Consider the following 108,277-nt stretch of genomic DNA (forward strand, 5'->3'; position numbering starts at 1 on the left):
ATTTTCCCAAGGTTGCTGTTGACGCATATCCCACGGTAGTTATTGAGGTCAAATTTGTCTCCACAAATTTTGTGGATTGGGGTGATCAGTCCTTGGTTCCAAATATTGGGGAAGATGCCAGAGCTAAGGATGATGTTAAAGAGTTTTAGTATAGCCAATTGGAATTTGATGTCTGTCTATTTGATCATTTCATTGAGGATACCATTAACACCACAGGCCTTTTTGGGTTGGAGGGTTTTAATTTTGTCCTATAGTTCATTCAAGGTAATTGGAGAATCCAGTGGGTTCTGGTAGTCTTTAATAGTTGATTCTAAGATTTTTATTTGATCATGTATATGTTTTGCTGTTTGTACTTTTTTATAAAGCCAAAAAGATAGGAGAGGTGGTTTACCCATACATCTCCATTTTGGATAGATAATTATTCGTGTTGTTGTTTGTTTGATGTTTTCCAATTTTCCCAGAAGTGGTTAGAGTCTTTGGATTCTTCTATTACATTGAGCTGATTTATGATGTGCTGTTCCTTATTTTTCCATAGTGTATTTCTGTATTGTTTTAGTGATTCACCATAGTGAAGGCATAGACTCAGGTTTTCCGGGTCTCTATGTTCTTGGTTGGACAAGTTTCTCAATTTCTTTCTTAGATTTTTGCATTCTTCATCAAACTATTTGTCATTGTTGTTCATTTTCTTCGGTTTTCTAATTTGAGATGTTTAGATTTGATAGGGAAGCTGAGAGGTCAAATATACTGTTAATATTTTCTACTGCCAAGTGTCGTGTCTTTGGCATCATTAAACTGAAGACTTATTTTTATCAAATAAATTCTCTGTAATTATTATCACGTGATTAAACTAACTTAATAAGGTAGATGTAATTAACTAGGAAGTTGGGGCATCAAGAAAGATATTCAGATTACAAAGTTATAATTTTCCTAATATAACTTACAGATATTTTAATATCTGATCAATTAGTCTTCTAATTAATGAATTATTCTTTACCGCATGTTAGTCTCATTCCAAACGTCGTAAATTGTTGGTTATCTGCACGAACCCAGTCTTCACTATGAGTCATCCATACATCAATTGTCTCAATCATTTATTTATTAACTAAACAAATAATCTCAGAAATGCACACAAACAAACAAGTAGATATGGTTACAAGGAAATGATAGGGGAATGTGCCCTAGTGGGCTAAACCGGCATGGCGGCTTGTTAGACAAAGGGACTGAGGAGGGCGCGAAAGATAAAAGACACTACAAAGTTGATATAACATTTGAAATGCTAATCCTTTGCACATGAACGCTCACTCATTTGGGAATAATTGCAATCAATATATATATTTACGCTCAGTGTGTCGTCGTGATCTCTGTTGGAACGTTTGTTTCTGTTGGAGAGTTTGTCTGCCCTCTCTCTCTCTCTGCTGTGGTTAGAATGGTTAGTTCAGAGTAACATTCATGCAATGTTGTAATAGAATAGATGTTTCGACGGTTGTCTGTCCTCGTGTTCAAGGGTACATAATTTCTAGCTGCAGACTAGTAATTAGTATCAAAGATGTGTTCTTATTCTGTCGGTATCGATAGTCTCAGAGTTTAACCATGTGGCATGGTTAAGAATTCAGCAATCGTCTGAAACCTTAGCCCTCTCGTGTTTATCGGGGTAAGCTGGTCTGGGCTCAAACCTTTGCCCTCTCATAATTGAGGTAAGCTTGGTCTGAAGATAAATTCCCAAGGTGGGGGTTATATTCGGAAGAGCAGAAAGGGGCTGTCGCATGACGCCAGATCAATGTCTGTGCTCATGGGGCGGGCCAATGAATTGGAGTTTCCTTCAATAAACAGTTAAAAATCACATGACATAATTTCACAAATAGTTTCATCTTGCCTCATTCATTTTATACAACAATTAGATGCAGACCTCATAACTGAGACTCTTGTATTAACAGGGTTATGGTAATGTGGCTGTATTGTCTCCCATGAGTTTCACAAAAATTACACAAAATGGACAGGTCGTAGCTGGATTCATCCCCGACCGTGTACACCTTCTCCAAAGCAAGTACATTGTTCAGTCCTCAAGTTCAATGCTGGAGAAGAGGTTCCTTTGTTCTATCTATGAAAACTCACTCTCTCTATACTGTCTGGCCATGAGGAAGAATCTCCTCCAGGAATTTACGACCTGAGATAACAGCAGCCTGGGTGTAGGAGAGAGAGAGAGGGGGAAGGCACACTATACCCAAAGAGGGCCACGTCATGACACAAGTTTACACCTTCACTATTACAGTGGAACGTTTTCTCCGGGAAGTTGTCTAAAAGGGATTGTATTTGTTGTTGCCTAATTGTTTTTGGTAGGTTTCCAAACTACATTCCTTCCATCTATAGCATTTCTTAATATTACTCAGTTCCTTTGGCTTTGATGCCTCATGATTGAGTATTGCTCTGTTCAAGTAGACTGTGATTTTGCTGTGGTCTGATAGTTGTGTCAGTGGGCTGACTGTGAACGCTCTGAGAGACTCTGGGTTGAGGTCAGTGATAAAGTAGTCTACAGTACTACTGCCAAGAGATGAGCTATAGTTGTACCTACCATAGGAGTCCCCTCGAAGTCTATCATTGACTATGTACATACGCAGTGTGTGACAGAGCTGCAGGAGTTGTGCCCCGTTTTTGTTGGTTATGTTGTCTTAGTTGTGCCTAGGGGTCATATGGGGGAGGGAATACTGTCACCTCCAGGTAGGGGTTTGTCCCCCTGTGTGCTGAGGGTGTCAGGTTCTTGTCCGGTTCTGGCATTTAGGTCGCCACAGACTAGTACATGTCCCTGGGCCTGGAAATGATTGATTTCCCACTCCAGGATGGAGAAGCTGTCTTCATTAAATTATGGGAGTTCTAGTGGGGGGATATACAGTAGGTAGCACACAAGATTACATTTTTCTTTGTTAAAATCATTTCCTTTTGAATGTCTAGCCAAATGTAAAATGTTCCTGTTTTGAAAAATTTAATGGAGTGAGTTAGGTCTGCTCTATACCAAATTAGCATACCACCTGAGTCCCTTCCCTGTTTCACACCTGGTAGTTTGGTTGATGGGAAAACCAGCTCTCTGTAACCTAGAGGGCAACCAGTGGGTCCATCTCCTTTAAACCATATTTCTTGTAGGATGACAATGTCTGTATTTCCGATTTCTTTGATGAAGTCCAGGTTCCTGCTCTTTAGGCCAAAGGCAGATGATATTCCTGGATGAGATAGTGAAGGCTTTGTGTTCCATAAAGTGTCCAATTTGGTTGGTCATGTGGTTTAATCCTCAGGCTAGTAAGTGTGAGCAGAGCCTGCTGAGCATCTGGTACATGCCATTGGCTTGGGCTAGTGTAAGAGTGGAGGTTGGGCCTGTTTGCCTGCTCACGGCCTGGACGTATGTGTGACTTCCATGTCGAGGCCCTCTTTGCGGGAGTGGGGTGCATGTGTTGGGCAGGAGGGGCATAGGTCTGATCTGAGGGGGCCTAAATGGGGTGTGGGCATGGTTGACTTGGGGGGGGGGGGGGGTGTTGATTGGTTGGGATGGGGGGGTGTATGTGGCTGGTGGTGTTGTGGTCTGGATGTAGGTCCTCTCGGCGTGTGTCCTGTATGTGTAGGTCCAGGGGGGGTCCCGCAGGTCTGGGAGAGTGTCTCGCTGGTCTGGGTGGGTGTCTATTCATCTGTTGCTCCTGTGTGAAGTGTTGGGGCTGCGTTTGAGAGTGATGTCCTTTAGAGTCCGGGTGAAGGTGGGCACTGCTGCCTTGTATAGGTGGACATGGTCATAAAGGCTGTTCAAGTCCAGGGTGGAGTGGTGGGCCAGGTAAACATGGTTTTGAGGCACAGTCGGGGGAAATACTTGCGTTTACCCGCTGTATGGTAGCAGGGTGGAAGTATTTTCGTGGTAGCAGGGTGGAGATAACCACTTGTGCATAGGGGAAAGTAGAAGAAGCTTTTTCAATCATTCCCTTGAGTGCTGTGGCCACCCTTTCCTGCTGTGTTCTCTGGTTATTTGTGCCGGTGTGTATTATTATGTGGCTGGGTGACCCTATTTGGTCCTCAGACAGAAGGTCTAGGCCGCTGGGTGTTCGGACACCAGAGTTTAGACACTGTATTTAGGAAAAAGTTTATTTTCCTCTATATATTTCCCATTTGAGTCCATAAGGATTACACACTGTGTCTTGTGTATGTCCTCAGTGGGTGTGTGGGGAATGTCAGGAGGGCTATCAGAGTAGCTGAAACGGGGGTTGCTCAGAGGGGGTGAGATCCCCTGGACTGTTGTTTGGGTCTGTGCTGACCCACTAGGTGTGGGGTTATCTTTCTCAAGGGAGAGCTTCTCCTGCTGGGCTAATTCTTTGATTAGGTGAAGTCCAGCTGAAACTGTTTGGGGTTGCCCTGTACCAATAATGTTCCAGACTTATAGAGATTTATATTAGCTGACTCAGAGTCCTCGTTGTCTAGTATCCTGAGTTTCCACCCCTCGTTAACACCCCCCCTCTTAACAGAGGGTAGTGTGCTAATATAGCACTGTGCCATGCCAGGGGATGGTTTGTGTGGAAGATGAGGTTGCTGATGTTCCCATTTTTATAATAGTCAGCAAAAAGTGTTTCTTGATTTTCCATAAGGAGCTTCATCTTGTGATCTTTTCTTGCCTTATCATTCTTTACATATACTGTATTTTAATTGAATTACCTCTGAACAGCAGGAGGCAGCTTCTAAGGCCTCTCCATTTGGTTGGAGTAGACCGTGCGACTCTCCTGCCATTGTTGGGCTAAAGGGCTTTGACACCTCTCAGTTGACATGGTTGGCAGCATTAATTTAGCATTCAGTCCTTATAAAGTAATGTAATGTATTTTTTTCTTGGCTTTTGGAAATCAATACGGCTTCAGACTAAACGTGAGTTCAGTTCCAGGTTGGATGGTGTTTTCAGGTTTCTGCTGTTTTCCAGAGCATTTGCGGTACAGCATTGGAATAATAATCTTTGGTAGTTGTAAGCTTTCCAGGTGATACTGTAATTGCTTCCAAAATCAGGTTGTAGGTTTTAAGTTTTGGTTTTGAGTGAAGGTTGTAGAGGGTAGCATCCTGTATATGTCCCTGACAAAAACATCCAAGTTTGTCTAACTCTAAATCTATCTTTTTTGAAGAACATGCTGAAAATAGCAGGAGCTCATATGCTCATGACTCTCTCTCTCTCTCTCTTCCCCTATCTCTATCTCTCGCTCTATCTTTCCTTTTATTTTTATTCTTTCTGCAGGATTAAAGAAGTAGTCCACACAGCTTAAGTTAAGTGCATTTGATGTCTTTTCTGCACCGCTTTCATCTCGTTCCCCTTCTCCTAACCAGAAATGGGCAGAACAGCGTTACAAAAACATGAGTCCAGACAGTAGCCTACATAGCGTGCTCTTCCACAGTTGGCCTGGGGATTTGGACCTCCCAATATAGAAAACCAGCGGGGTGCATGTTAATGTTATAGACCCTGCTGTGATTCAATATATAGGATGAGAGACCTAGACAGGAGAACCTGTAATATGTACTCTTACATTACTGTACCATATCCTCAGTTTACTCTCTCCCCAGCCAAGCACTCGCTCTCCCAGACACCCACCACTCAACACAGCAGGGGGCCTTAACAACTAACAGCTTATTTACCCACAGTCATTTCCTCCAAACTTAATGTGTATATTTATATCACCTCAGGAAAGTATTCAGACCCCTTGACTTTTTCCCACATTTATTTTCAGCAATCTAAACACAATACCTCATAATGACAAAGCGAAAACAGGTTTTAAGAAAGTAAAAAACTGAAATAACTTATTTTCAAACTCTTTGCTATGAGACTCGTAATTGAGCTCAGGTACATCCTGTTTCCATCATCCTTGAGATGTTTCTACAACTTGATTGGAGTCCACCTGTGGTACATTCAATTGATTGGACATGATTTGGAAAGGCACACACCTGTCTATATAAGGTCCCACAGTTGACAGTGTATGCCAGAGCAACAACGAAGCCATGAGGTCAAAGGAATTGTCCGTAGAGCTCCAAGACAGGATTGTGTCGAAGCACAGATCTGGGTAAGGGTACCAAAAAAATGTCTGCAGCAGTGAAGGTCCCCAAGAACACAGTGGCCTCCATCATTCTTAAATGGAAGAAGTTTGGAACCACCAAGACTCTTCCTAAAGCTGGCCGCCCGGCCAAACTGAGCAATCAGGAGAGAAAGGCCTTGGTCATGGAGGTGACCAAGAACCCAATGGTCACTATGACAGAGCGCTAGAGTTCCTCTGTGGAGATGGGAGAACCTTCTCTGCAACCATCTCTGCAGCACTCCACCAATCAGGCCTTTATGGCCAGTTACAGTGGCCAGACGGAAGCCACTAATCAGTAAAAGGCACATGACAGCCCGCTTGGAGTTCACCAAAAGGCACCTGAAGACTCTCAGACCATGAGAAACAAGATTCTCTGGTCTGATGAAACCAAGATTGAACTCTTTGGCCTGAATGCCAAGCATCACATCTGGGGGAAAGCACGGTGGTGTCAGTATCATGCTGTGGGGATGTTTTTCAGTGGCAGGGACTGGGAGATTAGTCAGGATCGAGGGAAAGATGAATGGAGCAAAGTACAGAGAGATCCTTGATGAAAACCTTCTCCAGAGTGCTCAGGACCTCAGACTTGGGCATAATAGGTTCACCTTCCAACAGGACAACGAAAGATCTGAATAGTTATGTAAATGTGATATTTCCAATTTTTTAAAATGTAAAAACCGTTTTTTTGCTTTGTTATTATGGTCTATGTGTGTAGATTGATGAGGGAGAAAAACAATTGAATAAATTTTAGAATAAGGCTGTAACGTTAAAAAAAAAGTAGAAAAAGTGAAGGGGTCTGAATACTTTCTGAATGCACTGTATATACAGCATTTGTAAAATATGTCTTCCCTGTTAAAATAAAGGTTATGCTGATTCTAGTGGATTTTGTTCATCACTGTAAGTTATGCAACTGGGTTTATCATAAAACCTGCTTAATAACAGTGCCTTATGACTCAAAATAGAGATTAAAACCATGTGGAGCTGTATACCAGGCTGCTAAATGTCAGCATGTGATATAGTTGTTGGATCACAAAGGGTAAAGGAACAAATAATTTATCATTGCTTCATTCAAAAATGAATTTGTATTACCTGTAGTTAATTTGGTTGAATGCCAAACATGCCATTCATGACATTCATATCATAACGTATTGTTTCCATGCACTAATCAGTTTGAGTGCTGTTTCTGTAAACTGTAAATCAGTTTCTGCCTTTTCTGGGCAACTATAAAAGTGCCTTGTAAGATCAGAGGGTTTCTGGGAAAACATGTTCTCTTTTGTTCATAGAATGTGTGTGTTATGCTGACCCCTTTAATTAAGATGTTTGAATGAAACACCTTTCACATGATGTGTAAAGGAGTGAAGGTTGGCTCTCTAACACCAACAAATCCTCAAATGTGGAGCTCTAATGGAAAAGGAAATAATGGTTGGAAGATAAATACATATCTAGATGTGACACATATTTGCCTGTTTGATTTAGATGACCAGCCACAGCCCACCCACTGGGCACACACTGGTTGAATCAACGTTGTTTCCACGTCATTTCAATGAAATTACGTTGAACCAACATGGAATAAACGTTGAATTAACGTCTGAGCCCAGCTGGCACTGACCTGTGCTGAGTGATGACATTTAAACATTTGCCTTATCTACAGTTATGCACAATAAGACCATTTTATATGTGTAAAGTCTTCCTCTTTTCTCACTCTAAAACTGTAATTTTCTTTGTTTTTAATCTCTCGAAAACAAAGCAATCTACACACTGACCAATGTGATGACCCTCCCACTCTGTCTGCCGTATTCTGTCTTTGTTCTTGTTTCCTTATTAGGATGCCGGTGGGCGGAGTTGGGAGGGTCGTCAGCTACATGGGAAACACCTGGGCCAGGTGTGTCCCAGGATAAATAGACCTCTTCCACATTCATGGAAGAGACTCTCTCCATGCAGACACCTTTGTAGATTGTGTTGTGGTTCTTGGTGGCGTTTCGTTTGTTTGCATTGGCACCTTTCAACACCCTGCATTATCACATTCATGCATGCAAAACACTCACTTACACTACTGATTACTGATTACACACACCATTGTATATTTTCCTTAGTTGCTTTAGTTAATAAATATATATTTTGTTACTCCTTATCTCCATGTTGTCTCCCTTTGTTACGGGCTTTGAGCCGGTTCGTGACAATCAAGCATACTTTTTTTCGGAGGAGAGTGGGGTTGAGTTGCCAGGTGAGTGGTACAGGTTCTCCATAACTCCCCCTCATTAGAGGGATTTAGATAATCCTGCCTGCCCAGATGCATACGGCCATGACAGGCCAGCATTGTCCCCGTTTGGTGACCCACATCCCAGCAGAAGGCCATGAGCCAGCATGACCCACTCAGGAGCATCCGGAGAGAGAGGAGACTGGGAGAGGCAACACTAGAATCACAGCTCAGGCATTGGAAATCCTCATTACTGTAAAACCTCCATGTTTTATGGCATTAAGTCAAGCTTTGAAGGACAGCAGAAACAGTTGAGAGTCATTCAAAGGGCTAGATTGTTTTGCACGACAGAAAGTATAATATTGCCTTTTTTAAAGATTATCACAAACAATAGCACTGACTTTGCTGGTAACTTCTTTATTGAGGAAAAATGTACTTACTATGACTGTGATATGGGTTGTCTCACCTAGCTATCTTGAGATTAATGCACTAACTAAGTCGCTCTGGATAAGAGTGTCTGCTAAATTACTAAAATGTAAATGTAATTCATTGAAAGGTTATAATGTATCCCATATTCTAAAGTACTTTCCACACAACATTCAACTGTATCTAAACAGAAGGTGACCGTGTGTAGTCAGTGGTGATGGTTCTCCGTGGATCATGTCAGTTCTCACACAGGTCACCCTGGCAACAGTAGGCGTTGACACCTGAGACACACATCTCCTCGCAGGTACGAGTCACTGTGTCCGCTGTGAAGGAAAAGAAGGAAGTAGAAAATGTTTGAGCAATTTACAGATGATTATTGCACTCGGTTGATTAATAATACATCAATATTATTGATACAGATTGAAAGGACTGAATGAAAGAAGAAAAGTGGAATATTTACCAGTCACCACAGTTCTGCAGTACATGCTCGATGGTGGACATTCTGTCACTTGCTTGCAGTCAGCATCATCCTCTTCACAGGTGTAACACCTGAGTGTGAGCACTGTGGAGAAATTCACATTTAGAGCAGAAGTGATGATAGGATTCTTAAAGTGTGGATCATCATTAGCTTATCAAAAAACAGTGGTGGAAAAAGTACCCAATTGTCATACTTGAGTAAAAGTAAAGATACCTTAATTGAAAATGACAAAAAATAAAAGTGAAAGTCATCTAGTAAAATACTACTTGAGTAAAAGTCTAAAAGTATTTGGTTTTAAATATGTTTCAGTAGCAATAGTAAATGTAATTTCTAAAATATACTTAAGTAACAAAAGTAAAAGTAGAAATAATTTCAAATTGCTTATATTAAGCAAACCAGACGGCACAATTTTGTTGTTGAATTAATTGAGGGATAGCCAGGGGCACACTTCAACACTCAGACATCATTTACAAACAAAGCATTTGTGTTTAGTGAGTCTGCCAGATAAGAGGCAGTAGATGACCAGGGATGTTCTCTTGATAAGTGTGTGAATTGGACTATTTTCCTGTCTTAAGCGTTCAAAATGTAACTGGTACTTTTGGGTGGCAGGGGAAATGTATGGAGTAAAAGTTAAGGTTTTCAAAAATCTAAACAGTTAAGAAAAGTACAGATACCCCAAAAAACAACTTAAGTAGTACTTAAGTATTTTTACTTAAGTACTTTACACTACTGCAAATAAATAAATTGGCATTGAGAAAGTTAGTTGTAAGTCTATCAAGAGGAGTGTGAGCATTTTCATTCCTTACTAAGTTGTTGAAGATCCTTCACTGTTATAAGATCAAACTTTTCCCCTAACAAACATAGTTCAACAACATCATGCAACGTAGGCTACATATGAATCATTTTGCCCTGAACCTGAAATTGAGTTTTTTTAAAGCACACCTCAACCAAGAGTTGCATCTATCATATTTATAAACCAGTCTATATTTATTAAGTTTGCTCACCTTGAGTGTTACAGAGCAGCACCAGCAGCACGGTTGTCAGTAGCAGGGTCCTCATGTTGTCCAGTGTCTAGTGTCTTGTCTAGTGTGAAGGAGTAATGTACAGGTACAGCGTTTGTACTGATACACCTTGCACTGTACTGAGTGCTCACCTAAACAGACTAGTTTATTTCATTGTGCGCTTACATGAAATGCATTCCTTCCCCCTTCGTTTTCTAAGACAAATTCAAGCAATGCAGCGAGACAAGGAGGAGGAGCAACTTCAGTGGAGGGACTGGTGAAGTGTTTTTTCAGTCCTCTCTATGTTCTAAGAATGCATTCTTGCCAGTGAATCTGGCATCAGCATCTGGGCATGCAAATCAGACAATAGAGTGTTGTCCCCATTGCTGGGAAATAACCAGGAAATAACCTGGTTAAATAACCTAACCAGTTGGACTGCATTCTTTCATTACAGTCCAAACAACTAAATGAATAGAACTTCACAAGCATAGTCCTATTCATTATCTTAAAAATGCATTACTTTCAGAAGTTTTCATATTGGTAAGCAGGGACCAACTGGGACCAGAAATGAGGCATTACTAACACACCGGCCCATTTTTCCTCCAGATGCCCCATTATTAGCCAAATAATTATACATATGTGCAAAAACACCAACTTAGACAGGCCCATTGTGCTACAGATCGATCAGCCCATCTGGCATTTGCCAGAACTGCCCTATGGCCAGTCTGTGTCTGTAGGAATGTATGACACAGATGACATACAGCATTACAACCAATAGGCTACTAAGGAATACATCTGTTTTTCAAAGACTTCATGGAAATATCTCACATAAGGTTAAGGTTTGCATGGCCTTGCTAAGACTAGTAGCTGGTAGGGAGTAAAGTTACCTTTGATGAAACCTCTTGCAACCTTTCACTCCATCTCACATTGCCTTATAGTTGCAGTTGGGTCAAGGCTGCTAGAACAACTACTACATGTTTACCTATATTTAATTGGGGTGGCAGGTACCCTAGTGGTTGGAGCGTTGCTGGATCGAATCCCCGAGCTGACAAGGTAAAAATATGTTGTTCTGCTCCTGAACAAGGCAGTTAACCCACTGTTCCCCGGTAGACTGTCATTGTAAATAAGAATTTGTTCTTAACTGACTTGCCTAGTTAAATAAAGGTTAAATAAAAATTTAAATGAAATTGAAGGGACCCAAAATGCCCTTTGAAACCAAATCACTTTACAGCACATCACATGCTGATTTGTGTGGAACTGAGTAGTGGCAAGTGGTTTTAACAGTGCCCCCTTCAGGTCAAATATAGTAATGTTGGCATTATGTTGAATAACGCCAGCTCTCTTGTTTACCAGTCAAGGTTACGTCCTCACCAGGGGAGAACTACTGCCCACTCTCATTGAAGCCATGTGAGTTCAAGGCCGATTTAAAAATCCCAGGACTGCAGGCATTGTTAGCAGAAAAGAGGACACCGCCATTATAGTGAATTGAAAAATGTGAATCTTCATGTACCTCCGCAATGGTTCGTTGGACAAAGTTTATGGGGAAATGAATGGCATTTTTGTAGGGTTTTTGGATAAACACCAAAAATAAGGTCTGTGGTAAACACAGGTTTTTTTCTATGAGATAATCTTCATCAGCTACACAACATTTTGTGAATTTTTAAGCATTTGTGTAATTTAAAAAGCACATAAAGACTTCATAATTTATAAAGATCATGTTAACTAACTGATATTATCTCATAGTACAAAGCATATAAGATCTCCTAAGCCTGTGTTTACCCCATACCTTTTCAACGTTTATCTCAAAACCCTATTCTTTCCCCATAGGATGGCTGAATGAACCAGAGATAACTAATTTCCGGGCTTTAGGACTACAAGCTGACGAGCTCTATTGATTCTTCACATAGGAATGAATGGTGTCGATGGCTTTGTCCAATCATATGCAGTCTTTGGTCCTCACCCCAAAAGTAGACAGGTCTACAGATATATGATCTTAATTTGACCAGATTCTCACAGCAGATTATAATTAATGGACAGTTTTGTAGGTCAAAAAAAAAATGTTTAAGTGGAAATTACAAATTGAAGATGCCTTTTTAAACTTCGAATACACTACAAGTTTGTATTTCCTGCAATGCAAATTATGATCCTACTTCTGTACATTAATTGGGAGTGGTTGAATAAGTGACACAAAAACCACGACTCATCTAATCCAATTCATGCATAATACAGTGTTACACCAAAACCCTTTAGATAGGAGAAAGGCTGACTGCAGACTAAAACAGAAGGATCACAGTTCTTACATTGATCCTTGACTAAACAAAACACATTTTGAGGAAAGAAAATACTTAGTATTCTAAGCTATTGCAACAGTGACCAGGCGGCCAATAGGCAAAGACGATTTGTAATTTACTACATTGCAACTTTTATTCATGTGGTCATCATAGAGAGGTGCAGTCCTCTTAGAATAGATCTATGAATAGACACTCCTTCCTGTCTGGCCTGCTCAGCAAGGTGTGTCCAAACTCGAATACCAGTTATTCATCCCACGGTGGTGCGTACGGGGAGACAGTACAGGGTGGCAGTACAGGTGTGTCTCTGTGTGTGTGTGTGTTTCTGCATGAGTGTGTGTCTGCATGTGTGTTTACTCTGTTATTGCCTCCCTCCCTCCATCTCTCTCCCTCTCTCTCTCTCTCCCTCTCTGTCTTTCTCTCTGTGTTAGTTTGAATGTATACACAGTAATTTCCTCCTGATCCTGTCTGATAGGTGAGCTGCCGTTGCACAGGCAGAGCAGCTTAGGTAGCTAGAGAGCACAGAACTGAGAAGGACAGAAGATAACATCACCAACAAACATTAACAATACACAGAATAAAAAGGGAGGAGAAACACAGGAAATAATGGATTTTCAGAGAAGAGTAAAGCGAATGCTCCAGAATGCGGAATGACCCAGTAGACACTCCGTACTGGTGAGAATATATGGACCTGGGGATCTAATGTGGCCTTTGCGGCTCTGGGACGCACAGGAAGTCGCTCTTTTCCTCAGCCTCACATTGTATGTGTGCCACCTAGGTATGTATCCTACCCATACATGGAAACACTTCTGTCAGCATGTATTCATATATGGAAATACTGATTTGAATGTGTTTAAATAGGTGAGTACTTGCGTGTTTAAGGGCATGCCTATGTTTGCCTCAGAGTGTATGATGTATGCCAATCACTTGCAGAAGAAACTTTCTTCTGGTATCAGTTGACTAACTTTGAGTATTCTCCAACATTTGCTCTGATGTGGTTTGTACCGGTGTATCAGAATAATAGTACAGTTAGACACATAGTGGTTCGTTAATTCACCAAAACTTCGATATGGAATGATGGTTTCAAGACATTCTTCTGGCAGCCAAATGTTTCTCTGTCATTCTTTCCACGCTGTAACAAAATGATTTGTGCATGCTTCATCTTGAGTGCACGCTTCATCTTGTGTACACACACACCTTTAGTTGGACTGGTGTGTCTGAGTCAGTAATTCACATTGATTGCAACACATCTTACATGATAAAACAACCGAAAGCAGGTAGCCATGTGGGTAATTCAAAACCCATCAATCAATCAATCAATCAAATGTATTTCTAAAGCCCTTTTTACATCAGCAGAGTGCTTATACTGAAACCCAGCCTAAAACTCCAAAAAGCAAGCAATGCAGATGTAGAAGCACGGTGGATAGGAAAAACTCCCTAGAAAGGCAGGAACCTAGGAAGAAACCTAGAGAGGAACCAGGCTCTGAGGAGTGGCCAGTCCTCTTCTGGCTGTGAACGGTGCAGATTTTAAGAGTACATGGCCATTTAGGCCAGATTGTTCTTCAAGATGTTCAAACTTTCATAGATGACCAGAAGGGTCAAATAATAATAACAGTGGTTATAGAGGTTGCAACAGGTCAGCACCTCAGAAGTAAATGTCAGTTGGCTTTTCATAGCCAAGCATTCAGAGGTCGAAAAAGGAGGTGCGGTAGAGATAGAGAGAGAGAGAGAGAGAGAGAGAGAGAGAGAGAGGGAGAGAGAGAGAGAGAGAGAGAGAGAGAGAGGGAGAGAGAGAGAGAGGGAGAGAGAGAGAGAGAGAGAGAGAGAGAGCGAAAGAGGGAGAGGGAGAGGGAGGGTCGAAACAGCAGGTCCAGGACAAGGTACCACGTCCGGTGAACAGGTCAGGGTTCCATAGCCGCAGGCAGAACAGCAGAAATTAAGATCTCCCCCACCTCACGAGCCTGAGTGGGCGCAAAACCTGACAATTCGAGTATAGCAAAAAAGGCCTGGCACGACGTGATGCACCCCTCATAGGGATGGCATGAGAGAGCACTAGCAAGTCAGTGACTCAGCCCCCGTAGAATGGTAAGAGACAGAGAATCCCAGTGGAGAGAGGGGAGCCGGCCAGGCAGAGACAGCAAGGGTGGTTCATCACTCCAGTGCTTTGCAGTTCACCTTTGCACCCCTGAGCCAGACTATACTCAGTCATATGACCTACTGAAGAGATGAGTCTTCAGAAAAACTTAAAGGTCAAGACCAAGTCTGTCTCTCTCACATAGATAGGCAGACCATTCCTGCCTCCAGCTGTTTGCTTAATTATTCTAGGAACAATAAGGAGGCCTGCATGACCGTGGGGTACGTGTATGTAATGCTTTGTAGGTTAGCAGTAAAACCTTGAAATCATCCCTAGCCTTAACAGTCAAGATTCTAGCGGCTGCATTTAGCACTAGCTGAAGTTGATTTAGTGCTTTATCCGGGTAGCCAGGGATTGGAGCTTTGCAGAATTCTAATCTCGATGTGACAAAAGCATGGATTGGCATTTCTGCGTAATTTTCTGACAAAAAGTAAAAGATGTTTGCAATGGTTTGAAGATGGAAAAAAGCTGCTATTGGTCCTTTACAGTTTTATTTATTTATTTGAATTTTACCCCCTTTTCTCCCCAATTTCATGGTATCCAATTGTTAGTAATTACTATCTTGTCTCATCGCTACAACTCCCATACGGGCTCGGGAGAGACGAAGGTTGAAAGCCATGCGTCCTCTGAAACACAACCCAACCAAGCCGCACTGCTTCTTAACACAGCGCGCATCCAACCCGGAAGCCAGCCGCACCAATGTGTCGGAGGAAACACTGTGCACCTAGCGACCTGGTTATCATGCACTGTGCCCAGCCTGCCACAGGAGTCGCTAGTGTGCAATGAGACAAGGATATCCCTACCGGCCAAACCCTCCCTAACCCAGGCGACGCTATGCCAATTGCGGGTCGACCCACAGATCTCCAGGTCACAGCCGGCTGCGACAGAGCCTGGGCGCAAACCCAGAGTCTCTGGAGGCACAGCTAGCACTGCGATGCAGTGCCCTAGACCACTGCGCCACCCGGGAGGCCCTCCCAGTTTTATTTTGATACAACTGTACAACCATTGAGATGAATTGTCAGATCAAACAGAAGATCTCTTTGTTTCTTGAGACCTAGAGCTAGCATCTCTATTTTGTCCAAGTTTAAAAGTAAAAACATTTGCCGCCATTCACTTCCATATGTCTGAAACACAGGTTGTCAAGGTAGGCAATTTTGGGGATTCACCATGTTTCATCAAAGTGTCATCTGCATAGCAGTGAAAGTTAACATTGTGTTTCCGAATGACATCCCTAAGAGGTATACACTGAGTGTCCCAAACATTAGGAACACCTGCTCTTTCCATGACAGGTGAATCCAGGTGAAAGCTATTATCCCTTATTGATGTCACTTGTGAAATCCACTTCAATCAGTGTAGACGGGGAAGAGACAGGTTAAAGAAGGACTTTTAAGCCTTGAGACAATTGAGACATGGATTGTGTATGTGTGCAGAAGTTGAATGGGCAAGACAAAAGTTTATGTGCCTTTAAACGGGGTATGGTAGTAGGTGCCAGGCGCACTGGTTTGAATGTGTGAAGAACTGCAATGCTGCTGGGTCTTCATGCTCAACAGTCTCCCGTGTGTATCAAGAATGGTCCACCACCCAAAGAACATCCAGCCGACTTGACGCAACTGTGGGAAGCATTTGAGTCAACATGGGCCAGCATCCCTGTGGAAGGATTTCGTAGAGTCCATGCACTGATGAATTGAGGCTGTTCTGAGGGGAAAAGAGGGCAACTCAATATTAGGAAGGTGTTCCTAATGTTTTATACACTCAGAGAAAACAGTAGTGGTTCTTAAATGGAACTTTGAGCAACACCGAAACCATCCACATAAACGAACTGATATCTTCCTGTCAGATAAGATCTAAAGCAGGCAAGAACTTGTCCGAGTATCCAAGCTAGTTGGAAGAATTCCAATTTGGTGGAGAGCTATTTGCGTTCCAATTTTCTGGAAGCTTGCTTCAGGGCTTGGCTATTTTCTGTATATCAGGGAGCTAGTTTCTTGTGACAAATGTTTTTGTTTTTAGCAGTGTAACAGCATCTCAAATCAAATCAAATCAAAGTTTATTTCTCACATGCGCCGAATCCAACAGGTGGATTCACCTTACAGTGAAATGCTTACTTACAGGCTCTAAACAATGGTGCGAAAAAAGGTACAGTATGTGTGTGTGTGTGTCTGTAGGTTAGTAGAGAAATAAAACAGCAGTAAAAAGACATTTGAAAAAAGAGTAGCAAGCTATATACAGACACCTGTTAGTCAGGCTTATTGAGGTAGTATGTACATGTAGATATCGTTAATGTGACTATGCATATATGATGAACAAAGAGTAGCAGAAGCGTAAAAGGAGGGGTTGGCGGGTTGTGGGACACAATGCAGATAGCCCAGTTAGCCAATGTGCGGGAGCACTGGTTGGCCATTTAGGTAGTATGTACATGAATGTATAGTTAAAGTGACTATGCATATAAGATAAACAGAGAGTAGCAGCAGCGTAAAAGAGGGGTTGAGGGAGTCACACAATGCAAATAGGCCGGGTAACGATTTGGTTACCTGTTCAGGAGTCTTATGGCTTGGGGGTAAAAACTGTTGAGAAGCCTTTTTGTCCTAGATTTGGCACTCCGGCACCGCTTGCCATGCGGTAGTAGAGAGAACAGTCTATGACTGGGGTGGCTGGGGTCTTTGACAATTTTTACAGCCTTCCTCTGACACCGCCTGGTGTAGAAGTCCTGGATGGCAGGCAGCTTTGCCCTCTACCCTCTGAAGTGCCTTGCGGTCGGAGACCGAGCAATTGCCGTACCAGGCAGTGATGCAACCTGTCAGGATGCTCTCGATGTTGCAGCTGTAGAACCTTTTGAGGATCTCAGGACCCATGCCAAATCTTTTTAGTTTCCTGAGGGGGAATAGGCTTTGTCGTGCCCTCTTCATGACTGTCTTGGTGTGTTTGGAACAATCTAGTTTGTTGTTGATGTGGACACCAAGGAATTTGATGCTCTCAACCTGCTCCACTACAGTCCTGTCGATGAGAATGGAGACGTGCTCGGTGCTCCTTTTCCTGTAGTCCACAATCATCTCCTTAGTCTTGATTACATTGAGGGATAGATTGTTGTTCTGGCACCACCCGGCCAGGTCTCTGACCTCCTCCCTATAGGCTGTCTCGTCGTTGTCGGTGATCAGGCCTACCACTGTTATGTCGTCAGCAAACTTAATGATGGTATTGGAGTCGTGCCTGGCCATGCAGTCGTGGGTGAACAGGGAGTACAGGAGAGGACTGAGCACGCACCCCTGGGGAGCTCCAGTGTTGAGGATCAGCGTGGCAGATGTGTTGCTACCTACCCTCACCACCTGGTGGCGGCCTGTCAGGAAGTCCAGGGTCCAGTTGCAGTTGTTTAGTCCCAGGATCCTTAGCTTGGTGATGAATTTTGAGGGTACTATGGTGTTGAACGCTGAGCTGTAGTCAATGAACAGCATTCTCACATAGGTGTTTATTTTGTCCAGGTGGGAAAGGGCAGTGTGGAGTGCAATAGAGATTGCATCATCCGTGGATCTGTTTGGGCGGTATGCAAACTGGAGTGGGTCTAGGGTTTCTGGGATAATGGTGTTGATGTGAGCCATTACCAGCCTTTCAAAGCACTTCATGGCTACAGATGTGAGTGCTACGGGTCTGTAGTAATTTAGGCAGGTTGCCTTTGTGTTCTTGGGCACAGGAGAGGGTATTACCTCGAGGTTAAGTTTAGATCCTTGGTTAGGTGGTTAACTGATTTTTGTACTCTGGCGTCCTTGGGTAGGTGGAAGGAGTCTGGAAGGGCATTTAGGAATCTTTGGGTTGTCCGAAAATGTATAGCAAGGGTTTTAATAATCCTTGGTTGTGGTCTGAGCTAAATATTTGTTGCGATTGCAAACCTAATAAAATGCTGGTCCTATAGTCCAGGATTATGAGGAAAAACTTTTAGATCCACAATATCTATTCCATGGGACAAAACTAAATCAAGGGTATGATTGACAATGCGTAGGTCCGAAGACATGTTGGACAAAACCCACTGAGTCGATGATGGCTCGAAAGCCTTTTGGAGTGGGTCTGTGGACTTCTCCATGTGAATATTGAAGTCACAAAAAATGTGAACATTATCTGCCATGACTACAATGTCCAATAGGAATTCAGGGAACTCGGTGAGGAATGCTGTATACGGCCCAGAAGGTCTGTAAACAGTAGCTATAGAAAGTGATTAAGAATGCTGCATAGACTTTTTTTTGTAAATTGAAATTTGCTTTCATAAATGTTAGCAACATCTCCACCTTTGCAGGATGCTCAGGGGATATGGTCACTAGTGTAACCAGGAGGAGAGGCCTCATTTAACACAGTAAATTCATCAAGCTTGAGCCATGTTTTAGTCGGGGCCAATCACATCATATGAATAGTGATTAGTTCATTGACTATGACTGCCTTTGAAGTGAGGGATCTAACATTAAGTAGTCCTATTTTGAGATGTGAGTTATTAACACGATCTCTTTCAATAATGACGACAGGAATGGGGGTCTTTATTCCAGTGAGATTGCTAAGGTGAATACCGCCATGTTCAGTTTTGCCCGACCTAGATCGAGGCACAGACGGTCTCAATGGGGAAAACTGAGCTGACTACACTGACTGTGCTGGGAACAGACTCCACTAAGCTGGCAGACTGGCTAACATCATGATGCCTGCACCCATCTCATTGTGGAGCGAGAGGAGTTAGAGACCTGTCTATGATGATAGATAAGATGAGAGCACCACTCCAGTCCGTCACTCCTCAGCAGGCCAGACTTGGTCCTGTTGGTGTTGAGTACCAGGAAGAGGGACAGTTATGTATAAAGTCTATATTTTGGTAGGGGCAAGAAACAGTTTGAGTTGTGTTATTCTGCTGTAGAGCTCATCACTCCCCATAACTGGGAGGGGGCCAGAGACAGTTACTCAATGCCAACACATCTTTCTAGTTAAGGTACACGCCAAAGTTTTGTTGCGCTTGGTGACCTCTGACTGTTTCATCCTAATATCGTCGGTGCCGACATTGATAACAATATCCCTATAACCCACACTCTTCAGACTAGCCTTTACGTCGGTAACCCTGCACCCTGGTAAACAATATATGATTGCTGGATAATTAGTTTTAAGTCTAATATTGCGGTTAATGGAGTCGCCAATGACTAGTGTTTTCAATTTGTCAGAGTGAATGGTGGGAGGCTTCGGCGGCTCAGACCCGGTAACGGGTGGAGGAGAGACCTGGAAAGTCTTGGGATCTGACTCGGGCTCTGACTCCGACTCGTTGGTTGGTGGGGAAAACCAGTTGAAAGTTTCTATCGGCTGAATGAGCGACAAATGTTGAGCATGCCGACAGCATTTCTTTCCAGAAGCCTAAAGCTTGTTTGGCAAGTTTCAAAGAAGACGAACTAAGAACAACCTGTTATTAAAGAGAGTGACGCAGAAGGTTCACAGTACCTGGAGGAACCTGTTCTATAGTATAATATATTTTTCAATTCCTAACATTTCTAACATCTTACTGGTCTCAAGACTGACTTGGACATGACTTAGGTTTCAGGCTTATAGGCGTGCACATCATTAACGACCTAGAATGGTCCCTTCACACAGACAGTGTGGTGAAGGAGGTGCAACAGCGCCTCTTCAACCACAGAAGGCTGAAGAATTTCGGCATGGCTCCTAAGACCCTCATGAAGTTCTACACATGCACCATTAAGAGCCTCCTGTCGGGATGTATCACTGCCTGGTACAGCAATTGCACCATTCGCAACCGCAGGGCTCTCCAGAGGTTGGAACGGTCAGACCAACACATCATTGGGGGCAAACGGCATGCCCTCCAGGACATCTACAGCACCTTGTGTCACAGGAAGGCCATCAAGGACCTCAGCCATAAGCCATGGCTATTTTAACCACTACCATCTAGAAGGTGAAAACAGTACAAAAGCTGGGACCGAGAGACTGATAAACGGCTTTTATCTCCAGGTCACCACTAGCCATCCTTCGCCCAGCACCCTGCCCTGAACCTCACTGTTACTAGCAGGCTACCTGGTACACTAACCTGCATCTTATAAAATTGCATTTAATAATGTTTACATGCTGCACTGTTTTTCCCACTACATTGCATTCGGAAAGTATTCAGACCCCTTGACTTTTTCCACATTTTGTTACATTTTGCCTTATTCTAAAATGGATGGGAAAAAAATGTTCCTCATCAATCTACACATAATACCCCATTGCTCTCTGAGGATGTGTTGGTATTATTCTTTATTTATGGCTGTGTTCTTAGGCAAAATTGTGAGTGAGCCCACTCCCTTGGCTGAGAAGCAACCCCACACATGAATGGTCTCAGGATGCTTTACTGTTGGCATGACACAGGACTGATGGAAGCCTTCTTCACAACAATTGAACCACTCTCCTTGAAGTTCTTGATGATCTGATAAATGGTTGATTTAGGTGCAATCTTACTGGCAGCAATATCCTTGCCTGTGAAGCCCTTTTTGTGCAAAGCAATGATGACGGCACGTGTTTCCTTGCAGGTAAACATGGTTGACAGAGGAAGAACAATAATTCCAAGCACCACCCTCCTTTGGAAGCTTACAGTCTGTTATTCGAATTCAATCAGCATGACAGAGGGATCTCCAGCCTTGTCCTCGTCAACACTCACACCTGTGTTAACGAGAGAATCACTGACATGATGTCAGCTGGTCCTTTTGTGGCAGGGCTGAAATGCAGTGGAAATGTTTTTTGGAGATTCATTGCATTTGCATGGCAAAGTGGGAAAGAGGCAATTAATTGCAATTCATCTGATCACTCTTCATAACATTCTGGTTTATATGCAAATTGCCATCATACAAACTGAGGCAGCAGACTTTGTGAAAATTAATATTGTGTCATTCTCAAAACTTTTGGCCACGACTGTACATATGAGATGAGTAATGCAAAATATGTAAACATTATTAAAGTGACTAGTGTTACAATTATTAAAGTGGCCAGTGATTTCATGTCTATGTATATAGGGCAGCAACCTCTACTTTGCTAGTGATGGCTATTTAACAGTCTGATGGCCTTGAGACAGAAGCTGTTTTTCAGTCTCTCTTGTACTGACCTAGCCTTCTGGATGATAACAGGGTGAACAGGCAGTGGCTTGTGTGGTGGTTGTCCTTGATGATCTTTTTGGCATTCCTGTGACATCGGGTGCCGTAGGTGTCCTGGAGGGCAGGTAGTTTGCGATGGGCAGTCTGCACCACCCTCTGGCTGCAATGGCAGGCAGTCAAGTTTCCATACCAGGCGGTGATACAGCCCGACAGGATGCTCTCAATTGTGCATCTGTAAAAGTTTTTGAGGGTTTTAGGTGCAAAGCCAAATTTCTTCAGCCTCCTGAGGTTAAAAAGGTACTGTTGCGCCTCCTTCGGCACACTGACTCTGCTGTTTCCTGAAGTCCACGATCATCTCCTTTGTTTTGTTGATGTTGGGCGAGAGGTTATTTACCTGGCACCACACTCCCAGGGCCCTCACCTCCTCGATGTCTCGTCATTGTTGGTAATCAAGCCTACTACTGTTGTGACGTCTGCAAACTTGATGATTGAGTTGGAGGCGTGCGTGGTCACGCGGTCATGGGTGAACAGGGAGTACAGGAGGGGGCTAAGCATGCATTCTTGTGGGGCCCCATTGTTGAGGATCAGCGAAGTGGAGGTGTTGTTTCCTACCTTCACCACCCAGGGGCGGCCTGTCAGGAAGTCCAGGACCCAGTTTCACAGGGCGGGGTTCAGACCCAGGTCCTTAAGCTTAATGATATACTTGGAGGGTACTATGGTGGGGCGGCAGGGTAGCCTAGTGGTTAGAGTGTTGAACTAGTAACCAGAAGGTTACCCCCCGAGCTGACAAGGTACAAATCTGTCGTTCTGCCCCTGAACAGGCAGTTAACCCACTGTTCCTAGGCTGTCATTGAAAATAAGAATTTGTTCTTATAAAAAATGGTGTTGAATGCTGAGCAATGAACAACATTCTTACATAGGTATTCCTCTTGTCCAGATGGGATAGGGCAGTGCGATGGTGATTGCATCGTCTGTGGATCTATTACCGCCCGGTAAGCACATTTTAGTGGGTCTAGGGTGTCAGGTAAGGTAGAGGTGATATGATCCTTGACTAGTCTCTCAAAGCACATCATGATGACAGCAACCCCATCAGTATGAAATAGGCCAATATAAATGTAAAAGTCTGTTTGGAATAATATGTTCAATAACACATCAGTGTGTGGGTCATAATATATTGATTTATCTGATTCTAAAATACAAATCATATATATCAAAGTTCTCTCTATCATACATTAACCAGCACTGTTCCTCTCTTTCCCTTCCTCCCTCCACTATGTCCTTCCTCTGGCAGCTGGAGCCATCTCCATACGGTCTCCTCAGCAGAGTCTGACCAGGCCTGTCCAACAGGATGTATTGTTCTCTGTGGACATCTCCTGTGTTGGGACTCCCACCATACAGTGGACCTTTATGTCTGGCAGGGTGAGCAGAGACATTGGGGCGTGGCAACCTGGTGGGTATACCAATGTATCAGAGGACTACATGGACAGAGTCCACACATACACTAATGGATCTATGGGACTGTCAGACCTGCGTATTCAGGACACCGGCTTCTACGTGATCACTGTGACTGAACTGTCTGGGAGCAGCAAAGATGAAGGATTTGTCTTGAAGGTGGAAGGTGAGTGAATAGTGGGCGCAGGCCTGTATCACAATGTGGCATTTTGCTTTAGGCTACAGTGTTAGTGTTTCATCATAGATGACATTTACAAGAACCCCTATATGGAACTGTTTTCCTCTCAGTCCTGGAGACGGTTTCTGTAGCGGCCTTATGGTGTTAATGAACAGTATCTTTACAAGTAGTTCAGTACAAGTGACCTTCATTTCTGAGTAAGCTAGTTAGTGGAAGTGAGAATGAACATGGTGTGTTGTAGAGGTTCTGTATGAGGACCTCCAGTACCTGGCAGTGTTTGCTGTAGGGCTGGCCTCCCTGGCTGGCTTCCTCATGGTCTCCATGTGGCTCATGGACAAAGCCTACTGCCGGATCAAGGCATGGAGAAAGAGGCAGCAGATGCCAGGTAAATTATTTTAGAATGCTTTTTGGTGTAATAGATACATTTAGTAATTCAACAACTCAAGTTTAATTGTTCTTGTGTGTACATGGTTTGTGTGTCATTGAATCTCCTGTTTTTCTCTCCAGAGAATGATGTAACAGACCTGCAACCTCTCTGATATGAAGATCTATGAGACAGCCAGATGACACTGCCCAACAACCAATCTGAGCTAAAATTAAAGACTCATGTTAAGCGTCCACAGCATGTAAATATGACCAGTTTACTGATTCCAGGAACAGATGAAGGATTGTCAACCTTATGTGCCTCAAGACTAGCTGCATGTATTATTTTACTGTACACACAACAGCTGATATTAGTCCATGCTATTTTATGTAAGGAAACACACTGACAAGCGGAAACAAATAATATATTTATTTTCACAGCTGAGTTTCTTACTGTAACAACATTTGAAATATATATTTTTTACATTGACACGGGTAAGTCAAATGTCCAAGCAATTATACTAACATCAATGCATGATTTCAACAAAAGTGGACCAAGTTTGTTTTCTATGTGCTGAATCCTATCAGAGACAGCAAGAGAGAGAGTGTGATAGTGGCCAGACCTAAGGACAGGGGGTGAGGGCAGCCATGAGAAGCTCCATCTTGTAGACAAAGTTGCGTCCCTCCATCTTACTCCAGTGGACCTCCTTGTAGGGCCCTCGCAGGTGGTTCCACTTCCCATCCTGGATGACGTCAGACTTGGGCAGCTCCTTGCTCTGGCTGCGTGGGAACTGGACCAGGACCTTACAGCCACTCTCTGGACCATTACGCACTGGAGAAGATGCATCACATTCATTTGGACAAATGTTATCATTATCTTATACATTTCAGTCATTCCAATCATTATATTAGTTTTCAGACTAAATTAGTTGTTTAAGGTGTATAACATCCAATATGCCAGATTGATTGATTGATTGAAGGCGGTACCTGAGATGGCGTATTCCCCGTTGGAGGAGGCGACGGTGATGGCCGAGGCATTACCGATGCTCTCCACAGAGCCCAGGCCCACATGGTTACTGAAGCTCAGAACATGCCAACCCATCACCTTAGCCAGCTGCTGTACCGCATGGACCTGGTGCTGCGACATCTGTAGTACCAGGGGAGAGACACAGGGGACACTGTTACTCACACTGGTTCAGAAAGGCAGCTACAAAAAGGCTACATCAATACTTTGAAATTGATTTGAATAAAAGTTTCCCTGGAGCAATAAGCCAAGTGAAGAACTAGGTCTAGCAAATGTTATGCACTTTAGAATATATAGCTGGCTTCTAGCTTTACTTGAGTGTAATACAGGGTACATAAACAGCAGTTGGCGGTGATGTGACAGCAGTCAGTGTGTTCCTTGACCTGGGAGAGAAGGAAGTCCTGCAGCTCCTGTTCCTGGTGAGAGAGTGTGATGACACGGCCGTCCCTGTGCACCACTCGTATCTGCTCAACCCCTATGTTCAGCTGCAGCTGGATAGACCTGCACACACCCACACAGAAGGTCATGGAACATTCTTTCTCCATGGTCAAAGTTTATTGCTAGACAATACTTTTTATTTCTACCGAATGTTGAAAAAGCTGAATACTTGCCCAATTAAATTGGTGGTAATTCATTAAGGTGTAACCTCTTCTTCTGTTATTCCAGCAAGGAACCTAACTTTTCCCCCTTTAATTTATTCTCACTGTATATTGAGGCCGTATTACAACCGGCCGTGATTTGGAGTCCCATAGGACGGCGCACCATTGGCCCAGCGTCAGCTAGGTTTGGCCGGTGTAGGCCGTCATTGTAAATAAGATATATTTCTTAACCAACTTGCCTAGAAGATATGTTGACACTTCCTGGCCCAGAAGTATATTCTCTAAACACTGTCCCTTAAACCATGTAGAAAGAGTACTCTCTGCCTCTGTTGCTCTGGCCTAGCCAATCCTCCTGGCTTTAACAGTACTCTGCCTCTGTTGCTCTGGCCTAGCCAGTCCTCCTGGCTTTAACAGTACTCTGCCTCTGTTGCTCTGGCTTGGCTCCTGCTCCACTTACTTGCAGATCTGCTCGTAACCCTGGGAGGTGATGAGGACTTTGACACTGGACTCGTACACGTCGTTGATGTTGGACCAGTGGGCCTGGATCTGGGGGTCTTCTATACGGCTGGCCAGGCTGTCGATGGTCCGCGCCGTCCTGAAACAGACACGAGTGGTGGACTTGCAGTCAATGTCGATTTGCTGTCCTGTAAAATGTTTATTCAGTAACATATTGTTTCATTGTACAAACATTTTCATGATTTGTGATGCCAAAAAAAGATAAGGGGTGCTTTGAGTGAAACAACAAGCCTGACAAAATAATATTATTAAAAAATAAAACAGTATGACAGTATGAGCTTATCATTGATGTGGTGTTTTTGTGCCTACCTGCTGCGTAGGAAGATGTGTTTGGCCTGTTTGATGATCTTCTCCAGTAGGCCCTCATTCTGCTGCAGGTTGGAGATCTCAGCCTTGTCATAGGCCATGGGCCCTGCCATACGCTGCCTTTTGTGGCCAAAGGGGGCACTAGCCGGATGGGGCATCACTATCGAACTCAGGGTCTGCTTGTGGAACTGTGGGTGGGAAGGGCGGGGCATTTATATTGATCAATATGTATCACAGTTCACACAATCAGCATTGATACACACATGTGCATTTGTACAAGATGAAATAAAACAAGGGGGGCTTAGTTTGGTCAGTATCTGTCTGAGTACGTCTTTGGTCAACAATATAATTACTAGATGGCCAGGTTCAATTTAGTTCCAGAATTCTCCACCCAGAAAGACTGGCGGACCCACCTCTCTCATGAGTTGGTGCAGGTTGTGTTCTAAAACGTAGAGGTGGTCGTCGGGTTTAGGTTTCTCTGGTGACGCCCTCTGGTTCTTCTTCTCTCCAGTGGAGTGACACAGAGAAATGGACAACTGAAGACCTGCAGGGAGGATAGACAACCTTAATAGTGGTGTAATACAGAAATCTCTTAAGAGTAGGACTCTGCACAGCTGACGAGGGGTGAATAACAGCAAAATAACAGCTACTGCATCTCTGGACACTTAGAACGCACTACTTCAGGTAACAGACAACAACAACAACAAAAAAATGATTTTGCAAAATGCATGGTTTCATGGAGTATTAATTTTCCATAGGCTACAATAACTCTCCTAAAAGCATTGTGAAGTGTCCTCACCTGGGAAGGGTTGAGAAATGATCTGGTTCTTGACAACGATGTGGGGGATCTGGGACTTGATCTGAACCGCCTCCCGGGACAGCTGGGCAAAAATCTCCTTACAGAGCAGCACATTCTGGGCAGCTTCCAGCTTCACATGCCACGGCTGAGTGCCTGCTTTAGCTTTAGGCTGCCTCCTGAACAGACTCACAGTGCCTAGGTCACCTATGTCAGGGGCTTGTTTCTGGATTGAAACCTGGAAGACAACACAATGTTTGAGAGGCCAGGCCGAACATCAACATTATCACAATGAGGTATGTTCCCTGAGCAGTATCTACTCACTTTGATGTAAGCTGATCCCTCCAGATCACTGGGGATCTGGACGTTCAGTGGACAGTAATCCTCTGGGAGCTTCTTGTCCAGGTCGATGTCCGTGTTCTTTATCACCTCAAAGGTGCCGGCATGAGGAAACAAGGATCCTGCAGAGAGATACATGGCATTAGAAATGAGCTATATAATGTCATAAAAACAATGAATGTGCAGAAGGTGGTAAATACTGCAATGACACTAAATGAGACATTTGAGCAGAGTTAACGCCTCCACACCTGCGCTCCTGTAGCTGAGGTCTCCCAGGATCTTGTCTCCTACTTTGCGTAGTTTCCACTGCGAGCGGAGCCGCAGCAGCTCTGAGTTGAAGTCTCTCTGTCTCCTGTTCTCCTGGTTCTCTGCCACTGACTTGCTTAGTTTATCTGCCCCCTTCAGGAGCAGCTGAGCTGCTGTGGCCAAAGACTTCTTCTTACTGATGAGCTGGAACACCTGTGGCGTCTATAGTAAGGAGTGAGGTAGGGAGGTCAGGGGAGAGAGAGAGTGAGGTAATAGGTTCATGTCAAATAGTCCAGTGGCTTCATCTCCTTCATCTGCAGTGACCTCAAAACACAGGATAGATCAAAGTAAGCAATATGTTGGATGTGTATTGTGTACCAGGAATTAGCTTTCATTATCAGTTTAGTTATACCACGTCAGTGCAAATGAAGACAGAATGAAGAAAGAACCACTTAAGACTACTGAGATGCATTGAAAAGATTGAAGTCCTGAGTAAAGCCACTCAGCTAGGCCTACCTTTCCAGCTGAGGGGTCCTGGGACACTGGGTCCAGGGCCATGTACTTCTTCTCCTTGACTACGCTGAGGACGTCGTATAGCACACACATCTCTGTCAGGGAGCTGCGGAGGTTGTTACGCACAGAGTCCCAGGGCCACAAGGACGGCTGGAACTTCACTGTGGCTGGAAGGAGGAGGAGCAAGTATCAATCAACCATTCTGTTCAGATCAACTCCCTACAGAGCTCTTAATAGAAATCATAAGTGTTACTTCAGATTTGGGCCGGGTACATACCAGTATTGCGATACTCATTAGTATCGTGGCAAGGAAACAAAACACGAAGCGGATTTAACTTTTTAGGAAAACAGACCTAATGTTGGAAACAAATGTCAATGTTGTCATCCAGTCATATTTATTTATTTTCCAAGCTATAGCACACAATGTTTTACAGACAGCAGGTTTTCAAAGGACCAAAGAGTTAGTTCTGCTTTGTGTTTTCATTTTTGCCATGGAAAAAATATTGTGCTATTGGTATCATTGCAGCCCTGCTACAGATGTCTATCAGATGGTCTCAGGAACACAAGGTTTTTCGATAATAACTCTCCAAGGCAGAAATAATACCTTTACAGTCAGTTAATGAAGCTGGTGTAGACTGTCGTGGAAATTCAGTAGAGAGAGAGATTTGGTCATTTCTTCAAACAATCATCTTTATTTAATATCAATTAATTATTGCAATAATGAGGCTGGTCGACCCCCCCACCCTTGAGTGTTGGACCAAGTAACCTAAACTTCACACATATGCAGAGTACTTTATATTGCTGACACTAACAATGCTCAGCCATGGTTGGTTCAACCCCCCTCATGCAGACCAAAGAGCATCATAAGCCACTCTGGGTTCATCCTGTCATTATCTGCATGTGGGTTGTTGTCTTAACCCAAACCCTGGCTTAGTTTCCTAGATGCAAAGATGATTGAGACAATTAGGGATTGTTCTACTCCTAAGCAATCTCTAGGAAAAACACATTATTGTCTATGCAATGCTGTCTTTAACTCATTTGTCAGCTCAAGCCATCTCTGCAGGGAACTAGAGTGGAGACCATAAAAACACAAATATCCTCATATTCATTAAGTATTAATATCAAACAAAATCAGGTAAATGTGTAATTTTTCTATCACAAGACAAAAACTGAATGTGTCCATGGGGTGACATACCTTCATCCTCCTCTGGCTCTTGCTTCCCCCACTCCTGGGGGTCCCTGGGCTCTGTTTCCACCCCCTCTTCATCAGAGTCTGATCCCTGGCCAAAGTCGATCCTCTGGGCTAGCTTGGCCAGGTTCTGGGACATAGACAAGGGAGGGACATATGTCTCCATGCCATCCAAAGACACCTCCTGGACCTGCTTCTCGCAGGACGACTCGATGCTGACACGCACTGCTGGACCACTACCCGACATGTTGATGGCGAAGAGGAGTCCCACCTAAAGCAAAACCATTCTAATCACTACATTTTACCTACCATAACTATGATGATCACAGACCATGGGCAAGTTTAGACAAATAAGGAGCTAGCTAAAAAGACTACAGCTATCCATGTAGAAAATATAGTTAGCTAACTTAGCTAGTTGGCAATGAGTGATGCTAGGCATTGTCATATACTGTAGCTAGTTAAGTTTAGCATTGGCTAACAACAGATAGCTAGCTAAACAAAGCAAACAAGCCAGTCCGATTAGCCTAGTATAAAATCCAGCTCCCTAATGCAGATTACAATTAGATACAAGTGGAATACAATGTATGTTATACAAACGATTTTCAACAGAATGTAAGATAGATAGATAACTAGCTATATATAAATATAGCTCACCGTTAAGAAAAAGGCGACTTTTGCAATGTCTTCTTCGTGTGTACTGTCCTGGAAACCTACCACTGGTCGTGGGCTATGCTGCCACCTACAGTGCATTTCAGTGTACAATATGGGTACGTCCCACACATACAGTGTGTTCAGGCAATTTTGTGTTTAATAACTGATAAAGAAAACAATTTCGTCAAGTATTTTGTTTATTAATGGTCAAATGCAGCAGTGTTTAACTCAATATCAAATCAAAAGTCAATTTTATCTCAACAAAGAACCTATCAGCAAAGTCAGAGCTAGTAAGAGGGAAAAAAGTAAGGTGTGAGTGTTAGTTCACGAAAGGCATTTTGGGGGCAGGGTCAGGAAGGGGTGCGAGAGGGGTGCTGTGTGATTATTTAAAAGACTCTTTGAAGAGGTAGGGTTCAGATGTTTTTGGAAGAGGGGCAGGGACTCTGCTGTCTTAGCTTTAGTGGAAACTGGTTCCACCATTGGGGTGCCAGGAAAGAGAAGAGCTTGGACTGGACTGAGCGGGTGCTGCCCTTTCGTAGGTGTGGGAGGGCTAATGAGACCAGAGGTGACAGAACAGGGTGTTTATAACTAAACCAAGATAGACCACAGCCTGTCGTTTCCAATGGGAACAAATTAGTCAGAGTGGGCAGATCAAGCAAGGAGGTGGGCAGAGCCAACATCTGCATATTTCCTTTAGGGAATGCCTACTCTGTGAAGTACACGTGTGCAATAACTCAAATCGCCTTTGCATTCAGAATACTGTATTAAGATCAAATGTTTCATCAATGAGAAAATTTGCAGAATGTTGGCCAAAATCTATCTCGTTCCATCTTCACCCACTGCCGGATACTGGGCTTCCTCTCAATACCATATTTGGTAGGGAGTGGAAAATCCAAGCAGGTGCTTCACATTTATAAATCCATTGAAATATCGGTCTCATTGTTCTATCTGTGATGGAGTGCTCGGTTTAGGGGTGTAGGGTTTGAGCATAACCTAAAGGTATGGAGGGGCAGATCCTCTTGCTGATCCGTAGGCTAGTAACATTGTCTTGTAGCGGAAGAGCAATATCTCAAGCAAGAATTTAGCTAGGACTGTCTGGAATTGGAGAAGGGAAAACTGAAAACTAGCTGTTATTGGCAGATTGGGTTGGAACTCTCTTTCTTATTGGTCTATTAAATAGTTACCACCTGTGATTTAACCAGGCAGGCCAAAACTCCATCACATCAAAACAGGCTGACATTTCTTTCCAAAGACTTGTACTAAAAGGGCGTTATCATAACATATATAAAACACAAGAAAATCAAGTTGACTGCACTGGTCCTTTCATCAGCAATGCAGCAACAGATACGTTACATGTTGCAAGCATTTCTTAGGCTGTGTTTAAACAGGCAGCCAATTCTGATTTATTTCACTAATTGGTCTTTCGAATAAAAAGACCAGCTCTGAAAAACACCCAATTAATGGAAACATTTCAGAATCGGACTGCCTGTCTAAACGCAGCCATATTCGCCCAGTTCTTGGTCATGGTGGAACTCATCCAATCACATGATTTAGCGGGCAGTTTAAAATACAGGAAGTGACGTTTGACGACGACCTATCGCTTTGGCTAATAAACAACACTTTCGAAGATGATTTTGCAACGCAGTTGAACTTTAGCTAATTAATTTTATTTATTTGTTTAGCTAACGCATAATAAATAAAAACAATGTAGAATGCGAAAACGGGTATATTTGTTCTGCTATAAAGTTTCTGGTGCTAGCTAGCTTACAACAACTGGATGGCCTTTATTTTCATGTGTGTTTTTCAGCCAGTGCTGACCAGCGAACTCATCTTTTCGCATGTCAACATCCCTGGATTTTCTAAGGATGAAGAGAAAAGTGGCTCGATTACGGTTAAGTCCAAATGAAGAAGCGCAACTCATTCGAGAGGAACCCGAAAGGAGAAGGAAGCTGCGAATAGAACAGGTATACCGTATCTAACGGCTAGCAAACACTCACTGTCAGTATGCCAATGCATACACTGCCAAGTGCGGATCATTAACTACCACTCTTTCACAGGTGCGGGAACAGGAGCGGTATATCGCCCTGCAAATCCGCACGACTGCAGAACCCGGCGCAGGAGTTGAAGGAGGAGTGGGAGCGATAGCAGAGGGAGAAACAGGAGACCCTGCAAAAGTTCTATCAGGACAATCTCCAACTTTTGTGAGAGGGACATACGTGCCAAAGAAAATGTTAAACTTCTCAACCCATGTCTTAGCTATGTGTGATCCATTGCAGACTGCCAGTGTAATGTTACTGGGTTTTGTTGGAATGTTTAGGGTCATGGGTCTTGCCCCAGATCACAAAATAACTGTCTTTACTTCAATATACAACGGGTTGATCAAGGCACACTTCATGTTTCCCCAGAAGCCTGACTGTGTGACAATTGCACAGAAAAATTAGGAGAATAACGTTCGGGCAGATGAGCGCTATCGAGACGCCATCAAAGCCCTCAAATCACAGAGACAAAAAGAGGAGGAACAAAATCGGTGAGCCTATCCACTGGATTTTATTTGGCCAAACAAACATGGCATTTTTACTTTGTTTTATATTAATTCGTTTTTTCTTCTCTCCAAAGTCTTATTGAGGCTAGGAAGAAGGCCACCTCCCACCCCTTCCGCCCAACCCAATTGAGGTACAATACATGTTTAGGATTCGGGCACATTGTGACCTGTGGTCCGAACATTCAAAAGTTGTATTATGAACCTGTAGGTTTGGGATGGGAAGTTCATAATCAGATGCAGCATGAAACAATGGAATACAGAACCCACATAACATACTGAAAGCACACATTTAAAACTATTCCCTTGTAGTACGAGCTAACAACAGTCTGAATGGAGCTTATCAAAACAATACCAGAAAATATATTCTAACATTTTTGTGCATTTCATTTGACTATTAACAGAATATTGAGTCAAGGAAGCTACCTGGAGTGAAGAAATTGGACATGGATGCCTTCTCTGTGACCCACTATCACATGCCAGAGACTACAGTGGACAGGGAAGTTGACACAGCACAGGTAATCTACTCTTTTAAAGCTAAAAAATATGCAATGGCCCAGTGTGATATTTCTAATGTAACCAATGTGTTTTGTTCCCTCTGCCAAAGGCATGGGAGGTGGCAAAGGAGGAGGTGTGGTGCCTGCAGGAGCTAGGACAGGAGGAGCTTAGGGGCAACCACGTGCTGAGGAGGGAACGGCTCACACAGGTACATACTTCTACACAATCACGCTCAACTTGTTGAAGACTATTCAAGTGATAACATGGCAGAAAAGTTAATGTACAACTTTCTGCATTACGAGGCTAAATCTGTCCTGAGCTGTTAAAGGAATGCCTGAAATCCTTTCAATGCATATTGTATGCGTCAAGACCAAGACAACAGCAATACTTATGTTTTTCTGCTGTCAGGACCGAGAGCGCCTCCTGGTGGAGCTGGAGCACATGCATCAGACAGACCTGTTGAGGCGAAGGCATTTGATGACTCAGATGCCTGCCCAGATCTTCCAGCTGCTCTCCAAGAGACAGGAGATGAGGCGGGACTGGCAGAGGGACATGGAGTTCACCTTTGAGGACATGTACACTGGAGAGAGGAGCAAATCGGGATGAATTTTTCAGTGCTCTACTCTGGCCATGAGTACACAATTTGTTGGTCTTGCCTTGGTGCATAGATAAGTTGTTTTACTTGATTGAAATGGAGAGATTTACCTTGATTGAAATGGAGAGATTTACCCTATCCTAGACAGTAGTGTGGACACATCGTTATGACACCTAATTACCATTATTACGTTGGCATGGAGTTTGTCTATTTGTCTAATTAAACCTGTACTGCTCTCTTGCCTGCAGGAGTGAAATGTGACCTGGTACTGCAGCTGGTCCCAGAGCCTCTCCCAGCTGTGTCCACTGGCAGCCAGGATGTAGACCTAGACCTGGAGGAGGCCACTCCTGACCTTACACCATCGGCTGGGGCAGAGGAACAACTGGCTGAAGGTGAAGTGATGGATGACATTCTGATGTTTGACTCTGGCTCTGATTAATGTCTGAATTACTATCAGAAGATGATCATAGTGTTGTCAAAAAAAGGTTATGCAAACTGTAATAAATGGAGTTGGATCATGTGCACAAAGTTAACAATTATTTTGCCTTTAATGGTAGAACCATCCAGGCCTCTAGGTGGTGCTCCCAGAAAGGCCTTGAAGAAACTACTGAGCCGCGTCAGGTCACAGAGAGACCAGTGGGGCTACTGGAGGCTGGTTGACCCCACGTCTGACTGCCAAACTATTCAGACAGCAGAGTTCTACACGACTTCAGATGGTACGACTAGTCAGGTTTTCTGGCCAGCGAAAAGCGGGGCCGACCGTTAACCACTAGTCCCAGACTCTCTGACCCCTCTCAGCCAGCCCAAGGTTAGTGAGCCCTTAGTATTTGCTACCAAAAGTTGAAGGGTCAAGAGAAGCATTGATTGAGAGAATAGTGTCCCAGTGTTTGTTTGATTATCCAACAGAGGAGTACAACAGAGGAGTACATAGTAGCTGGTACCCTGCTCCATCCTGATAAACAAGCCATCAAGATCCACACATTTGAAACCGAGAGGAAGTGAAGGGTGTGTTTTTGTATCTATGTATTCATGCATGTCTATAACGTCTGTAATATTTCTGTCTTGAGGGGGATGTATAATAAAACAAGTGAATGTATTTACCTTTCTGGGAACGTGTCTCTAAAGCTGAACGCTCATAGTTTGACCTGTGGGTGCCTCTGTTTTCCAGGAGGAGGAGCCGGAGAGGCAGAAGCAGGAGCAGATAACCCTGCTACAGGATTTAGGGGAGAAGAAGATCAGGCTGGAGCTGCTGCTACTACTGCAGGAGGCCCGGGAAGAGAGAGCGCAGCTGCAGACGGCCATGGCCCAAGACACTGCTGCTGCATCTGGACCACCGAAAACACCAGCCCAGGACGTCAGCCCTGCTGCACCATCTCCTGAGGTAGGTGGATGTGGGTGGGATTGTGTGGATGTATCTGGGTCATGATGTAAATCAATAATAGCCTGAATTGAAGTTTTTAATATATTTCATGATGGTTTCTACACTTGAACTCTGTGTGTGACTGTTTCCACATGTAATAGCGACACTGACTTGTTCTGTGGTTGTCCCTGTGCAGTCTACTATACACTCAGCTGCTGAGGATGACCACACCAGGAGAATCAGAGTATCAGCAGCATCTCGTAGGGTGGCAGGTAGCCTTGCGGTTAGTGTTGGGCCAGTAACCAAAGGGTCGCTGGTTAGAATACCCGAGCCGACAAGGTGAAAAATCTGTCTATGCCCTTGAACAAGGCACTGAACGCTAATTTGCTGTGGCTGACCTTGTAAAACCACACATCTCACTGTACCTATCTATTGTATGTAACAATGAAATTAACATATTCTGTTATGGTTGTTTTTGGGAATAACCCTCCCCACCCCCCATATTTTTCAATGTTTCCATTTCTTATGCTTCATAAGCAGTCAGTGGAAGAGACTCGCCGGCGTCTGGAAGAGTACCAACACACGCTAAGAAACCGCTATTCTGGTAAAACTACGGCAAAATGTCTACCTCCTGGTACCAAAGCCCGTCCTCTACCACACTTTAAAGGAGGAATCATTCCACCAGTAGTGCCACTAGAACTCCCCTCTGTCTCTGCCCTTCTCCCCTGTCTCCCTGTAGCACTTAGTACCCACTCTAGAGCTTACACTCCTCTGGACCTCCCCACACCCTCCATCTTGGCTCAAACTCTCTTCCTTCCTGGCACAACAGTCTGCTCGCATATCAACTCCAGGGCCTCTCCAGTGCAGCTAGAACCCACCGCTAAGAGACCAAAGAGCTGGTTTTTCTGCTTGGCTTCCGGACAATGTGTTTAGTAGGGTCCCAGAGGACATCCCTGAGAGGCTACTTTCCCCCTCTACCTCGTTGGATCTGCAGACCACATCCTGTTTCCCTCCACTCTACGCCACACATCCCACTCCCATCAAAAACTGACTCCATCCCAGCCATCAGCCCAACCCTTTCAGAAGAGTCAGCTACTCTCCCTGGGGTGGCCCCGGTGAAGCCTGGGCCTATCCTGCGGGCCTCAGCCAGGTCTGTGGAAGAGGTGGAGAGGCAGAGGCAGGAGATACGCGAGGCCCAGTGTTGGGTGGAGGCCCAGAGGGAGCAGGAGGAAAAACGGAGATGGCTGGAGGAAGAGCAGAGGAGGAGACAGAGGGAGGTGTTACAGGCACTGCTCACTGCTGACGACTCCCCCAGCCTGGTCCAGAGATCGCGGATGGTTTTGGGTCAGAGCGTGTCCATCGGATGGCAGCTCTCCTGAGGGCCATCGAGGAGTCCAATGGGCAAACATCATCTGTAGAAGCTAATCCGAGCCAAGACAACACACTCAATGTCCAGAGTTCACACCCAGACAGACCCGCCCCTCACCAACTTTCCCCACCACCACCCCCGAGCAGCCAAACCCCCGGTGGCCCGCGCCAGGCTGGCCGTCATGGAGATGACAGAGCAGCATGAGCTCAGTGCCATCCAGGAGGTGGAGACGCCAGCCAACACCAGCCTGATCACAGGTCGGTCAGCCAGCCACACCCTCAGGGGGCACCATACACTACACCAAACGTGGCGGTGGTCAGCTCTGGTAACCACTTGTATACATTCTTCATAAACAAGCGTGTATCTCTAACCAGCTACTATGTGCTGTGTCCAGAAGGGAGTGTGAGGCTGTCTTGTATTGAAAGGGCATTCCCAGAAGAACAGGACCACTTGGCCCACTCTGAGAGAGGTCACTCCAGCACCTTTGTGTTCAGTGCAGGGGAACACACAGCTGGGAGTGAGACATTAAACCTGGTCTGGTAGATCCAGCAAGCTATCCTGGAGAGAGAGAGAGAGATTACAGCTGGAGGCTGGTGCCTCTCCTGAACCTGGTAAGGAAAGGAGGAAATTGATGAAGGGGAATAGGGAGTTACCTTATGCCAGGATGGTTACCACAGGAGTATAGGACAGGGATCCTTTCACTTAGATTTAGACTGATGGTCATGGTGTCCTCTGACATTTTCATTCACTCTAATCCAACTATTATTTTCCTAGATCCCACCCCGGTCTGCCCAGAACAGTCTCAACACTCCTCTGAGTTTGGGAGAGGTGTCCCTGGAAAATCTCCTGAGGCAAGTTTAACCCATGATTTATGTCAGGGTTTTTACTGATTTATATTTGGCTCCCTCACAGGTCCACCATATTGTGGATAAATTGAGGAGTTACCAAATCTGAGTGTTTGGTCTGTCCTACAATGCCCAAGATATGGATTGAGAATAAGTTTGTTGTATTTGTGTGTCTTGTGTTCGTGTCTGGATTTCTCTTTCCTTTCTGAGCCATGATGTAAATCAATATTGTCCTGAAGTATATTTGAAATATATTTCATGATGGTTTCTACACTTGAACTGAACTGTGTGTGTGTGTGTGTATTTTCTTTCTGAGCCATGATGTAAATAAAATATTCCTGAAGTATATGTGAACATATTTCATGAGGGTTTCTACACTTGAACTGAGCTCTTTCCACAGTATTATTTACAGTGCATTCGGAAAGTATTCAGACTCCCTTTTCCACATTTTGTTACGTTTGTTAGGTTCTAATTATCAGAGTAAGAACTCGACGGACACTATGAAACTTAAACCAAGTTTATTCTTCCCAAAGGATCGAACGGCTGAATCGACAAAAACATGTTTACAATAGTGGTGGTATATATATACACCACTTTGGGTGGAGTCTCCTCCTCGCTAAACATTGTATATTTATTGCTAGGCAGGAAACTAAGTGAAATGGCAAACTTTTCCTTCTCCCTTAACCTGACCTGACCCCCTTCATCACTAATCCATGACACTCTCTCCTTTTATCAATGCCTGCCACATGATCGTTTTCTCTACACTCAGTACATTCCAAGCTTAATTGCACACACCATATACTTTCCTCCTACCATTAACTTCTGGTGTAGACCCTCTAAAGCATAGCACTCTAGAATACATGATAGAATCCATCACGTTACAGCCTTATTCTAAAATTGATTACATTTTTCCCCCCTCATCAATCTACATACAATACCCCAGAATGACAAAGCAAAAACAGGTTTTTAGACATTTTAGCAAATTTATAAACTGCTAGCACATTTACATAAGTACTCAGTACTTTGAAGCATCTTTGGCAGCAATTACAGACTCAAGTCTTCTTGGGTATGATGCTACAAGCTCGGCACACCTGTATTTGGGGAGTTTCTCCCATTCCTCTCTGCCGATTCTCTCATGCTCTGTCAGTTGGGACAGACCCTTTACTCAGACTTGTCCCGAAGCCACTCTTGCGTTGTCTTGGCTGTGTGCTTAGGGTCGTTGTCCTAAGTGCCCTGGAGCAGGTTATCAAGGATCTCTCTCTGTACTTTTCTCTGTTCATCTTTCCCTCGATCTTGACTAGTCTCCCAGTCCCTGCCACTGAAAAACATCCCCACAGCATGATGCTGCCACCCCCATGCTTCACCGTAGGGATGGCGCCAAGTTTCCTGCAGATGTGATGCTTGGCATTCAGGCCAAAGAGTTCAATCTTGGTTTCATCAGACTAGAGAATCTTGTTTCTCATGGTCTGAGTCTTTAGGTGCCTTTTGGCAAACTCCAAGCGGGCTCTCATGTGCCTCTTTTTTTTTCTGAGGAGTGGTTTTTGTCCAGCCACTCTACCATAAAGGCCTGATTGGTGGAGTATTGTAGAGATGTTTGTCCTTCTGGAAGGTTCTCCCATCTCAACAGAGGAGCTCTGTCAGTGACCATTGGGTTATTGGTCACATCCCTGACCAAGGCTCTTCTCCCCCGATTGCTGTTTGGCCGGGCGGCCAGCTCTTGGTGGTTCCAAACTTCTTTCATTTAAGAATGATGGAGGCCACTGTGTTCTTGGGAACCTTCAATCCTGCAGAAATATTTTGGTACCCTTCCCCAGATCTGTGCCTCGACAAAATCCTGTCTCGGAACTCTACTGACAATTCCTTTGACATCATGGCTTGGTTTTTGCTCTGACATGTACTGTCAACTGTGGGACCTTGTATAGACCGGTGTGTGCCTTTCCAAATCATGTCCAATCAATTCAATTTACCACAGGTGGACTCTAATGAAGTTGTAGAAACATCAAGGATGTAAATAAGGTATTTTTAGTCTAAATTCAAAAAACCTGTTTTCGCTTTGTCATTATGTGGTGTTGTGTGTAGATTGAAGAAAAACATGTATTTAGTCAATTTTACAATAAGGCTGTAACGTACAAAATGTGGAAAAAGTAAATTGGTCTGAATAGTTTCTGAATGCACTGTATTTACAGTTGCTATGTTATCAAACCTTGTCTAACCCTGGTTTCTTCCCCTGTGTTGTGTCCCTGTCAACGGTTTTGTCCAGTTGGAGAGCCTGTCCTTCCAGTCAGCTGGTAGACCCTCAGAACCAGACTACCTGTCCTCCACCACCATCTCTTCTGGCAGCTTCGCCACCACTGACCCTGAACACACCTCCACCAAAATAGGTGTGTGTGTGTTTGACTTGTTTGTAAGCCTAATTAATTGAGTATCTATCCAGGCCAGTCATGTCAGAAATTCTATGTGATAGTTGCATTTAAAATGGAGAAATCTAATCCCCTGTTGTATTTCCCCCCACCCCCTATAAGACTCTTTTCTGCTCTTGGCTGGGTTTGGAAGAGGGAAAAAATCATCGGTCAATGGCTCCTCTTCGCGAAGACGCAGTTCCTGTAGGGACGTATCTGGTCCTGGGTCTCCCATCTCAGACTCACTCCTACACAGCAGCAGTATCCAGCGCATCATAGACAAATATACCAGGGAGCTCTCTCAGTTCTGATGGGAACCAGACGGGTACACACAATTTGAATCTTTCTTTTTGATTCCAGTATCCTATTTTAGGGAATTTCCAAACAGCAGCCTCTTACAATTCCCCTTCCTCCCACCCACGTCCCTCTGCAGTGATAGAGGGGTCAGTGTTTGAGGAGCCCAGCTTCTCTGTGTCCCAGCAACAGCAGAAGCCCTGGTCAAAGCAACTGCAGGAGAATGAGGGACCAGACAGGTCACCTGTGTGGGGGGCCGACCCACACACTCTCCCCTTGGACACAGAGTCAGGAGCTGAGAGGCACGACCAAGTGGGTTCATTCACACCCTCACACTCCATTCAATGGCAATATGGGTTCAGAGTAAATACTAAAATGTTGTTGTTTTAGTATCTATCTATCTATATCTATATAGATATATTAAAACAACATTTTAGTATTTACTCTGAACCCATATTGCCATTGAATGGAGTGTGAGGGTGTGAATGAACCCACTTGGTCGTGCCTCTCAGCTCCTGACTCTGTGTCCAAGGGGAGAGTGTGTGGGTCGGCCCCCCACACAGGTGACCTATATATATTCAGGAATGGAACAGCACTGTCAACCGAGGCAGGACTCCACTATCAGCCCAATGATTGGCCAGCGCTTGGATAAGTCATCCTCACCGGGCCACAGGTGGGATTCGACTTTGAGCAGAATGATTGGCCAGCTCTCAGGTCAATCAACCTCACTGGACCATGGGTGGGATTCGACTTTGAGCAGAATGATTGGCGGACTCTCCAATCAGTCAACCTCTGTGAGACAGCTGATTGGTCAGATTCGACTGGACCAGTCATCCCAGTGGCTGGATAAAGGCCAGGATGAGAGCCAGATGATGGGGCCTCTGGTTGGAGAGCTGGATGAGTCTGCTGCGCAATGGAGTGGGAGCTCAGGTAACAGTCAGTGAATATGGATGGAATATTACTGTCTGCTTAGGGTGTGTTGGTTTGTGTTATTGCATGTCTTATTTCAGTGTGCAAGAGCACATTTCTTGCTAATGCTGTACTGAACCCCCCTACATTAGGAGCTGATGGGTCTAACTCCCTAGGCTGGGTGGATCTGAGAGGCTCAGGCCAGACAGGAGTGTCATCTGACCAAGAGGGAGCCCCTGAAGCCCATTCACAGAGCAGCTCCTTTCCCCCTGGACTGGAACCTCTGCCACACTACCAGTGCCTGCAGCGCTCTGGCACCAGTTCGCAGGAAGTAGACAGGACTGGGGGTAAGTCTATTCGAGATGTTTTCTAATGATGAATCAGGATTTCCTTTTTATTTTTATTTTTTTTACCTCATCCTCTTGTTTCCTACATCTTTGACGTTGACCCACCTAACTAGTATTCACCTTTCCTTCATTTGTTGTGATGGTATGGATGAGTTACTAGGTTCAGACTGTTAATCATATTTTACTATGTTCTGTCTCTGTGGATCCAGCCTCTGACTCCTTTCACCCCCTCCTGGATGAAGTCACACACAACGAGACAGCTGAACCCTCCATGACCTTTCACCTTCCAGAAGAGGACGTGGAGGGGCCATGTTTCCACGAAGAAGAAAGTGACCATGAAGCACTTGCAGGGGACCTTGAACTCTCTGCATGCTCAGAGGAGTTTGTGGACGACACTTGGTCTGTCACCTCTGACCCCTCTCCTGAGTGCCTGAGAGGAAGGGAGGAACCACCTCCGCCCTCGCCTACCCTGCACGACTCCTTGTACCAGCTGACCACGTCCCAGTGCCTCCCTCATAACTCTGCTCTGGATGTATCCCCAGGAGCAGAGGTGGGGGTTCTGGCAGCATGTTCCCTCTCAGGCGCCTCTCTCTGTGAAGATGTCCCCACTTTGGACAAGCCACTTGAAGGCAGGGACACTGATATGGAGAGCATACCAGCACCTCAGACAGTTGACCAAGGAGGTGCTATTATTAAGGACCTGGGTGCAGGAGAGCCGGATGCCCAGCTATGTTCAGAGTCAAAGATCAGCCCTCCCATCTGGGAGAGAATTGTCATTACATATAATTCACTATTCAAATGTTTCAGACTATTGGTCCAGTGATGGGGTTGTTTAACGGATGTCACTCGAGACGGGCTTTGAGAAGGTGTCTTCTGTAATGCTATTAGTTGATCTTTGTGATTTGACGTCTTTCTCCTCTTTTCAGGTGGGCAGTGTGACGGGGATAATGGATTCCATGCTGACCCTGGTGAGCCTGACAGACACCACATTAAAGGACCACGGACTTGCTGAGGAAGGAGAGATGGATGAGGTATCAGACCAAGAAGGCATTGTGGAGAAGGTAATTTCCCAATGACCAGAGGAGTCTGTGAAGACTGAGCAACTGAATCTCTGCTGTAAACTCCTCCGCTGCATGCATTTTGTTGGGTAGTCTCTGACCTTAGTGTGATGTTTTCTAGGAATCCAAGTGGAAGAGGACTGGCCACCCCACATAGCCTGGTTCCTCTCTAGGTTTCTTCCTAGGTTTTGGCCTTTCTAGGGAGTTTTTCCTAGCCACCGTGCTTCTACACCTGCATTGCTTGCTGTTTGGGGTTTTAGGCTGGGTTTCTGTACAGCACTTTGAGATATCAGCTGATGTACGAAGGGCTATATAAATAAATTTGATTTGATTTTGATTTGACAGTGTTGCCAGAGGAGGATGCCAGCCTACAGGAGGAAGAGACAACCCCCTCTCATGCAGGTGAGAACCAGAAGACCTGAAACTTCTGACTCTTCTCTCTTTCCTTCTGAGTCCTTTCTTGGTCTGTACAAGGTTCCGAAGTGCTTTAAGTACATATGTGTATCCTTGTTTATACTTTTTTTCTCTTTCCATGGCAAGTGATGCTGCTGGAGTTCCAGTCGTGTCCCAGCATGAATCTACAAGAGGCCTTCCAGCAGAAACGCAGAGCCCTGATCCAGAGGTCTGCCCCCAAGATGGCTGAAGCCAAAGCAAACACCAGGGCCCAGTCTGAAACCACTGAGACCAGGGCCAACACAACCACCAGGGCCTAGTCTGACCCAACCACTGTTCAGTCATCCACTACTAAACCCAGGAGAGAGGGGAGGAGTGCAGAGTCAACCCATGCAGGAGTGGATGCCAAGCAGAAAAAGCATTAGCCAAAGCTCCAAACTCCCTTGCAGCCTCCCTTGCTAGGTAACAATGGATACGTCTAATATTGTGTTAACAACCAACCAACACGTGGCAACTCTTGGGGAAGGAATGGGGGGTTAGTGATGGGTCAAACACTTGGTCTTAGGGGTTGTACTGTTACTGAACAGAGTCCTCTCTTTGTCCTCGGTGAGTGAAGCCAAGCTGAAGAAGGTTGGGGAGGTGAGGATCAGCACTCCTGAGATGAGGAAACAGGATGTGGCTGACATGCGCCAGAGAACAGAGAGGTGATAAGTTCTTTCTATTCTGCTGGAACAAGACCCAACCACACATCATGTAAACGTGATATCTGACTCTGGTACCTAGGATGTTTTTTCAGTGCCACCCGTTTCTCTCATGGTCTCTGCAGGTTGTACAGCTGACTAGATGAGGTGAAGCTTCAGAAGGAGGTCAGGAGCAGACAGGAGGCATATGCCAAAGAGTTTCACAAGGTAACATTTAAAATAACCCAATTTTTAAACATGATACTGTATCTGGCATTATGTATATTGAATTAATTGAAAGTTGAAGTGGATTGATATACATCAACATTAGTCAGTTTGAATTGATATGAATTCTGTTTTCTCTCGTCACAGAAAATCTTACAGAAGCTACGGGCCAAGCAGTCTCCGCAATGATACTGACTATCAGTTTTATCTGTTGTGTGTTCTGTTTGCACTTATTTTGTACTTCCATGTGTATTTGTACAGTTTAATCAGTAATGTAAAATATATTTTTAAAGTGTGTATATAATCTGCATTGTCTATTCATCACAACTTACTGTGTTCACACAACAAAAGCAGCCAGTGCACTATTACACCTTGAATACTGTAGGTACACACATTGCATTATGAGAATGTTATGTTGCCTGTAAAAATATTTTTGTTTTAGGTTTTCATAGCCAATAAAGTTGCTTGTTGCTGATTTTGCCTATCCTTATAAGTTGTATTATGGGAGGCCACTTGAAATGAAAAGATTGGAAAACTTCTAAACTTGTCACACGAAATAAAGCCCTCCCACCATTTTAAAAGGTGATACACTGGGCATATTCATTACGTTGACGGAGACCTACCTGAATTTGTCCAATAGAAACTCCTTTCGCTGTTTGCTTCCATAATGAATACGCCCCAGCTCATTATACGGTGGTTTGTTGAATGTCTTATTGGCTTGAAGGGCATTCTTGAGCGTGCGTGATTTCCCTATAACACACAGTATATTTGCACGGTAGAATTCAATGGATATAGTTAATTCTTACATGTTCTATGTTTGAGCTGCTTTTGAAAGCAAAAGTCTAATTGAAAACCATTATTGGCATTGTTGAATTCGCTTTTCATAATGGTAAGCTAGTACTAAATAACTAAGAAGTCTGTTTGGTTGCCATGGCAACTACTGTTCCTATATAGTAAACTTGCTAGCTATTTCTAGCGGCAAATGTAGTTACCACTTAATCTGTATCCATGCCCATTGGATGCAGTGATCACAATATAGTAGCTATATATAGAACCAAAGTTCCAAAAGCTAAACCTAAAATAACGTTCGAAAGTTTTTGTCTGATGTGGATGATGTAAAAAAATATTTTTTGGTCACAACAGCATCAATGTAACACAACTTCAGACCGTCCCCTCGCCCATACCCGGGCGCGAACCAGGGATCCTCTGCACACATCAACAATCACTCACGAAGCATCGTTACCCATCGCTCCACAAAAGCCGCGGCCCTTGTAGAGCAAGGGGAACCACTACTTCAAGGTCTCAGAGCAAGTGACATCACCGATTGGAACTCTATTTAGCGCGCACCACCGCTAACTAGCTAGCTATTTCACATCCGTTACACTGGCATTGACAATTTAAATGGAAGGCTACTGAGGATGGTAGCTGACTATGCCCACGGCTATCTGTCATATCTTTAATCTTAGTCTAGAGGAAGGTGTTTGTCGTCAGGCCTGGGGGGAAGCCAAAGTAATTTCGCTACCCAAGAGTGGTAAAGCAGCCTTTACTGGTTCTAACAGCAGACCTATAAGCTTGCGACCAGCTCTGAGCAACTTTTGGAAAAAATTATGTTAGCAAATACAATGCTATTTCTCTCTTAAACCTCTACATCCCCACGGGATGGTTAAGCTAACGTAGGCTAATGTGATTAGCATGAGGTTGTAAGTAACATGAACATTTCCCAGGACATAGATATATCTGATATTGGCAGAAAGCATAAATTGTTGTTAATCTAACTGCACTGTCCAATTTACAGTAGTTATTACAGTGAAATAATACCATGCTATTTGAGGAGAGTGCACAATTAAGAACTTGAAAATGTATTAATAAATCAATTAGGCACATTTGGGCAGTCTTGATACAACATTTTGAACAGATAGGCAATGGTTCCTTGGATCAGTCGAAAACTTTGCACATACACTGCTGCCATTTAGTGGCCAACATCTAAATTGGCTGGAATAAGACATTATGGCCTTTCTCTTGCATTTCAAAGATGATGGTACAAAAAAAACAGTTTTTTTTCTTTGTATTGTCTTTTACCAGATCTAATGTGTTATATTCTCCTACATTTAATTCACATTTCCACAAACTTCAAAGTGTTTCCTTTCAAATGGTATCAGGTCCTGAGCTACAGGCAGTTAGATTTGGGTATGTCATTTTAGGCGAAAATTGAAAAAAAGTGTGGATCCTTAAGAGGTTTTAACAAATTGACAACAGCCTTTCAGCATGCTTAAAGAAAGGGACACTCAACATGTACTGTACTGACACAAATTACTGATGATTGGTTGAAAGAAATTGATAAGAAGATTGTGGGAGTTGTACTGTTAGATTTCAGTGCATTGATGTTATTAACCATAACCTGTTGTTGAGAGAACTTATGTTTAATGGCTTTTCAACCTCAGCTCTGAATATCAGCTCACGATATGGCAATCTAAAATAACTCAAAGGGTTTTCTTTAATGGAAGATTCTCTAATGTCAAACCTGTAGGGTGTGGTGTACCTCAGGGCAGTTCTCTAGGCCCTCTACTTTTTTCTATTTTTACCAATGACATGCTACTGGAATTTAACAAAGCCGGTCTGTCTATGTATGCTGATGATTCAACCATATACGTGTCAGCATCCACAGTTAATGATGTCCCTGAAACCCTTAGCAAGGAGTTGCAGTCCATTTTGGAATGGGTGGCCAGTAATAAACTGGTCATGAACATCATGAGGTCGAAGGAATTGTCCATAGAGCTCCGAGAGAGGATTGTGTCTAGGCACAGATTTGGGGAAGGGTACGAAAACATTTGGAACCACCAAGACTCTTCCAAGAGCTGGCCGCCCGGCCAAACTGAGCAATCGGGGGAGAAAAGCTTTGGTCAGGGAGGTGACCAAGAACCGATGGTCACTGACAGAGCTCCAGAGTTCCTCTGTGGAGATGGGAGAACCTTCCAGAAGGGCAAACATCTCTGCAGCACTCTCTGTAGCACAGGCCTTTAGGGTAGAGTGGCTGGACGGAAGCCACTCCTCAGTAAAAGGCACATGAGAGCCCGCTTGGAGTTTGCCAAAAGGCACCTAAAAGACTCTCAGAAACAAAGATGGAACTCTTTGGCCTGAATGCCAAGCATCATGTCTGGAGGAAATCTGTCATCATTCCTACGGTGAAGCATGGTGGTGGCAGCATCATGCTGTGGGGATGTTTTTCAGCAGCAGGGACTTGGAGACTAGTCAAGATCTAGGGCAAAGATGAACAGAGCAAAGTACAGAGAGATCATTGATGAAAACCTGCTCCAGAGCACTCAGACAGGTGTCGAAGGTTCACCTTCCAACAGGACAACGACCCTAAGCACACAGCCAAGACAATGCAAGAGTGGCTTTTGGACAAGTCTATGAGTAAAGGGTCTGAACACTTGTGTAAATGAGAGATTTCAGTTTTTTATTTGTAATAAATTTGCAAATATTTCTAAAAACCTGTTTTTGCTTTGTGGGGTATTGTGTGGGGTATTTGGGTATTGTGGGGTATTGTGTGTAGATTGATGAGAGCAATTTAATCCATTGTAGAATGAGGCTGTAACGTAACAAAATGTGGTAAAGGTCAAGGGGTTTGAATACTTTCCGAATGCACTGTAGTTAAGATGCAGCGGAACCAGAACAGAGCGGCACGTCTTGCTCCTTATTGTAGTCAGAGGGCTAATATAAATACTATGCATGCCAGTCTCTCTTGGCTATGTGTTGAAAATTCCTAATTGTTTGCATAGTCAACTTACGCACAGCTCTGCCACACACTTACCCCACCAGACATACCACCAGGGGTCTTTTCATAGTCCCCAAATTCAAGAAAGCGTAGAGTATTATATAGTGCCATTATTGCATAGAACTCCTTTCCATTTCATATTGTTAAAATATATAGTCTCTCTCTTGTCCGTTCGTTTGTTCATACAGGACACATGTTATTCAATTCCTGTCTCTCTCTCTCTCTCTCTCTCTCTCTCTCTCTCTCTCTCTCTCTCTCTCTCTCGCTCGTACAGGCTACATGTTATTCTATTCCTGTGTCTCTCTCAGGCAGAGAGGAGTCGTGTGGCCAAGCAGCTGCAGGAGCAAGACCTCCTGCTGGAAGTATCCAGGCAGAACCTCAGAGACACTATCAGCTAAAGTTAAATTGCAGATGGAGCTGTGGGTGCTAAAGCTAATACTCATAGGAATTAATAATCTCTATGAATGACGAATAAATAGGATCTCAATGATAATGCTACCACATCCTCTCTTTCTGCTCCACACGGAGACTCTGAAGGTTGACCACGCCGGACTTCTGCAGAGTTCCGCAGTTGCCCAACAGAAAGTTTTCACTCAGTGGGAGCTGTTGGATCGTACCAGGGGAGGTTGTGAGGACAGACAGGGACAGTGCAAAGACTGAGGTGCAGCTGCCATGTCTCTTAGAAAATACATACAAGGTTATTAAAACCTAACTGTGCTTTGCATTGTCTCTTTTTATAGTGTCTGTGGATGTCCTTAAATGTTACAGTATGTTCTTATCTCTCTGTCTTTTGGTCACAGATGTGCATTGTGGTCACCAAGCTAGAGGGTGAGAGGTGTGCTCTGGAAACGCAACTCGCTAAAGTCAAGGTATTGTACTGCCAAAGATCTCTGATGGGCCTCCACATTATGAAAAGGGTCTCCGCATTATGAAAAGGGCCTCCACATTATGAAAAGGGTCTCCACATTATAAAAAGGGCCTCCACATTATAAAAAGGGCCTCCGCATTATAAAAAGGGCCTCAGCATTATAAAAAGGGTCTCCGCATTATAAAAAGGGCCTCAGCATTATGAAAAGGGTCTCCACATTATAAAAAGGGCCTCCACATTATAAAAAGGGTCTCCACATTATAAAAAGGGCCTCCGCATTATAAAAAGGGCCTCCACATTATAAAAAGGGCCTCCGCATTATAAAAAGGGCCTCAGCATTATGAAAAGGGCCTCCGCATTATAAAAAGGGCCTCAGCATTATGAAAAGGGTCTCCGCATTATGAAAAGGGCCTCAGCATTATAAAAAGGGCCTCCACATTATGAAAAGGGCCTCCACATTATAAAAAGGGCCTCCGCATTATGAAAAGGGCCTCCACATTATGAAAAGGGCCTCCACATTATGAAAAGGGCCTCCGCATTATAAAAAGGGCCTCCGCATTATAAAAAGGGCCTCAGCATTATGAAAAGGGTCTCCGCATTATGAAAAGGGCCTCAGCATTATAAAAAGGGCCTCCACATTATGAAAAGGGCCTCCACATTATAAAAAGGGCCTCCGCATTATGAAAAGGGCCTCCACATTATGAAAAGGGCCTCCACATTATGAAAAGGGCCTCCGCATTATAAAAAGGGTCTCCACATTATGAAAAGGGCCTCCACATTATAAAAAGGGCCTCCGCATTATGAAAAGGGCCTCCACATTATGAAAAGGGCCTCAGCATTATAAAAAGGGTCTCCACATTATGAAAAGGGCCTCCGCATTATGAAAAGGGCCTCCACATTATGAAAAGGGCCTCCGCATTATAAAAAGGGCCTCCGCATTATGAAAAGGGCCTCCACATTATGAAAAGGGCCTCCGCATTATGAAAAGGGCCTCAGCATTATGAAAAGGGCCTCAGCATTATAAAAAGGGTCTCCACATTATGAAAAGGGCCTCCGCATTATGAAAAGGGCCTCAGCATTATGAAAAGGGCCTCAGCATTATAAAAAGGGTCTCCACATTATGAAAAGGGCCTCCGCATTATGAAAAGGGCCTCCACATTATGAAAAGGGCCTCCGCATTATAAAAAGGGTCTCCGCATTATGAAAAGGGCCTCCGCATTATGAAAAGGGTCTCCGCATTATAAAAAGGGCCTCCACATTATAAAAAGGGCCTCCGCATTATGAAAAGGGCCTCCACATTATAAAAAGGGCCTCCGCATTATGAAAAGGGCCTCAGCATTATGAAAAGGGCCTCAGCACTAACAGTGAACATACTTCGTGTTTGAATCTGACCATAGCTTTCTTAATTTCTTAACTTTGCATCCTGTGTGATTGAGGCAGGCACTCTGAGCTCCACCTTGCAGAAGCAGGAGGAAGAGAACAGGAGGCTCATGGGAAAGCTGGCTGCCATGGAGCACCAGCAGGTGAGCGATCCATTCAGTATCTACACACTGGGGTCACATCACTTTAAATCTGTCCATCCATAGTGAATGTGTGTTTGTATGTAACATACTTTCTCTATTATTTTATTTCATTTCCTCTTTCCCCTCACCTCTCAACTCATGGTGTCCTCTTTACCCAAATTGCTCAGCAGCAGGTGGAGCAGATGCTGAAGGAGCTGACGGACAGTAAGAACAACCTGGCCTATGAGAAAGGGAAGCTACAGGTAAGGACTTTACACATAAAACCAGTGATGGAAGAAGTACCCAATTGTCATACTTGAGTAAAAATTAAGATACTACTTGAGTAAAAGTGAAAGTAAAATACTACTTGAGTAAAAGTCTAAAAGTATTTGGTTTAAATATACTTAAGTATTAATAGTAAATGTAATTGCTAAAATATAAATTTGTATCAAAAGTAAAAGTAGAAATAATTTCAAATTCCTTATATTAAGCAAACCATGATTTTCTTGTTTCTTTAATTTACGGAGAGCCAGGGGCACACTCCAACACTCGGATATAATTTACAAATGAAGCATGTGTGTTTAGTGAGTCTGCCAGATCAGAGGCAGTAGGGATGACCAGGGATGTTCTCTTGATAATTGCGTGAATAGGACAATTTTCCTTTTTTGATAATCTTTCAAAATGTGTCAGGGAAAATATATGGAGTGAAGGTAAAGTAGTCAAAAATATAAATTAGTAAAGTACAGATAACCAGAGACTGTGGTGTCAGCCAGAGACGAGGCTCTGAAAGACAGCCAGACCCTGAGGGGACAACTGGACAAACTGCAGGAGCAGCATGGGAACAAGGTCAAAGGGCTAGTAAAATGGTTACCCAACCTGGGTCCTGGAGAGCTACAGGGTGTATGCATGCTTTTGTTCCAGCCCAGCACTATCTTACCTGATTCTGCTCTTTGTGCTTGTCCTGTAGCTGTGTGAGCTGGAGGGCTGGCTAGGTGTGTCTCGTCATGGTGGGGGCAGTGTGGCTCAGACCCTGGAGAATATTTTGGCCTCCCACTCCCGTCTGCAACACAACACTGAGTCTGTACAGAAGGAGGTGGGGAGACGAGAGCAGGAGCTAGCCTCACTCAGGAGAGATGGGTAGGTGTGTGTCTGTCTGTCTGTCTGTCTGTCTGTCTGTCTGTTGTGCATGTATATATGGGTGTATGTTTGAACAACCAATGTATTTGTCAGACTGCAGGGTCAGAGAGCGATTCAGAGGCTACAGGCAGAGGTGGAGAAGCTCAAAGAAAAACTAAATGGTAACTACATCCATTAATGAGTCATCAACACACATATACCCACAAACAGCTCTTAGATTTTAATAGTCATAGTAGTTTACAAAGATACATTTGATTCTCTAGCTGGAACTCTTGCATAAGGCCCTGGATGTGGCAAGGCTGGACAACAAGAAACTAGCCCAGAGTTTGGAGCATGTTGTGTTGGCCAACGGCCCTCTGCAGGCCAACCTAGACCGAGCCAGAGACCAACCCCAGAACACCATCACACAGAGGTAACTAATTAGGACTAATGTGGATAGTGGGGGTTTATTTTAGTGTGGTTTAATTATGTGAAAGCGTACATGGTTACTTAGCATGAATGTGACATTTATGTCTAAATTCTGCATGTCTATCAGAGAGACGGAGTTGGCTGAGGCCAGAACAGCGATTGGTCGATGATTAGAGCATCTGGAATCTATAAAGTTTCAGATAAGGATAGAGAGGGACTCTGTGAAGAGGCTGTCACAGAGAGAAATCTCAGAGGTACTGCACTCTCTCTCACACTCCATCATCAGTCAGAACTCTGAAGTATCATCCGGCCTCTTTTCTCAACACTCTTTATTTCTGTCTTTCCCTTCTATTTACGTCTCTCTCTTTCTCTTCAGTTGAGAAAAGCTCTTGAGGACTTGTCATCTAGGTCAGCTGACGTCTCCAGGGCAAATCGGGAGCTGCGGGAGAAGATGTCTGAGTTGGAGAAAGTGGTGTCCAATCGGAAAGCCCGTCTCAGAGATCAGAAGACACAGCTCAAGAAACACCTGGATAACAGAGCCACTCTGGGCAACTCTCAGAAAATATAAGTATCTACAGCACTGTCTAATATATCAAGTCAAAGTTCGTTGGTCACGTACACACTTTAGCAGATGTTATAGGGGATGCAGTGAAATGCTTATGTTACTAGCTCCTAACAATGAAGTAAAATGTCAAACACAAAGTCAACAACAAAAAAGTGAGTGCACACAGTTCATCATGCAAATGCAAAAGAAAGGTGCTTTCCTCTCGTATCCCTTTATCAACTCTCACTTATAATGCCATGAGTCTGCAGTCCTCTCAGCTTTTAATGCATTCTTTGTTTGGTGTTTCAGTGGTACTTCTTTACCACAGTTCTCCCAAAGTGACTCCATTAAACTCAATGAAAGATAGACTCTAGAGTGCTAGGAAGTGCTAAAATCACTGAGTCACTAGTATGTCTTAACTGCCTGTGAAATTCAGAGAATTGTCCAATCCGTAGGAGTAGGAATTACAGCTATTCATTAACTTATCAAATATTTAAGTCCTCACACCCTCTGAGAAAGCCTCTTAGATCTAAAAGCACTATCGGGTAAATGTTTGGTTCTCTAGAGGGGGTTTAAAGACCTGAGAATTTTCTCTGTTGCAGGCACAGACTATTCGCATTTTTCAGGGAAGGATATTTCTAATAAAAAGGAGGTATTGAGTAAATTTGCTGTACAAAAATCTCTTTGTAATGGCGATTTAAAGTCCTCCACCAAAGTTAACAAAGACGTGCAGAACTGTAGCTGGAAAAACATCATCAAGGCTGGAACCATCCAATTTTATATTTTTGAAATACGGTCACGACTTTGCCCTGAGCATTTTTATAAGCACACACCTTATTGAAACCTCTTGGTGGAAATGTTAAGCACAGTTATGTGAACCAAATAACTTTGTCAGACACTTTATGAAAATTGCCTGAGGTGTTTGTCTCAATGGGGTTATTCTGTGTCTTGTCAAAGAGAGTGGTGTTGTCTTACAGACAGTTACCCAGTGGCTATGGGGATGTGTATCTGAACAGGGGATGAGAGCGGTTCCGGACGTAGACACATGAGTTCTCTATTTTATTCTTGTCATGTTCCAGACTCTGTGTGATAGCAGGCCTCCAGAACCACCAGAGTGGGAGAGATGGAGATCCACCATGCAATGCTGGGAGACCAAGAGCAAGCTGGCTTGCATCGCAAGTGGATACAAACCTGGTGGGACATATGCGCTAACACACTTACACACACAACAAGATGTGCATACTGTATAGTGCATACATACACACAACTAACACACACACACAACTACTGGACCAAGTTACATGAAGAAACCAGCCCCTCACAGTGATCCCATTTATTTATTTAAAACATTGAACACCAAGAAATATGAGCGAGCACGAGCAGCCACATATATGAGATAGCAGCCACATACAGTGGGGCAAAAAAGTGTTTAGTCAGCCACCAATTGTGCATGTTCTCCCACTTAAAAAGATGAGAGAGGCCTGTAATTTTCATCATAGGTACACTTCAACTATGACAGACAAAATGAAAAAAAAAATCCAGAAAATCACATTGTAGGATTTTTTATGAATTTATTTGCAAATTATGGTGGAAAATAAGTATTTGGTCACCTACAAACAAGCAAGATTTCTGGCTCTCACAGACCTGCAACTTCTTCTTTAAGAGGCTCCTCTGTCCTCCACTCGTTACCTGTATTAATGGCACCTGTTTGAACTTGTTATCAGTATAAAAGACAGCTGTCCACAACCTCAAACAGTCACACTCCAAACTCCACTATGGCCAAGACAAAAGAGCTGTCAAAGGACACCAGAAACAAAATTGTAGACCTGCACCAGGCTGGGAAGACTGAATCTGCAATAGGTAAGCAGCTTGGTTTGAAGAAATCAACTGTGGGAGCAATTATTAGGAAATGGAAGACATACAAAACCACTGATAATCTCCCTCGATCTGGGACTCCACGCAAGATCTCACCCCGTGGGGTCAAAATGGTCACAAGAACGGTGAGCAAAAATCCCAGAACCACACGGGGGGACCTAGTGAATGACCTGCAGAGAGCTGGGACCAAAGTAACAAAGCCTACCATCAGTAACACACTACGCCGCCAGGGAATCAAATCCTGCAGTGCCAGACGTGTCCCCCTGCTTAAGCCAGTACATGTCCATGCCCGTCTGAAGTTTGCTAGAGAGCATTTGGATGATCCAGAAGAAGTTTGGGAGAATGTCATATGGTCAGATGAAACCAAAATAGAACTTTTTGGTAAAAACTCAACTCGTCGTGTTTGGAGGACAAAGAATGCTGAGTTGCATCCAAAGAACACCATACCTACTGTGAAGCATGGGGGTGGAAACACCAGGACGACTGATCCGTGTAAAGGAAAGAATGAATGGGGCCATGTATCGTGAGATTTTGAGTGAAAACCTCCTTCCATTCGCAAGGACATTGAAGATGAAACGTGGCTGGGTCTTTCAGCATGACAATGATCCCAAACACAACGCCCGGGCAACGAAGGAGTGGCTTCGTAAGAAGCATTTCAAGGTCCTGGAGTGGCCTAGCCAATCTCCAGATTTCAACCCCATAGAAAATCTTTGGAGGGAGTTGAAAGTCCATGTTGCCCAGCAACAGCCCCAAAACATCACTGCTCTAGAGGAGATCTGCATGGAGGAATGGGCCAAAATACCAGCAACAGTGTGTGAAAACCTTGTGAAGGCTTACAGAACACGTTTGACCTGTCATTGCCAACAAAGGGTATATAACAAAGTATTGAGATAAACTTTTGTTATTGACCAAATACTTATTTTCCACCATAATTTGCAAATAAATTCATTAAAAATTCTACAATGTGATTTTCTGGATTTTTTTTCTCATTTTGTCTGTCATGGTTGAAGTGTACCTATGATGAAAATTACAGGCCTCTCTCATCTTTTTAAGTGGGAGAACCTGCACAATTGGTGGCTGACTAAATACTTTTTTGCCCCACTGTATATGAGACAGCAGCCACATATATGAGACAGCAGCCACATATATGAGATAGCAGCCACATATATGAGATAGCAGCCACATATATGAGATAGCAGCCACATATATGAGATAGCAGCCACATATATGACATGGCAGCTGAATGCTGAGAACTGTGTGTGATGTCATCCTTTTATCTCAGTCTTTACTGTAAAGCTGGTTTTGAACATGCTGTTTTCAGAAAAAGAACTGTACAATTATAACTTATACATAGATTGTTCTTAATTTTAGATTCTTTATACAAAATTATAATATATTTTTTATATCACTGTACAAATGTATTTTCTTTTTTTTCTCTGACTTGACTGGAGTCACAGTTTGTGTGTACAGCATGTAGATGATTTGTTATGACTGTGGAATATCAGTCATATTGATCCTTCCTTTGAAAGCTTCTTGGCTATGCAGACCAGGCCAGGGGCATTCATCAGAGTTCATCAGCGAGAGTATGTGCTGTATCAAGGAAGGCCCCGGAGTTAACATAATCCAATAGGAAGGGCTCCAAGTCCATAATGTCAAATCGAAATGTCTCTCAGTTGAAGTTGTCCAATAGGATAGATGAAGTTGTTCAACAGGACCATGTTTCCATCTTAGAAACACAGTCTTCTTGATAAAGAATCTATACTCTAGGGTGTGACAGTGAGACATGGGGTTGTGAGGAGTTTGGAGTATCCGGTGCATCGAGAAGCATAGTTCACCATGATGTACACTAAGGTAGGAGTAGAGGGGTTAAGGGTTTAGACGGACTAATCCATGATGTTCCATCACTATTCTTTGGCACTTTGGCCTCTGGACACACACTTAGCTACAAATCCTGAGCAAAAGGTCACTATGGATTCCACTCTCATTAGAAAAGGGACCTTCAAAACCGTACAAACACACACATACTCACAGTAACACCATTCCAATGATGTCCACAAGGCCAAGACCAGACAAGAAACAACAGTCAAGACGAACAAGGACTCCACAGTGGAGACCACTTCTTTGTTCAGCCACTTGAGGGCAGCATGGCAGCACGGTGTCCACTATTTACCTCATAGAAAAGACTCACAAAAACATTGGCAACACACTGATCCCAGTGAGTACAGTCCATACTGGCCACTGTCATTCAGGCAGTACAATCCCCATTCCCAATCCCTTCTACACAAAGTTCTTGATAACACCAACTCTGAACCTGTTGCATTAAATTGGATTTAATAACACTTGACTACTGTCAAAAGTGATTCAAATAATTATAATGAATTGACATCACACAACTCAAAACCAAAAAGGTAATCCCATGATACAGTACATCTGTTGTAAAAAATAGATGTATATCTACAAATATATAATTAAATGATATGCTTAAATGAGTGCTTGACTTTTCAATAGGTACAGGTACTCAAATAGGTGCAGGTACTCATGTTGGTGTAAGAGCTCCACAATACTTTGAGCTAATATTCTATAAGAGAATCAGGAGCTCAAGCAGTAGAAAATTTGAGGTGCCGGTACTCTGCTCTGGGGAGCTCCTGCCCAAGTCAAGCACTGGATGTCTACATGAGTAGACAGTGAAGTGATCATGGTTTTGCCTGGTGGTGATGACATTATTTGCGTGCAAATTCTGTGATAATAGGAAAAGGTAGTCCCAGGATTGAGATGGAAGTGAAAGTGAAACTGAACATAATGTCTGATAGGTTGGTTAGAAGAGTTTAGTTCAGGTCACAGGTAAGTTCTAGTTGTTGGTGGGTGGTGAAGTTCAGAGGTCAGTGTTGAGGGGTCACCATACAGAACATTTGTCGACAGGGTGCATGGGGGAACCCTTTGGACAGTGGAACACTCGGGCAAACTCATCAAACTGGGACACGCTGCCAATCACCCTGCAGAGGTAGAGGGGATAGAGAGAGAACGGTCCAATCGGAGAGGGGAGTCATATTAGGTATGGCCTGTGATAGGCTGATGCACATCAGGAAAGTGAGGAAGTGTATGTACCTGTAATGTTCTGGTGCGTGCTTGTCAGTCAGTAACTGCAGGTATATGGACTGAGACCGTCTCTTCATACACCAGTTCTAATAGGAGAGAGGAGACAGCAGTAAAGACCATAAAAAATATAATCTTTACTCCAATTAAAAATAAAAAGATTCCCAAGACTAACAACAGTCTGTACGTAGTTGTTTGTGTACCTGTGCGAAGGCGATGAAGAGTAGTTGTTCATGTGTGTACTTGAGTCCAGGGAGAGGTCTTTCTGGACCATGTTCTCTGATCCACTTCTGATATGCCTGGAGAGTGGGAGAGAGTGTAACAGAGGATTGGAGAGATAGATGGAGAGAGAGATATATGAGATTTGAGACCTGGGCTTACAAACATACTGTAGCTTGTCATTAGTCCACAGAGATAGTGATTGAGGGCTCTATTTAATCTGTAACACTGAAGAGGATTCTGCTATATAAATGTTAAGGTAATTTCCGATTGAGCCGACATGCAGCGTTTACCGTGAATGCAGTCTTCGCTAGAGCAGGAACATTTCTTTAAAATGTAAATCACGCTGTGAAGCTGATCTTCCGTGATGCTGATTGAATAGAGCCCTGACAGATGGTAATCAATATTGATTGACAGCTAGCACAGCCCATTGGATGATTTCACTCACAAAGTAAGACAGTTTAAGGCCTCCCATATCTGCTATATTCTCCCCCAGAGTCAGACGGCCATTCACCTACAGACACACAGGGGAAAGATACCATTGCAACTCCCATTACAGGTGTGTGTGAGTGTCTAGTAAGCAGTGTAACAAGGTATGCTATGCACCCACCCGCTGGTTGTAGACCGTGAAGTTGTCGTAGAGTTTGACGATGCACTCTGCTTTCTTCTGAAACTTCTTGTATGACTCCTCCGTCCACCACTGCTTCAGGTTGCCATAGCGATCATACTGGCCCCCTAAGAGAAAGATTACATAATTTAGAATGGTGGTCACTATTCAGCCATGCTGCAAGGTACAGTTGTTGGCTATAACCTTTTACTCTCTTAAGTCATTTGACTGATTTCATTGGTTGGGTTAAGGGGAGGCGGGACTTCCATACCTTGCAGCATGGTCTGATAGTGACGACCCACTTAGATGGGGGGCAAGAGGCTTGAGTTAGGATGACCAATGTGGACAAAAGACATGAACCCCTTATTCAGAACTGATATTACACTGACATTACAGTTTTACTACTGTTAGGCTACTACTGGTCATGGCCCATTGGATTTAACATTTTTCTAGGACACGTGTAAGACAAAGAAGCGTTCTCTCACCCCAGTCATCATATCCATGTGTCAGCTCATGACCAATGATGGCTCCTATTCCTCCATAGTTCAGAGATCTAGAGGGATGAGGGAGAGAGAGGATGAGCTACTAATCACTTAGCATATGAGGACAAAAGCTTAATGTATTTATAAGAACACAAACGGAAACTTTTTATCAGCCTGCAGTTCTAACCCCTGTCCTGAAGGGGACAGTAGAATGTTACATGAATCATAATCTGACCCATTGAAATCATACCTAACTCTGTTAATAACTGAATAGAGGGAGAGTTCTGGCCACCTCTCCTTGACCTGGGTGGGTGTAGTCTGTAGTCTGGGTGTAGTCTGGCAGACCATGCAGATGGAGACTGATGCGATGCAGGGACTGCCAGAGGCCTGCGGCTATCCACATGACCAAGTCTGAAAATGACTTTCTGACAGGACGTCGATACCCTGCTGAGAGTTGCCCTCCAAACCTGAATAAACTAACTGGCTGAGTGAGGCTTCATTACCTGGGGCCTGATAGCAGCGCTGGACTAGCCTCAGTCTTCATGGCAGGTTAGGGCTACTGCAGTAATAACTCCAGGGAAAGGTACCACGATCACGCACACACATCTAATATCATATTCCATTCATCAGTATGCATGGGTGGATGCAGCGATCGTTTATGTGGAGTGGTGGTGATCACTTCTAATGGAATAAGTATGTGAATAAATAATACCGTGCTGTGGGGGTTCAGGGTTGCAGTATAGCAGTGATTGTGTTGTGATCATTAAGGGAGAGGAGAATGGTTTGGAGGTAGAATACGAAAGGTAATGTAAGGGGAAAGTAATGGTGTGTATAGGGATTGTCCTGGACAACTACAGTACAGCGGGTGCAGACTTTTATTCCAGCGTAGTAGGCTACTAACTAACGCACTTGAAACAACCAATCAATGTCTTGATTAGCAGTTGATTAGTTGAATGACTTTGAAATATTCAGTTGTACTCACTGTGGAAACTCAGGGTCGTACAGCGTGGGCTGAAGGATTCCAGCGGGAAATACTACAAGTAAAGAAAGAGATGATAGCAGAAGATAAACAGTCGGGTAGATAGAGGGAGAGAAAAGGAGGGAGGGAGAGAGGTAGGGTAAAAAATGAGCTCTTGTGGCTGATGGCTGTGTTTGTCTGGCTCTCTCTGTCCTCTGCTGCCTGCTCTGTAACTCACCATTGATTTTTCTGTGAGGTAAATTTGATCCACGAGGCAGATGCAGACACCAATAGAGGCCAACATTGGTGGAAAAGTGATAGGAGATGACAAAGTGTGTGTGGGGCGGAGGAAAGTGAGGGGGGCCGGTGTAAGTAAGTGAATGCAGAATACGTGGGTTAGGGCGTGTGGGTGCCTCATCACATGGATGGACCAGAAAGAAGAAGAGGGAGTGTGTTATCTTGAATATACTGAGAGCATTGATGTGCATTGGGATCACACACTGACTCACCCATTTGATTCTTGTTTGGGAGATAGTAGGCATTGAGGGCCTGAGGGGGAAGGAGCCACCTGAGAGGGAAACAGTCAATCAGGGGTTTATTAATCCTACATTCACTAAACATCTTCAAACAACAAGAGACACAGACCCTTCTCAAGTGTCACAGGCAATTTATCTCAAAACTTGAGATATTTTAAGGTGAAATCATTCAATATTTTGTCCAATATTGAGAGTTCCTGTCTGCACAAGAAAACAGTCCCTTCATTATAATCTTTTTAAATCCAGACACATTGATTTGTGTCACTTTGAAATTCAGAGTTGCCCCTGTTCTGGTGGGAAAGACAAATGGCCCTACGGCAGCGGAGAGATGGGTACACGGATGGAGGCATGAGGACATGCTTTCTCTGCAGAGGGAGATAAGAATCATGAAAGGAGTGTATTTGTGATAAAGGAGGAAGACATGATTTGGCAGTACAGGGTGGAGGGCTTCAGCTTGTTTGGACACAAAATCAGTTTTGAGTTCTGTCCTAGGAGCACATTTTAAACAGTCACACAAAAGACAAGCTTATGGTATCTTCAATCACTACTCTTGTCATAAAATGTCATGTTTTGTGTCAAGAGGTGCATATCATTTTGAATCTGTGTGTAGTTGTGTTTAGTTGTGTTATTGTGACACTGAACATCTGGAGCAGTTGAAAGCATCACTCACGCAGTCTTGTCCACCTGCTTGTGGATCTTCTTGACAGACATCTTGATGTTGAACTTGATGCTGTTGAGGATGTTTTTGAAATAGGTATTTTCATCCACATCAAACTGGAGAACAAATAACGGGGATGGAGAGAGAGTCAATAAGAGCAATAGGGGGAGAGAGAGTACGTCTGTGAGGGAGTAAAAGTTTGACATTTTTTTATGTTTTTTTTAGGGGGTGGATCAGCTTTAATATTGCGGATAGATTGTCACTTCCATCAATGTAATTGTCTACATCATTTCCAGTCCCCCATATATTTTGGGGATAAATATATATTTATATACAGTACTGTGCAAAAGTTTTAGGCAGGTGTGAACATGCTGTAAAGTAAGAATGCGCTCAAAAATAGACATGTTAATAGATTATATTTATCAATTGAGTAAATGCAAAGTGAGTGAACAGAATAAAAATCTAAATCAAATCCATATTTGGTGTGACCACCGTTTGCCTTCAAAACAGTATCAATTCTTGTAGGTACACTTGCACAAAGTCAGGGATTTGTAGGCATATAGTCAGGTGTATGATTAAACAATTATACCAAACAGGTGCTAATGATCATCAATTCAATATGTAGGTTGAAACAATCATTAACTGAAACAGAAACAGCTGTGTAGGAGTTATAAAACTGGGCGAGGAACAGCCAAACTCAGCTAACAAGGTGAGGTTGCTGAAGACAGTTTACTGTCAAAAGTCATACACCTTGGCAAGACTGAGCACAGCAACAAGACACAAGGTAGTTATACTGCATCAGCAAGGTCTCTCCAAGGCAGAAATGTCAAGGCAGACCGGGGTTCCAGATGTCCAAGCTCTTTTGAAGAAGCACAAAGAAACAGGCAACGTTGAGGACCGTAGAAGCAGTGGTCGGCCAAGGAAACTTACTGCAGCAGATCAAAGACACATCGTGCTTACTTTCCTTTGCAACCGGGAGATGTCCAGCAGTGCCATCAGCTCAGAATTGGCAGAAAACAGTGGGACCCTGGTACACCCATCTACTGTCCGGAGAAGTCTGGTCAGAAGTGGCCTTCATGGAAGTCTTGCGGCCAAAAAGCCATACCTCCGATGTGGAAACGAGGCCAAGCGACTCAACTATGCACGAAAACACAGGAACTGGGGTGCAGAAAATGGCAGCAGGTGCATCGGACTGATGAGTCAAAATGTGAAATATTCGGCTGTAGCAGAAGGCAGTTTGTTCACTGAAGGGCTGGAGAGGGGTACACAAATGAGTGTCTGCAGGCAACAGTGAAGCATGGTGGATGTTCCTTGCAAGTTTGGGGCTGCATTTCTGCAAATGGAGTTGGGGATTTGGTCAGAATGAATGGTCTCCTCAATGCTGAGAAGTACAGGCAGATACTTATCCATCATGCAATACCACCAGGGAGGCATCTGATTGGCCCCAAATTTATTCTGCAGCATGACAATGACCCCAAACATACAGCGAAAGTTATTAAGAACTATCTTCAGCGTAAAGAAGAACAAGGAGTCCTGGAAGTGATGGTATGGCCCACACAGAGCCCTGATCTCAACATCATCAAGTCTGTCTGGGATTACATGAAGAGAGAGAAGCACCTGAGGCTGCCTAAGTCCACAGAGGAAATGTGGTTAGTTCTCCAAGATGTTTGGGCCTAACTACCTGCCGAGCTCCTTCAAAAACTGTGTGCAAGTGTATATAGACAAATTTATGTTGTTTTGAAGGCAAAGGGGGGTCACACCAAATATTGATTTGATGTAGATTTTTCTTCTGTTCAGTCACTTTGCATTTTGTTAATTGATAAATATAAACTATTAACATTTCTGTTTTTTAAAGCATTCTTTCTCAGCATTTTTTCACACCTGCCTATAACTTTTGCACAGTACTCTATATACATACATACACAAACCTACATACATATATATATATATATCAACATGCATACATATACACACATACATACATATACACATATTTTCAGAATATACCTTCCTTTATTATTCCCCAAACCCTACCACCCCTCCCCCAACTGGAGTAAACTATTAAACAATAACACTTAGGCTTCTACTTCCTACTTACATACTATACACATTTTACAGACACAATCTATTTTTACAATGGTTATATTTGGTTTGTTTTTAGTTTTGGCCTTCCTCTATTTCTTATGTCCATCCAGTTTGATTTCTATTTGCCATATATTTGTAACTGTGCTATTTCACAAAAGTAAAAGTTGTCTCACCCCGTACTCCTGGTCTATGAGCTCTGGTTTGAGGAGGAAGTCTGGATAGCCTGTCATCACCATCATATGCTGCAGCTGAGAGAGGGAAGGGAGAAAAGGGTCAGAGAAAAAAGAGGGGGAGAGAAAGAGAGAGAGTGAAAGAGAAGAGGGGGAGTGAAAAATAGACTGCAAATATTTAGCTGCCTTATCCTTCATAGACCACACACACATGAGCAGACTGTTATAATGGGATTATACTGGAGACCCGTTTGTTTCAGCACGTGCTCTATAAGGATTAAGACCTTATATTCTGAAATTATTAGACAACATTCTCAGATAGGGATTTAATAAACCAGTATTAGACAACATTCTCAGATAGGGATTTAATAAACCAGTATTAGACAACATTCTCAGATAGGGATTTAATAAACCAGTATTAGACAACATTCTCAGATAGGGATTTAATAAACCAGTCTTAGACAACATTCTCAGATAGGGATTTAATAAACCAGTATTAGACAACATTCTCAGATAGGGATTTAATAAACCAGTATTAGACAACATTCTCAGATAGGGATTTAATAAACCAGTATTAGACAACATTCTCAGATAGGGATTTAATAAACCAGTATTAGACAACATTCTCAGATAGGGATTTAATAAACCAGTATTAGACAACATTCTCAGATAGGGATTTAATAAACAGTATTAGACAACATTCTCGGATAGGGATTTAATAAACAGTATTAGACAACATTCTCAGATAGGGATTTAATAAACCAGTATTAGACAACATTCTCAGATAGGGATTTAATAAACAGTATTAGACAACATTCTCGGATAGGGATTTAATAAACAGTATTAGACAACATTCTCAGATAGGGATTTATTAAACCAGTATTAGACTGATCCAGAATAAAATAACCCCTGCTTTCATCCTAAATGGTAATACAGCAGGCCTACAGTATATTTTTGGTTATATATAAGGTAGTGTGGAAATCTGACCTTGGCCCTGGCTGCCTCCTTGGTCACCTCATCCATCCAGTCCAGCTCTTGCAGCCGGAGGTCCAGTGAGTGCTTTATGTCCTCTACCAGCTCCTGTACCTGTGGGAAGATAATATGGGTTGGAGGTTAGAGGTCAGTTGTCAAAAGGTTCCATTGGGAGTGGGCCAGAGAGATAGCTATATTGTGTACGCCCAACGCCAAATAGACCCTTCACCCCCTGCTCCTGCCCCTAGGCACTTTTCATAGATCTGAAACTGAAAGGATGGGTTAGCTGTCATATGTAGGAAATTCCAACATAAAGTGCCTATGGCTAGGTTCTGGGGTTGAGGCAAGGTTGGCATTGAACACAACAGAGGGGGAGAGAGGGGTGAGACAGAAGGAGGAATAGAGGATGAAGAGCTTAAATAAAGAGAAGGGTCAGAGGGGTTAGAGATGCCATTGGAAACCACATCCCCTAGAACGAAGAAGACAATATATAGAGGCAGACTAGAAAAGAGAGGGTTAAGGTGTGACGATGGAAGAGTGGGATGGAGAGAGAGAGAGACATTTTCAAATCTACTTCACCAAACAATTACAGAAAGTAACAAAGAAAGAGAGACAGTCAGAGACAGAGGGACAGAGATAGAAGCCACCCTACCTTGGCCCTGCTTTGAGGAGAGATGAAGAAATAGAGAGACAGAGATAGAAGCTGCCCTACCTTGGCCCTGCTGTGAGGAGAGATGAAGAAATAGAGAAACAGAGACAGAAGCTGCCCTACCTTGGCCCTGCTGTGAGGAGAGATGTAGAAACAGAAGGACAGAGATAGAAGCTGCCCTACCTTGGCCCTGCTGTGAGGAGAGATGTAGAAACAGAAGGACAGAGATAGAAGCTGTCCTACCTTGGCCCTGCTGTGAAGGAGAGATGTAGAAACAGAAGGACAGAGATAGAAGCTATCCTACCTTGGCCCTGCTGTGAAGGAGAGATGTAGAAACAGAAGGACAGAGATAGAAGCTGCCCTACCTTGGCCCTGCTGTGAGAGGAGAAGTGTTGCTTGACGAAGAGTGCTCCCAGGGCCATGCCAAAATGTTTGTTAGCCTGGGTGAGACACAGCATCCCCAGCTCCAGCTGACGCTCCGTACCATCAATCTCCCGGGAAAACTCATGGATGGTGCTTCGGAACGCCGTGGACAGGTGTTCACTGAGAGCTGCTACAATCCGCCACAGCATGTAGTTATGGAGAACCCTGGCAAGAGAGGGAGGAGGTAGAGAGAAGGGGGGAACGATGAGTTTTAGTTTTTAACAAGCCTTTTTTGTATAATTAAGGAGTGCCCCTACAGAGATTCAATGTAGAATCCTCTGAAAAAGAGAGAAGCAAAAAATATAGAAGGGGGAAGACAGAAAAGGTGGACTGAGAGAGAGAGGGGGGGAGTAAAGCAAAGGAGATACAAGCAGGTTAGAGAAGAGGAGAGAGACCGAGAGTATCGGTGGGGGGAAGAGAGGAGAGATGGACAGAGAGAGAGAGGGGGGGAGTAAAGCAAAGGAGATACAAGCAGGTTTTAGAGAAGAGGAGAGAGACTGAGAGTATCGGTGGGGGGAAGAGAGGAGAGATGGACAGAGAGAGGGGGGGGAGTAAAGCAAAGGAGATACAAGCAGGTTAGAGAAGAGGAGAGAGACCGAGAGTATCGGTGGGGGGAAGAGAGGAGAGATGGACAGAGAGAGGGGGGGGAGTAAAGCAAAGGAGATACAAGCAGGTTAGAGAAGAGGAGAGAGACCGAGAGTATCTGTGGGGGGAAGAGAGGAGAGATGGACAGAGAGAGAGAGGGGGGGGGGTAAAGCAAAGGAGATACAAGCAGGTTAGAGAAGAGGAGAGAGACTGAGAGTATCGGTGGGGGGAAGAGAGGAGAGATGGACAGAGAGAGAGGGGGGGGGGGTAAAGCAAAGGAGATACAAGCAGGTTAGAGAAGAGGAGAGAGACCGAGAGTATCTGTGGGGGGAAGAGAGGAGAGATGGACAGAGAGAGAGGGGGGGGGAGTAAAGCAAAGGAGATACAAGCAGGTTAGAGAAGAGGAGAGAGACCGAGAGTATCGGTGTGGGGAAGAGAGGAGAGATGGACAGAGAGAGGGGGGGGAGTAAAGCAAAGGAGATACAAGCAGGTTAGAGAAGAGGAGAGAGACCGAGAGTATCTGTGGGGGGAAGAGAGGAGAGATGGACAGAGAGAGAGAGGGGGGGGGGTAAAGCAAAGGAGATACAAGCAGGTTAGAGAAGAGGAGAGAGACTGAGAGTATCGGTGGGGGGAAGAGAGGAGAGATGGACAGAGAGAGAGGGGGGGGGAGTAAAGCAAAGGAGATACAAGCAGGTTAGAGAAGAGGAGAGAGACCGAGAGTATCGGTGGGGGGAAGAGAGGAGAGATGGACAGAGAGAGGGGGGGGGAGTAAAGCAAAGGAGATACAAGCAGGTTAGAGAAGAGGAGAGAGACCGAGAGTATCTGTGGGGGGAAGAGAGGAGAGATGGACAGAGAGAGAGGGGGGGGGAGTAAAGCAAAGGAGATACAAGCAGGTTTTAGAGAAGAGGAGAGAGACTGAGAGTATCGGTGGGGGGAAGAGAGGAGAGATGGACAGCAAATGAAAAGAGTCCAAGAGTGACTCAGACGAGTAGAAGTAAAAAAAAAATTAAAAAAAATGTGTATTTCATTCATGTATTCAAATGTTATTTTCTCTTCTCAGTAAAGTATAGTTGTATTTAATGTGTTGAGGGATCCCACAGAATGAAGATACCATTCTGTCCTCAGGACAATTGGCCCGGTCTCCTACTGCGAGACTTTGCTCCACGTGAAACGCTTTTTGTTTTCTGTTTTTATTTTTTACACGCGTGCTGCATATTAAATCCAAATTGCTTTGGCAAGGCAGCCCCAGTGTCTCGCCAACAAAGCACTTCTGAAGTGAAATTAATTGAGAAGAGAGAGGGAGAGCGAGGAGGAGGGAGGGAGGAAGGAAGGAAGAAGAAGACTCAGTGTCCTTGTTCTTTTATACTTCTTATAATCAGTACAGATCAGTATGTTGTAGGTGTGGCAGCTTCGCTTGGTTTTGTGTGTGTGTGTGTTTGAGTTTGTTTACATGGTTAAATAAAAACACCTGTTTATTCATTTATTGCAGATGACTTGTTTGCAAGGGGCATAGCTAGAGTATGTGTGTGTGTGTGTCAAAATCTAATCCCAGATAGAGTTGGTGGGGTGGTGGGAAGATTTAGGAGACCTGTGAGATTAGATGGAAATAGCTTTAGTAAAATGTATTCTAATGATCAAACAATAGCCCTGAATCACAATGGGATGGGAATTAAAAATCATGAGAAGACTGGATTGTAATGGAGCCCATTATTAAGACAGAATACAATGTCCATCCAGAATACCTGCAGACATTACCTTCTGTAATAATGGTCGTACAACTTCTACCCACAGTCTAACTTCACTATTCACACAAACACACAACCACATTCATACACACTTCTCATTGAGGTGAGTGTGAGTGATAGAGTGACAGACGGATGAGCAGAGAGAAAGGAGGGAATGATAGGGAGAGGAGGAGAGGTTGTAAAGAGACGCTGGTGTTGTCATTAATGTTTCAGCCTCATTGGACATCAGCTCATCTGGTTAATGGGATTGGAGGCAGTTGTCTGGGTCTTGTCAATAGAACCCAGCAACATGGGGGGAGAGAAGGGAGGGAGGAGGAGGGTGGGGGAGAGAAGGGAGGGAGGAGGAGGGTGGGGGAGAGAAGTGAGGGAGAAGGGGGGTGGAGGAGAGAAGTGAGGGAGAAGGGAGGGTGGAGGAGAGAAGGGAGGGAGGAGGGTGGGGGAGAGAAGTGTGGGAGAAGGGAAGGTGGAGGAGAGAAGGGAGGGAGAAGGAGGGTGGGGGAGAGAAGGGAGGGTGGGGGAGAGAAAGGAGGGAGAAGGAGGGTGGGGGAGAGAAGGGAGGGAGAAGGAGGGTGGGGGAGAGAAGGGAGGGAGAAGGAGGGTGGGGGAGAGAAGGGAGGGAAAAGGAAGGTGGGGGAAAGAAGTGAGGGAGACGGAGGGTGGGGGAGAGAAGTGAGGGAGAAGGAGGGTGGGGGAGAGAAGTGAGGGAGAAGGAGGGTGGGGGGAGAAGGAGGGTGGGAAGAGAAGTGAGAAGGAGGGTGGGAAGAGAAAGGAGGGTGGGGGAGAGAAGGAGGGTGGGGAGAGAGAAGGGAGGGAGAAGGAGGGTGGGGGAGAGAAGTGAGGGAGAAGGAGGGTGGGGGAGAGAAGTGAGGTAGAAGGAGGGTGGGGGAGAGAAGTGAGGGAGAAGGGAGGGTGGAGCAGAGAAGGGAGGGAGGAGGAGGGTGGGGGAGAGAAGGGAGGGAGAAGGAGGGTGGGGGAGAGAAGGGAGGGAAAAGTAAGGTGGGGGAGAGAAGTGAGGGAGAGGAGGGTGGGGGAGAGAAGTGAGGGAGAAGGAGGGTGGGGAGAGAAGGGAGGGAGAAGGAGGGTGGGAAGAGAAGGGAGGGTGGGGGAGAGAAGGGAGGGAGAAGGAGGGTGGGAACAGAAGGGAGGGTGGGGGAGAGAAGGGAGGGAAAAGGAAGGTGGGGGAGAGAAGTGAGGGAGAGGAGGGTGGGGGAGAGAAGTGAGGGAGAAGGAGGGTGGGGAGAGAAGGGAGGGAGAAAGAGGGTGGAGGAGAGAAGGGAGGGAGAAGGAGGGTGGAGGAGAGAAGGGAGGGAGAAGGAGGGTGGGGAGAGAAGGGAGGGAGAAGGAGGGTGGGGGAGAGAAAGGAGTGAGAGAGAAAGCGAAAGAGAGAGAGATGGGATGGGACTACACAGGGTTTAAAAAGGAATATGTGCAAGTAAATAACTCGAGAATTAAACTGAGGGTGACAGAAAGAAGAAGCCCACACACTAAGGAGACCTTGTAAAAAGTGTAAGTGTGTGTGGAATTGCTTCTCCACTCTCCCTCTGACTGTGGGGCTCTGACACATGGATCTGAACTGTCTGAATGACAGGAGGGGAACACATTTTTTTAATAATTTTTATTTTTCCTTTAACTAGGCAAGTCAATAAGAACAAATGCATATTTTCAATGACGGCCTAGGAACAGTGGGTTAATAACTGCCTTGTTCAGGGGTAGAACAACAGATTTTCACCTTGTCAGCGCAGGGATTCGATCTTGCAACCTTTCGGTTACTAGTCCAACTCTCTAACCACATACTGTTCTAGTGTTCTAGTTCTAGTGTCTGTGTGTTTTCTTTTCTTTCACTGTCTGTCACTCTTTTGCCACTCAGCAGGTTGAGAAGCTCAGTGAGTTCTCACTGCGAGAACAGACTAAGACTGTATGTATTCCTGCAAGTGTGTCTATGAGTGAGTGTGTGTGTCCGCCCGCCCCCTAACTCCAGGCAGTATGTGGTGTGAGTATGTCTGTGTGTGTGTCCCTCTGTCTGTCTGTGTGTGTTTATAAGAAAGAGAAAGAGAAAGAGTGCTTGTGAGCGGATGTGTGTGTCTGGGCGTGAGTGTGTGGTTGTTTATATCAATGGGATCGCTCACATGTAGGTGTGAATGTTCGATAGTATCTTTCTCTTTCTGTGTGTGTGTGTGTGTGTGTGTGTGTGTGTGTGTGTGTGTGTGTGTGTGTGTGCGTGCGTGCGTGCGTGTGTGTGCGTGCGTGCGTGTGTGCGTGCGTGCGTGTGTGTGTGTGTGTTCGTGTATGTGTGGGTAGTTGTGTAATTTGAGACTCATAAAGAGCAGTGGAGAGACCCCACACTGAGAAGCACAGGGGCATTTCTCATCACTTATGCAAATGAACAAAGGGGTGCACAGTGGGTAGTGGTAGGAACAGGAGTCCGCCTGTGTGTGTGAGGAAACAGCGACGCTAACCTTTGATTAAAAACAGATAATGGAGAGAGAGAGAGAGAGAGAGAGAGAGAGAGAGAGAACAGATGAGCAGATGAGCTCCCGCATTTTTCAGCATGTTTTTTTTTTTGTTAGATAAACTTGGATTTTTCACCAAGGACATTTACAGGATACTACCCTCCACAACATAACCTTCACTCCAAATCCAAACTCCAAACCTACAACGTGATTTTGGACAAGATGACCTGGAACCATTCTTACTAACAAAGATTCTTATTTCCAAGCTATACAGCAAATGCTCTGACAAACGAACAACAAAAACCTGAAAACACCATCCAACCTGGAACTGAGTGAGTCATGTTAAGCCTGAAGCTACTTTTAAAGCCAAGAAGAAAAACACATTACAATGATATATTTTACTTTATAAGTACTGAATGCTAAGTTACGGCTACCAAGCTTGCTAGGACAGAACATATCTGACTGTAACTTCAATTAGCACTGAGGTGTGAAGCGAGAGGTGTCAAATCCCTTGAGCCAAACAATGGCAGGAGAGTTGCACAGCCTACTCCACCCAAATGCAGAGGCCTTTGAAGCCCCCTCTCGCTGTTCAGAGGTCATTACAATACAGTACCCTCTGGAAGTAAAAAATGAGAAGGCACAAAAAAAGTACAAAAATAAGCTCTTTATGGAAAATCAAGAGACACTTTTTGCTGACTGCCATAAAATGGGAACATAAGCAACTTAATCTTCCACACAGATCATCCCCTGGCATGGCACCGTGCTATATTAACACACTACCTCTCTGGTAAGAGGGGGGTTGTTAGTGATGGGTGGAAACTTAGCATATTAGACAATGAGGACTCTGAGTCAGCCAATGTCAACCTGTACAAGTCTGGAACAGTAATGGTACAGGGCAACCCCAAACAGTTTCAGCTGGATGTTCACATAATTAAAGAGAGAGCTCAGCAGGATAAGCTTTCTCTTGAGACCTCTTAATTATACAACCACACAGTCAAGCAACCCCAAGCGGTAAGTCAACCTCCCAGCACAGAGTACTACTCCCTCATTGAAATTAAGGATCAATTCACCCACCTGGAGGTAAGTTAGGTGGAGCAGGAACAGCAGGTGAGCACACTCAAGTCAGCACAAAAAAAATGGTCCAGCTCAACAACACCCCCTCAACCAGACCTGGAGGTGGAGAGAGACATATCTGCACTCTGGCTTGTTGAGAGATAACGTCATCGGAGAAAGAGAAGGCGAAGAACATAACACTAGAGGAGAAGGTGAGAAAGATGACGTGTGACAGAGAACAACCCATAAGAGAACTTGCCACCCCCGCAGATAAGCCAGCAGAACAGCCCACCCCAGAACCTGACCACAGCCTCAACATCACAGCAGGTCAGACAAATGAAGAACCCCAAGCCCAGGGGATCCCACCCTCTCTGAGCACCCCCCTGTCAGCCACCCTGATAGCCCACCTGACAACCCCCCCACACTCACTGAGAACATATACAAGCCACAGATTTTTACTCCTTATAGACTCAAACTGGAAATATATATAAGAAAATAAACTTTTCCCCAAACATACCGTGTCTAAACTCTGATTTCAACACACCCTAGACCTTCTGTCTGAGGACCAAATAGGGTCACCCAGCCACATAATAATACACACAGGCACAAACAACCTGAGAACACAGCAGGAAAGGGTGGCCACAGCACTCAAGGGAGTGATTGAAAAAGCTTCTTCTACTTTCCCCAACGCACAAGTGGTTATCTCCACCCTGCTACCACGAAAAGACTTCCCCCCTGCCACCATACAGCGGCTAAACGCAACTATTTCCTGTGACTGTGCCTCAAAACCAAATGTCTACCTGGCCCCCCACTCCACCCTGGACTTGAACAGCCTTTTTGACCAGGTCCACCTATACAAGGCAGCAGTGCCCACCTTCGCCCAGACCCTAAAGGATCTCACCCTCAACCACAGCTTCAACACTTCCCACAGGAGCAACAGATCAACAGACACCCCAACCAGACCAGCGAGACAATATCCCAGACCTGCCGGACACCTCCCCCCAGACCTACACATAGAGGACCCACGCCAAGAGGACCTACATCCAGACCACAGCACTACCAGCGACATCCACACCCCCACCCCAACCAATCAACACCCCAAGTCAACCATGCCCACACCCCATTTAGGTCCCATCAGATCAGACCTATGCCCCTCCTGCCCACCCCATGCCCAGGCCAGAGCAGGCAAACAGGCCCAAACCCCACTCTTACACTAGCCCAAGCCAATGGCATGTACCAGATGCTCAGCAGGCTCTGCTCACACTTACTGGTCTGAGGCCAAACCACATGAATAACAACACTGGACACTTTATGGAACACAAAGCCTTCACTATCTCATTCTGGAATATCCAAGGCCTGAGGTCATCTGCCTTTGGCCTAAAATCAGAAGTACAGACATTGTCATCCTACAAGAAACATGGTATAGAGGCGATGGACCCATTGGTTTCCCTCTACTGTAGTTTACAATGAGCTGGCAGTCCCCTGGAGGGGGAAATCAATCATTTCCAGTCCCAGGGACATGTACTAGTCTGTGGCTAAATGTCAGAACTGGACAAGAACCGGACACCTTCACCGGTGACAGCATTCCCTCCCTCATATGCCCCCCTAGGCACAACTAAGACAACATAACCAACAAAAACAGGTCACAACTCCTGCAACTCTGTTGCATGCTGGGTATGTACATAGTCAATGGTAGGCTTCGAGGGGACTCCTATGGTAAGTACACCTATAACTCATCTCTTGGCAGTAGTACTGTAGACTACTTTATCCCTGACCTCAACCCAGAGTCTCTCAATGCGTTCACAGTCAGCCCACTGACACAACTATCAGATAACAGCACAATCACAGTCTACTTGAACAGAGCAATACTCAATCATGAGGCATCAAAGCCAAAGGAACTGAATAATATTAAGAAATGCTATAGATGGAAGGAATGTAGTGTGGAAACCTACCTAAAAACAATTAGGAAACAACAAATACAATCCCTTTTAGACAACTTCCTGGACAAAACATTTCACTGTAATAGTGAAGGTGTAAACTTGGCAGTAGAAAACCTAAACAATATATTTGACCTCTCAGCTTCCCTATCAAATCTAAAAATGTCAAACGGAAAACCGAAGAAAATTAACAGCAATGACAAATGGTTTGATGAAGAATGCAAAAACCTAAGAATGAAATTGAGAAACCTATCCAACCAAAAACATAAAGTCCGGGAAAAACCTGGGCCTATGCCTATGGTGAATCACTAAAACAATACAGAAATACACTACAGAAAAAGAAGGAACAGCACGTCAGAAATCAGCTCAATGTAATTGAGGAATCCATAGAATCTAACCACTTCAGGGAAAATTTGAAAACACTAAACTAACAACAACACGAAAGGTTATCTATCCAAAACGGAGATGTATGGGTAAACCACTTCTCCAATCTTTTTGCCCCATAACAAAGAACAAACAGCAAAAATATATACATGATCAAATAAAAATCTTAGAATCAACTATTAAAGACTACCAGAACCCACTGAATTCTCCAATTACATTGAATGAGCTACAGGACAAAATACAAACCCTCCAACCCAAAAAGGCCTGTGATGTTGGTGGTATCCTTAAATATACAGACCACAAATTCCAATTGGCTATACTTAAACTCTTTAACATCATCCTTAGCTCTGGCATCTTCCCCAATATTTGGAACCAAGGACTGATCACCCCAATCCACAAAATTGGTGACAAATTTGACCCCAATAACTATTGTGGGATATGCGTCAACAGCAACCTCGGGAAAATCATCTGCATTATCATAAACAATGTAAACAATGTATTGAGTAAATGTCAAATTCGCTTTTTACCAAATTACGACAGACCACATATTCACCCTGCACACCTTAAATGATAAACAACCAAAACAAAGGCAAAGTCTTCTCATGCTTTGCTGATTTCAAAAAAGCTTTTGACTCAATTTGGCATGATGATCTGCTATGCAAATTGATGGAAAGTGGTGTTGGGGGAAAAACACACTATAAAATCCATTTACACAAACAACAAGTATGCAGTTAAAATTTAATTAGAAAACAATCCCAATTTCGATAAACTCCCATATCTATTGGGTGAAATACCACAACGTGCCATCACAGCAGCAATATTTGTGACCTGTTGCCAAAAGAGAAGAGCAACAAGTGAAGAACAAACACCATTGTAAATACAACCCATATTTATGTTTATTTATCTTCCCTTTTGTACTTTAACTATTTGCACATAATGACATTTGAAGTGTCTTTATTATTTTGGAACTTTTGGGAGTGTAATGTTTACTGTACATTTTCATTGTTTATTCCACTTTTGTTTATTATCTACTTCACTTGCTTTGGCAATGTTAACATATGTTTCCCATTGAGGGAGGGAGGGAGGAGGGAGGAGGAGAGGGGAAGGGAGGGGGAGGGGGGAGAAAACAGACAGTAAAAAGAGAGAGGAAGGAGAAAACAGAGAGAGGAGGGAACATGAAGCGAGGGGTTTATCACTGAAATCACCAGGATGGAGAGATACATGGAGGAAGGGGGGAAACAAAAGAAAATACACAAAATCCCCAGAGCCTCCAGCGACTTGAGGATCAAAGTGGATTGGCTGTAATGCCGGTCGTCACCACAGTGACGGTAATAAGGGTGATTATAGTAAAGAGGATTATGATAAGATTAATATTACATTATCTGATATTAAGTGACGTGACATTTTATGAGAGCACTCACCCCACTGTGTGTCTCTTTTCTCATTTCAAAGAACATCTTACTCAAGAACTGATATAACTACGTACAAGAACAGAGAAAAAGGAGGAAAGGAGATAAGAGCAGGAATACAGCTGGAGGGAGAGAGGGGGTTGTTATGAAGGATGAGGGAGGGAGGGGTATGAATGATGAGGGAAGGAGAGAGGGAGTTGGTATGAAGGATGAGGGAGGGAGAGAGGGGATATAAAGGATGAGGGAGGGAGTTGGTATGAAAGATGAGGGAGGGGTATGAATGATGACGGAGGGGGGAGGAGGTATGAATGATGAGGGAGGGAGTTAGTATGAAGGATGAGGGAGGGGTATGAATGATGACGGAGGGGGGAAGGGGTATGAATGATGAGGGAGGGGGGAGGGGGTATGAATGATGATGCAGGGGTATGAATGATGAGGGAGGGAGTTAGTATGAATGATGAGGGAGGGGGGAGGGGGTATGAATGATGAGGGAGGGGGGAGGGGGTATGAATGATGAGGGAGGGAGTTAGTATGAATGATGAGGGAGGGGGGAGGGGGTATGAATGATGAGGGAGGGAGTTAGTATGAATGATGAGGGAGGGGGAGGGGGTATGAAAGATGAGGGAGGGAGTTAGTATGAATGATGAGGGAGGGGGAGGGGGTATGAATGATGAGGGAGGGAGGAGGGGGTATGAATGATGAGGGAGGGAGTTAGTATGAATGATGATGGAGGGTATGAAGAATGAGGGAGGGGGTATATGGAGAATGAGGGAGGGTGTATGAAGGATGAGGGAGGGGGAGGGGGTATGAAGAATGAGGGGGGGTATGAAGGATGAGGGAGGGGGTATGAAGACTGAGGGAGGGGGTATGAAGGATGAGGGAGGGGGGGGGGTATGAAGGATAAGGTTGGAGGTATAGAGTATTGAAAGATAAAAAAGCTATACAGACAGACCATCAATTGAAATGTACTGTAATTGTAACTGTAATTATATGAACTAAAATGAACTGAGAGATAGTAGGCTACAGACAGACTACTACAGACTGGCAGACAGACAGGTGTGAAGTGTAGTGTAGTGTAGAGTAGAGTATAACACCGGTCAGTATTGGAGAGCTGTCAGCAGTAGTAACAGGCAACCTGACTCCCACTAGCCCTCACAGCCACCTCTGGAGTCTGACAAGAGCTGCCTTTAACAGCACAACACCCCCACATACACACACACTCAAAAACAAATGTATACACACTATGACACTTCAACATGACAGTGTATAGTAACAGCCCTAGTAAAAAATGTGTATACACACTATGACACTACAACATGACAGTGTATAGTAACAGCCCTAGTAAAGGCCACACACACTAATTCAGCAACTCCTACAAAAATTCTTACACATCCTCAAAACTCATGTATCTTATGCCATTGATGTTCCATGTAACTCTCTAACCTTTGCATTCTTCCTCTGCCTCTCATCCACCCTTTCCCTCCTCTCCTCCTCCCACCCTCCCACCCTTCCCCTCCTCCCACACTTCCCTCCTCCCATCCTCCCACCCTTCACCTCCTCCCCTCCTCCCACCCTTCCCCTCCCCTCCTCCCACCCTTCCCCTCCTCCCCTTCTTCCACTCTCCCTATCTCTCTCACCTTTTGGAGGTGGTATTGATGATCTCTGAGACTTTCTCCATGTAGTCAGTAGCCAACACCACAATCTCTTCATCCTCAGAGAAGTTATCATGGAAGATTCTGTCCAACAAACGTTTCCAGTGCAGCTGTAGAGACAGGTTAGAGGAGAGGAGAGGAGAGGAGATGAGAGGAGAGGAGAGGAGAGGAGAGGAGAGGAGAGGAGAGGAGAGGAGAGGAGAGGAGAGGAGGTTTCAGTTTTAGCAAGATAAGAAAAAACGATTGTTAGAAACCCCTGCTCACAGTTTAGGTCATCCACAACACAAAGTTCCTCCTTAACTTCGCATCCCTGTAATCCCAAATGGTCTCATAATCTCCCACTATATTTAACAGGCAATAGTGGGATAGTAGATAAGAGTGAAAGAGAGTGAAAGAGGGAAAGGTGGAGAGGGATAAATCAGTATGAACATAATTTGACCATGTCTGTCTGTCTGAGCGTGGACTGATAATCCTGAGCAGGAAAATAATCCTTCAGCAACAGGAAATGTGAATTATTATGTGGATTATAATGAATGTACATTTTTGTAGCAATTGATACATTTTTTGTTAGGGTAAATCAAGTCAGAAATTTCAAAGTGGAAATTACAAACCTTAGAAGTCGTTTTAAAATCCAAATACACTACAAATCTGCAATCTGCATTCTCAGCAACAAAAGAGTGATCAATTAAGATCCTACATCTGTATATCTAATTGTCCATCTGTCTAACCAACAGTTACAGCTACTGTCTATTACTCCTCCCCTGGGATTTGCTGTCTGTCTCTACATCCATCTGTCTGTCTCTCTGTATGTCAATTTCAATCACCATTTGCATATTTTTAGTAATCTCTTTCACATTTCTTGTATTCTTTCTTTCTTTCTTTTTCTCTCATGTTTCTTTCTCTCGTTTTATGAGTGATGCTAGTGAAGCTCACATCATCCATCTCTCTCTCCTTTCATGTTCACTCCCCCCTTCTCTCCCCTCCTATCCCCACCCTTCTTCTCCAATCAGAAGTGATGGAGCAGCTCTGAATTCTCCATCAGTTTTCTGCTGCTCTCCAACGTACCTTATGGCTCTCCCCTCCTGTCTTCCCCCCTCTACTCCCTCTTTCTCTACCCGCTCAGTCCCTCTCTCCCCCAGATTCATTCCATATGCTCCTACATCGGTTCCCCTCTGTCTCCTTTCCCCCCTCCTCCCTCCATCCTCCTTCTGTAGTCCCCCGTCGACCACCATTTATCCCGTCCTCTCCCGTTCTCTACCCTCTCTCTCCCTCTCTTCCTCCCACCTCCCTCGTTCCATAGCCCCCCGTTGGTCTCCTTCTATCCCTGCAGGGCGGACAGCTTCGCTGAGCCACAGAGGCGTGAGTATGAAAGGTTTACAGGGCGTAGAATGGCCCCCCGCCTCGCACGCACACACACTCTTTACAATGCTCTGCTGGAGTTCAGCTTTTAATCCATCACACTTCTGCCCACACACACACACACACACACACACACATACACACAAACACACACACACACACACAATACATATGTGTGTGTGGTGTGTGTGGTACTCACACTGGGAGCGATGTGCTGTAGTTTTCTCAGGGTAATGCGGTTGTACATAATGCTGATGTCCTTTCTCTGTTCATCATACTCAGACACAGTGATCTGAAACAGAGGGGAAGAAACATTAGAACTGAACACACAGACACACACACACACACACACACACACACACACACACACAGACATAGACTTACGCTGGCCAGGCGTGTTTCCAGCTGTAGGATCTCTTTGGACTTCTGAGTGGCATTGTGAGCTCCCAGCATGCTTAGCAGACGCTCCATCAGGGCCTTGTAAGCTGCCAGGATCTGTCCATGACATCATCATTAATGGACATTGGACAACAACATGACATCATTATTAATGGTCAATGGACAGCAGTGTGACATATGACGGAGCAGACAGGATAACAAAAAGGGAACAGCGATGACAGGAACAAACAGGTGGATAGATGGAAAAGAAAGGAGTGGGTCGATAAGTGAACAGATGGAGAGATGGAGTGGTGGATAGAAAGAGGGAGGGGGTAATCCTTTACCTTCACACTGTCCTCATCCTGCCCCAGGTACAGAGTCCTCTCAGGCAGTGTGAGCCCCTCCTGATCAATCTATAAATATACACACAGTCAAGAGAACACATATGAACACGTGTAAACAACACCGACATGTAAGTAAACAGATGGTACATCTGTCAGATGATAAACAGTAGATGTTCACAGACAGACAGACACATCCATACACACATTCTTACCCTGATAGCGTTGCGTGAGGAGTTCTTATCGTCTACGTTAACAGTGAGAGAGAAGAAGACAGCTGTGCTGTACACCCCCTGGGTCCTATAGAGCAGCTCATCAAAGTCTGGTCTGGCTGGTGCAGTACTGCTCTCCCACCCCGCACCACCAGAGGGCACTCCAACCAGGTCCCACCCACCACAGCTGTCAATCACCTCTGTCATGGGCCCCGACCCCAGCTTGTCAATCTCCTGGATGTTCACACAGGAGCGGTAGAACTCTTTCACCTTGCGTTCAGCCGAGTCCACGGTGTGCCGGCGCACGGGCTCCAGCAGGAGGCGTCGTAGCTTCTCCTCGTTGTGCTCTCCGATGGCGGTGATGATGCCGTAGCTCAGCTTGTCCTCTGGGATGCCATGGCGTCGTAGCCAGCCGCCGCAGGCAAAGCTGTAGAAGTCCTGGCAGGGCTGGATGGTGGGGTCAATGTTGGCCTGGACGAAGCGTGCAGCTCGGACTAACGAGCGTTTCTTCTGGCAGTCCTGTCTGCAGTGCGCCTCCTGCTGGAAGTCCAGGGAGATGTATTTGAGTGCCAGCATGCTGCCCAGGATGACACACATCCCCGCGGCGAACACCAGAGCAGAGAGCAGGCAGATCTCCCTGCGGCTCCATCGAGGAAGTCCCTGTCCGCTGTTGATGCCACTCAGGTCCCGACTCCGATCACTAGCCCCACCCCCTTTGCCTCGGCCCCGCCCAACATTACGGTCCAGGCTCCCACCCAAGTGCAGGCTCATGCCGTTGCTAAGGGTGCCACTGCTATAGCGACCACCATACTTGACCTCCTGGAACTCATCGTAGTGGGCCGTGAGGGAGTATGTCTTCTCCATGGCAACGAGGGTTGATTAGCGTTACGTTGTTGAAAAGAGAGACTGATAGAGGGAGTGATGGAAGGTGGTAGAGAGAGGAGTCTTTCAGATGGCCATGTCCCTCCAGGCCTGATATGAGAGAGGAGGGCGCCCACTAGAGGGCTAAAGGGGTAACGCAGCCCAAATGCCCTTGGCTCTCCTGAACACACTGCCTCTTGTATGTCTCCTCTGCTACCCTTACCGTTAGAGAGTTAGGGACCACTGAGGCTATCTCTTGGGTCTTTGTCTCTTTCCTTCCCCCCAGAGGAGCCTCAGCCTGTCTTTCAATAGAAAAGGAGGAGAGGGAATTATTATTTTTTAACCTTTACTTAACTAGGCAAGTCAGTTAAGAACAAGTTCTTATTTACAATGATGGTCTACCCCGGCCAAACCCTAACCTGGACGAGCCTGGGCCAATTGTACGCCGCCTTATGGGACTCTCAATCACAGCCGACTGTGATACAGCCTGGAATCAAACCAGGGTCTGTAGGGACGCCTCTTGCAATGAAATGCAGTGCCTTAGACCGCTGTGCCACTCGGGAGGTAAAGGGAGGGAGGGGGGATGAGACAGAAGATGGAATACATGATTACAACACAGAGATGACTAAGGGTACTTACTGTCTGTTGAGATGCTCTTTTTTTCTTTCTTTCATTCTGTCATTCTTTCCTAAAGTTATTTTGGATTGATTTCTGACACCCATCAATCAGGGAGATGATGTTGCTCTGTGACTCATGACTTTGGATTGATCGATAGGGAGTAGGGGAGGAGAGAGGGAGGGTTAGGAAGATGGAGAGAGAGGATGAGGGGAGGAGAAGAGAGAGGGAAGGAGAGGAGAGAGAGAGGGAGAGGAGGGGCAGACAGAGATGGAAGGATGGGAATGGTGTGGGGGAGTTATTTAGACAGGCAGGAATGGACATTCTGCAGAACTGGTTGTGAGGACACACACACACACACACACACACACACACACATACATACATACATACATACACATACCAGCCAGGTCACCTGTGATACAAGTCAGTATTCAATGTCCATCCATGTCTGATGATGTGGAAACTGGCCACTAGGGGCAACAGTGAGCGTGGTTACCTTCAAGGATGTTTTGGTTTTGCTAAGATGTTGTGGACAGAGATAGAATGATTCAAGCTCAAATCCAGTGTTAGAAATGTATTTTTGTTTTAAGCCTATCCCAAACCTTAACTATTTGTAGTTAATGCCTAACCTTACATTTCTGAGTTAATGCCTAAACTTCACCTTAAACACTTTGAAATTTGACATTTGGGATAACTTTGAAATTTGACATTTGGGATAACTTTGAAATTTGACGTTTAAGAAACATGGATGAACATCTAATTCTGACATGAGATGGTGAGAGTTAGTAGCACACACACACACACACACGTAAAAAATTATAAATTAACAGAGATCGCTATCTCAGGTTTCAGAAGTTCTATAAGTCTGAGAATGGCTTTTCATTATAGTGGATTGTGACAAACAGCAATACACACCCATCATCATAACACATACACACACAGACACAAACACACACACCTGTTTTGCCTCAGGAAAGTGAGCAGAGAGATCAAAGATTTGGAAAGTGGGCAGACTGCTCCAGATCCTCAATACATCACATGTGTAGTATGCCAGGGTGTGTGTTGAGGCCCAGGGTGTGTGTTGAGGCCCAGGATGTGTGTTGAGGAACAGGATGTGTGTTGAGGCCTAGGGTGTGTGTTGAGGCCTAGGGTGTGTGTTGAGGCCCAGGGTGTGTGTTGAGGCCCATGATGTGTGTTGAGGCCCAGGGTGTGTGTTGAGGCCCAGGGTGTGTGTTGAGGCCTAGGGTGTGTGTTGAGGCCCAGGGTGTGTGTTGAGGCCCAGGATGTGTGTTGAGGCCCAGGATGTGTGTTGAGGCCCAGGGTGTGTGTTGAGGCCCTGGGTGTGTGTTGAGGCCCAGGGTGTGTGTTGAGGCCCAGGGTGTGTGTTGAGGCCCAGGGTGTGTGTTGAGGCCCAGGATGTGTGTTGAGGCCCAGGATGTGTGTTGAGGCAACAATGTGTGAGCATCTGGCTCTGTGTTTGTTTGGCTGTTACTAGTCTACCAAATCAAGCCAGTGAGTTGTATTTCCCTTTCATTTACACTTGGCAGCCATTGTAATTGTGATTATTTTTCTCTACAATTCATTATTGAAGAGTTTAATTCCAAAACGATGTATCCACCAATTTTTAACATTTGTGTTTTTTCATCAGAAAGGATTTCTTATGGGTATCTTCGTGTGTGTGTAAAATATTATTGTTCTCAGATTTTAGATGTGTATGAAAATGTATTTTTAGCAAAAAGCTATATATCCATTGTTTAGCTGGAATAGAATGTTAGTATCCTGTATATTTGATTGTGATATGTGGTGGCCTCAACTAGCTACAGTATCTTCAGATGACTACATTTACTGTAAGTCACTCTGGATAAGAACATCTACTAAATGACTAAAATGTCAAATGTAAATGTTTTACATACAAATCTCACATTACTTGTTTGAATTATTATTTCTAATTATTTTACAAATATTGATGTTACAAATGTATAATTTGTAAATGTTCATTATTAAAAGTGTAGTTATTTGCTACATTTAACTCAGTAAAACCAGGCAATACTTATTATTTCTCTGAGTGATGCGAATATACAGCTTTTTGCCCAAAAACATTATTATGTGTCTCTCTGAAATGAAACCATCAAGTGATAGATTTTAAACAAATACATGTCTGTCATTGAACAAACCCATGCCATGATTAGATATTGAAAAAACACACCAATCTCTTTCATAAGTTCTTTAAACAATGTAAGCTAATTTAACAACATTTCAGAAAATGGATATATGGCGTTTTGGAATGAAACTTTTCAATATGTACTCTATGATGACCTGACGTCTACTATAGTCCAGTACACCAAATATTGGTTTTGAGTGTAAAAAATTGAGATAAACCCTGTGCACAGCAGTGGATCTAGGTCCAGTGCTGGTTTTTGCAGGAACAATTAGTATTCATAAACAAGAGTATAAACCGCACACTGAAAAAATAATAAAAATAAGTACACACCAAAGTCATTGTTTTTGCGTGTGAGAAAGAACAACACACAAACATTCTGCATTATATCAGCGTATGTGTGTCCAGAATCTGAATTTGAGCATGTCTGTGTATAACTAGATCTAACTATAATTGTGGTTTGCATAATCTGTAACAGGATAGGAGGGGAGGAAGAGAGGAGGGGAGGAAGATGATGTTTGTTCGGAGGGAGAGACATTGGGGACAGAGACACAATCACATCAATGACCTGCCTCACACTGATGAGATACCAGACTGCAAATCAACATTGCTATTCACACCTGCTCAACTTTAGCCAGTACAGGAACTATAGAGAGGAGGAAGAGAGGAGGAGAGGAGAGGGGGAGAAAGAGTGGTGGAGGCAGAGTTGTTTCTCTGTGTGTGAGGAGAGAACACACTGGGCACAGATGTCAATTCAATGTCTAGTTTTGATTTAAATTGTATTGAGTTGTCAACTATTGTAATTTCATTGTGAAATCAACCAAAAATCTCATCATGTCATTGGATTTAGGTTAAAAGTTGCGTGAAAAAATACAAAATGCCCTTACGTTGAATACTTTTTGCAAATCCCATAACATCGATTTTTGGAGTTGAAAGGACATGGAAACAACGTTGATTCAACCAGTTTTTGCCCAGTGGGAATGGGGGAAAGGGGGAAGAGAGAAAGTGCAATCAAGGGAGAGATGGAGTGAGGTAGAAAATATTTGTTGCTCTCTTTGTGGAAGGGGAAAATAGGAAGAAAAAAGGGTGACAGAAAAAGGGTTGACTGTGAATAGAGCACCACAGTGGAGGTGTCATAATACCCATAAAACCTAGCGGTCAAACAGGGAAATGGTTCCAATTGTTTATCCACTATTCATTTTTCCCGTATGGGATTTTTATAAACACTTAAAATAAGGGCAGTGTTTCATGTAGGCTTACCCTGGAGTGATATTTTGATAACCATGTAAATCTCTCTTGGACAAGGTGACTTTTATTAATATATTCGGCTCTATTTACACTCCGATTCAAAAATGCTAATTAGCATCAAAGTAGACATCAAGCAAAACTACAAATCCCTGCAAGCTCCTGCATGGCATCTCTAGCTGACACATTTGCTAACAAGTGTGTGTGTGGGGGGGGGGGGGGGGGGGGGGGGGGGGGGGGTACTGCGGTGAAGGGGGAATGGTGTTTCTTCACAAGATGTCATTATCTATCCTCTCCATCATCCATCACGAGTCACAACTCTCCCCCTCTTTCACACACACACATTACAAACATACTTACTCACACTCTCCAGACACCCACCTTATGCTGTATCTCTTATCAACATACACACAAAGACACAAATTGGTAGGATAGCCTCGAGCATGGAGAGGGACACACACACTTACATCCAATCTGTCCTTAAAACAATTACAGAATCAAAGCACACACTAACTGAGTCCTCTTGCAGTGGGCAGACATTAACTTGTGTTGCCCACACTGCGTGGCTAATGGATTGGATCTGAGTGGCATCTCTATGAGAGGAGAGGCTGATGAATGGCTCTATACCAGACATGATAGGTCTAATGTCTGAGAGTGATATTAATGCTGCTCTCTGTCCTGCACAGTCCATACACACATTCTTATACGCGGATTCACACACACAAATACTCTCTCTCTCTCTCTCTCTCTCTCTCTCTATGTCTCTCTCTCTCTCTCTCTCTCTCTGTCTCTCTCTCTCTCTCTCTCTCTGTCTCTCTCTCTCTCTCTGTCTCTCTCTCTCTCTCTGTCTCTCTCTCTCTGTCTCTCTGTCTCTCTCTGTCTCTCTCTCTCTCTCTCTCTCTCACACACACACACACACACACACACACACACACACACACACAAACACACATAGTCTAAATGCATCCTAAATACACTCAGGATGATGCATAGTACCCAACCAGTTGTCAAGCTCTTCTAATATATAACCTATCAGGAGGAGCACATAGATAGCAGCAGGCCAAAGTCCAGTTCAAACAACTCTAGGCACATACACACTCACAAAAACACACATAAATAAAACATTATTATACATAAACATTGCACACAAGAAAACCTATGTTATTCACAAAAGCCCACCACACCCATCTTGGCCAGAGTATGGCCTAGGTCCCTAACCACCCTCCATAAATCTTAGATACGATCAATGGACCGAAGGGCACCACGCCCGAGGGATCAGGTTCAGATCAATGCTATTATTATCCAATTCATTTCAGCGCACAATAGGTTATCGTATAGAATGGGAGCAGGGGAGGGCGCACGCGTCTCTGGCTTTCCTGCCGCCTGCCCTGCACGCGCAACCACACAGACCGGGCTTGGAGACCCGGGTCAGCGCCATACTGTAAAAATGTTTATTTTCTTCTAATCAAAGTGGTCATGGACCCTGACGGATCACATTCAGCGGTACTGGAGTTTCTGAGCAGGCCGGTTCCCACTCACTCTTATCGCCGCCTGCCAGATTCTGCACACACAACAGAGTGCCGTAGTGATGGTGTAGGGGCTAAAGACAGCTATAGTGTGATATCGTTTTCGAGAACACTGTTGCAAAAGGACCAAAGGGAACCTGAAACATAACTACTTCTCACAAGAATTTACACTTTCCGTGTCTCTCTTACACACAGTCACTGGTACTCATGTGTGACATTACCACACACACGCACACACACGCGTTCCCGGGGATCGTTTAACCACTAGCTGGACCGCTATTGCATCCCGGGTCCCTTCCTGTCACGCAGCCACCAGGTGCGGGCTGCTAACTCAATTAACCCGGCTAGGGTGACCCCATCGAGCCCCTACACACACAGTCAATACGCTCGCTACCGCCACTCGATATTATTGGAGTCACTGAAATGGATACGAGGATAAGCCGCGGAGCTACGAGAGTGAGAACGAGTCGGGGCTCCCGAGTGGCGCAGCGGTCTAAGCACAGCATCTCAGTGCTAGAGGCGTCACTACAGACCCTGGTTCGATTCCAGGCTGTATCACAACCGGCCGTGATTGGGAGTCTCATAGGGCGGCACACAATTGGCCCAGCGTCGTCCGGGTTTGGCCGGTGTAGGCCGTCACAGTAAATAAGAATTTGTTCTTAACTGACTTGTCTAGTTAAAAAAAAAAAAGAAGGGGGTTGCAGATGATCGGAGAGCTCTCTGTTTCTTTGTACACCGTGGAAAACTCATAGCGCATGAAATAGCCTCCTAATCTTATTCTGACATCATTTTGTTTTCAGTTGTCAAAGTCAATAATGTTCATCTTTATAACTTTTATATTAAACGTTATATTATCACTCATATGGGATGTGGTGGTTGCATTGGTCCCACTGGAGAAACCAGAGCACTGCTCCCCGTTTAGCGTACATGGGCTTTAGAACACATTCATCAAGCAGAGGATCGTGAAATAACACATTAACATTCTACTGTCTGTCAGTGGCTATGAATGTGATAGAAAACAGTATTAACTTGACGTCAGTGCTGTTGCAAACAGATCTAACTGCTGGGAATTAGACAGACATGCCACGATAGAAATGTAGAATGGGTACACACACACTTACCGGCACAAATGCAGTGTTCAGAGTCTTTCCATGCACTTTTGATGCAAGTGTGGTCTGCGATAGTGGTTCAGATCGTGTCCTGTCCATGCATGTACACACAGAAGCTGGTCAGAGAGCTAGACGTTCTGAAACATGCCACTCACTGCAAATCCAAAGACCCGAATAGGAGCAGCGCTCATTTGCTCAACAGGACTGTGTGTGAGAGAGAGAGTGAGAGAGAGAGAGCGTGTGACAGACAGGGAGATAGAGGAGTTGGGAAGGGGAGAGAGAGACTAAGATGGACGATGTAGCCTACCACCACCACGGTAGCGAATAAGTGAGTAGCCTGTCGTTCAATGTTACTACTATAATAAGCGAGTAGCCCGTCGTTCAATGTTACTACTATAATAAGTGAGTAGACTGTCGTTCAATGTTGCCAGTTGAATCATCTCATCAAATATGAATAACACAAGCACTAGGCTATAGCCTAAGCATAACGAAATAGTCCAAATGATTATCAAAAGTCAGTTGTACAGGTTATTAAACTGCTGCGAAATCTCATCCAAGCCCAAAGAGCCACACATAATGCAAACATTCAATCTATAGTTACTATGCAAATCAGTTCAATAACTGCCCATTTCATTAAACCTTAGCCTATCTCATAGTGCATTTGACAGAATAAGAGGTGGCGGGAAACCATGCTGTTGCGCGCGATCTTGACGTTCAAGACTGATGATCAAGTTGTAAAGATGTCAACAGATGGCCAAAATAAATCAAACACAGTTCCGCTGCTTTCCATGCCTCCCCGGTGCCTGGATAAACTAACCATTTGCTGACCCTCAGCCCTCACCCACCCAAAGAGTGTGTGTCAAATTACTTCGAGTCCAGAATGTCTATAGCCATGTATCGACAGTTTTCACTTTAAACCCGGTCAGTGTGTAGAACTCATTAGTGTCGTGTATTACCAAGCTACTGTCTAGCCTAGCTCTGATGTAAACTGAAAGGTAAACATCGGTGATAAAGAGTAGACACTGAGCCGGTCCACAGTAGACCTGTCTAATCTGCTCGTTCTGGTGTAACGTCCACGGGACGGAGCACTTGGCGAAATTACACTGCGAGTGAGACACCTAGCCTACAGGCATATCATTTTAACAAGCCCCTGTACGGTAGGGAGGGACGGGGTATCGGTTAGGACACCGACTGTGAACAGATGAGCCACGATCGATGAGGGTTTTGATGAGGGGCTTTCAGGTGAGTGACGCGCGCGGATACCATGGGACACGAAGGAGGAAACCCACATAATGTTAACCTCACCCATACAACCACTTCAGGACAAATATCGAAGAGTTTATAAACCATAACTCTTGAGTCTATTTTTGAGATTCTAAAAATATCAATTAAGTAGGCTACTGGTTCATTCAGCGCCAGGGCCCCTTGCAATAGGCCTACATTTCATAAATGTAAATATAACATAATGTAATAATACAAAAATAAAAATGGCACATTACATTCAAAGTGAAGTTTTTGATATTTCAAAGCTAAAGTCTGTTTCCAGTTTAGAATGATGTGAATATCCACTCTAAACCCCCTTAAAATTAGAAAACAATCTTAATGGTTTGGGGAGAGGGGTGATAGTGTGATTAAAGGCAGGTGACTTAACATGAGAAAGATAGCCAAAAGGGTGAAGAGAAAACAGAAAGTGTTTTCTGTGTCTGTTCACTCAGCAGCACCTGACCATGCCGCCGCCCTGCTGCCCCCTGACTCAGCCAGACTAATGGGAAGTGAAGCAGGCCATTTATATTCCTGACTTCCCACCAACCAACAGGACTTGCCTCTCAGTTGGAGGCTGTAGGAAAGACCTCCCCTGTGCGTGTGTGTGTGTGTGTGTGTTTGAAAGAGAGAGAGAGAGAGAAAGAGAGAGAGAGAGAGTACAGTCGTGGCCAAAAGTTTTGAGAATGACACAAATATACATTTTCACCAAGTCTGCTCCCTCAGTTTGTATGATGGCAATTTGCATATACTCCAGAATGTTATGAAGAGTGATCCGATGAATTGCAATTGATTGCAAAGTCCCTCTTTGCCATGCAAATTAACTGAATCCCCCCAAAACATTTCCACTGCATTTCAGCCCTTCCACAAAAGGACCAGCTGACATCATGTCAGTGATTCTCTCGTTAACACAGGTGTGAGTGTTGACGAGGACAAGGCTGGAGATCACTCTGTCATGCTGATTGAGTTTGAATAACAGACTGTAAGCTTCAAAAGGAGGGTGGTGCTTGGAATCATTGTTCTTCCTCTGTCAACCATGGTTACCTGCAAGCAAACACGTGCCGTCATCATTGCTTTGCACTAAAAGGGCTTGTTACGAACCCCTTTGGCCCTGCAGTCTAGGGGGGATGGAAACGAGACCCGTAACATATCTCATGCAAATCATAACAGTGAAAAGGAACAGTGAGAACTAATAACAACAGACAGCATAAATCTACTGTCAAATACTTATGGTTTATTTGTTTGTTAAACACACGGTAAGGGGGGGGGGGGGGGGGCTGAGCTGGACCCAAAGAAAGAAATAATAAAGATCCAAAAACCCCTAAGCTAGTCTTACTTACTTCAATAACCGCTAGCTAACTAACCAATAAAATACAGTGGTTGGTCCGCACAGTTCTAACTAGGGTTCTTAGACAATATATTCCTACAGGTAGTGTATGCCCATGGGTGACTTGTCTTGGTTTCCCACCAACAAACAAACATTCATACACCACAACAATACATACTCACATAATAACGGACAAATGTGACATGTAGGTGCAAAAACAAAAGAGAGATCACTGCAGAGAGAACCAAGGGAAAGGGGATGTGGTTGGGTAAGGGATTGGCGACTGATTGACGACTGATTGACGACTGATGAGTGACACCTGTGACTAGGGCAGAAGGAAAGAAAGCAAATACACACACAGGATACTTGTATCCGTAACAGGGCTTCACAGGCAAGGATATTGCTGCCAGTAAGATGGCACCTAAATCAACCATTTATCGGATCATCAAGAACTTCAAGGAGAGCGGTTCAATTGTTGTGAAGAAGGCTTCTGTGCGCCCAAGAAAGTCCAGCAAGCGCCAGGGCCGTCTCCTAAAGTTGATTCGGCTGCGGGATCGTACAGAGCTTGCTCAGGAATGGCAGCAGGCAGGTGTGAGTGCATCTGCACGCACAGTGAGGGGAAGAATTTTGGAGGATGGCCTGGAGTCAAGAAGGGCAGCAAAGAAGCCACTTCTCTCCAGGAAAAACATCAGGGACAGACTGATATTCTGCAAAAGGTACAGGGATTGGACTACTGAGGACTGGGGTACAGTCATTTTCTCTGATGAATTCCCTTTCCGATTGTTTGGGGCATCTGGAAAAAAGCTTGTCCGGAGAAGACAAGGTGAGCACTACCATCAGTCCTGTGTCATGCCAACAGTAAAGCATCCTGAGACCATTCATGTGTGGGGTTGCTGCTCAGCCAAGGGAGTGAGCTCACTCACAATTTTGCCTAAGAACACAGCCATGAATAAAGAATGGTATCAACACATCCTCCGAAAGCAACTTCTCCCAACCATCCAGGAACAGTTTGGTGACGAACAATTCCTTTTCCAGCATGATGGAGCACCTTGCCATAAGGCAAAAGTGATAAATAAATGGCACGGGGGACAAAACATCGATATTTTGGGTCCATGGGCAGGAAACTCCCCAGACCTTAATCCCATTGAGAACTTGTGGTCAATCCTCAAGAGGCGGGTGGACAAACAAAACCCCACAAATTCTGACAAACTCCAAGCATTGATTATGCAAGAATGGGCTGCCATCAGTCAGGATGTAAGCCCAGAAGTTAATTGACAGCATGCCAGGGCGGATTGCAGAGGTCTTGAAAAAGGAGGGTCAACACTGCAAATATTGACTCTGCATCAACTTCATGTAATTGTCAATAAAAGCCTTTGACACGTATGAAATGCTTGTAATTTTACTTCACTATTCCATACTAACATCTGAAAAAAATATCTAAAGACACTGAGGCAGCAGACTTTGTGAAAATTAATATTTGTGTCATTCTCAAAACTTTTGGCCATGACTGTACAGTTTGCGCCTGCATGTGTCTATGTGCCAGTGTGCCTCTCCTTTTCCTCCTCCAACCAGACATCTGAGACATGGATGTGATTGATAAACATTGAAAGGAACTGATGGTGATGTACAGAACTTGGCAAATTACTCTGGCAGGCTTTCTTCCTCTCCTCCTCTTCCCCTCTTTAAGGCTGCAGTGGCAGTCTGTTCCCCAGGCCCAGCTCTGGCCCAGCTTGGTTCTTACTCCCTGCCGAGCCATAACAGAGAATTGCAGACTTCTGAAGAACGTTTCCCCTCCCGCAAACAACGACAAACAAGCTGAGGAACCTAAAAAAAAAACTCTGGGACCACTCAAATTATTCAGCGTTCATTAAATGCTTAATTAACACTTTCACTAAGAGTTTCTCAAGCCTCTAAACACACAAACGCAAACACACACACGCTCACACAATAATGAAGGGAGTAATGAAAAGAGCCCCAAATTGCTGCTGTGGTGCTCTGGAAAGAATGGCTTCTCTAAGGACCAATGAAATACTTTTGTTTGCTTGAAGACAGAGGCTCTTATATAAAACCAATAACCTCCCTCCCTCCCCAGTCGGAAGTGTCAGAAACCCCATTACAGTAATTAAGTCTGTAGACCCTCAAAGAGCCCTCCCCTGGGTCTGGAGTTAGACCGCCAGGGAGGGAGGGAGGGGGGGTGAGAGGGTGAGACGGGGGAAAGTATAGATAATGAAAGACGAGCCAAACAGGGTGGTAGAGAGAGGAAGAGAGAGAGTGTGTGGATGGTGAGAGGGAGGGAGGGGAAGAGAGGGGTGGAGACATGAGTAGGAGATGGTATAGAGCTCATGAGAGAGCAACATAAATCAGGGAGATGGATAACAGGGTGAGGCATCTGGACCAGTTAGGAAGAGGTAGAAACAAGTGATAAAGAGAAAGAGAAAAGATGGTAAATAAATATACAGTGCTTTCAGAAAGTATTCATACCCCTTGACTTATTTCACATTTTGTTGTGTTACAGCCTGAATTCAAAATGGATTAACTATACATTTTTTCTCAACAATCTACACACACTACCCAACAAGATTCCACAGTCTCATGTCACATTTAGACATTCATCCATGTTTCTCAAACTTCAAATTTCAAAGTTGCTCCATATGTCAAATTTCAAAGTGTTTGGTTACTTCTCAGTACAACATGTTTTTAGAATTTTGATAAAATTTATTCAAAATGAAATACTGAAATGTCTCATTTACATAAGTATTCACACCTCTGAGACAATACTTTGTAGAATCACCTTTGGTGGAAATTACAGCTTTGAGTTGTGTTGGGTATATCTGCATCAGCTTTGCACATCTGGATTTGGGTATTTCTCACATTCTTCCTGGCAGATTTTCTCCAGCTCTGTTAAGTTAGATGGGGAGCAGCGGTGAACAGCAATCTTCAAGTCTTTCCACAGATTTTCAATGGGATTCAAGTCTGGGCTTTGGCTGGGTCACTCAAGGACTTTCACTTTCTTGTTCTGAAGCCATTCCAACATTGATTTGGTTGTATGCTTGGGGTCATTGTCCTGTTGGAAAGTAAATCTTCACCCCCAAGTCCAAGGTTGCTTGCACTCTGAAGCAGGTTTTCATCAATAATTTACCTATATTTGTCTCCATTCATTGTTCCCTCTATCCTTACCAGTCTACCAGTCCCTGCCACTGAAAAGCATCCCAATAGCATGATGCTGCTACCATGCTGCTTCATGGTAGGAATAGTTAGATGGGTGATGAGCTGTGCCTGGTTTTCTCCAGATATAGCAATTTGCAATCATGACAAAAAGTACAATTTTTGTCTCATCAGACCACATAATCTTTTTCCTTATGCTCTTAGAGTCTTTCACGTGCCTTTTTGCAAACTCCCGGTGTGCTGTCATGTGCCTTTTTCTCAGGAGTGGCTTCCGTCTGGCCACTCTCCCATAAAGCCCAGATTGGAGAGATCCTGTAGAGACTGTTGTCCTCTGGCAGGCTCTCCCATCTCAGCCAAAGAACTCTGTAGTTCTGTCAGAGTGGTCAATGGGTTCTTGGTCACCTCCCTGACCAAGGTCCTTCTTGCCCGGTTGCGCAAGTTTGGTCGGATGGCCAGCTCTAGGCAGAGACTGGGTAGTTCCATATTTTTAAATTTCCCATTGATAGAGACCACTGTGCTCTTGGAAACATTCACCACTAGAAATTGTTTTATATCCTTCCCCAGATATATGCTTCATTGCAATTCTATCTCAGAGATCTATGGAAGTTCCTTGGACTTCATGTTATAGTTTCTGCTCTGACATGAACATTCAACTGTTGGACCTTATATAGGCAGGTGTGTTTTTTTATAAATCATGTCCAAACAATTGAATTGGCCACAGGTGGAATCCAATCAAGTTGTAGTGACATTTCAAGGATGATCAATGGAAATTGGATGCACCTGAGCTCAATTTGGAGTGTCATAGCAAAGGGGTGTGAATACTTATGTAAATTAGATATTTCTGTATTACATTTTCAATGAATTAGCAACATTTTCTAAAAACATGTTTCACTTTGTCATTATGTGGTATTTTGTAAAAAAACAAAAAAAACATAACAATTTAATTCATTTTAAATTCAGGCTGTAACAGAAAACATTTTGAAATAAGTCAAGGGGTATGAATACTTTTTGAAGCCACTGTGAATACGCCATCTACCAGCAATATCAGGGGCGGTGAGTATGTGAGAGACAAAGAGAACTGGTTACACCATCAGAGGCAGATTCAGAGAGAGGGAAGAGAAAATGACAGGTGTCAGGCCTGTTGATAAAAGCCAGCAAGGAGAGGCGTTATAGATTGGGAGGGAGGGAGGGAGGGAGGGAGTGAAGGAAGGAAGGAGAGGGCGGAGATTGGGACTGGGAGAGACGTGTGAGATTCAGTGCCTGCGAGTTAGTGCTGTCCTCTCTCATTGATATTCTGAGCTCATGCCTCGCTGACAACTGCCCTCATCTCTCTCCTCCCCCACTCTCTCAAACACGCCCTAAAAGTGTGATGTCATCCTATATGGAGCACTTGGTCAGATGCCACTGTCAGTATCACTGCACCTCACCACCACTTACCCTCTCTTCAACCCTGATCCACATTTACCATTTAGCACAAAGAACATAAATACATATGAAACATTAGCGGAGAGAGCAGGAGTGGCCTTAACAATGGATGTGGTTCGGTTAGGAATAGAGGTTCAGATATACTATCACCAAGGAATCGCCAACCATCAGGGCATGATTAGTGCTTGTATTTACCATTCTTGTTTGGATGATGGTAACTTTTTAGTGCTGTTATTTTGGCATCTCCTCTCTTAGCAGTCTAGATTTGAAAGTGGGCGGTGGCAGGGCCTCCATTTTAATATCTCTGAGTGTTTACAGTAGTGACCCTGGCTGTGGGAGGATCTATAAATCATACTCATTATAAATGCACAGAAGGAAGCGGGAGAGAGCGAGGTTGGGGGATGTTCTCTTTATTTCTCCCCCAGGTGACTGCCAAGGGTCGGGGGGGGGGGGGGGGGGGGGGGGGGGGGTAATGTGCTAATGTTGTAAATGACTAATGTAGCTGGAAACAGAAGATTTGTTTATGGAATATCTACATGGGCGTACAGAGGCCCATTATCAGCAACCATCACTCCTGTGTTCCAATGTCACATTGTGTTAGCTAATCCAAGTTGATAATTTTAAAAGGCTAATTGATCATGAGAAAACTCTTCTGCAATTATGTTAGAAGAGCTGAAAACTGTTGTTCTGATTAAAGAAGCAATAAAACTGGCCTTCTTTAGCCTAGTTGAGTATCTGGAGCATCAGCATTTGTGGGTTCGATTACAGGCTCAAAATGGCCAGAAACAAAGAACGTTCTTCTGAAACTCATCAGTCTATTCTTGTTCTGAGAAATGAAGGCTATTCCATGCGAGAAATTGCCAAGAACCTGAAGATCTCATTCAACGCTGTGTACTACTCCCTTCAGAGAACAGCATAAACTGGCTTTAACCAGAATAGAAAGAGGAGTGGGAGGCCCCGGTGCACAACTGAGCAAGATGACAACTACATTAGAGTGTCTAGTTTGAGAAACAGATGCCTCACAAGTCTTCATCTGGCAGCTTCATTAAATAGTACCCGCAAAACACCAGTCTCAATGTCAACAGTGAAGAGGCGACTCCAGGATGCTCGCCTTCAAGGCAGAGTTCGTCTGTCCAGTGTCTGTGTTCTTTTGCCCATCTTAATCTTTTATTCTTATTGGCCAGTCTTAGATATGGCTTTTTCTTTGCAACTCTGCGTAGAAGGCCAGCATCCCGGAGTCGCCTACTCACTGTGACCCCAAAGTTTTGAACAGTAGTGTACACCTTTGTAATGTAGCTAGGGTTAGGGAATGGATTTATTCACTAATACTGGGAATTCCACACCCAGTCTTCAATTGTTGTATACCCGAGCAACAACAGCATCCACAGTGTACACAAACAGAGATGGGTGAACATTTGTGGGATGGAGAGAGGTGTGGGATGGGTGGAGTGGAAGAGTGGAGGAGGCGTTGTGTGTGCAGGAGGAATGGAAATCGCAGTCTCATGCTATTGGTTGCCGATTGATAAGGAGGTCATCTGAAAGTCACACTCTCGCTCTCTCCCTCCCCTCTTATCCCTTTCTTCCCCTCTCTCTCTCTCTCTTATGAAACTCTCTCCGCAGACTGGAATTAAAACCAAGGCAATTAAAGCCAACCTGCTTGCGACTTGGTGTTCCGGCTCGTAATTTTTATTCAGCGTAATTAAAGTGTTATGGCGGCGACGGAAGCGAGATGGGGGGGTGAGTTAGAAGGGTATGGATGATTGATTGACGGCAAGAGCAAGAGTGAGAGTGAGGGAGAAGGGGATATATACAGAATTCACAGAGGCCAAAAGTCATTGCCTTGAGTTTGATTGGAAAGAGACAGAAAGAGAGAGGAATGGGCCAGAAAATGTTTAGTGGCACAGTTAGAGAGTGAGAGAGAAAGAGAGAGAGAAACGAAAGAGAGAAACGAGAGAGAAAGAGAGATAGAAAAGAGAACGAGAGAGAGAGGACAGGGAAAAGAAAGGGTGAAAAAGAGTAAAGCGAAGAGAGGTGTAGAGAAGTGAGAGGTAATGTGTAGACTTTAGGAGGGGGTTATCTGACTGGGAGGGGGGTGGCATGGGGCCTACTGGGACTAACGAGATGACCAGGTGAAGTAATTGCTTCTGTTGTGTCCTCATGTCCAATCAATTAAGACAGCCCTTAGTGCACCAGAGGGCCACAAACATAATTGTGTGTGTGCGCGTTTGTGTGCTTGCATGGTTGTGAGCATGTGCAGGCGCATGTATGAATTTATGACTGTGCTTATAGGTTAGTCTCTATGATCAGTCGTGAGCGTGTTTTCACTGTCTGGACATTTCACATGTCATCACAATCTTTACGAGTATTTGTGAGAGAGAGAGAGATAGAGTGAGTGAGTGAGATAGAGAGAGTGAGTGAGTGAGTGAGTGAGTGAGATAGAGAGAGTGAGTGGAATGAGTAGAAGAAAGGAGGGGGGGTTAGAAAGACACTCTTTCTGTGGTCTCATCCCTCTATCTCCCTCCCTCTTTTCTTCCTAAGCCACTACACCAAATTCTATTATTGGGCCCAATAAAAGAGTGTGAAATGAAAACATAATCGGTTTTAATCCAGTGGTAAAGCTCCAGCCACCCGCTGACAAAGGGCTGATGAGCGAAGCTTCACTGGCTCATTAAGGAAAAAAGACTAAAAGGCTAGAATAGGAATTCTCTCAGACAGAACCAAACCACCACCCCGTGGCATGTGTGTGTGTGACATAGAGAGTGATAAGAGAGAGTGTGTGGTCTGTATGAGTGTGTGGATTCAAGCGCACATGGTATGTCTAAGTATGAGCACGTATACAAGTGTTCATCCCGCAAACCGGGAACATTCCCTGGTCAGTAGCTAACATTGCCATTACAATAAGTTATAGTTATGGTTTTATCTAACATTAGGATGATAACATCCCACAAACACTCTATGAATGTTTTTGATAACAAACAAAAAAATGTTCTAATGTTTTACATTAAAGGGGCAATCTGCAGTTGCTTCATCCATTTTGGACTTGAATGATAAAAAAATAAACAGTGTTCATTTTCAGCAAACTTAACATGTGTAAATATTTGTATGAACATAACAAGATTCAACAACTGAGACATAAACTGAACAAGTTCCACAGACATGTGATTAACAGAAATGGAATAATGTGTCCCTGAACAAAGAGGGGTCAAAATCAAAAGTAACAGTCAGTATCTGGTGTGGCCACCAGCTGCATTAAGTACTGTAGTGCATCTCCTCCTCATGGACTGCACCAGATTTGCCCGTTCTTGCTGTGAGATGTTACCCAACTCTTCCACCAAGGCACTTGCACGTTCCCAGACATTTCTAGGGGGAATGGCCCTAGCCCTCACCCTCTGATCCAACAGGTCCCAGACGTGCTCAATGGGATTGAGATCCGGGCTCTTCACTGGCCATGGCAGAACAGTGACATTCCTGTCTTTCAGGAAATCACGCACAGAACGAGCAGTATGGCTGGTGGCATTGTCATGCTGGAGGGTCATGTCAGGATGAGCCTGCAGGAAGGGTACCATATGAGGGAGGAGGATGTCTTCCCTGTAATGCACAGCGTTGAGATTGCCTGCAATGACAACAAGATCAGTCCAATAATGCTGTGACACACCGCCCCAGACCATGACGGACCCTCCACCTCCAAATCAATCCCACTCCAGACTACAGGCCTCGGTGTAACGCTCATTCCTTCAACGATAAACGCGAATCCGACCATCACCCCCGGTGAGACCCGGTACCGATCCTGTGCAGGTGTTGTTACACGTGGTCTGCCACTGCGAGGGCGATCAGCTGTCTGTCCGGTCTCCCTGTAGCACTGTCTTAGACGTCTCACAGTACGGACATTACAAATTTGCAGTCCTCATGCCTCCTTGCAGCATATCTAAGGCACATTCACGCAGATGAGCAGGGACCCTGGGTATCTTTCTTTTGGTGTTTTTCAGAGTCAGTAGAAAGGCCTCTTTAGTGTCCTACATTTTCATAACTATGACCTTAATTGCCTACCGTCTGTAAGCTGTTAGTGTCTTATAGACTTTTCCACATGTGCACGTGGATGAATTGTTTATGGTTCATTGAATAAGCATGGGAAACAGTTTACAATTAAGATCTGTGAAGTTATTTGGATTTTTATGAATTATCTTTGAAAGACAGGTTTCTGAAAAAGGAATGTTTCTTTTTTTGCGGAGTTTATGTACCCATTGATTCTTATAAACATATAAGTGCCTCATTCTCTCTTGTACACCAATCAGAACCCAAAATATAAACTTATTTTACTCAAATGTTTGTGAACAAAGTAAATGTAATAAATTCACACTATAAAGCCTCAAAACATGATTTAAACTATAATTGTGTTATCATGGATGGTCAGCCCTTGCATCCATAGTGTTGTCTATGAATTTCGGAGTGGTTACATTTCTCTAGCCCCATCCCTCAGCGTTTTACAGAAACAAGGGCGGGGTATCACGACTCCATTTTGTTGCTAAAACAAGAAGCTCCCGCGCTGAGGTCTGTTCAACGCTGGTCCGACCAATCTGATTCCACGCTCCAACACTGCTTCCATCACGTGGACTGGGATATGTTTCGTATTGCGTCAAACAACAACATTGACGAACACGCTGATTCGGTGAGCAAGTTCATTAGAACGTGTGTTGAAGATGTCGTTCCCATAGCAACGATTAAAACATTCCCAAACCAGAAACCGTGGCTTGATGGCAGCATTCGAGTGAAACTGAAAGCGCGAACCACTGCTTTTAATCAGGGCAAGGTGACCGTAAACATGACCGAATACAAACAGTGTAGCTATTCCCTCCACAAGGCAATCAAACAAGCTAAGCATCAGTATAGAGACCAAGTAGAATCGCAATTCAACGGCTCAGACACAAGAGGTATGTGGCAGGGTCTACAGTCAACCACGGATTACAAAAAGAAAACCAGCCCAGTCACGGACCAGGATGTCTTGCTCCCAGGCAGACTAAATAACTTTTTTGGCCGCTTTGAGGACAATACAGTGCCACTGACACGGCCCGCAACCACAACATGCGGACTCTCCTTCACTGCAGCCGAGTTGAGTAAAACATTTAAACGTGTTAACCCTCGCAAGGCTGCAGGCCCAGACGGCATCCCCAGCCGCGCCCTCAGAGCATGCGCAGACCAGCTGGCTGGTGTGTTTACGGACATATTCAATCAATTCTTATCCCAGTCTGCTGTTCCCACATGCTTGAAGAGGGCCACCATTGTTCCTGTTCCCAAGAAAGCTAAGGTAACTGAGCTAAACGACTACTTCCGTCATCATGAAGTGCTTTGAGAGACTAGTCAAGGACCATATCACCTCCACCCTACCTGACACCCTAGACCCAGTCCAATTTGCTTACCGCCCAAATAGGTCCACAGACGATGCAATCTCAACCACACTGCACACTGCCCTAACCCATCTGGACAAGAGGAATATCTATGTGAGAATGCTGTTCATCGACTACAGCTCAGCATTTAACACCATAGTACCCTCCAAACTCGTCATCAAGCTCGAGACCCTGGGTCTCGACCCCGCCCTGTGCAACTGGGTACTGGACTTTCTGACGGGCCGCCCCCAGGTGGTGAGGGTAGGTAACAACATCTCCACCCCGCTGATCCTCAACACTGGGGCCCCACAAGGGTGCGTTCTGAGCCCTCTCCTGTACTCCCTGTTCACCCATGACTGCGTGGCCACGCACGCCTCCAACTCAATCATCAAGTTTGGGACGACACAACAGTGGTAGGCTTGATTACCAACAACGATGAGACGGCTTACAGGGAGGAGGTGAAGGCCCTCGGAGTGTGGTGTCAGGAAAATAACCTCACTCAACGTCAACAAAACTAAGGAGTTGATTGTAGACTTCAGGAAACAGCAGAGGGAACACCCCCCTATCCACATCGATGGAACAGTAGTGGAGAGGGTAGTAAGTTTTAAGTTCCTCGGCGTACACATCACAGACAAACCTAATTGGTCCACCCACACAGACAGCATCGTGAAGAAGGCGCAGCAGCGCCTCTTCAACCTCAGGAGGCTGAAGAAATTCGGCTTGTCACCAAAAGCACTCACAAACTTCTACAGATGCACAATCGAGAGCATCCTGTCGGGCTGTATCACCGCCTGGTACGGCAACTGCTCCGCCCACACCCGTAAGGCTCTCCAGAGGGTAGTGAGGTCTGCATAACGCATCACCGGGGGCAAACTACCTGCCCTCCAGGACACCTACACCACCCAATGTCACAGGAAGGCCATAAAGATCATCAAGAACAACAACCACCCGAGCCACTGCCTGTTCACCCCGCTATCATCCAGAAGGCGAGGTCAGTACAGGTGCATCAAAGCTGGGACCGAGAGACTGAAAAACAGCTTCTATCTCAAGGCCATCAGACTGTTAAACAGCCACCACTAACATTGAGTGGCTGCTGCCAACACACTGACTCAACTCCAGCCACTTTAATCATGGGAATTGATGGGAATTGATGTAAAATATATCACTAGCCACTTTAAACAATGCTACTTAATATAATGTTTACATACCCTACATTATTCATCTCATATGTGTACGTATATACTGTACTCTATATCATCTACTGCATCTTTATGTAATACATGTATCACTAGCCACTTTAAACTATGCCACTTTGTTTACATACTCATCTCATATGTATATACTGTACTCGATACCATCTACTGCATCTTGCCAATGCCGCTCTGTACCATCACTCATTCATATATCTTTATGTACATATTCTTTATCCCTTTACACTTGTGTGTATAAGGTAGTAGTTTTGGAATTGTTAGTTAGATTACTCGTTGGTTATTACTGCATTGTCGGAACTAGAAGCACAAGTATTTCGCTACACTCGCATTAACATCTGCTAACCATGTGTATGTGACAAATAAATTTGATTTGATTTTAGCTATGGATTTCCGCTTTAAACAAACTCTTGAACAGGTCACTCTTGAAAGATACATTATCTAAATGGGAATAACATGTATAAACAATAAGGCTACCAGTCTGTTTGTGCCATCATGAGTGACAATGAGTTGACAGATCTGGGACCAGGCTAGTAAGATTGTAGATGATTGTAGAATTATCAGTATTTTCATTGTATTTGAAACAAGATGAACACTGAATTTAACATATACAGAACAAGTGCTGCATGTCCTCCGTAAATGCGTAAACAGGCCGAGATTATATGGATAAAAGACGGCACTATTATACAAATAATACAAATCTTTCCATCAGCATCATGTTTTCCTCTGTGGTGTTTTACCACCTACGATAACGCCACTCTAACACTTCAGTCCTCCAGCAACAGAATAATAGATTTTGGTCAACTGCATCCTCAAGGTGAAAAGTTAACAGCAACGGAGCCTTGTTCCTCTAACAACTGGCCCAGTGGCAGTTTTAGCATTTGAGCTCCTGATGGTTATGATGATGACCTGTATAGGGGAAACTGATCCTAAGTCAGCTGTTCTGGATCGGTGTGTGAGTGGTGGTATTTGAAGAACCTTCCCAGCAAACTGAAAACATTCCCAGGACATTAGCTTACATTCTCGTTCAGTTCTAAATAAGGTTTGATCTAACAAAATGTTTTTTCTAAGAAAATGATTGACATTAAATATCCGTGGAATGTTCTTCTAATATTCACTCAAATTTACATATCTGTGACAACTACCACAGAACATTCCCCTGAGGTTCTTGTTAGGTTTCCAGGGAATGTAATAACACAATATTGCAGTAATGCTATAACAACATATTGCCTCAACAAAATGTGGGAGCAGTAGAAGGGGTTCTGAGAAAACATTACAGGAACGATCTGCTAACATTGTGTCACACCCTGACCATAGTTTGCTTTGTATGTTTATATGTTTTGTTTGGTCAGGGTGTGATCTTAGTGGGCATTCTATGTTGTGTGTTTAGTTTGTCTGTTTCTGTGTTTGGCCTGATATGGTTCTCAATCAGAGGCAGGTGTTAGTCATTGTCTCTGATTGGGAACCATATTTAGGTAGCCTGTTTGGTGTTGGGGTTTGTGGGTGATTGTTCCTGTGTTAGTATTTGTGCCACACGGGACTGTCTTCGGGTTTTCACTTTGTTGTTTTGGTTATGTGTTCATGTTCAGTTTTCTAATTAAAAAACCATGGACAACCGCGCTGCATTTTGGTCCGCCTCTCCTTCGACACAAGAAAACCGTTACAGAATCACCCCCCACAACAAGACCAAGCGGCGTGGTAACGGGCAACAGCAACAGCGGTGCAAAGAGGAATGGACATGGGACGATGTATTGGACGGCAAGGGTTGCTACACATGGGAGGAGATCCTGGCGGGAAAAGATCGCCTTCCATGGGAACAGGTGGAGGCAGCTAGGAGAGCAGAGGCAGCCGGCAAGAGGAGCCGGCGATATGAGGGAACACGGCTGGCAAGGAAGCCCGAGAGGCAGCCCCAAAAATGTATTGGGGGGGGAACACAGGAAGTATGGCGAAGCCAGGTAGGAGACCTGAGCCAACTTCCTGTGCTTACCGGAGGGTGAGAGAGACCGGGCAGGCACCGTGTTATGCTGTGAAGCGCACGGTGTCCCCAGTGCGGGTGCATAGCCCGGTGCGGTACATACCAGCTCCGTGTATCGGCCGGGCTAGAGTGGGCATCGAGCCAAGTGCCATGAAGCCGGCTCTACGCATCTGGTCTCCAGTGCGTCTCCTAGGGCCGGCTTACATGGCACCAGCCTTGTGCATGGTGTCCCCGGTTCGCCTGCATAGCCCAGTGCGGGCTATTCCACCTCGCCGCACTGGCAGGGCGACCGGGAGCATTCAACCAGGTAAGGTTGGGCAGGCTCGGTGCTCAAGAGCTCCAGTGCGCCTGCACGTCCGGTCTATCCGGTACCACCTCCAACGCACCAGCCCTCTGGTGGCAGCCCCCCGCACCAGGCTGTCTCTCCGTCTCATCCTTACAGGTGCTCCCGCCTGTCCAGCGCTGCCGGAGCCTTCCTCCTCTCCAGCGCTGCCGGAGTCTCCCGCCTCTCCAGCGCTGCCAGAGCTTTCCTCCTCTCCAGCGCTGCTGGAGTCTCCAGTCTGCCCAGCGCCGCCTGAGCCACCCGTCTGCCCAGCGCCGCCAGTGCCACCAGTCTGCCCAGCGCCGCCAGTGCCGCCAGTCTGCAAGGAGACGCCAGTGCCGCCAGTCTGCAAGGAGCCGCCAGTGCCGCCAGTCTGCAAGGAGCCGCCAGTGCCGCCAGTCTGCAAGGAGCCGCCAGTGCCGCCAGTCTGCAAGGATCCGCCAGTGCCGCCAGTCAGCCAGGAGCCGCCAGTGCCGGCAGTCAGCCAGGAGCCGCCAGTGCCGCCAGTCAGCCAAGAGCCGCCAGTGCCGCCAGTCAGCCAGGAGCCGCCAGTGCCGCCAGTCAGCCAGGAGGCGCCAGAGGCCCTCAGCCCAGAGGCGCCAGAGCCCCTCAGCCCAGAGGCGCCAGGGCCCCTCAGCCCAGAAGCGCCAGAGCTTCCGCCCCTCTGTCCCGAGCTGCCCCCCCTCTGTCCCGAGCTGCCCCTCTGTCCCGAGCTGCCCCTCAGTCCAGTGGGTTCATTTAGAAGGGTCGCCGTGGTTAGGAGGCCACGGAAGCGGACAATGGGGCGGACTAAGACTATGGTGAAGTGGGGGCCACGTCCAGCACCAGAGCCGCCACCGCGGACAGATGCCCACCCAGACCCTCCCCAATAGGTTCAGGTTTTTCTAATTAAAAAACCATGGACAACTACCGCGCTGCATTTTGGTCCGCCTCTCCTTCGACACAAGAAAACCGTTACACATTGATGGAGATGTTATTCAAGACATCGTTAACAAACATCAGGGAATGGTCTCATAAAGTTAGTGTGATTTTATGACTTGATTTTTCCAGTAATGTTTCTCCTCAACATACGTCTGCAATATTTCCTGAATACAATGAAAGTGGTTATGAGAAAACAATATTTTAATGTTCCATTATGTTTATGTAGATGTTGTCCAACATATAATGTGAAGAAGTGGGGACCAGTATGGAGCTTATCTATTGTGTCACATAGGCTAAGAATTTCAAGTCTCATGGATAGAGTACTGTTTGTCTTAGTAGATATGTGCATCTATTGACACGTTACCACAATCTGGCAGTCAATCATTTCCAATGCAATTTTATGATTCTATGAACACAATAATATAATTCTAAGAACATTGGAGAATGTTGGGTAAAAAAACGAAATATACTATGTTGGGAACCTCTTGTCACGTTCTGACCATCGTTCGTGTGTGTTTTCCTTGTTTTAGTGTTGGTCAGGACGTGAGCTGGGTGGGCATTCTATGTTACATGTCTAGTTTGTCTAGTTCTATGTTTGGCCTGATATGGTTCTCAATCAGAGGCAGGTGTTCGTCATTGTCTCTGATTGGGAACCATATTTAGGTAGCCTGTTTGGTGTTGGGTTTTGTGGGTGATTGTCCTTAGTGTCCTGATGTCCTTGTTCGGAGTTAGTTTACACAAGTATAGGCTGTTTCGGTTTTCGTTATGTTTATTGTTTTGGTAGTGTTTGTATTTAGATTCGTGTTGCTTCTGTTTAAATAAACATGGATCGCAATCGACACGCCACATTTTGGTCCGACTCTCCTTCACATACAGAAAACCGTGACAGAATCACCCACCACAAAAGGACCAAGCAGCGTGTCAACAGGGAGGAGCAGCCCAAAGAGGAGATGCGTAATAAGGATTTCTGGACATGGGAGGAAATCCTCGACGGGAGAGGACCCTGGGCTAAACAAGGGGAGTGTAGCCGCCCAAAGGTGCAGCAGGAGAAGAGGCAACAGGAGCAGCCCAAAGAGGAGTACAGTATGGACTATACTTCTTGGGAGGAGATAGACAGGTGGGCGGTCGACCCAGGGAGAGTGCCGGAGCCCGCCTGGGATTCGATGGAGCAGTGCGCGGAAGGTTATCGGAGAATGGAGTTGGCGAAGCAAGCACGGCGGCGTGGAAGGAAGCCCGAGAGTCAGCCCCAAAAATGTCATGGGGGGGGGGGCTAACAGGGAGTATGACTACGCCAGGTAGCAGACCTGAGCCAACTCCCATTGTTTATCGTGAGGAGCCAAGGAGGAGACCAGAGCCGGTGTTGGAGGTGAGCGAAGCAGAGACTGTGAAGGAGTTAATGGGGAAATTGGAGGAGAGAGTAATTAGGGAGTTGCTGTGTTGGTGTTTTAAACATGGAATTCGCCCGACGGAGCGTATCGGGGATTTGATGGCACCTGGGTCAGCGCTCCATACTCGTCCTGAGGTGCGTGTTAGTCGGCTGGTGAAGATGGTGCCAGTCTCACATACCAGGCCTCCTGTGCACCTCCCTAGCCTTGCACGTCCTGTGCCAGCACCGCTCTCAAGATCTCCAGTATGCCTTCACGGTCTAGCCCATCCTGTGCCACCTCCACACCCCAGCCCTCCGGTAGCAGCTCCCCGCACCAGGCTTCCTGTGCGTGTCCTCGGCCCAGTACCACCAGTGCCAGCACCACGCATCAGGCCTACAGTGCGCCTCGCCTCTCCAGCGCTGCCGGAGTCTCCCGCCTGTTTAGCGCTGCCAGAGCCTTCCGCCTCTACAGCGCTGCCGGAGTCTCCTGCCTGTTCAGAACTGCCAGTCTGCAAGGAGCTGCCAGTCTGCAAGGAGCTGCCAGTCTGCAAGGAGCTGCCAGTCTGCAAGGAGCTGCCAGTCTGCATGGAGCTGCCAGTCTGCAAGGAGCTGTCAGTCTGCAAGGAGCTGCCAGTCTGCAAGGAGCCGCTAGAGCTGCCAGTCTGCAGGATGCCGCCAAAGCTGCCAGTCTGCAAGGAGCTGCCAGAGCTGCCAGTCTGCATGGAGCAGCCAGAGCTGCCAGTCTGCATGGAGCAGCCAGAGCTGCCAGTCTGCATGGAGCAGCCAGAGCTGCCAGTCAGCATGGAGCAGCCAGAGCCGCCAGTCAGCATGGAGCAGCCAGAGCCGCCAGTCAGCATGGAGCAGCCAGAGCCGCCAGTCAGTATGGAGCAGCCAGAGCCACCAGTCAGCATGGAGCAGCCAGAGCAGCCAGTCAGCATGGAGCAGCCAGTCGGCTTGGAGCAGCCAGTCGGCATGGAGCAGCCAGAGCAGCCAGTCAGCATGGAGCAGCCAGAGCTGCCAGTCAGCATGGAGCAGCCAGTCAGCATGGAGCAGCCAGAGTTGCCAGTCAGTATGGAGCAGCCAGAACTGCCAGTCAGCCAGACTCTTCCAGATCTGCCAGTCAGCCAGACTCTTCCAGATCTGCCAGTCAGCCAGACTCTTCCAGATCTGCCAGTCAGCCAGACTCTTCCAGATCTGCCAGTCAACCAGACTCTTCCAGATCTGCCAGTCAACCAGACTCTTCCAGATCTGCCAGTCAACCAGACTCTTCCAGATCTGCCAGAACTGCCAGCCAGCCAGGATCTTCCAGATCCGCCAGTCAGCCAGGATCCGCCAGTCAGCCGGGATCTGCCAGAGCCAACTACCTGCCTGGGCTTCCTCTCAGTGCTGAGCTTCCTCTCAGTGCTGAGCTTCCTCTCAGTGCTGAGCTACCTCTGTCCTGAGCTGCCCCTCTGTCCCGAGCTGCCCCTCTGTCCCGAGCTGCCCCTCTGTCCCGAGCTGTCATTAAGGAGGGTAACCTATCTAGGGACGCTAAGGAGGTGGACTAAGACTATTATGGAGTGGGGTCCACGTCCAGCGCCAGAGCCGCCACCGCGGAGAGATGCCCACCCACACCCTCCCCTATAGGTTTAGGTTGTGCGTCCGGAGTCCGCACCTTGGAGGGGGGGAGGGGGGGGGGGGTACTGTCACGTTCTGACCATCGTTCGTGTGTGTTTTCCTTGTTTTAGTGTTGGTCAGGACGTGAGCTGGGTGGGCATTCTATGTTACATGTCTAGTTTGTCTAGTTCTATGTTTCGCCTGATATGGTTCTCAATCAGAGGCAGGTGTTCGTCATTGTCTCTGATTGGGAACCATATTTAGGTAGCCTGTTTGGTGTTGGGTTTTGTGGGTGATTGTCCTTAGTGTCCTGATGTCCTTGTTCAGAGTTAGTTTACACAAGTATAGGCTGTTTCGGTTTTCGTTATGTTTATTGTTTTGGTAGTGTTTGTATTTAGATTCGTATTGCTTCTGTTTAAATAAACATGGATTGCAATCGACACGCCGCATTTTGGTCCGACTCTCCTTCACATACAGAAAACCGTGACAGAATCACCCACCACAAAAGGACCAAGCAGCGTGTCAACAGGGAGGAGCAGCCCAAAGAGGAGATGCGTAATAAGGATTTCTGGACAAGGGAGGAAATCCTCGACGGGAGAGGACCCTGGGCTAATCCAGGGGAGTGTAGCCGCCCAAAGGTGCAGCAGGAGAAGAGGCAACAGGAGCAGGCCAAAGAGGAGTACAGTATGGACTATACTTCTTGGGAGGAGATAGACAGGTGGGCGGTCGACCCAGGGAGAGTGCCGGAGCCCGCCTGGGATTCGATGGAGCAGTGCGCGGAAGGTTATCGGAGAATGGAATTGGCGAAGCAAGCACGGCGGCGTGGAAGGAAGCCCGAGAGTCAGCCCCAAAAATTTAATGGGGGGGGGCTATCAGGGAGTATGGCTACGCCAGGTAGCAGACCTGAGCCAACTCCCCTTGTTTATCGTGAGGAGCCAAGGAGGAGACCAGAGCCGGTGTTGGAGGTGAGCGAAGCAGAGACTGTGAAGGAGTTAATGGGGAAATTGGAGGAGAGTAATTAGGGAGTTGCTGTGTTGGTGTTTTAAACATGGAATTCGCCCGACGGAGCGTGTCGGGGATTTGATGGCACCTGGGTCAGCGCTCCATACTCGTCCTGAGGTGCGTGTTAGTCGGCTGGTGAAGATGGTGCCAGTCTCACGTACCAGGCCTCCTGTGCACCTCCCTAGCCTTGCACGTCCTGTGCCAGCACCGCTCTCAAGATCTCCAGTATGCCTTCACGGTCTAGCCCATCCTGTGCCACCTCCACACCCCAGCCCTCCGGTAGCAGCTCCCCGCACCAGGCTTCCTGTGCGTGTCCTCGGCCCAGTACCACCAGTGCCAGCACCACGCATCAGGCCTACAGTGCGCCTCGCCTCTCCAGCGCTGCCGGAGTCTCCCGCCTGTTTAGCGCTGCCAGAGCCTTCCGCCTCTACAGCGCTGCCGGATTCTCCTGCCTGTTCAGAACTGCCAGTCTGCAAGGAGCTGCCAGTCTGCAAGGAGCTGCCAGTCTGCAAGGAGCTGCCAGTCTGCATGGAGCTGCCAGTCTGCAAGGAGCTGCCAGTCTGCAAGGAGCTGCCAGTCTGCAAGGAGCCGCTAGAGCTGCCAGTCTGCAGGATGCCGCCAAAGCTGCCAGTCTGCAAGGAGCTGCCAGAGCTGCCAGTCTGCATGGAGCAGCCAGAGCTGCCAGTCTGCATGGAGCAGCCAGAGCTGCCAGTCTGCATGGAGCAGCCAGAGCTGCCAGTCAGCATGGAGCAGCCAGAGCCGCCAGTCAGCATGGAGCAGCCAGAGCCGCCAGTCAGCATGGAGCAGCCAGAGCCGCCAGTCAGCATGGAGCAGCCAGAGCCGCCAGTCAGCATGGAGCAGCCAGAGCCGCCAGTCAGCATGGAGCAGCCAGAGCAGCCAGTCAGCATGGAGCAGCCAGTCGGCATGGAGCAGCCAGTCGGCATGGAGCAGCCAGAGCAGCCATGTCAGCATGGAGCAGCCAGAGCTGCCAGTCAGCATTGAGCAGTCAGTCAGCATGGAGCAGCCAGAGTTGCCAGTCAGCATGGAGCAGCCAGAACTGCCAGTCAGCCAGACTCTTCCAGATCTGCCAGTCAGCCAGACTCTTCCAGATCTGCCAGTCAGCCAGACTCTTTCAGATCTGCCAGTCAACCAGACTCTTCCAGATCTGCCAGTCAACCAGACTCTTCCAGATCTGCCAGTCAACCAGACTCTTCCAGATCTGCCAGAACTGCCAGCCAGCCAGGATCTTCCAGATCCGCCAGTCAGCCAGGATCCGCCAGTCAGCCGGGATCTGCCAGAGCCAACTACCTGCCTGGGCTTCCTCTCAGTGCTGAGCTTCCTCTCAGTGCTGAGCTTCCTCTCAGTGCTGAGCTACCTCTGTCCCGAGCTGCCCCTCTGTCCCGAGCTGCCCCTCTGTCCCGAGCTGCCCCTCTGTCCCGAGCTGTCATTAAGGAGGGTAACCTATCTAGGGACGCTAAGGAGGTGGACTAAGACTATTATGGAGTGGGGTCCACGTGCAGCGCCAGAGCCGCCACCGCGGAGAGATGCCCACCCACACCCTCCCCTATAGGTTTAGGTTGTGCGTCCAGAGTCCGCACCTTGGAGGGGGGGGGGGGGGTAAGTCTACAAGGAGCTGCCAGTCTGCAAGGAGCCGCTAGAGCTGCCAGTCTGCAGGATGCCGCCAAAGCTGCCAGTCAGCATGGAGCAGCCAGAGCCGCCAGTCAGCATGGAGCAGCCAGAGCCGCCAGTCAGCATGGAGCAGCCAGAGCCGCCAGTCAGCATGGAGCAGCCAGAGCCGCCAGTCAGCATGGAGCAGCCAGAGCCGCCAGTCAGCATGGAGCAGCCAGAGCAGCCAGTCAGCATGGAGCAGCCAGTCGGCATGGAGCAGCCAGAGCAGCCAGTCAGCATGGAGCAGCCAGAGCTGCCAGTCAGCATGGAGCAGCCAGTCAGCATGGAGCAGCCAGAGTTGCCAGTCAGCATGGAGCAGCC

General features: G+C 45.2%; 4 protein-coding genes and 1 non-coding gene across 9 annotated transcripts; 2 read left to right on the plus strand and 3 right to left on the minus strand.

The window, feature by feature from the left end:
- Positions 1-8,662: 8,662 nt before the first annotated feature.
- LOC110504083 (uncharacterized) lies at positions 8,663-10,555 on the minus strand. The gene is made up of 3 exons (XM_021582905.3): positions 10,174-10,555; positions 9,152-9,253; positions 8,663-9,014 (listed from the first exon to the last, which is right to left on the minus strand). Exons 1-3 carry the CDS (start codon positions 10,226-10,228, stop codon positions 8,929-8,931), a joined length of 243 nt encoding a protein of 80 aa, XP_021438580.1. The 5' UTR covers positions 10,229-10,555; the 3' UTR covers positions 8,663-8,928.
- A 2,170-nt stretch (positions 10,556-12,725) lies between these two features.
- Positions 12,726-26,072, plus strand: LOC110504085 (V-set and transmembrane domain-containing protein 5). Of its 2 annotated transcripts, XM_090218800.1 has the most exons (5): positions 12,730-13,236; positions 22,612-22,666; positions 22,966-23,292; positions 23,546-23,689; positions 23,812-26,072. In XM_090218800.1, exons 2-5 carry the CDS (start codon positions 22,630-22,632, stop codon positions 23,841-23,843), a joined length of 540 nt encoding a protein of 179 aa, XP_090074926.1. In that variant the 5' UTR covers positions 12,730-13,236; positions 22,612-22,629; the 3' UTR covers positions 23,844-26,072. The 2 variants fall into 2 exon arrangements, with proteins under 2 accessions (XP_021438582.3, XP_090074926.1); XM_021582907.3 differs by lacking the exon at positions 22,612-22,666 and having other exon boundaries at positions 12,726-13,236.
- On the minus strand, positions 24,083-29,914 carry med17 (mediator complex subunit 17). Its single transcript, XM_021582906.3, has 12 exons — positions 29,850-29,914; positions 29,202-29,466; positions 28,010-28,173; positions 27,496-27,715; positions 27,233-27,369; positions 26,912-27,146; positions 26,526-26,656; positions 26,116-26,300; positions 25,748-25,885; positions 25,075-25,192; positions 24,655-24,814; positions 24,083-24,499 (listed from the first exon to the last, which is right to left on the minus strand). The coding sequence occupies exons 2-12, from the start codon at positions 29,440-29,442 to the stop codon at positions 24,291-24,293; spliced, it is 1,938 nt and encodes a 645-aa protein (XP_021438581.1). The 5' UTR covers positions 29,443-29,466; positions 29,850-29,914; the 3' UTR covers positions 24,083-24,290.
- A 1,642-nt stretch (positions 29,915-31,556) lies between these two features.
- Positions 31,557-43,663, plus strand: LOC110504086 (uncharacterized). The gene is made up of 25 exons (XR_016491254.1): positions 31,557-31,810; positions 31,904-32,076; positions 32,252-32,373; positions 32,463-32,519; positions 32,790-32,903; positions 32,993-33,091; positions 33,292-33,475; positions 33,727-33,870; positions 34,036-34,232; positions 34,647-34,859; positions 35,035-35,177; positions 35,243-36,818; positions 36,982-37,058; positions 39,313-39,433; positions 39,575-39,776; positions 39,885-40,057; positions 40,231-40,675; positions 40,807-41,001; positions 41,211-42,062; positions 42,405-42,461; positions 42,513-42,522; positions 42,600-42,771; positions 43,064-43,156; positions 43,279-43,360; positions 43,505-43,663. It is a non-coding gene; the product is annotated as an uncharacterized LOC110504086 (transcript).
- Positions 43,664-52,909: 9,246 nt separating this feature from the next.
- LOC110503381 (endothelin-converting enzyme-like 1) lies at positions 52,910-85,805 on the minus strand. 4 transcript variants are annotated; one of them, XM_090218804.1, is made up of 18 exons: positions 85,353-85,805; positions 77,827-78,986; positions 77,615-77,683; positions 77,277-77,387; positions 77,092-77,184; positions 75,519-75,643; positions 64,261-64,483; positions 63,262-63,360; positions 62,278-62,352; positions 60,032-60,135; positions 59,335-59,393; positions 58,850-58,901; positions 57,871-57,938; positions 57,389-57,513; positions 57,227-57,292; positions 56,763-56,858; positions 56,572-56,648; positions 52,910-56,459 (listed from the first exon to the last, which is right to left on the minus strand). In XM_090218804.1, exons 2-18 carry the CDS (start codon positions 78,685-78,687, stop codon positions 56,360-56,362), a joined length of 2,403 nt encoding a protein of 800 aa, XP_090074930.1. In that variant the 5' UTR covers positions 78,688-78,986; positions 85,353-85,805; the 3' UTR covers positions 52,910-56,359. The 4 variants fall into 4 exon arrangements, with proteins under 4 accessions (XP_090074930.1, XP_090074929.1, XP_090074928.1 ...); XM_090218803.1 differs by having other exon boundaries at positions 77,827-78,982; positions 85,353-85,573; XM_090218802.1 differs by having other exon boundaries at positions 56,302-56,648; positions 85,353-85,575.
- Positions 85,806-108,277: the final 22,472 nt, after the last annotated feature.

The sequence above is a fragment of the Oncorhynchus mykiss genome, chromosome 24 (assembly GCF_057628025.1).
Source record: "Oncorhynchus mykiss isolate SJ-2025 chromosome 24, ASM5762802v1, whole genome shotgun sequence".
NCBI classification, from domain to species: Eukaryota; Metazoa; Chordata; class Actinopteri; order Salmoniformes; family Salmonidae; genus Oncorhynchus; species Oncorhynchus mykiss.

What these genes read in the sequence shown, in the direction of transcription:
- LOC110504085 (XM_021582907.3), top strand. Translation starts at nt 13,161, where the DNA reads ATGTGGCCTTTGCGGCTCTGGGACGCACAGGAAGTCGCTCTTTTCCTC. An exon ending in ATTTGTCTTGAAGGTGGAAG is followed by an intron (nt 23,293 to 23,545) that starts GTGAGTGAATAG and finishes GGTGTGTTGTAG; the next exon opens with AGGTTCTGTATGAGGACCTC. An exon ending in AAAGAGGCAGCAGATGCCAG is followed by an intron (nt 23,690 to 23,811) that starts GTAAATTATTTT and finishes TTTTCTCTCCAG; the next exon opens with AGAATGATGTAACAGACCTG.
- LOC110503381 (XM_090218802.1), bottom strand. Translation starts at nt 78,687, where the DNA reads ATGGAGAAGACATACTCCCTCACGGCCCACTACGATGAGTTCCAGGAG. An exon ending in AAGCAGGTGGACAAGACTGC is followed by an intron (nt 59,394 to 60,031) that starts GTGAGTGATGCT and finishes TTTCCCTCTCAG; the next exon opens with GTGGCTCCTTCCCCCTCAGG. An exon ending in ACATGGATATGATGACTGGG is followed by an intron (nt 57,514 to 57,870) that starts GTGAGAGAACGC and finishes TCTTTCTCTTAG; the next exon opens with GGGGCCAGTATGATCGCTAT.
- med17 (XM_021582906.3), bottom strand. Translation starts at nt 29,442, where the DNA reads ATGTCGGGTAGTGGTCCAGCAGTGCGTGTCAGCATCGAGTCGTCCTGC. An exon ending in CATTTCTCAACCCTTCCCAG is followed by an intron (nt 26,657 to 26,911) that starts GTGAGGACACTT and finishes TCCTCCCTGCAG; the next exon opens with GTCTTCAGTTGTCCATTTCT. An exon ending in CACATCTTCCTACGCAGCAG is followed by an intron (nt 25,886 to 26,115) that starts GTAGGCACAAAA and finishes TGTCTGTTTCAG; the next exon opens with GACGGCGCGGACCATCGACA.
- LOC110504083 (XM_021582905.3), bottom strand. Translation starts at nt 10,228, where the DNA reads ATGAGGACCCTGCTACTGACAACCGTGCTGCTGGTGCTGCTCTGTAAC. An exon ending in GCTGCTCTGTAACACTCAAG is followed by an intron (nt 9,254 to 10,173) that starts GTGAGCAAACTT and finishes ATTTCTCCACAG; the next exon opens with TGCTCACACTCAGGTGTTAC. An exon ending in CTGCAGAACTGTGGTGACTG is followed by an intron (nt 9,015 to 9,151) that starts GTAAATATTCCA and finishes TTTCCTTCACAG; the next exon opens with CGGACACAGTGACTCGTACC.